The sequence below is a fragment of the Opisthocomus hoazin genome, chromosome Z (genome assembly GCF_030867145.1).
Source record: "Opisthocomus hoazin isolate bOpiHoa1 chromosome Z, bOpiHoa1.hap1, whole genome shotgun sequence".
Lineage (NCBI taxonomy): Eukaryota > Metazoa > Chordata > Aves > Opisthocomiformes > Opisthocomidae > Opisthocomus > Opisthocomus hoazin.
Genome location: NC_134454.1, coordinates 79,080,047 through 79,183,691, shown reverse-complemented (window position 1 = coordinate 79,183,691; position 103,645 = coordinate 79,080,047). Strand labels below are relative to the sequence as shown.

The following is a 103,645-nucleotide window of genomic DNA, read 5'->3' as shown; positions in this document are numbered from 1 at the left end:
GAAGGGACCTCTGTAGGTCATCTAGTCCAACTCCCTGCCGAAGCAGGGTCACCTACAGCAGGCTGCACAGGACCTTGTCCAGGCGGGTCTTGAATATCTCCAGAGAAGGAGACTCCACAACCTCCCTGGGCAGCCTTTTCCAGTGCTCCATCACACTCAGAGGGAAGAAGTTCTTCCTCATGTTCAGACGGAACTTCCTGTGCTTCAGTTTGTGCCCATTGCCCCTTGTGTGTGTGAAGTGTATGTATGTGTGTGTATGTGTCTGAAGCAAAGGCCAATATATCTGATGGGTTGTATGTCACACTCTGACTCCTGCAAGGAATTCCAAAGCCTCTCACATGCACATTTCTCCTTGAATATGGTTCGTAGAAGTTTCGCGTAGAGTCTGTCCCAAGAAACATCACATCTTCTGGGGCTGGCAGCGTCCAGAGGCAGCAGAGAGGGAAACTGAAGCGGTAAATAGAAAATAACTTTCCTCTGTCCTTTGAAGTCTCACAGATGCGGTGCTGAAGCCAGCCCTCTTGGAAAGCAGAGCAGCTCTCTGGGTTGTAAATTCACGTACGCTGGGGCTCCTTCAGAAATAATTTCCAGCTTCTATGAGCAGAGTTGTGAGAGATCAAAGCCTTAGGTAAGTAGGGCACCTATTATACTGAGCCTTTATCTTTTCTTGAGAGGGTATGGGAGAGAGCAGGAAGTTTGATGATTTTGCAAAGCTAAACCAAAAGTTTATTGTGGTAGCTGGGGGATATCACAGGCATCATCACAGCTGTTTTGAATTTGCATCTCTCAACACCTGATGTCCCCAGTGTAAAAGGAACGTACTCAGGCACTCCAAAAACTTGTAGGGAAAAAGGGAAACGATGCTAACAAGGTATCATCCTTGTTTAACTTATTCTCCTGTGAATTTAGACTGTGCTCGGGGGTGTCATTGTTGAAATTATTTCTGTTGTTCCAATTTGTCAGATGCCTCTTTTTAAAAGCCTAAATATTATTACTGGGGAAAACAGAAGTTTTTAGATATGTCTGTGATGTTGCTGTAGCTCATGTTGCCAGAGTAGAGGGGAAACTATTAATGTACTGAGAAGAACATGGGAGTGTGTGTGAGAAGTCCTAGAAAAATACAATTTCTGCCTAATGTTTTCTTCCCAAACCTGTTCCAGAGTCTTGGCATCCTCAGGTGCGTCTTGGGACACATCAAATAATGGCGAGCCAAAATCTGGATAAGATTTGCAGTAATGCAAACCTGGGTAACATCCCACTATTCCCAGGGCAAAACAGTGAATTTGAACAGGCAAGGAAAGCCAGGCATGACCTGTGTGCCCATGGTGCTCTTGCCTTGCTAAGACACGAGACATTTAATTAACAGGTCCTTTGTTAACTGCCTCCAGTGAGAGTCGTGCTGTTAGAAGGGGAAGTGCTGTGGGGGGATCCTTCGGGGAAGCAGCTTCTGAGGATCGAAACTGAATCGTCCAAAGCTGCTGAGGTGAACACCAGATGGGAAATAGAGCAGTGGGATTTATTCCCATCCGCTGGATGCTGCAGATCGGTTTCGCTGAAGGCACTTGGCACTTACTGCCTAATGCTGCAGGTTGGAGACGTCCACCAGGCCTGGAAAATTCAAAAACCCAGGACAGTCCTTGAATAGCACATACTATCCTAGGTCCATTTCGGACTTCTGCTGGGCCAGAAAATGGCCCTTAATATCTTATTACACAGTGTGAGACTGGGTCTCATGTACTCTGCTTTGCCTGTGATGCTGGAGGAGTGTTTTAACATTAATCCTTTATTAAAAACACGTCAACCATTGTGTTTCAGGAGGCCCTTTCCCAAAATGTCTCCTCTGCTAAAATGGGTATTCATGTGTCTGAGTCTGCTTTTGTGGGGGATTTGAACTCCTTTATGCACTGTGTTGCTCTGAATGAACCTCATTGTAATGAATGTGACATGTTCAAAAAAGTATTTGGTAGTGTTTGAGAGCTCACTGATTAATTCAGGGTAGATAACAGAGGTATGTTGGTAATCACTTGCAATAATGTTTTAAACGTCTCCTGTTGTGGGAGTTTGTGTGCGTTAAACAACTGTAAGTTTAATACGTGTTTTGTGATCTTTCACTTGTTTGCACAGTTAGGTGTGTAGGGTCAAATTCTAATTTATGATCCCGTTGTAAGTTCAAAGTCCTGTAACGTTAATGATATTAACTGTGAATCGCGTTAATGATGTCAGCTTCAGTCACAGAAAAGGTGAGCTGAACTTGAGCAGAAAGCTTGCACAAGCCTTGGCGTACCTCTAATGACATGAGCTCTGAACACACCATTCGTGACTATCTAAGGATGAGTTTCACCTTCACTGGGACCAGATTTTATTCTGTTACTATTCTTTTGCTGAAATTTTATAAAGGTGTCTCTCTTGCCTTTTTAAAGTTCTTTTCTTGTAATGTTCTCTACATTGAACTGCTAATAAGATAGCTGAGAGAGCTGAAAGGTTTCTCTTCAGGTATTAAGCCACGATTGAAACTTCTCCATTTCTCTAGCAGCCTCAAAAATTGTCGCTTTGAACGTCATGCCACTGATATTCTAACAAACTTCTGGGAAACTGAGAGCTTTCACAGCAGCCAAAGGGAAGTAGGCACATGAATCTTCCTGAATTTCACTGGAAGGTGACAACTGTGCTATTGCAAAAGTTAAAATGGAAACTTTGGTCAGGAGTTCTCCTGACAGAAGTGGGCTGTAATGATTACATGGACGTGTGCTGCTTTTAGACTCAGATTGTGACAGCCTTTCTTTACTTACACCTCTTATTTTTTATTTTCCATCACAGTGCAAGCATCAGGGAGTCAGTTTGTGCAACAAACATCTGACATGCCTTAGCACAAATCAAACCAGAACTAACAATGCCAGGGAGGGCTGTCTGAATCCTAATGAGGAATAATAACCTCATTTCTACAGAGCTGTCCCTCCCCAGGGTCTTGTGCTATTCCTTCATATGTTTTGGAGAGAAAGGCTGTTTATAGCCTCATTATAGGGTGTTTAGCATTAAATGTCAGGAAGCGTCTGCTGGCACATTTCTCAGTAGGAGACTTCTAAATTCTGCAAGTGAGTTTGGGTAGCTGTCGTGAATATACATGGGATTTCCCTCCAGAGGTTTGGATCATGTCTTTGAAGGCAAGTTGAAGCTGCCTTGTTGCAAATACACTTCATAAAATAGGGTTCTCCATAAATGGTCACCAATGGTCCAGCTGAATATTCGACAGTAGGTGCGCTAGTCTTCCCTCATTTCAGTAACATCCAGTCTCTGACCCACATCCTAGGCACTGCTGGGAGACCTCCTTTGATGGTGTTATTACTGTGTGTGAAGGCACACTTCCATGAGATGCTGGTTTCAGCCATAAAACTGGCTTAGGAAGTTAACCTCTGTCAGACCCTAGCACCGCAACTCATTGTGCCATGTCTTTGTGAGACCTTGTTTTGAACTCAATTGCTGGAAAGATGTATTAAAAAAGCTAACAAAAAGAAAAAAAGAAAATTAAAAAAGCTTGTGGGTCTGGTTTGTGTGGCAATGACTTCAAGGGGATATAATCAGACCCCCATCAGCTTGTTGGCACTGTGTTGTGCAGACATTGCTTTTATGCCAGCAAGTCAGATAAAGGAACTGGTCCAATAAAAATGCAAACAAACCTTTTCTCTTTTTTTTTGCCAGATCAGCTCCCAGTCTGAGGATGGGGGCGAACACAAGCTTCTCGAGGTGGTTTTTATGTTGAAGCCAATGTCCCATGAAATTACACTGATGCTTTGTGGCATAACCACTCTGTTGGCATGAAGATTTGTACCAAAACGGTCTGAGCTGCGGTGTCCTTAACTCAAAGTGCCCATTTCTTTTCACATGCAAACGGTACATGTTCTCAGACATTCAGTTATGTATGGCTGATAACCTGTGTGGTCTTTGTGGCCTGCACGGCAGATCCTCAAGAATGAAGTAGCACTGGTCCTTGTCCAGAATGTGGAGTGTAATCATGTGGCTGATGGATGCATCTGTGTTTTGGGACCAGTCTTCAGTTAGACTGGTTTTGTCCTTCTGTTTGGATATGCAGGAGGGTCAAACTGCAATCATGTTCTGCTTCATCCATTAGTGTCATGCTAAACTTTCTTATTCCAGAATGGTTGTTGTGCTTACTGCTGGTGGGATGAGCCTCCGCAAGAAACCATTAGAGATCTGTCCATGCCTCTTCCCCAGCACATTACAGCTACGGGGGGAAGCCACAACATAGCAAGATATTTCTAAAGCAGAAACTGAGGATGAAAAAACATGCTCAGGAGCTCTGTACAAACAGACTCTGAATTCACAGAGGATGAGAAAGATAGATTATTGGTCCCACCAATAGTCTAGAAGATGGGAGAGGGGGGAAACACTCCTCAGTATGTTGTATTTTGTAAAGGGGATGACAACTTTTGAAAGAACTCCTCAAAATCTTATGGGAAAGAGCTGAGAGTTGTTAAGGGGAAAAGCAGATCATGTAAGCAGTTCTTGCAAAATGGATTTCCATTAGGCAGCAGCATGTCTTTCTATTCCCCTTAAAAATTGCATCATTCTTAAACGGTAGCTTTGTAACTCCAAACAAAGGGAGTTCTCATGCTACGAAAGCTTTAGTCTCAAGCTGTACTCTTAGTTCCAACTTGTTAGCCATTGTTCAATTGATGTTATTTTTACTTTAGTGGCCAATACTGCAAAGACAGGAAAGAACTGTAATTTTGCATATCCTCCAAGACCAATTCTGAATGCTGTGTAGAAGTCTTCCTATCAGTTCACTGACTCATAGATGCAATGCTTGGAGGCAAAATGCTAGCAGGAGAGGCTGTCACATTACTATTGATATTAAACTTGAAATCTGCACCATGTGGCACCTTTTTCCTTAAGAAGACATTCTTCTCTGTCAATAATAGTGTCATGAACTAATACGGGAACTGGAAAGTAAGCAGAAAAAAGCTTATTCGTTTGTACCCCCTAAAAATGTGAGTATTCCCATTTTAAAACAAAACAAAACAAAACAAAACAAAACAAAACAAAACAAAACAAAACAAAACAAAACAAAACAAAACAAAACTGTTCTTACCAGGACTTTGGGATAGCCTGTGCCTTTGTTACATGACAGAGACTTAGCAATTCTCATCTACCAAGATGTCACTGGTGTGTTTTTAAACACCTTGTAGTCCCTGATGCCTCCTACTTGGTCTCTTGAGGAGGTGAAGAATTATTATTCCCTGTCATGAATAAGAAAATAGAAATATGGCAGCATTAATTACCTCGCCCAGAATCTGTCACAGATGTGAGAAGGGATTTGAGTCCTGTTTTGGTGTTGCTCAGCCTGCTATCTTTCTTTCTTTAGGTTCCCACATCACCCTATTAGTCATAACCATGGCCCGTTATCCACTGGAAGAACTTTAAATAAAATGGTAAACTTTCACTGCCATGTTTGCAATCCTATCTGCTGCACCAAAAATCAAATGATAGATTTAATTTGAAAAGGCTGCAGAGAACTGTAGTACTGACAAGCATCTTTTCATTAGCCGAGAACAAACAGCACAAAAAACCCTCAAACAGACAAGACGGTTAAGGAGAAGTGAGTTATCTTTTTAAAAGCCTTCCACTTCAGTTATTTAGCATATTGCAAGGAAAGTAACAAAAAAAAAAGAATTTGTTTCTTTGAAAAAAATCCTTAATTATTTAAACCTGACACTAATTCTGAATTTTTCAGGCAGAAAATGTCATCAAACCTATAAGTAGGTAAAAAGGCCTACAGGAGCAAATCAAATCTTCTGAATTACCACTGGAAGCTTGCATTATTGAATTGTAGGAAAATCCACAATGCAGCTGTGGCTTGATAAATGCCATTATTTAGATAATCTTTTTTTTAATCTTAAATTTTCATGTTATACCCTATCACAGTTAGGTGATTTTTTTAGATTAGCTCTGTCTCTTCTCTATTTTAGAATTATCTTTGTAAACTCTTTTTAGGCTGAAGAGGGCATTGAAACTTTTGTGTCAAATAGCTGAACTTACATGGGGTTTTTTTGCATAACCATGGCATCCAGAAGCCTGAATCAGGGCTCTGTTGCACTTGGAGCCACAAACTCCTCAAATAATTGATTATCCTACAGAATCTACATCCATTTAATATGTCTTTGTGGGAGGTAGTGAAATGTCTGACCTTTGAGAAAGAATATATTTTGTGATTGAAATTCGGCAAGTGCAGTCCAAGAAAATAAATCTATTGACTGCTGAAAGTTGAGCACAATGTCTCACTTGCATCCCTCGCTGCTGCTTTAGGTGCGGTAGTGTGCACCAGCAGGTTTTTAAGGCTGCACTTCCTTTAAATGAAATAAAGAGTCCTGCCTATGGTATATAATAAAACTTTGTAATACCTGATGTCATACCCGAGTCCAACGATCAATTGCTTTTTATTTACTCAGTGCTGCACAGTGCCATGTTCCACCCACAGCTTTGGGAACTTTGCCTTTTCTCTTGCAGTCCTTGTCGAGTACACGAAGCACGCGGAGACATCCTGTAACTTCCGGATCGCGTTCAGCGTGCCCTTGCAGAGGTTCACCTCCAGATCCTGGAAAGCGTGGTGTTCCCTAGCGAGCTCCGTGGACGAGCTGGGGAGCAGCCTGGCGTGCTCTGCGGAGAAACCATCTAGGGATTTTAAAAGAAGCTGCAGCTTTGTGTATGGTGCTGAAAACAACCCCTTCTGCTGCTTGTGAGAAACAGCTTCAGGTAGAAAAGAAGACACAGAAGTGTCAGGTAGGACAATTTGTTCGTTTCTTCTTCTAGAAGGAAGGTGTAAAAACTTGCATAGAAGCCCTGATTTCAGCTATTTTTTCCTGTGTATTTACTTCCTTTCACTTACTGGACTATTCTGCATCTGAAAATGTTGTTTCTGTATAACGAGTCTTGTGTCTATGTTTTCTTTATGTAGTGCCAGCAGCACACAAAGGTAGCATGAGTTGGGACCACTGCAGTGAGGCTGTAGCAAAGCTCTCTAAAGTCAGTGTAAAAGCACATGTCCGTTTTACTGGCTTTGGATCTAGGCCTCTCTTTTCACCTGTTTAAAACTTAGGAAGAGAGAGACAGGCTTCTCCTTCTCTGTTTGCTTAAATCTAAAAGGTGCTCGGAGCTCTCCCTATCGATGGCATTTTAATGTAACAGTAAAGGCAAGCAACACAGGAACATCTTGCCTCCACCATGGGGGGTTTTGCACCACAGCTGTCTGTCTTCAGAGGAGACGTGCTCTAACTCAGACTGGTAGATAAGCTACTTAACGAGTGTTGTTTCCTGGCCTGTTGTGTACTTAGTGCTAAATGGTCTCACTGCCTTTAAAATTGGAGGGTTCGAGGCTGGGATGCAGCATTTACACCATTTGCTGAAGACCCTTATATAGATATCACAGGCCATTAGTTTTCACCTGGATACGCTTTCACTTAACACAGTTGGTTTTGTTTCAGTTAACTAGTATGTGCCACGCTGTGGAAAGATGTGAGGCCAACTCATGGATGCCCAAAGAATTTATGAACATGGAGAACTGGTTAGATTAAATGCATCCAAAATATCTTCTGTACTACAAAGAAAAATACCCCCTTCCCTCCCGTATCGAATATAGGAAATCTTCCATCCCTCACCTATATCTGAGACTAATTTGACTCTCAACCCAGGGGTGAGACACTCGAGCATGTATTGCAGGAGGATTTTCACCACAAAGCATTGCTTTTCTCTCTCTGCCCATAAAACATGACTATTCAGATACCCTGATGCAGGCAAAATTCCCACAGAAGCTAGCAGCAGATTTGCTAAGCAAGTCTGTGAGGGAAAGCAACATTTTTGTTTTAGCTAAAGTTAACTTGCTGCATTAACCTTAATGTTTACCTCTGCAAATCATAAATTAGTTCAAAATTAGTATTGAAAGGGAAGGTTAAGGCCATACTCTTGGTGGTAGAGGCACTCTCTTTATCTCTCAGTGTTACTTGCTTGCAAACCATTCGAGCAAAATAACCCACAGTTCATGTTACAGAAGTAACTGTTTATTTCCTTTCAAGCAAATGGCTTATTTTTCTTAGCAACAAAAACTCTCTGTGGATCTTTCTTCAGTCAAAAGTGTGGCTTACTGTACTTCTGCTTTGGTTCTAGATGTTTTATTATTCATGACCTACAGATAGTTCAGCATTACTGAAAGTCACTATTCCAGGCATAAGAAAAAAATAACTGGAAGGAAGGCTAATGTGCTGATATCAAAGTAAATGATGCTGTTTTTCGGGAGTATGAATCTCTTCAAGTCAGCCTGGAAACCTGCTTCCAGTTTCATCACCATCAGACAAGACAGATCCCCAGGGCAAGACCAGCCATTTGGCTGGCTGTGTTCGAATACTCGCTGGTGACCCACCTTCCATGCACTTGGCATGGCAGCGTTTAGTCTGGAAAACCGTCCATTCCCTGACACTCCTGGGTCCAGTCTAGGACCCGAAAATGTGGTCAGCATTGGCTGCAGGAGGAGCAGATTTAGGTACTTGCACATATGTAAACTTACATAGAAGTGATGGTGAGAAAACACCGGAGTCCCCAAGATTCATACGGCAGGAAAGCTCAAAGAAGTGAGTTCTGCTCTACTGTCTGTAGCCAATGTACATATTTAAATATATTTATATAAATATGATATTATGTAAATTTATTGTATATTATTATTTTTATATAAATATTTATTTATAAAAAATTTATATTTAAAGCTGAATTTCTCATCTCTAAAATTGAATTATGCAATGTTAATAGTGCTTCCAATGCCATACCTCAAGCAGGAGCACTGAAAGGAGGAAACGCAGGCAGAGCACAGTCCGTTAAAGACTTTGGTTTCTTCCACATGCTCCAGTGATGGACAGCAGTGTGAGATGTTTAGACTGCGGGCTGGGAAATACTATGGTGGATCTAAGGTCAAAGCTGGGTGTATGCCCTGCACACATGGCTGATAACTATGATCCATAGATAAAGACTCCTTTTCCCTTTCCCTGCCTCTCTCCAGAGGCTTGTGCAGCTCCCTGCCCGCACCTTTAGGTTGTTCAGTGTTTGGCTTTCATCCATTCCTTCCTTCCGACCCCACTGTTCATCTCATCCTGAGTTTACTGTGGACTTGCAGCTACTGCGGGTTGCAGTTCCAGTGGCCGTCTGGATTACCTGTTAGTTTTGCATTAAGACCTTCTCTTTCTTTCCCTTGCTCTTTGGTAAGAGCTGTTGTGTGCAATTTATACTGTTGTTGTCATCAGGAATGTTGCCAATGCTTTCCCCACCTACCATTTTGTTTCTTGGACAAACAAGATTTAGTTTACTTTTCCATCTTAAATCTACAGCTTTGGCTTTACAACGGTATGAAAGATATTGATACAGGTGTGAGGGGAGTGAGAACAATGGTTTCGCTTAGTTTGTGCTTGGCTGCAACAGAGTGCTGTCTGGCATCCCAATTAGGATTGCTGTCCCTGCTCTTCTCTTCTAGACCCCTCCACCCTTGGTGCGGTGTCCTTGTAGACTCTGGGGAAACCGTCTCTATCTCAGAGTCTTTCTTTCCATGGGCTCTGGCCCTGCACCGGGGTGGGATGGCTGGAGTGGTAAATACCTCACATGTCTCCTGAAGGCTGCCGCCCCATAAAAAAGCCATCCAAACTGACCTGTACCTGCTCCTGAGTTGATCTAATTTGTGGGAACTGTCGTGTGAGCATAAACTGAAATTGATCGTGATTTATTTTTATTTGCGGGGCTGTAAGCCGTGAATACTCTGATTAACATCCTCTTCCGCTGTATCTGCTGCAAGAGGAACCAATGCCTCATCTGTCTGTGTTGGACTTCCCAAGTACCTTGGAGGAAGCCCCAGGCTCCATTCATTGCAAACACAGGCATCTACCTATAAGCACATTAAACTCACTGTTTTCCAGTGCTTTTCACTACCCTTGTATCCATTGAGCAGTGAGTTTGTCATTCAGTTTAGGTCTGACTCTAGGGCTGTTTCACTTCATCCTAGTATGCTCCTAAAGTTTCTTTTTTACACATGTGAATCCTTTTGCTTATGCTGCCTCACCTTCACAGCTCCCTAAGTGCCTTCTTGCGAGCCTTTTCCATCAAGTGCTGTAAAAGCCTCTGGGCAGGCCCCTTCTTGTTCCATTAACAAGCAGAAGACTAGAAACATGAACCAAAAACCTGATCAAAACTGTAGGACACTTACAAGATGAGCTGCAGACTGAAACCAGCTTCCAAGAAATCGTTCTTTCAGAAACTTTCCACCACACCTCACATTGATTAATGAAGCAATACATACTTTGGTCTATTTAAATTTCTTGCCTCACTGGCATGGTTGCCTCATGTCATGAACGTTTTTGGAGTGTCAAGGTGTAGCTGTGCGACCCAGAACTTTACCATGTGCCAGAGAAGCCACCAGACATTAGTTTTGACTCTGTCTGCTTGTCAGAGGGCATAATTTTCTGGATCATTACCACAGTTTCCTTTCTGGTCAACCCTTGCTGCAAGTGAGCTGGCCAGGCTAACATGCTTTTCTTTATTTGGTTCACAAACAAAATTTCTTCTCTGCATTTTTCCTGAAGTATTGTAAACATTCTCTTCCCAAACATGCTCCACAAACTCACTTGGGACACTGCCTTTGCTGAACCTCTTTGTGTTTTGTACTAGTTTTGCTCCTATGGCCGAAATAGCAACCTGACTGTAGGAAAAAATTCAAGTCCATGACTTTCTGGGCAGGCACAACCTGTTCAGCAGATGGCATGCAAAGAAACAGTCAGGCCTCTGTTGGAGCTGTTTACATCTCTGTACCATGCTTGTCCCCAATGCTAATCCAATCTTGCTTTTGCTAAGAGAAATTATGACTTTCACTTACTGACACAAGGCATTTATTTTGTTCTAATTAGGCTATCTTTGCAAAGGTCTTTAGGGATTACATGTGTTTTCCAGTACTTTGCTTAATTCCAGGGAACTTGACCAGACACTAACAGTCCTAAGAAGACATTTCTTTTTCACCCAAGCCCTGCAAATACAGGCTGCCAAACTAGCCAAAGAGGTTACGTAGGCAGACGTACACTTGGGTACTAGTAGTGTAATTTGGAGTTGGGCGATAGGCAGAGCCTTGCAGAGCTCTGCTTTTGAGATATGCCACAACTCTACTGAGGAGCGCTTTATTGCTTGCCAAGATTCAAAGCTATAATAAAGTTAAAAATGTAGTTTTGGAAATAATGGAACATGGCACAAAAAAGAATCTAGAATAACAAAACACACCCTGAAGATTATGCTTAACAGTACAGTTTCTCATTGGGTGTCCTAAGCCTCATGTGGCTTCCACTTCTCTTTTTATTATTTTAAGTTGGGATGTCCTGTCATTATCTGAAGATTATCTGTCTCCTTGGGGGGAGGAGGCACTGAAAAAAGGTTGAGCTTTTCTTTCTGTGCCACACTCAGCCAGAGGGCTATGCCTTTTTGCTTGTGTTTTGGTTTTTTTTTCACTTCCTTCTTAAACTCCTTTGTTTACTCCTTCTGTCTAGGCATTTGGTGTGCACAGTACTGCTGAAACCTTACTTAATTCCCTTTTGTCTCTCAGAGTCTTTGATGAAGTTTTCTGTTGTGTGCCTTCACTAGCACATTCCTAGCTTCAGGCGGTGTCTCATTGCCTTCTGGAGATGCACCGGTAAAACCTTGATCACTCTATCAGAAACAGCAAATGCTGTCTTTCCTTACAGGGCCCACAACTAATTTTAGCCTGCAAGCAGCACATGAAAACCAAACATGGTATGACAAATTGTAATGCTGGGAAAATGGTGTTTAATTTAAATACCTGCCTCCCTTTCTATATATCTCCTCGATTTTAAAAGGATCTTCTGTGATACTGCACGACATCCCAACAGGAGAATTGGCAGCGATTAACCCCACATAAGAGTTATACCCCCAGTATCCTTGTGGCTGTGTGTACTGCTGTGTGTGTTTCTCACTGACTTAGCTGCTGCTGCCTTCTCCCCCTCCCGGTTCTCCTGAACTGCTGGGAGAAGAACATACCCTTCTTAACTCTGCCATCACATCCTGAAGGCCCTGTGTACCCATCAGGTTATTCCTCACTTTCATAAGGCTGCAGAGAGATTTATATGCATAACTTAGACTAGATATTAGGAAGAAATTCTTCACCGTGAGGGTGGTGAGGCCCTGGCACTGGCTGCCCAGAGAAGCTGTGGCTGCCCCCTCCCTAGCAGTGTTCAAGGCCAGGTTGGATGGGGCTTTGAGCAACCTGGTCTGGTGGAAGGTGTCCCTGCCCACAGCAGGGGGATGGAAGAGATGATATGTAAGGTCCGTTCTAACACAAACCATTCTATGAGTCTGTGATTCTATGAACTTCCATTTGAGTTAGTGGACATTCACCGCTTAAACGCCGACTGTCTGTGCACGGAGATGAGAATAATTCAGGTCTTTGTTCTCAGCCATGTAAGTGCAGAGGAACGTGAATTCCTGTTAGACACCTGGAGAACATATAACAGAACAATCTAACGTAAAATAAACTGGCACTGAATAAAAGCAAAGGCTGGCAGTGCCAGGACCTGGCATGCCCGTGCTGTGGCTGTGCTGGTGCAGCTGTGGTTATATACAGCTTATTTACTGCCAAGGTGATGCTGCAATTGAAGAGCAACTGTTGATAATAATATTGTGCAGTTTCCTTGGGGAAATCTCTAGGGAAATCGGTGGGTTTGTGCCTACTTATGCCAGGGTATATCAGCATAGACATTTTAGATCTTTGGTTAATTAGCTAAAATTTGATGTTTCAAAGGGGAGACAAATTCTCTTTTCTCGATACAGTAGGCTTACTGGGCCTTCTTTTATAAGATGGCTAATTTTTTTCCTGATTCCATCCTGACCATGCTCCTTTGCCACCACGCAGAGGTTTCCTTATTTTCCTCAGAGCTCACAGGACTCGAGTTATGACAGGACGAGAAGTCACTCGGTCCTAGTCATCGACACTAGAATAATATACTCCTGCATGCTTCTGTCTTCTTTTGGGACCAGGCCCCTACGGAATGCTGGTGCTGCTGCACATCTCTAAAGTGAACATCAGTTCATCACCCCTGAGGTCCCTCTGACCTCTCTGAAGTGGGCCATCTTACCACCATCTAACCAGCAAAAGCTGTAATAATATAATAAGGACCTAATTAAGAAAATATTATATTACTATAAAATACACAAAAGATCATTGATACTAGGGAGAATTTTATGGAAGGCAGCAGGTTGCCTCCATATTTTTCCTGGCAGCATAGATGTGATTGTAACCTGGAAAAGAGAGAGTATAGATATGCGTGCACATGATGTATTTAATTTGGAATTATGGTTAAAGTGTTTATGAGCATAATGAATGTGACATGATATTTAAAGGAATCCTCTCAGAATGCCACTGAGTTTTTCATGTGAAGGATAACTGACTGCCAAAGCAATATATAATGGAAACCACGAGGGGCTTAAAGAAATAAATCCCAGATCTCTTGGATGATGCTGTAGGAAATGCAGAAGCAATCTGCTCTCCGCAGATCCAGGGATCTCCCATCCTCTCCACACACACTTAGTGCAGAAAACTGTGAAAGTGGCAACGAGGGACAGGGCTGCATTGCCGCAGTATGAAACAGCCTGTCCAGCACAATTACCATCTGGAAAACTGAAGGGCAGATCCATTGCAGCCCTGTCTTCCTTTGCCTGCTGAGCTCTCCTAGCACGCTTGTTAGGCACCGGTGCTTGCTCTCCCACGGCAGTGGAGTTTACAGAGAGAGTGCACAGGCTAAGCACAACCAGGGCTACAGCATCTCTGGGAGGCTACAGGAGGTTGAACATTGTATAGCCATTATACGGCCCTTCGGGAACAGGCTGCCCGGGGAAGTGGTGGAGTCACCGTCCCTGGAGGTGTTCAAAAAACATACAGATGTGGCACTTTGGGATATGGTTTAGTAGTGTTGAGTTGATGGTTGGACTTGATGATCTTTTCCAACCTATGATTCTATGATTATACTGTGCCAAAAGTGCTGTTTCTCCCATGAGTGCAGCCCATTTTTCCCATATGCACAGCTCGTGGGAAGACTCTGTAAAATGCCAAAGCTTTTTGTTAGCTCTGCATGGGTTGGATTTCCTCTGTGTGTTTAATCACGGGGTCCCACTGAGGGGTATCCTAATTCCTCAGTGGTATGAGCTGGGTTTTTTGATGTGTATCTGAGGAGCGTGCATGTGACAGTGTTTGAAGTGTCACCAGATACAGCATATGTGTTTGTGGCAGCTACTGCCTTGCAAATAACGGCAGGAGGTCTTGTGTAATACCCGTGTTACAAAGGGCACTTTAGTCAGAGGCTCTAACAAGCTGGGCTGTTGCTTTGCCCTCAGCTATTGATTTTTCTATTCACATAGGCATGATTAGCTTTTAACGAGCCCTCCCAAGCATCCCCCCTGAGATTCCACTTTGTTCACTGACGGTGATTAGGAACTGCGTGCTAAAAGCAGTGTGGACACATCTGGGGTTTGCTGCAGTAGCTGATTAATCCCTGTGCTTTCCCTGTGCAGTCAGGCATGTGCAGTGTCATAGGCAAATGAAAAGATGCAGATTTATAGTCCAGGAAAGTAATCCTCAGACAGGTGGATCTCCATCAGCTCCCACTGATTTCTGTGTCCATCAAATCACCTAGTTTCTCATGGGATCACAGCAAACATTTCAGGTACCCAGGAGACATACCTCCTTGCAGCAGCCCCTTACCTACTACAGCAATGAAATTTTTGGCCAGGAGGGAGTTTGTAAACACAAGATCCCAAATCTGGTGGGAATTGGCCCTCAGAGACAAGATGATCTTGGGTCTCATTCCCTGCAGAACTGAGCTCAGCTTTATCTCCCCTTCAGTATAATCTGAGCAGCTGAAGCCATGTGAAAGCTCTTTGACCAACAGGTTTTTAGCTCTACTCCGTCTCCTATGGTCTGCAAGGGGACGATCACGACAGACTATTTTAATTTCTGTTTTAAAACGTCAGGAGGTATCACATTTGCAGGTGTTGGAGCCAGGACGATGAGACAGTAGACACCAGAGCAAGTTGCTTTTCTCTTTTTAAAGACAAGAAGCTGCGCCTTTGTGGATTTCTTATGATTTTCCCCAGATAATCATTGTTTGTTAAGGGCCTGGAGTACTGGGCAAGGGGCTTTGATGGAGAAAGGGAATTTCTAGCCATGCAGCCTTCCATCCCTGCTGCAGGTAAGTGGCACTCCACTGAATCCTGATCAGTATGAGTCACGTTACTCTGCACACACCTACTGAAACTATTTTCTGACCATTTCCATTTGGCATGTACCTTACAGCACTGTGTTGGCTCCCAGATGCTGGAGTAACTGGTGAGGTATGGGAACATTTCTGTCTGAACCTGCAGTGCTGAAGCTGCACACTTCAGATCACACCCAGAGAGATGGATGCACACGGGTACAAAGCCCGAGCATCCCTTCAAACTGAGTCTGGGTTTCTACAAGTTTATCAGTTCCTTGGAGGAGCAGCTAAATGAATTTGGCTGAGTAGCTCCCAACAGGCAAGGACAGCCCTAGAGCAACTAGTCACTTCGTGACATTGCCTTCCTGCGTCCAATTCTTTTTCCTCCCACAGTCTGGTCATGATGACAGGACTATGTAGGATTTCTTTTTCCCTTCCCCTGCAGCATCGTGGTGTGCTTTCTGTTGCCAGCTGGACAGTTTCACCTGCCACATCCTCTGCAGGGATGAAGCACACTGCTAGTACACTTTATCTTTCCTCACCTGTGATTCAGTATGTTTTGGGACCTTTGGTCTTTCATTATTCACTTTATGATTGTGCTGGTGTTTCCTGGACTACCGCAATTTGCAAATTGTAGGTTCCTCCTACACCATATTTTTTAAACAGTGTTCTGATATTCAAGGGGTGGGCATCAATGTCCCAATTTGTTTCTTTCAGTCTTGTATTTCTTCTGCATGCCACACCAACTTTCAACAGCAAGAGGACGCAGAAAGTCTCTCACAGCAAGGGCAGGTGGCACAAGATGACTATCTGCCCTCTTGTAGCCATTGCAGGTGCTCATAACAACAGATGTCTGAGGGGTCCCTAAAGTGAAGTATGCTCCTTATCCTCCCCCTCCACAAGGAGCTCCTCACTGGCCAGGACTAGTCAGGAAAGGTCAGAAAAGCTGGGATGAGGAAACCATAGGCTGTGGGAGGAGATTTGGTCATCTAAGCCTGACCCTCAGTGGTCTGTAAGGAAGCCCTTCAGCACCATGTAGAAAGGCTTTTCTGGAGTTGTGACTCACACGGTTAGTGTGAACAATGTGCTTGTGTTGTTTTGGGAGCTGGAGATGAGACTGTTTGGGTGGAAAAGATTCCTGGACATTGCATCAGTTCCAGCTGTTGGGAGAGTCCTGCTTGGCTCTGTCGGCCGCAGCCACTTCTCTGCAGTGAGAGATACCAGCTATGGTAGATCACATCAAGCTTCAAACCTTGCAGTTCAGCACTTGCAGACTGCTGTTACGAGACAGTAAGGGGAAGCAGAGTTCATCAGTGTTCCTTTTGAACTATATAGGAGAGTGGAGAAAGCATCTGGGTTGGCAGTAATTTTAATAACAGTATTGACATAGGGAGGGCTTCTCACAAAGACTGATGTTTAGTTTAACTCTACAAAGTGGGATGCTCCAGGGTGTGTTTCTCTCCTATGTTCTACTTACCCTCTCCAGTTACTTGGGGGCATACTAAGCCATTCAAAGCCTGACTAGGTCACCAGGCATGTTCGGGCCCTGTGTGCTCCAGAGAGGGTCCTCTGCTCTCTCAGCTTTGCTGTTTGGAGGGAGAGCAAATCTGGTCTGGAGGCCCTCTCTGGGCTGAGGGCATCCCTTAAACATCAGTGTCAGTGAGTCTTCAGTTTTGTATCTTGATCATGGCTGAAATGCAGCACAGGCTGAATGACTGGACGTCATTCTGCCAGATACAGTCCTACTGTAAGGTCTTAATGGCGTGAATTTAAATCCATCCCACTCTAAGATAGCCCTCTGTGACTAGTGGGCAGTTGGGAAAGTGGAGGGTTCAAAGGTGAAGCACCATTGTTTGGAGGTAGCTGTCTGGTCAAGAAAACAGCTCATTTACTGGAAGGGCAACAGGCTGAACTACTTCTTCCCACAACTATGGGTCGTAGCACACTCACTGCTGCCTTGCTGCAGCTGGTCAGCTGAATCTCTGCCCAAACCATGCTGGCTGCAGTGGGAGCTCAGACACCCAGCATACATGTATACCCTTTATGCAGGCACTCAAATTTAGACAACTGGCGTTGCAGGCTGCAGCCCTTCCTGGTGTGTTCAGAGATTTGCAAAGAAGGATGCGAATGGTGTGATTATTGGGAAGATGCTACCCAGGGACCAAAGTGTAAGGCAAGGATGAGAGACCTCAGAGCTGAGCTCCTAACACTGAGTCACTCCCACGCTTCTGAGTGCTTCCACCTGTGCTGAGCTTCCCTACACGAGCAGGTTCACTGAAGTCCATGGGGAAAGCATAGCTGAGGGAAAAAGTCATTGCCAATGTATCTAAGGTGGATTTCAGTGCCAAAAAAAATCATTTAAAAACAAGCCTACCCAATTTTTAGCTATTTTAAAGTCTAAACAAGCCCCAGGGCCAGCTATTTTATGGTTGGGTCCACTCTCAAGTCAAAGAAAGGAGATGAACCTAACTCTAGGAAGGAAGAAACGACTCTGGCCGAAGTCAAAGTGGTAACAAGCAAGTATAAAGACAACAGCAAAGAAAGCGGGAGTAGTGTGGAATGAATCACTGTTAGCTAACGTATTAAAATAGAGGGGGAAAAAAGCAGAAGAAAGTTCTAAGAAGGAGGAAAACTCCAGAATTAAGCAAGATCAAGAGGTTGTCCAAATACACAGAAGAACTGAATTTAATCCAGATCCTTGTACTTTTGGTTGCAGGAAAAAACGTGATTCTTGTGGCTGTTGCTGTTGAGATGGGGTGTGGGTGGTAAGAACGTGAGAAATGTCTAGTGCAGGGGAAATTCCTTCTCAAGTTAGATGCTTTTCAGTTCGAAATCATCTGAAAATGACCTGGGTCTTGAAGACGTACGTCCAATGCACCATGCCCCATGTTAGCTATTTGTACAGATACTTTATGTTGGCATTAGGAAGCAAATTCAATGAACATTGGCTCAGATAGGTGTAGCTTGGAAGAATAACCATGGAGTCATTGCAAAGGGGCATAGGATCTTGTTCTACCTTCAGAAATTGCTTATGGTGCTCCAGGGTCCTCTTCATTGCTGCTCTGCACTTAAACCTTCATGACCACTGGAGTACTGCCATTGCAGCATCCAGGGACCTCCTTAGATTTTCTCTTGACAGGACTTCAGAAAATTTCACCTTCTAGAAAATACTCTTGGCAAAGCCTTGACTCTCATGTAACTGTAATTAATCAGCTCATTAATACGTTCAAGTGTTTGTGGGTAGGTTTAAAATTAATTCTAACAGTGTTCACATAAATCTGGTGGGAAAACACAGAAGATGAAGGAAAAAACAGAGATAAATACTTGTAGAAATCTTTTATGTTAAACTTTCCCTTGCTGTCTGCAATAAATTGGCACATTTCTGGCAGGCATTAATGTCAACACAACTTAGAGAAAGAATATGGTGATCTTACAGTAATTGCAATTCACAGGTATAGAGAAGCAGGAGGTGGATTAAAGTTGTAGTTGGCCCAGTTTTACCCTTGTAGTGCACCTGGTAGGTAAAATGCCAGGAGACTGGCATGTAGAGGGCACTGTGCTGTGAAGCGCCCCACAATTTGTAGAAAAGAAGTGGATGGTTGGTTTTTGAAGGTGGGAGAATGAGTGGGAAGGTGAGGAGGCTCACGGGTGTGTGGAAGGTCTTTGGTGAGGAGGGTCCCCTCGACAGCGGCGAGGTCAGGCAGGTGTCCTGGAGGCCAAGTGAAGGTCATGCTCTCAGGGATGAGCAAGCCCTGATGTTTCGACGCCGAAGCAATCCTCCGGCTGGCTGGAGGAAGCTCTGCAGCTGAGTTATGCAATTGTGCTCTGCAAGTTTTTTTTCTCTGCAGAGTTTTTGCAACTCACAACCATTGGAAAGTGTGTGAGGTGGAGCCTTAGGATCAGCTTGTAGGACAGTGTCTCTGGGATTAAGGAGTCGTGACCGACTCCAGCATTACGGACGCAGAGAGAGGGGCTGCTGCTGGGAAATGTATCCCTTACCAAGTTCATCCTTTTTTAAAGCAATTTGATATGTTGGACTCTTTTACTCGCTTGGTTTCCTTTTGAAAGCTTCCGCGTCCGCAGGAGGTAGGTAAGGCGAGCAGCAGTTGCCTTTGGAATTAGTTGTGGTGCCCCAAGCCTAGGTGCTCTGCTTTCCTGCTTTACTCTTCCGCAGCTCGTTGTGCTTGAAGCGTTTTATTTTTAAGGGAGCTCCTATGCTCTCCCTATCTACAGGAAACAGAATTTAAAAGAAAAAAAAAAAAAAGAAGGAAGAATTTGGCCAGGAGCCAAGCCCAGTGACTGAAGTAAGAAGTAGGGAACTTGGAGTAAGTTTAGTTACCGGGACACTGCATGGCAGAGTGGGTCTGAGGTGGATTTTAAGGGGCCCATTTCACAGTGCAAAGAAACTGGGCTTTATTAGATGAATGTCCTGGCGCTGTGACTACAAGAGAAGCTGTTGGTCTTGGGAGGGGATAAAGCTGCGTGTAAATGAGAAGAGAGGAGTGTACCGGAGTGCTATGGAGGGCAGCAGCTTTGCTGCTGTGACGTTTACGAGCCTTCAAGGGTAAGTTTTAATGCTTTCCTTCAGCTCATTTGTTTTCTCTCTCAGTTTTTGGGGGGACAGAGGACTTGCGTTTTTTTCGGGGCTTTGCAAAGCTTAATCAAAGTTCTTGGGGCTGAGCTTTTTCTCTGCAGGCGAGCTGATAGAATTCTGGGTGGAGTGAACTGAGCTGTGCATGATTTCGAGCAGCAGCAGCCGCCCCAGGGAAGCCACTGTTGTTCGCGTTGTTTCGGGGGGAGCGGACTGCAGCCGGCGTTTCTGCCCGGGAACTCTCCCTGCCCCAGCTGTTGATGGGTAACTTGAGCATTGCAACCAACTTACCCAAAAGGAGCCGGATGCAAATTTTTGACTGCCGTTCTGGTGTCAGTTTAAAGAGTGTCTTAATGAAGACAGATGGAGGATATTGGATCATTACTTTAAAACGTGGCAGATAACAGACTGAGTCTGTTTCCCAGCAATTACAGCTAATTGCATTGGCAGCTTTGAGTGTAGGGAGTAGGAGCAAACACTTTCTTGAAAGTTTCTGTATGTGTAGCTTGGAATAGCAGCAGAAAATAGCTGGAGGGCTAGCTCACCTCATCCAGGACACCTCTTCAGGTATTTAAAATGCTGAGGAGGTTTCAGGGATACTTTAAAACCCTTCGCACCAAGCTAGTAGATTTAAACCAGAGTCACCGCTCCATTTGTAAGCCCTGATGCCCAGAGTGACCATTTATAGCTGCTCAAACTTATTCAACAGGTTGAATTCAGGCAAATCTGATCTCAGCCCTGAAAGAGTGTTATTCTGGGACTAAAACCACACATTTCGGTTGTCCGTCCTGCAGCTTGCTGTCTGTGTTTCCCACCTGCAAAGCAGGGAGTGGTACAGCACATGCTACTCCCTGTTTTGCTCTTGAAGTGTTCAGACACAAGAAGATGTAAGGGGAGGTGGAGAAATACAAACCCTAATGTATTCCAATGTTAAAAGGTGATTTGTACTAATTATTTCTAGTGGCTGAAATCATTGTGATTGCTTTCAACAGGGGAAAGCAAACGCATCACACTCTTTGGAACCAAAATCTGAACAATTTGACTGAAACAGTTAATACACTAGAAGTTTAAAAGGGGGCCCTTTGCAAATATGCCTTTCCGTGGCACGTTACAAGGTCAGTCCATGCCAGGTGTGCCAGGCCTTTACACTGCTCTTGCCAGGGCATTAGCAAACATCACGTCAACTTTGAAGTCCTTCTCCGTGATACCTGGGAGTGAACGTGACTCTCTTGCTTTAGCGCCTGACATTGTGCATCCTCTTAGAAGGTGCGCAGCTGAGGAATGGAGAAAACAGGGAGTCTGGGAAGCTAATGTATTTTAAACCCTTAATGTTTTCTGAGTTGTGCCTCCAAATCCAGTTTAAAGTGATACATGTCCAAAATTTAGGGACTTAGATTTGGTTCATCTTGTGGTATTTAACATTACTCCACCAAGCGCACTGGGCAGCACAGGCAGTCTTGAACCTCTTCTGTCTCAGTGCCCAGTGCTTGGGATCTACTTTCTCATACACTGAGCTACTGGTTGGATATTTAGTACTTTAGCCAGAAAAAAAAAAAAAGAAAAGGAAAAAGAAAGTTCTAAGACCTGTGGGTATTTCTGAATGTTACATCAGAACATGGATTAAAAATAATTTAACTTATAAACCTTGCTTATATGCAAAAACTGACCTGACATGGAAAGCCAGTGAGGGGAGGCATGGTAAGCTTTCTGAATTTTCACCTGGACAGTGCTATTTAAATCTTTTAGGGTGTAGACTTACCATGTTATGTTTGGTAGCAAAACTGACTGGGGAAATCTTGTTCTCCTGCCTAATTTTCCTGGGCTCTGGGTGCTTGCTTGTAGTATTACAACACAATTCGCTGCCCCCTCAGATCTGCTACAGCCGCTTCTTGGGCAGGAATTTCGGTCTGTACTGAACTACACCCCATGGTCTGGATTAAAATAACACTTCCAAAAATGAATGTATTTAACATGGATAATTTCACAGAGTCTGGGAACAAGGTGATGGGAGCAGAGCATCAAGTATTTTCTAATTCATATTTATCATTGAATCTAATGTATCGTGTAGCTACGTCCAGAGAAACAGGGCCAAGGGACCAGCCATGCTTTCCATCTGCAACATCTGCTCTCCATTTATCTGAGTTGTGCCGTGTCTTTTCTCATTTTGCTGTTCATCACTGCAGTGGTGGGAAGTGCTTCCCTCCACCTCCAGTCTGCAGTGCAGCCCTTAGTGAGCCGTGGTTTTGGGTTAGGCTGTAGCCGTTGCAAATTCCATGTGCCATAGCTCATTGCAACCTGCCCCTTATGCAGGGGGAGCTTTACAGCAGTGTTCTCAAGCCAAATCTGGCTCTTGACTCTCTTAAATAAGGCTGAGCTTGGTCTGCGAGAAAGCATTCCTTCCATATTAAAGACCCATTAAAGTAGCTTCTTGCTGTGGATATTAAAGTGCTCAGAGCTCATGATTAAACTGTCAGTAGCCATAAAGCAGGTGAATTGTCTTTGGGGAAGTGTAAGCCACGGCTAGATAATATGTAGAGCACTGCCAGTCCAAAAGCCTTCTATAGTGAGAAGGGATAGTTAATTTGTAGCTTATACTCCCTAAATCCCTGTAAATGAAGAACTGGGAATCTGAGCATTAAATGATTTTTGCTATAGGTTTTGGAAACATGGGGAAGTAACACATGTCCTGTTAAGCAGAGGAGTTGGACCTGTGTGATTACTCGAGCACTGTGAGCTCCCGTTGATTACTGAACAGTCAAGGGTACCTGGAATAAACAGAAATGAAAAAAAAAATGGAGTGGAAAATGGATCAACAAAAAAAGTCCAGAAGGGCTGACACAGACTGTGGAAGGCAGCTTGAGGAGATTGAAGCAGTGCTTCACTTTTGCCTCTGAAAATAGCCAGTGCCAGGGAAAATGAAGGCAAACAGGAAATTGCCATTTTTCTTACTATAGAAAATTTTCATGTGTTTTATGGGTTTTCAGTTAGTTCAGGAACAGGAGACTGTGAAAGTGTCTTACCAAAATTAGAGAAATACTTCATGCCACATGAAAATGAAACATGAGAGAGATCATTTTTTCCAGAAAGCGCAAAGGGAAATTGAAACCATAGCAGTGTATGTGAGTGATACGAGGCTGAAGACCCATCATTGCGATTCTGGAAGCTTGGAATTAAAAAATAGAGAGATACATAAAGAAAACAGAACAGGGACATGAATTTTTATTACAGGTGGAATCTGGGGAAAAAATACCCTGAGGGAGACTGTTGATAGATACGGGTGCAAAAATGTTGCACCCTGAAGGTAGGAATGAGATTCCAAAACACCCTGAGAAAAAAAAATGGGACTGAAAGGCAGGCAGAGCTAAGGGCAGGCAAGAGACCACATCTGTCTGTAGAAGTTGTGACAGCTAACACAAAAAGAGCAGGACTTGGAGCACCACCGAAAGGGACAACGCCACCACCATTTGCTTAGGTTTGTTTTCACCCTTGCAGCCAGTGCTGAATGGACTTTTGGACTGAAAGCAGACATCTGGAAGGGTGAAGGTGTACTGGCACAAGCTCCGGTGTGAGTGGACAGGCACACGCAGAAGCGATAGCCAGCATGAGAGTGGCTTGCTAGGTAAAAAAGTATGAGGATTAGATGTGTGATTCAATAACAAAGCAGCAAAGGAAGATATTTGCAATATTATGAAAATCAAGGGTGCACCTCAGAGCAATAGGGGTGTGTCAAGCCCTTAATGCCATCATATGTGTGCCCATTGAATACTGACACATTCTCAAATGTCATTGTGGTTTGGGCAAGCCACGAACTGAGTTTTACGTAAGGGATCAGGTCAGTTTGGGAAGGATTCATAACTCCTGCGCTTTAGCTAAGTAAGCAGCTATGCTAAATCTGTGTGGTGGAAATGACATACCGGAGAGGTAATTGGTACAAATGGATATCTCAAAGCTATCACCCACATCTGGCCTAAAAGACAAGGTTTTATAGGAATGGTGAGCCTGTAGGGGTATTTGTGCTGGCCATGGCGGTAACTTAAATTTGCTGCTGAGTGAAGATGCTCAATGAATGCAATCCTAATCAAACGCACTGAGAAGCCGAAGGAATTAAAGATGCCCTCCTTGCCAAAATAGTGCATTGTTGCAGTGCTGTTGTCATACTGCAGTCACACCAGAAACCAGTGATTAAAGAACCACAGTAATTAACAAAAGCCATGTGTCAGAGCTGAAGGAAGTTTCAGGTTTTTGTTTGTGAGACAGGAATCTTAACTCTATTGTTTGTTTCATGTTATTACTGCTGAAAGAAGGCTTATAACCACCCTCTCTTCTCTGGTTCCCCACAAATATAAACATCCTTTTTCTCCCTCTGCTGAAATTATGTGCCTTGTCAATTGAGTACACAGCTGGGAGAGGTTTGGTAGCTGCAGATAGTTTTTCTAAAACATTTGGCAAATACAGCAAAATGCAGAGTTCAGCAGTATAGCCATTTGATGATTACAATCAGCCAACATTTTGCATCCTTGTGCTGCCAGAGGACAGTGATTGTCGGACCTGTGGACCCTGGTGCTCTAGGATAGCTGAGGTCTTTACCTCTGAGTGTGTGGGTAGCATGTCTCGCTCTTCCCACCACCTTATGGGGAACTCCCAGTCTTACTTAGGAGAGTTTTGTAAGTTAGAACAGCAATTCTAAAACAGGGAAGAAGCATGTTGAAAATGAGGACTGAGTTCAGTTAGGGATGGAAGGTAACGTTGGTCAAGAGGGTTGGGAAAGCTTTAGGTTGTGACATTGATTATTGTAACTTTAAGTGGTTTAGCTCCATGGATAGAGGAAATTTCTAGGAGAGGTGTTGCCAAAGCATTTGTTCTGGAGAGCAGAAACAATTGGACCCACACGAGTGAACAGAAAAAGGATCTCTTTCAAGCACAGTGGGCACAGAGGGGTTCCTGAACACCGTGGTGAGCGGCAGGGAGCACCGTGCCAGGGCTGCGCTCAGGGTGTGCAGCACTCAGCTGGCTCGCTGGAGCTTACCTGCTGCAGTTTGCTGTATCTCAGGCTCATTGAATTGCAGCTGCTACATGTAGCTTTGCTTGAGCATCTGGAATAGAGATCTGCGCAGAAATGTTCGACCCATGCAATAATTATAGAGTTCTCCATGAAGTTTACCTTCATTTTCTGAAAAGACCTGAAGCCCAAGCTTACACTGGGCATGGTCTGGTGATGTTGTATCCGGCTTGCGTTTGGGCAGTGGCATAGACTGTATTTGTGTTTGCGTGTTTCTAGAATATGATGTATTTGCTATACTTGTCTCCTTAGGCACCCTTGCTCTGCATAAATAGCATAGGATAAGTGCAAAAACTTCGTTCTGTCACCTAGAAAACTTGTTCTAGACAGATTATTATTCCCTCAAATGTCTCAGCTCGGCTCCGCTGGCCAATGAAGCAACTGTTGGTTCAGGCTCCCAGTCAGCCAGGCATAACGGGCAGTGCTGACTTTTCCCTTGCTCACAGATATTCACAGGCTGTCAGCACCAACATCACCATCAAGTCCTTTAAATAAACTGCCTGATGCTTGGAATACCGAAAGTTTCATTACTGGCAGGTTTTGACGTGGTTTTTTTTAATGCTCAATTCCTCTGCATATTAGGATAAATTCAGTGCCTTAAATGCACTTCTTGTGCCTGGCTTTAGGCTTCTGGGCCACGAAGTTTGAAGCCAGCTGGGGAGAAAATTTACTCAGAGCTGTACAGGCTAGTCCACCCCAAACACAGAGGGTGACCAGCAGATGGACTACAGTGTGAGCCAGCACATGTTGAGCACAGTCAGATGTACAGGAAACCAGTATTTCCCACTGCTTCCTCCGCTTCAGCGAGGCTGGTCGTGGTCTGGGTAGTCACATAGTTCCTCTGTACCTGAAGTGCAAGCCCTGTGAATGTATTTCTCCTTTTTTTACGGGGCCAAAGTAGTAGGAATGTCCTTTTCACTCACTTCTCCACCAGCCCCTTCTTTGTGCCATGTCAGGAGACGAACAGATAAAGATGTCCAAGATAAGGTAGCCCACGCTGATGCAGTGCAGCTTGCAAACACGAGATTGTTTTGCAATTTAAAATACACTGTGTGATAAACTGTAGGTGTTGGCAACAGTGCTTAGGAGTTTGTTTCTCCTGTTATATGGACACAGAATTACATGTATGTGCTGCACCATCTCATGCTGTGGGACTAGAAACCCCCATTGTGACTTACCTTCTCTTTTCTCTTGCAGAAATTCCATGGAGTTGGACTAAAATAAAAGTTTTGGGATGTCTCTATTTGGATTAAAATTTGGAAAGAAGAAATTGAAAGGTGAGTGCAGTCCGGTAGTGCCATGGTCACGGGTGACAACCTAAGGAATGTAAATACAGTACACGTGCAAGCCCTTGAGAGCATGCTTAGGAACATGTCTTACAGCTGCAGAGCAGGCAGAGGAAGGCAGACTTTCTTTACTTTTCTTGCATTTTGTACTACCTTTGGGGAGTGCTGTGGACTGTGTGCCAGTGAAGGGGTGGACAGCTGAAAGAGAACCGGCCGCAAAGTTTGTGCTTTGTTATGGCACATGACTGTCTTGGGGAAGCTGGGTTTTGGTGTCCTTTCTACAAGGATCTAGTGGTGGAGTGAGCAGGGGAGCAATGCACAGTGCACTGTCTCTAGCAATTTATAAAGTATGCTAGAATCAAGTCAGTGTGAATCTCTGATGCAGACTTTTGATGATGAAATGTGTTAACTGCAATGTCTGGATATTCGCTTCAGTGAGAGGTAGGAAGAAGAAGAAAGTACAGAGAGACACCCTGAGAGCAGCCCAGAAGCTGCTGAGGGGAACACTGACTATGGAGAGAACTGGAGCCTACATAATTCCCTCCCTGTGAGCTCCATGTGGCAGCCAAGTAATTCAGTGTGGAGACAGGGAGCAGCCATCCTCTGCAGCAAGATCCTCGGCAGACTTTGCAGCAGAAAATCCTGCAGAGCAGAATGCTTGGAAGAGGTCCAGCCAGAGGGCTACCAGCATACCCTTAAAGTGGGCCAGACTCCTGCATTCTCTTAGGGTGCATCTTAATTAGTACCAGGGCTTTGGAGCAGGAGCCACTGTGCAGAGTCTCCTGTTTTATCACTTCACCTCCAGGCCCAGTGTGCGATCTCTGGTCAGGGATCCATGTCCGGAGATGCTGTGAAGTCTCTAGCCTCTTCTTTCCAGGGTTTTCCTCCCTGTATTTGAGGAATGCAGAGATTAGTACCCTACTTGTATTTTGACATGAAATTATTTTTTTCCCAACCTCTCTGAGCTCAGAGGACTGAATAGCTTTTTTTCCCAAGGGTTTATTTTCGCAGTTGTTCTGCTGTTTCCCCTTCCCAGTGCAGGGCAGACCATAAGCCCTGGTGTTAAGTCAGGGGCATCCATTTGCTGCTGTGATAGCCCCAGGAGAGGAGGTTGTGATTGCTCCTGGGGAAGAATCTCTGCCAGCCCAAGGTCTCTTTCTCCATCTTGGCATTGGAGATGAGGGGGCACAGGCTTATTTGTGAGCTGCTGTCCACCCAGGGCATCCCCACTTGTAAAGCAGTAGCTGTTCTGGTTATCAAAAAGATTGGGTTGCTATATTAGGAAAATTTTGTGGTTTACCTGGTCTTGTACCTTGGTTTCAGCACAGAATTATTCAGCCCCCTCTTCAACCAGGTGTCTAAGAAACTCAGATCTTTCCAGATATAAGCCCCATAATTTCTAGGGAAATATAATTTGTTTACACATTTTATGCACTTCTGCTCACTAGTTCAAAACCAATAAATTCAAACTGGAGGAAGTTCAGAGAAGGAAAAGGGAAGCAGGGGTGTCCACGGAATGAGTAACTTCCATAACAGGAAGATAAAAGAGCATTTTTTCCTACCCTTATATTTTTACTTCTTTTGCCTTGCAGCCAAAAGCTGAAAAGGCTATGATTGCTCCTCACAAACATTTCCCTGGAGTAAATGCCAGGGTTGAAGTGCTATTTTGATCCAACAGTTTATAAGCCTTTGTATTTGCAGAAGTCCTTAGGACTGTGCTGCCTGATAGCAGGCGAGGATCTTCTGCAGGGAACATCCCATGCTTTCGTCTCGGAGGGACAATACTGCTCATGGAAAGACCAAATTTTCATTCCAGATGCAAAGCTGGATGGCAGTCAACCTTACTGAAGAGCCAGTATGACTTTTTCGTGGGAGGAAACGGACTACCTCAGGCATCAGCTGCTGAAACAGGGATCAGGATTGCTCCCATGAGAACCAGTAATATTTTGCAGTTCATCCTCAGCAAGACATGGCTGTTTTCACATGAGCAGAGAAGTAGGCAAAATTAGGAGAGTTTTTTCAGGATAGGTATAGTTTAACAAGGCAGGTTATAGGGTCTAAATTTCTTGGAGATAAGAATCAGGTTTTGTAGTTTTATGTTCAATTTTATGTACAAGGTATCAGGGATATTATGAGAACTCAGCTTTACTTGCAGTAATCCGTGGTGTCATGTCAGACATATGAATACTGTTGCAGGAAACCAGTTCCTAGATGACCAAACCTTAGTGAAGCTCTTGAAGCTGAAGTGGGGAAGTACATCTCTTAGATAAGCAGCAGTAGTGTTTCTGTGGAAAAGATGCCTGAGATCTTTATGCTGAGGTTTAACCAGAAGTGACGTTGATGAAACAAAGAGGAATGAGGACACTTGTGGTTCATGGCATGTGTGGGAAGAAAAAAGGATCATGTCTTGGTGATGGCTGATAAATATGGAGCATCTCTGGTCACTGCCTTGATCCCGTGGCAGCTTAACTCAGCACTGGATCTTCATACCTTGAGGATGGGGTTGGTCAAATACCATCTATGAAATGAACAGAAATAGGGAACTGGGAGAACTCATCTCTACAGATAACCTTATCCCAAAGTGTGTGCTTCCAGTCAGTGGCAAGAATAGTCATTGGGGCAGCTTCATCTCTGCAAGCCCAGCCTAGGAGTGCTGTGAGAGGAAGGGGAAGGACATAAATCGAGCCAGGGCTTTTGGGAAGCTCCACTGGGTTTCCTTCTTGCTCCTAGGGACAACCTGCTCTGCAGGGCAGCTGGTTTTTGAGCCCCTGGGCTCTGGGCAGAGCTTGGCAAGGGTAGGAGCTCCCTATGGAGAAAGCAGCCCAAGACTGGTTCTACAGACATGGAGCTTGTCTGTCTTCTGAGACTCCCATTCAGATCTGATAGGAAATGTCTTAACACAGCAGACATTAACCGTGAAAAATGTATTTATTTTTACATAATTTCCCATGAGGGAAATAACTGTGAATGGAAAAACTTCTTCAAGTTCTTTTCCGAGCTGTATTTATTATGATTTTTACATCACTTCCTATCACTGTGTATCATTGTTATTAACAACATGTGCAATTGTGTCAAGCTGTGGCATTACCAGCATGTCTAGGAGACGCTGTTTTCTAGTAAAGGAAATTATATGTGCCAGCCAGTCACTGTCAGACTAGTTTTTAAAATAAAAATTAATTACTATTTCATCTGCGTTGTTTGGCATGCTGATATTGGTCAAAATACTGTGAACTACTATGACAAAAAAAAGCATACAAAGTGATACAAATTTCTAAACCAAATTTGAAAAAAAAAATTTCAAAATTGCAGTTTTCCAAAATGAAGAAATGACAGAATTTCCACTGTTAATATATTTGAAAAATGCATACTTTCATTCTAAAGTGGACTGAAAACAAACATGAAAAGAGGTTGATGCTTCTTGAGAAATAATCTGTTGCAAGGCTTTTCTGAGACATGGTGAGTCCCCACCCCTTGCCCAGAGCCAAGGCAGGTGAGTGAGACATCGCTGGGAGGAGGAAACAAGGGAAAACCAGAACTGGTAGTATTGCTGGAGAGGGGGAAAGGGAGAGGCAAGACAGGCTCTGTCCCTTTCCAGAATAACCTAAAATGTAATATTTTCTATTTTAAGGTTATCTAGCACTTGTTCCGGGCCTGTGTCCCAAGAGTGTTGTTTGACCACAAGTGTAGTACGTGCTGCGCAAAGTGGAGGCATCCTTTTGGCGACCTCTTTTCTTATTTTCTCTCTTCTTATGGTGATAACATCAAATACTGCTTTTGGAAAAGGGCAGGACCTAATATTGTATTTTATCTTCTTTACTGAACTATTAAAAATTTACTGGACCTGAGGCAGAAATAATTCCAGTTTTCGAAGATTGTTGATTTCAGACCTTACATCTGATGTGTGAAAACAGAGATATGCCAGTACATTTCCTAAGTGGGCCCTCTATTAGTGATGCGAGTAAAAAAATCATTTTGTACTAATATCTGGTCCAGGGACATATGAAACTTTTTACCTGTGTTGGCAAATTCCGGTTGCCATGTAGTGTTTGTCTAGTGCTAGCGGGAGGCTGAGCTCAGTACCAGGCACAAAAGACACAATCCACTACCACAAAAGTGTTCTTCTTGCATTTCATTTCTTCAGGAGGAAGGACGATTCTTGTTTGTTTGGGGCAAAAAGACATGATAAAGAAAATCTTTATTTAATAATGGACGAACAGGCAGGAGGGACTAGGGCTAAACCCATTTATGGTGGTGTATCTGAATGGTCTTGCACAGTTGTTTTTTTTTAAAATAAATCCCTCACACTCAGTACAAGCTAGTCCATTTCAGAGATGAAAATGCATATGATTGATTGCCAGCATAAATCACCGCAGCCACATGGGCTTCATAGATGAAGGGGCATCTATACGTCAAAAATGTGCAGTTCTGTAAGAGGAGCCCTGGAGAGCCCCTCCTTTGAGTCAATAATAAAAACCCACATTTGTTTGCCAGGCAGCTAGGCATGTTCCTGCTCCGAGCAGGGCTTGGCCACGACCTTCTCCTTCCCTGTTTCCATCCCACCAGGTTCTCACTGCTTGTCCTGCCCCGGCCACGCTCGGTGCACGCAGCCAGGCTCTGGCTGCAGTTCAGGGCAGGGATGGGCTTCGGTTTTCTGCCACAGAACAGCTGGCACACCGGCACCAGACAGGTTACAGCGTTAGGTGACACTCAGGTGATGAGGATTCAGCTTTTGTCTGTGTCCCAGACTGGCCATGAAATGTAGATATTTAACCAGCGTGAGCCTCAGACCTGTCATATGGCTCTTCCCTTCAGCCAGGTATCCTCTGATCCATACTGAATGTTGAGCTTGTTTGGTAAAGATTCCTGGCTTTGGTTTTGGGTAGAGCTTGCTTGGTGCAGCTCTGAACCCAGCAAGGCACTGCTGTATTGTGAATGTGAAATCCTAAGGTATCGCTGCTATAAAATATAATCCTGTTCTCTTTAAACCAAAGTAGGGACTCTGCCCCGGTACAGTGCCTCCAAATCAATAAACTCGTTGCATGGTTCCTTCATCTCTCATGATTGCAAAAAGAAGCATTTATTGCTTTAAGGTGAAAGGAAATTTTGGCTAATAGCTTGTATAATAACCTCCCTAGGACTAGCGATTTTAGTTGCCTAATACAGTATACAATGACTTGCCCTCTCCCATGGAGCTGCCTTTCAGTGGAGACTGTAAATGTCTTTTATAAGGGGAGGATAGAGGTACCAACGCATCATGACAGATTTCGGTTGCTTCTACACGTAGAGTAACAGTCCAGCGAAGACCAGAACTAAAGGCTAGAATTTCTCTGTCTGCAAAGAGATGGGATGGGTGATCTCCTGTGTGCTGGTAGCAAGGTGGCACTTGTGCCATGCTGAGAGGTGATACCAGAAGCTGGGTGAGGTGCCCAAAAGTAGGGTCAACAAAAGTAGAGAGGGAGATGGAAGAGAGGGGAAGATGTAAGAGAGGGGAAGGAGGCACATTGTGAGATTTGAAGCAAGAATGTGTTGCGACTGGTGGAGATCTGAGACTGCTTATAGCCTGTTGCAGGGGAGACCTGAACCACTGCTGCCTGAAGGACAGGCTCAGGAAGGTCAGATATGTGCCCCTGGGAGCAGAATAACCTTGTTACACCTTTCACAACTTGGTACTGGTAAGATTAATAGCTTTGCTAAGAGCCACCCTGCAAGGGAAGCTGGGAAGATCAGCCCAGCTCCTGGATGCCACTCTTTGTAGCTGGTCTAGGGCTGTGTTCATGCTCTCGAGGTTGCTCGTTTAGAGGGTGGAGTAGAAATCATTATTTTTAGAGTTTGTGTTGTCTCTGTTCTGTTGTCAGGCTTAGTTATGCTGGCACTCCCCTTATTGGGCTGTGCTTGTTTCATGCTTGAGGTATCAGGCCCTAGTTTGTATATGAATTGGCAAAACTAGGCAGATCTTAACCTCCTCTTTTGTGGCGCCACAAGACTTAGTATCTACAAAACTTTTCCAACAGCCAGTTGAAAGCATTGCTCTTGGCACATGCACCTTAGCATAAACCAGAAACAAATTTCCAGGCTGTCTGAACAGATCTTGAATCTAACCTTTTGCAGGACTTTTCCATGCAGCAGTCCTAAATGGAGAAGGCTGATGGGCTGGCCAGTTACATTTATAGCTGATTTTTGGCATGGGTTTGAATTTATTAAATACAGATGTTTTTCTGTGGTTTATCTCCTAAATCTGCCTGCCTGAGAAAACAACCACTTTCCCAGTGACTTGGTCTCAGTGGTTAGACCAAGAACTGGGCACTAAGCCATATTTATGTACGCTGAGTTTCCACTGATGAATAATTTAAAATAGTTTTCACTGGCAGTCAAATGATAACTTGGAGTACAAGTCCCATTCTTTCTTTCCAGTGATTTGCGACTACAGTTTGCAGAAGCAGAAAGTTTGAGTTGCTTAGACATATAAAAAAGTTTCAAGAAATGAAAAACTTCTCATCTGATAGCCTGTCAGGTTTCCCCTCCCTTTTCCCTCAATGCTTTCAGAATTGGCAGGGCATGATAAGACCTGCGTGCTTGGATCTACAGCCAAAGTACCCTGAGCCGTGGTTTCCAGGAGAAGCTAGTGTAATGCTTGACTTTCCTTAACTTTTTGTTTATTGTGGATTTATTGTCATCCAAAAGGCTTCATTTCTGTCCACACAGTTCCAGAAACAAATAAGGGTTGTCCGGTCTACGATAGTTGAACACTGCTGGTTTAGGAGGCACAGCAGTAGGACCTCACAGTCCTCTCTTTGCAAAAATAAAATCACTGAGGCAGCGTTGCCCTGCGCATGTGGTCAGTGGTGGTTTTCCTTTGGTGTAGCCAGCAGACAGAAAGTTTTGCTTGCTGATGTTGTTGGATGAGGCACCCTTTGCAATTAATTGTGGTTGTTCTTACTTTAACCAAAGCTATTGGTTGTTACCCAGTAAGCAAAATTAAAATCTTGCCACTGTAAATTAGCCTCACATTTTGGCCTTTAAGGACACCATCTCTGAGAGGGACAGAGGGCTATGGCAGACCAGAGACTTTTCATTCAGTGTTGAACCAGGTTTATAGCTACATAGGGCCTTCAGAAATGGATTGTCCTAGAAAACCTGCCCTTAGGTACTATATGATCAGGCACAGGATGGCACTGCCTTGACTGAGTTTCATTTGCTGTTCTATTTCGTGTCCCACTGCTGTATGTTTCTGTGTGATCCCTAAGCTGTTTGCAGCTGTTTGTGTGTCTCACGTAAAAGCGATTCCTCTTGGAGAGCACACCTCTCACTGTGGTGTGAAGTCAGGCTCCTTTTGTCACTGGAGCAGATGCATGCACGGTTTCTTTCTAGGATCCTTGAATTCAAATGCATGTGGTCAAGTGCCTGTCCTCTGGCTGGACAGACCCTGGGGGCAGGCTGAGGAACGGGGATGGCTCCACACTCCCCCAGCGAGTCCTGGGAAGGGGAAAGAAGCTCGCAGCACCTCCAGCTGCTGCCAGCAGTGATTGGCTTTCTGTTTTCTGTTTGTGTGCAGTCCCCTTGAGGGCTACCCTGCCTATGAAAACCAGAAAGTCATCGAGGACTCTCAGAAGCTGCCGTGTGACCCCGAGTCTCTGCTGTGTGCCCTGTGTCTCATGTCCTGGTGTGGGAATAGATACCCGAAGGGCTCCAGGCCAGACAAGCAGTTCTGGATGTCTTCGTGCCTCTCCATTCATCACGAGTTTCCGTAGCTCATTCTGATGAGGCAGCTGGGCAGACCCACTGGCTGTGAGCAGCATGGACAATGTCATCCCCTGCGAGTGCTCAGCCTTTCGCTTCAGGGTCGCCGCAGGTCTTTGGCTTGCTTGTGCTGCTCCATTTAAGAGCGTGGTGCATGCAAACAGCTCTGTCCCTGCCTGCCAGTTCCCCTTCCCGGGACCAGCATGGGCTTTCCAAGTGTGCCTCTGTAGCCCAGTAGGTTTTCAAACTTTGTCGTCTATTCTTGTTTGCCCTAAGGCCATTTATCTTTTCTGTGGCATTTATTCCAAGACTAGACTTGGTGTCCCTAGGGAGGGGATCAGAGTAGCACTTACTGTATGGGAGGAAATGTACAAGTGTTGGGAATTTCTGTTTTTAACAAATAACTTTATCTTTTGTCTGCTTTGATAATACTGGTTGCTCTCAGGAAAATTCCTGAAGGGGCACAAAACACAATAGCTGAAGCCCTACTAGCCTGGACCTCTTGAGCTCTGCTTCTGTTTTCCTCTGAGACGCCGGACAAGTTACTCTGATCTCTCCGCATAATGTTCTTCCCTTTGTGAAAGATGAGAAAAATGTGTCTGAGGAACGCAGTAAAGGATTAAGCACTTTGAGGATCTTGAATGAAGACTCTATGTTGGTCAGAATCACCCAATCAGGGCAGATGGGAGCCGACTTTTTTGGAAATGCCCGACACAGCTAGATGTGGTTGAAGAAAGGGAAAAGCACATCTACCTGCTAACATAGCTTTACATTAGCAATTGGAGGGCTTGAAGAAAACACCTCATAGACAGAGACAACAAAATGGTGGTCTGAAAAAGTGCTTAAAAATTAGGGATGCTGTGTTATTTGTAAGGTTATTAGAGGGAAAGGAAGAAGGACAGCAGTTCAATGCACTGAATAGCTTAGACGCTTGTGAATGCAAGAGTGGATAAACAGGAAGAACTAGATGTCTTAATATATCATTTAATAGTTATACTAGACACGTGCTGGATAACTCATGAGGCTCAAATATTAATAGAAAATAATAAAGCTTATTATGAAAGGGTAACAGAGGTGGCAAGGGAAGAGATGTTTTCCTTGTATGTTCATGTGTTCTGAGATCCAGCGTGAAGAGATGAACAGATCAGTTCTCTGAGTAATGCTATAAGGGTAAAGAATACAGGCACAGCAAACCAAGAAGGGCAGTCTTTTGTGAAAGAAAAAAAAAAAAAAAGGTTTTCTTAGAGACAGGGCATGGTAGTAAACAAGGAATTCTAACTATGCAGAGGCAGTGCTGGAGAGGAGCGTAGGGGAACTTGACCTGTTCCGCTGGCACAGCGTTTTGGTGCAGAGGTGGATAAGTTTTTTGAGCTAGAGAGAAGGCTGTTCCAGAACTGATTCCCTCCAACAGGGAGGTGCTGGCTGCTCCTATGAAAGCAGGAGGGAGCATGAACAGGAATGATTATGAAATAATGGTATGATACTTGGGAAAAAGTGACAATAGCAAAGCATTTAAAATGGACTTCAAGAAGGAGATCTTCAGTAAATATGAAGAAATAGTAACTGAGATCTCACGGGAAGGAAATCTGGGGTGGAGGGAGAATTAAGCAGAGCTGTCATTTCCTTAAACAATGGATAATAAGGGCACAGGTATAAGTTATCATCTTTCAAGGAAAGGCTCAAAAGGGTGAGTGAAATGGTGAAATCACAAGCTCCTCATTCACTTCAGGCAGAGGAAGGGTACCTCTACAAGGTGCAAAGCAGCTTGTTTTATCCAGCACAAACTATGTGACAAAGGTTCAAAGTGAGAAAAAGCTGTCGAGGATGTAAAGGGCAATAAAAGCTGTTCTGTAAGTGTTGGGATCTTTAGGGTTCTGTAACTCTTTAGGTTTGGGGATTTTGTTTTTATTTTCATTTAGACATCTAACATACTAGTTGCTAGACACAGAGGAGAAGGGGGGAGGATCTGACCTGGAACAGAGAGGGAATGGGTTGGCTAGGTAAGGTAGAGCACAGCCTGGAGCAGTGTTGCCTTTGAGAGTTTCTGGTGCACAGACAGGCAAAGTTCACCAGACTGGGAAGAGAGAAAGCATAGCATCTACCCTGAAAAGGGGGAAGAAGAAAATCTGAACAATTATGTATATGTATATATTGGCTTCAATTCCTGAGTAAAGGTTAAAACAATCCAACAAACCACTTCAAAGTAGCTAGAAGTGTGTGTGTGGGGAAGAGATGATTAACAGTCATCAGTCCTGAAAAACTGCATCAAACCAAAATTAATTCTGTATTAGTGGTAGACAGTGGGCTAGTGAAAAAGCCTTAGATAGCTGTCGTGTATCTTGACTGTCAGTTATGGGATATTTACAAGTAAACTGGAGATACATGCTTGAGATAAAATCACAATACAGTGAGTGCCAGACTTTTCAGAAAAAAAAATACACTGACAATAGTTGTCAATGGCTGATTATGAAACTTCAGAGATTCATCAAGCCTGATATTCAATATTTTCTTCTACGTCCTGGCTGGCAGAAGAAAGAACGCACTTAATAAATCTGCAAATGGCACCGCCCTGGCAGGAGCTACAAGCTCACTGAAAGACAGGATTAGAATTGACTAGCAGGAGAAATAGTCTGAAAAAATTTGGATGCAGTTCAGCAAGGACAAATGAAAGATTTACAGTGCCTGATGAGGCATTGGGTCTGCCAGAAAGGATCTGCTAGAAGGGGTCACATTCTGGAATGCCATCACTGTGTGCTGGTGGTGCATAAGGATATTATTTTATATTACTTTTAGGTGAATTCCCATGTCAAATATGCATTGTCTGCAAGGCAGGTGGAGTCTCCCTTGTGCTCCAGTCAACTTTGGTAAGGCCTCAGCTGCAAACTATAGCCCGTTTTGGCCACTGCGCATCCAGAATGAGTTGAACTAGCTGGGAAGCCCACTGTAGAGCAGGAAGAGTGATGCTACTTCTGACAGACTGACCCATAAGAACTGACTGAAGCAATGGGAATTGCTTACCCTTGAGAAGAAAATACTACAGTAAGCCATAACAACCTTCAATCTGTAATAAACTCATCCGTGTCTGCTCTGCGTCCTTGGCAAGTAGAACAAGGAACTGAAGGGGAGCAGAAGAGCCCTGTTGACCATCCCAGGAGAAGATACAATTTGTTTAAATTGAAGTAATGAGTTTTATGTAAGGTAATGGGGGAAACCTCCCCCAGGAAAAGGATACTGTAGTCCTGGTATAGGCAGTCTGAAGAACAGCCATCACTGGAGCCTTCTAGGACATTTATTGGGAGTGACAGGCATGACCCTGTCTTTAGGTAGAGGATAGATATGATGACCTTTTGAAATCCCTTCCAGTAGTTTTTGACTTCATCATAGCTATGGTGGTGATGTCCCATTTGTGGGATGATGCTAGGAGAAGTACTTGTACTGCAGGAAGGTCACTAACAGTAGACTGATGGCAACAGCTCCAGAGGCTTCATGGGGAATAGCTGGAGTGGGGCAGGGATATTGAGCACCTCTAGTTAAGTGGTAATTCTTATCCAGGAGAAGGTGAACAACCCGTAGAACCAGTGCTGGCATTACAGCAGGATGTGTGCAGAGGACACTTGGAGTATGGGCTGAGAGTGCTATGGTACCAGTCCACAGTGCTGCTGTATCTGTGCCACCAGCCTCTTCAGTTCCCTGACATGGGGCAGTTACACAGAACAGAGATTCCTGGTGACATTGCCTTTTAGCAGGTCGACTTGCTTTTTCTGATGCTTCATTTGTGTCTGTATTGACTCTGCTTACCTTCAAGCATGTCTGATGTGTTTCCTCTTCTTTACAGAGGAAGAGAGACAACTTCAAGCAAACAACCGGGATTTTAATCTGCAGTTTCAATATGCTGTAAGTAACAAGCATATGTTGCTTCATGCAGATGTACTCACAGATGTAGCTGCATCTGCTTCGTGTCTTGAGTGTTCATTCAAGGGGGTGACATCACTGCACGCTAGCTGTGACTCTGCAAACAAGGCAAGCATGTGCCACATGAACCATCGGAGATGGCTCATTGCTGAGTCAGCCACAGGGAGCTCTGCCTTTGGAGTCAACCCTGCAAATGGGCAGTCAAAGGAGATCTAATGCTGGAAGAACGTAATGCAGTGACTTTACATACTTCCAGAAAATTATTTGTGAGTCACAGCGCCTGCAGGGTCAGGCTCCAAGGCCTTTCAATGACAGAACCTAGGGGGACTTTTCTGTTGGAAACATCTCTCCATTTAAAGTAAAACATGAAAGGAAATGTGTCGATTCCTCAGCTCTTGCAATGAAATCCTCTCTGGCAGGAAGGTTTTCAATCTGGCCTTCATGGCTTCCTGTCAGCTTTATTTCCAGCTCCTTAACAGCCTACTGAAGTTCACATTGTGCCATGAGATCTGTGACTCCAAGGAGCACCATGACACGGGCTGGCTGTGACCCAGATCTGCCAGGCTATGGTGCAAGGCAGCCCCTTGGGCAACTTGATTTCCAAAGCTTGGGGTCCATTTGCTGATGCTCTGTGCAGAAGAGGGCTAGCTCAATTTTTAGACATGTATTGCCTGGCTGCAGGTTCATCTCCTCCTTGAGGCAATCCTGAACCTCCATTCTTTTAAAGCATTTGCAGCTGCCAACTGATATTGAAATGAATGTTATGAATTTTTGTCCTCTGCATATCTGAATTCCAATGGTGAAATTCATCCTTCAGTTTTACTCAAGAGCTCATTTGAATCATGTTTTTGTTTAGGAATATTACAAGTATTTTCTTGGTAAGAACTGGAAAACCTCAACACTTCAGAACATTGTAATTTCGCATGAGATAAAAAGCCTAACTTGCCAACAGCTTTGACTAAAGATCTTTATGTAGCTGATCTGGTGGAGACATGAACTGGATGGTTTTCAGTGGTCACCTTTCATCCATGAACTAACCAACACAGGTTAGAGACTTCCTAGGCACAGAGCTGCTGCACGTGTCCTGAATATTAAATGCATTGTAGTTAGTATATGTAAAGGACTATGCAGCATGAATGCCTTATCAAGCCTGGTGATTTGAGACTGGGAAAGTGCATTTGATTTGCACAGAACCTGCCAGTAGAGTACTGGCATGGGTATTGCCACTACGTATGGATTTGTCGTCTTTCATTGAATGATTGCAATGTAGACTATGTGCAGCAGTGGGTCAGGAAAGCAGAAGGGAGATGTACAATGACGTCAGGGTAGAGAGAGCAAGCAGATTTTCTGGTTCTGAGCCTATTTCTGTGAAAAGCTATTCGTAAGGCTGAATTTGCATGTCACTGCTTCCCAGCTGATGGCTTACATGCCCGGAAATTTGCAAATAACCAAAATTAAGGAGAGCTCTGGAGGGTTTCCATGAGAGTCTATTGATTAGGTGTGAAAATGAAGGCAGCCAAAAACCCAGCATAATCTAATCTGTTAAAACTCAGCAGTGAGTTTCAGTAATCCTGCCCCTCATTTTAGTCAGCTGTGGCTCATGATTTCTGGAGTCCAGTGTAGACTGAGGCTTAGGAAGTCTGGAAAGCTGTCCAGAAAGGGCCAAGCCTTTAAGTGGTGAGTGAGTGGTGAGGTACTAAATGACTTTAAGTGGTGGTGCAAGCACTGCTGTAACTGTACAGTGCTGCACATCATGTTCCGAGCTGCTTATTTCCAGTGAGTCCTGGCAAAAGTTCAATTTATTAAACTCACATTACCATGGTGTATGAAAAGAACTAACCTTGATCAGAAGTTAGTTCAGATCCCATGCTACAGATTGCTAGGTGCATCTGGAGATACCAAAAAGGAAGGTAGTCTGCTAGTACCCTCCGATCAAGATATGCGTGATGCTCCTGGACGTTAGCTCTTCCAGTCCTGTAGTCCACTGCAAGGGTCAAGCCTGGGCACCTTCAGCACATTCAGATTTGCACTGCTAACCACTAGGATGTGGTGCAGCAGGGCCAAGACTGTCCCAATGCTGTAGCCTGCCCTGTGGTGCTCAGGAACAGCAGCTATTAGGCTCAGCTGTCTCTCAGCCTGACGCCACTTTGTGGACAGAGTAATTTCTGTCTCCTGCAGCCACAGTCCTCCCTCAGGAAGACTTCCCACAGCTCATGTATTGAATTTGACCTGTGTACAAGCAAACCAATCTGTGCTTCTTTGTGGTGCTCAGCACTTTGGCACATGAGAATCGGCATACATGGGCTGCCACATGGTGATCTGAGTCTTCTTTATAGAGCCAGGAGGAGAACAGCTGTCCTCCAGCTCTCAGTCCCACAGCGAGGTCCATTAGTCCTTGTCCGCCTGCAGAGGAGTCTTGTCTTCTCTCAAGGCACAAGGAAGGTTGCACCAATAGCTGTTCCAGCCAGACAAAAGGGACACTGGGCAGAAACTGGAAGGAAACCCAGCAATAAGACAAAGCTTAGAAAGTGTTTTGGACAGTGAAAGCCACAGGTGTGAGGTTTACTTTACTTGATAACTTACGGCCATGTTAGCCATAAAACCTATAGAACAGGTTCTTGTAACAAAGCTAGGTGAGGTGGTAAATGTTTCTTTAGGGTGAGGCAGTTGATGAGAAAGACCAGTAAAGAAAAGTAAGGGAAATGCAAACAGAGGCATAGTGTATTGTCGTACTGCTGCGGGGGCCAGGCTGTATGTCTGGTGTGAAGGTTTGAGCCTTTCACGAAAAAGAGAGTTTCTATTATGTAGGCATGGATCAAAGGTACAGAGATGCTTTGTCCTTGTGTAGTTTCAGCGAGAACAAGGAAGTGAGAAAGTACTATCAGAGAGGGGTGTGTTGTTCCTGATTAGATGGTGTTATCGTCCCTTCCTGGTACAAAGTCTACAGGGTACCTGTGAAGGGAGAAGAGAGGAGCTGAGAAAAACTTGAAAACTCTATTGTATGAGGAGGCTGAGATCAGCTCTGACAGCTGCTGAAAGCTGGCCCTCCTGGTATGAAGCAAGACTCCCGAATATGCTCAAACCAGCTTTGCAGGAACCTGATGCTGCACCGTGGAACGCGGTGTCTGCCAGTGCGTGCAAAGGCATGTCCAGATCCATCACACTTCAACTTTCAGGAGACTTTGGAGAGCCAATTTCCTCCCAGACCTCATGAGAAAATAGGCGAGAGGCCAAGCTGTGGCATGTCCCTGCCACACTGCGCCAGCCACGGAACCTCTTTAGCTGAGCACCAGCTGGGCAGGAGGGCTGGACAGTGCGAGGAGGGTAGGATGAGGGTAGGATGAGGGTAAGAGGCAGATAGGCGCTGCATGTAGTAGAAATCCCCTTAATACAGAGGCTTCACGGTGAGGCGGGGGTACAGTTTCAGAGGAAGAACTGAATGTGCCCTGTGGGCATGTGTGATGTGTCATGCAGTGGGCTGGAAGACTGGGGTGGTCTCTTTCATCTGCATGAACAGAGGCAATACAGACTGAGAGGGGGACAAGGGGAGTGTCTCTTATATGAAGAAGCCTCTTATGTATCCACTGATGATTTTTGCTATGGTTAAATAATAGAAGGTGCCTGTGTTTAAGGGCAGAAGCTTCAAGCAGTGGCTGTGGCAGTGCTTGGGTAGGTCAGAGGTTATTTGGACTTAGTGTGAAGACTGAAGATGAAACTGGAGCTCTCAGACTGGTGTAGCCCCAGACATCCTTGGCCTTCTACTGCACAGTAGCTTAGAAAAATAGAACAAACTTTAAAACAAAGTGCTGTGCAGTTAACTGGAAGGGCTGAGTGTGAAGGTATGTACTACCCACCAGCTCACAAAATTAGTTAGGAATGACTCAGAAACCTAGCGTGAGTGAGTGGCATGCAAAGGCACTTAGTGCAGCACAAAAATGGACTTGATATAGATCTGTTAAAATGAAAAGTCAAGTCTTAATCCTGTGTTTATTCACACTGCAGACAGGAAGATCCTTTCTGACTTCAGTAAAAGATTTGCCTGTGTAAAGACTGAAATAAAGTAAAAAGCAGGGTGCCGGATGTGGTCCAGCAAGATTTAAGGGCTTTGATCAAGGTTCTTATCTGAGGCAATTCAACCTGGCTGCACTGTCCCCAGTCTGGCTGCACTGTCCCCTGCAGAGCTGCAGAGGGGACTGCCCGTGTGGGTTCACCGTGATGGGCTCTCTATCTATCCACACTCGGGAGAAGAAAATCTCTTCTGAGGACATTTAAAGTTTTCTCTGATCCCTATTCCCTTTTCTATCTTTGCTTTCACGTTGGAATTCAGCACAGCTGCACTGGGACGTCACGAAGGGCTGCGAAAACAGCTTTGAAATTGGCTTTCAGACAATAGGACAGGAAATGCAGGGCCCATGAGGCAATGACAAATTTCATCTTGGATCAAGATCTAGGGTCAAACTAGCATCCTTTCTGCAGGACCAGTAGCGAGGGGCTGGTTGGACTCTGCTTTTGTTCTCCCTGGTCACCTGATGAGTTCTTTAGTGAAACAGGAGGGATGTATATAACTTCCTATGTCTAATACACATTGCCCTGGGCTGGATTGGCAGCTGGGTTCTTATCTTTCTGAAATTTAATCGGAGAGCAAAGAGCTCAGACAGTGGACTCAGATTCTGCTTCACCTCCTCTGCTTGCATGCTCCAATCTGAAAAGGATGCCAAGTGGGTTATCCTCAAGGACCTTGTCAGTGTGGTCAGGATGGTGGCAACGGCTGCCCTCTCTTCCCGTCTCAGTCTCCAAATCACGTTCAAGGCTGAAGAGAGTGTTGTGAAAAATGGTCTGAGTAGCCCCTGAAGGAACAACTACAACAGCAACCTGCACTGCTCTTTATGCATTTAAGAAGGTGTTAGCTGGATTCATCCAAAGTCCAGCTGAGGCACTGTCAGGGAGCAACCAGACCAGGGTTGCCCGATGAGAGTGGACAAGCTGGGAGCTGACGGTGACCCCACCACAGGCAATGCCCTCACTGACCAGGGTGTAGTCCTGCAGCATCTGGTCGGGGGGGGCACAGGGCAGGTTGCTAGTAATGGGGCTCCTCCCAACCATCCTAGACAAGGTGAGGTGATGAACCAGGTCCAGAGTCCAGAGGCCAGTCAGGAGCAGCAGGAGGCAGGGCTGAAGATAAGACTACACCATAGGTCCAAGGTCTGTCCAGGAGGCAGGGATGGATACATCTGTCTGGGAGAGTAGGACAAATCAGAGAATCATAGAATAGTTTGGGTTGGAAGGGACCTTTAAAGGTCATATAGTCCAACCCCCCTGCAGTGAGCAGGGACAAATGCAACTAGTTCAGGTTGCTCAGAGCTCCATCCAACGTGACCTTGAACACTTCCAGGGAGGGGGCGTTGACCACCTCTCTGGGCAACCTATGCCAGTGCCTCACCACCCTCACAGTAAAAAAAATTCTTCCTTATATCTAGTCTGAATCTATCCTCTTTTATTTTAAAACCATTATCCCCTGTCCTATTGCTACAGGCCCTTCTAAAAAGCCTGTCCCCATCTTTCTTAAAAGCCCCTTTAAGTACTGGAAGGCTGCTCTACTGTCTCCCCAGAGCCTTCTTTTCTCCACACTGAACAGCTCCAGCTCTCTTAGCCTTTTCTCACAGCAGAGGTGCTCCAGCCCTCGCATCATTTCTGTGGCCTCCTCTGGCCCTGCTCCAACAGCTCCATGTCTGTGTTGTGCTGAGGGCTCCAGAGCTGGACGTAGGACTCCAGGTGGGCTCTCACCAGAGCACAGCAGAGGGGCAGAACCTCCTCCCTCGACCTGCTGCCCGCACTGCTTTTGATGCGGCCCAGGATATGGTTGGCTCTCTGGGCCGCGAAAGGACATTGCCAGCTCATGTCCAGCTTTTCACCCACCAGTACCCCAAGTCCTTCTTGGCAGGGCTGCTCTCAATCCCTCCATCCACTGGCTGGTATGGATACCAGGGGTTGCCCCAACCCAGGTGCAGGAGCCTGCGTTTGGCGTTGTTGCACCTCATGAGGTTCACACAGGCCCACTTCTCGAGCTTGTCCAGGTCCCTCTGGATGGCATCCCAAATGTCAGGCTGGAGACTGATACTCTTACAATCTAGCTCAGGGAAAGACTGAAGGCCCAGGGCTGGGCTTAGGTGGAGCTCCTGAGCCCTGAGCAGGGGCTGTGGATGGAAGCACCAGGTGAGGTCAAGGTTGTTACGGTATATAAGTGCCCTGACAGGCGCGGAAAGGCTGACCTGTGCCAGACATGAGCTGCTGTGAAGTACTCTTTTTGGACCAAGTCCTCCACTCTTCTCTTAAACCTCATGGAGACAAAACTCCTGCCGTACTGGTTGGGAATCTGGCTGTGTGAGATCTTAATGAACAGGGTACAGTGGTGTGGAGTTTGCCTCCTCTGAACCACTCGGCAGTGCTCTGCCCTCCCCTTCACTTCACCTCCCTACCTGGCAGCAGCTTCAGGTACTGAGCTAAGCAGCAGGAGAAGGCAATGTAGTCAAATGACATGACTAAGAGACAAGACCTTTAGATCCCATGAATTGGCCTGTCTGTGAATGATGGCACAAGGTCATCAAACCATGCCACCTCCGTCTGCCTCCATGTCCTTTTCTGTACCACAGTGATGAGGACAGTCTCCACAGTAATGTTAAACGGATTAACAGCTCTGTAATGGGATCACTCCAGGCACAAGGAATGGCATAGGAAAACACAGCCAGTCATTGCATTTTCCTAGAGTTTTTCCTGGAATACCCAACGCATGGTGGGATCCTGGAACTCACTTATTGTTTCCAGGAGAGGTCTAGGAGTTACATACATAAGAAATTCCCAAAACTGTTAAAAATTTAAAAAGAAGAGAAAAGAAAAAAAGAAAGAGGAGTGTGGGTTGGATACAGAACCTTTTATTTCAGGTGTTCAGCCGGTGTTTTACTTCTGAGAGACAGGATGAGATCTTTAGAGGGACCAGATAAACACTGTCAGCATTCTGTTGGCCCTTCTCAGTCTTCTGTTGAGTTGGGACTGCTGCCCACCGTCAAGAGTATGGCAGTGAACTTGGTAGGTGTAAAACTGATCTAGTCTGGCTGAGCAGTACCATCTACGAAAACAAAGCCTTCGTGGCACTGCTTGCCATGTTACACAAGTTTATTAAATATGTCCTTCAGCACATTCACAGCCCTGTGTTCCCATTTCCATGTATGGCAGCTGCATGCTTTCAGATTGCACAGTTGCAGTTAAATGAAGTGCCATTGAGTTGTACTCCTGCCACCTCCTTGCAAGGCTTTATCAAAGCACCTGGGAAAGCGGTTTCTGCTTCTCAGCTGCCTCATTGGTCTGTTCCTTGTGCTGTGCAGGTATCGGTGAACATGCCAGGTGTCGTGGCACCACACCTCCCTGAGGGACAGACAAGGTTTTGCTAGGTTTCACTTTGAGCCAGGTAGCCCAGCTGCTAGAAACTAATACAACCCTGAGCCATGGGATATAAATTCAGGTGGTCAATACCCTGTCACACCCTGCCTTTTCCAGGTGTCACCCTTTAGCTCCTATAACCTGGCCACAAAAGCAGCCATGTGTCTCTTATTTCCAGTGACTTTTATGGTGAGGAGATGATTTGTTTGCTCAGCGAACAAAGGTAGGAGCCATCTGCTGAGTGTTTGCCCGCGGTCGGACGTCACAGGCGGGCTTCTGAAAACACCCCCAAAGTAACAGCTCATCCACCAGATCTGGACTTGTGTAACTGTGGCGCAGTGAGCACTATTCTTAGGGACAGCATTTTGGTGGAGTCACACCTCCAGGAGGTGTGAATCGAGCCCCTGAAAAGAGCAGATGAGAATAATCCCTCACCCACAGACAACGTTGCTCTTGTGTCAATGTTCGCATCTGGAGAGCTTGAGGCTGACAGTGGGTAACCATGCTTATGCCTATTCATTTGGGACACAGGCACACGAGGGGCTGCCCACAGTCAACCAGAAGTCTAGGACAGCTCTGGGAGTAAGTGTAAGGCTCCCAATTCCCATCTTTGTGCTCAGGCCACAGAGCTGCTTCTCTTTGATGCTCCATTTTTTAAAATCTATAAGAGAAAGATAAGCTCTTGTAAGGCCTCTTCATAATTGCTGCTTCAAAGATTTTTCATCTCCATCACTTTTCCCATATGGGAGTCTCCCTCCCCGAAGGCAGAGCATGGGGGAGGTAAGGAGGATGATGCATTAGAGGCATTGCTTATAAAACGATGGCTGCGTATGGACTGTTGAACACACTGCAGTGCTGCACGTTCCCATAGTTTGTATCCCAGAGCCACATTCTGGTAGAGCTCTAAAGGAGCGACAGGGTGTGATGGTGTTAATCATCATGGAATAGGATAAGATCATGAGCAGAGACCAACTGAGATTTCCCTGAAGTCAACCGGGACCCCAAGCTGTCAAAGCACACAGCCCTGGAGTATTGCATGAAAACATAAATGATACCTTACACAGAGCCTCAAGTATATCCATGATGTGGGAATGCAGAGCTTTGTATTGGAAAGGATGAAGTTTTCCCTAGTTTGTTTTTATCATTCAGTATTGATATTCCTTTAGCCCCTTAGGGCCATGAACAAGTTGCTTGTTGAATTAGAAATCTTCATAGTGATTGTGACTAATTCTTTATTTCTGGTGCTTAGTTTTTAATTACATATTCTAGAATCCTGAGAAGATCAACTGTAATACTCCCCATCCTTACCCTGAGGTCTGTAGTGTCCCAGTGTCCCTCCCAAAAGACAGTGTGTGTCAGACAATATCACGATCCTAAAGTACTATGGAGAAAATACTGGGTGTCCAGATGCCTGTAGTTAAGCATTTGGAAGTTGTTATGTCTGGGTTTTTCACCATGCCTAATGGCAATAGGAAACAAAATCAACAGATCTGATTCATTCAGTGGTTTTCCTGACGTAATTAATGGACAGAAATAGAAGGCAGGAATTGAAATAAACCACTCCCATTCCTTTCTTATTCCCCTCTGAGATTTTTGCAGGCAAAGGTCTATAAACTGTATGTGAGTGTTTACTGAGTAGTTTTTCCCATGTTGTATGTGACCCTCTGAAATCAGTTGACGCACAAAGGTCAGGTCCCCCGTACTTACTTTTTCCTGCAGCTACTGTCTTACATTTTTTTAAGGGGCCATGATATTCTCCTTCAGATTAGTGGTCAGGGAGCATCTTTAGATCCAGTTTTTATTAAAAAATCTGCCAGACTCTGTGTCTGGTGGACACAGACTTGTCAAGAAATTTAGTTCTCTATATGTTGAGTTTTGCAGAGGATGCTACTATTCCATTGCTTCTGTTTTAGCAGTGGCTGTGGAGCCTGTGCGCAGCACATATCCCATGTTGTAGAATTTTGAAATAACCCAAATTTAACTACGTGTCATGACATTTAGATCACAGGCAGAGTTAACCACACCCAGAGATGGATACATGATGCCAGAAAACATGCAATACTGTTTATATGATAATCACTGATAAACATCTTTTCTTGATAGATCTCAATCAACGGGAAGATTTGGCTAGCTCTTCCATAAAGGGCGTTTCCATCTCTGCTCTTTTAGACAGTTATTCATCGGCCTGTAGAAAGGATGAAACTTGAAGTTAATGCTGAAGAATGTTGCCATACTTTGTGTCTGAACACAGCCAGAAATCCACTAACTTCCTGAAACAGATTACCTTCCCCCATACACACCCTATGGAATAGCTTCCCATGTACACACCTTATGGTGGTGATGTTAAATAATTCATTTCATGGAGGAAACATGCTGATATGTGTCCGTTTAGATGTCGAGATCCTGGATTAACACATGGATTGGAAGTGGCCTGTGATTCATACTTATCATCTCCTGTCCTCCCACTAGATTAGCAATTTCTAAAGGCTATAAAATATTACAATCACCATTTTATCTTCTGTTGAACCAGCAAATCTATTACTGAATGAAGGTACACTGTGTAATATCTGCCTCCTTGTGCTGTCACACCTTAGGTTCCCTGGAGGGCTTAACAGGCATTTTCTGGAGAGCTTCTCGGGGGGGGGGGAAATTTTAGATTTGGTGCCAACAGATGGTATACGTGCTTCCACAACTAAACCTGAATAAGTGCTTGATAAACTTCATATAAAAAGAAAGTGTAGCACACCTAAAAACTGAAGGGACAGCCCAAGCTGGTGGGCTCAGTATGATGGATTGAGCCTGTCTATCAGGTGGCAAGAATTGGACCAGAGATCTCTGTCTTCAGGGAAGAAAATACCCAGTTCCGTAATCTCAAGCTTGGGTCTTTCTTTGGTTCGGAGAAGACAGGGGAGCACCCGTTGTTGGTGGCTGAGGGGCCCTCTGCAATTAGAAAAGGAAACTGGAAATAGGGAACAAAGCTGGAACTCGCTTACTGAAATGGTGAGTTCTTTTCTTAGTGTCTGTTTGCACAACACGGCATTCAAGTGATCTTTGTGGAATAGAAACAAGCCACTGGTCCAAGCTGCTGTGTTGAGAGGCTGCTGAATCAGCTGAAAATAATGTCATGTTGAGCTCCTGGGAGGACCTATAGCTCCTGTCGCTTTGTCCAGCTGAATGGTGCTTCAAAGTCTCAGACAAGTTATAGATAACTGACCTAGCATGCATTTTGTAACACTGATTTGTAGATGCTATCAGCAAAATGTCTTAGTTGTGTCTTGCTTACAGATTTTAATTCTATTTGTGCATCATGTAAGTGGAGAGACTATTAAAAAGAAGATTTGTCTCTGTATTTGAGTGACTACCTGCACCTGTATCTACCTGGCATAAACTGAGCATGGCGTTTTCACCAATTCCAAGAGGAATTCTGTCTGTTTATCCAGGCTTGGCATGGCTGTGTGGGGGAAAAGGAAATGGTTTTTGAGCTGCTTCTGGAAACAATGCTATTGCTAAATATAAGCAAGTGAAAACACTGTTGAAATAGGTTGTGCTGCAATTTTGTTTCCTGTTTTACCAATCCTATTCATTTTTCTTTTTTTTCCCTACAGAACAATTCAATTAAAACATCGAAGTACAACTTCTTCACTTTCCTGCCTCTTAACCTGTTTGAACAGTTCCAGCGAATAGCCAATGCTTACTTTCTTTTCTTGCTGATTTTGCAGGTATGAATTCACTGTGCTGTTTCTAGCAGATTGCACTGTCTGTTATCAAAACTGGTCTATGCATTCACAGTTGTAATAAAGTGCAAGCTATATCCCTGTTGTGAATTAGCGTTTCAGTAAAACCTTGCAGTAGATAGAAAGTATGGCAGAAAAAAATGCAATTTCGTCTCATACCTTTGGATATGAGATTTTGAACTAAATGAAGAGAGAAATGTAATAAAGTTTTCAACAAACTGTGTATCTGTTTCACGCCCTGTCCTACCACCCTTTTGTGTCTACATATGAGTGCTCCTGGCTGTCCTTGGATTCGCATTACTTATTCTTCCTGTGGTACAAAAGGAAGTCATCTCTTATATGTACGTTTAAAGGCAAAGTCCATTGGCAGTCTCAAAGGAAGCAGAAAGAAGAGGAACAAATTTGTAGCCTGTACTGTTTCCCTGGGAGGGAAGGAGTTAACATCAGGAAGGGTCAAGGTTGGAGCAAGTTTGCATAAAGCTGAATATTGCTGCTTCCTGCTCAGAGGAAGGTGTCTAATATGGAGCGTGTCAGACACTGGCAACAGCATTGAACCCTAACGCTCATGAGGGCATTGAGTTGCACTTTGCCCATAGCTGTTGGTAATACTACTCTCTCTGAAAGCTGAACGCACCAGAGAAATTGAGATCATGCCTTTTTGCACTCTGCTAGAATATGGGTACATGCAGTGTACTCTGTTGTTACTGAGTCATACTGGAATACAGGTTATCAAACAAAAAAGGGTATAATTTTGATTACGTTTCAAGTATGCTATTTTAAATTTGACCATTTCAGTTCATGCAAGTTTGCAAAATTACCTTTTTCAAATGCTTTTTTTCAATTTCAGCTCAAAAAGCATAGGCAAAATTTTGTTAAGTCTGTAGCAAGCTACGTACAATCTTCTTTGCTTATTTACAGGGAATGGATTTGGGAAATTTCAGCCCACGTATATTTTTCAAGAAACTAGTCAAAGTGCCTTTTCAGCTAAGCTGACAGCACTGTTTCTGTGTTGTTGTACTGCACTCTAGCTGTTTGTCTGTCAAATTCATAGCACTTCAAACTATTTGCCTTAAATTATTCCTCTGTGTCTTTTGCTGAACCATCTAGGAGTGACTGTATATAAAAGCATACAGCGTTTTCTGCTGCCTGCATCAAAGTAGGCTAAAGAGGGCAGCCATTAGTCTTTCATATTGCGTATTCCTCCACTTAATTTTTCCCCTCTTCTGCCCACTCACTCCATCCCTGTAGCACTGGGAGTATCTGTTGCTGCATCAGGAGTGGATGTGATGGGTAAGCTGCGGGGGCTCTGCCTCCCCACTCGTTTGGCACAGCCCAGTAGGACATGAATATTCCCAGTTAGGTGAGAAGGTAGCAGCTACTTGTCTCTGCAGCATCCACAGCTGAGTGGGGCTGTGCTTGGCTCTAGACATCATTCCTCCTAGCTAGATTTGGTGGTGCTTGTAGGATCTGTGTTGTGACAGTGCAGCGGAAGGAGCAATAGCAAAGAGCAGCTCTCCACCCTTAAAGCAGTTGCTTTAGTGGCATAAATGTCAACTTCACAATGCACATGGAGTTGGCACTGCCCAAATCCAATCTGATGGACACAGTAATGCTGGTATCACATTTCTCCCATCATTAGGGCTGTTCTTCTAAAGGAACAGGAGAACTATGCTGGGGTAGGACATCCATCTCTGCATCACTGAAGGCATGACAGAGTCACCTCCAACTCTTGGGTCCTCTCACAGTTAAAGTTGTGGGAAACAAAAATGGTTCTGTTGGTCTTGGAAAAGCAAGGCCAACCTGGGCAGCAGAAGTGTGTATTTTATCGATATGAAGTTTAGTTCAGCAAAACGTGAAGAGTTACTGAAACAAAAAATAGAAGCGTTTGAAGGATCTCCACAGCAGGCCTTGCTCAGATAGGTCTGTGTCCCTCACAGCAGGCTTGCTCCTGTCAGTGCCTCCAGAGAAATCCACTGCGGACTTTGCAATCCTAATGTTGCAAACAACATGAAAGAGCAACCCACCGCACTTCCTGACAATTCCGTGTTTGTATCTTAAATTACAGCTTGTTTTGTAAGCGAAGCGTGGGTTTCCATGCTGTCCCATCTTTGTGGGGTCACATATAGGTGACAGAGCTGCATTTCTGTCTTTGTTGTTTCCACTTGTTTGCTGAAAGGGCAGGAAATTTCTCAACTCAGATCTTTTCTTCCTACAGTTGATTCCCCAGATATCCTCACTGGCCTGGTTTACAACGGTGGTGCCCCTAGTGCTGGTGCTGGCTGTGTCGGGAGTCAAGGATGCCATCGATGATTTTGTAAGATCTCTATTGCTTACCTGTACTTTGCAGTTTGCCTGTGATTCTTCAGCACAATGACTAAAGGAAACTACTTAAAATGAACACACATAGTGTCAGGCAGTTGGACAACTGCTCCATGGCCAAGGATGGGGTCCGAGATTAGATCCCCAAGTCTGTGGTTCATTACCTAAAAAGCAGTTAGAATTTACAAACTGCTGAGCAGCCCAGCAGCCCCATTGACTTTCTCTGAAACTGCTCAGCATGTCTGAAAATGTGGTCACTGATAGATATATCTGGACAGATGCACTGAAGTCTGTTCTTAGGCTTCCACTTTGGAGAACTCATGCTCTGCCATCTAGCTGCAATGTGGGCAGAAAAAACATTTGGTAGGAAGTAAGTGTACAATCTGTGTGTGATTTTTCAAACTTGCGCAGTTTGGGCTGAAGTCTGTTCCCATCAGACCTAATGGCCAACATCCCATTGACTTCACAGGGTGACCTTAGAGCTGAGTTTAGCATCTGATTTTCGCTCATTATTAAATAGTTTTGATGCTTTGTGGGGACTTGGTTCAACTTCCCAAGTAGGCAGGTGAGAAGTGGCGAGGTGCTCTCCCAGGGAGCAATGCTGTGACCACTTTCCACATCAGGGCAGAGAAACAGATTTCTCTGGGTGCTTAGCTTACAAAACCATGACCAGCAGGACCAACACCAGCTGAGTCAGGACTGTGCTAAGTGACATATAAGGCTTTACCCTCCTTCCCTCCAAGAGCAAGCCCCGTGTTGCCCGTTGCTTTGTGCAGTCCAGTTATGCCCTATATTACCAGTGTAAACATGGGCTCAGCGATGACTCAGTTGTGACTTTAATCTGCCTGACCCATTCAGCTAGCTGGGTGAAAACTGAAAATGTTAATAAACTGCCTACCGCTCTTGTGTGCATAGTTTCCTGGAAATGCCTTTTAATTTACTGATCAAATTTTCAGAATCGACACAAAAGCGACAAACATGTCAACAACCGCCCGGTCCAGGTCCTGATCAATGGCATGTAAGTCATTTTTCTTTTGCTGTAGTTTTGAATGGGAAGAGCATTTTATTAATACTTTTTTCCTCAAGGATCACTAAACAATTTAAAATTTAATTGTCTTTCACACCTTTAGTTTGCCGTGCAGTTCTGGACGATGTGTCTGATTAATGAACCCAAGACACAGTACCATAATGAATGCAGACATTGTGGCTGTGACCTTGCATTGGAAAAAATTAAATTCTTTCTGTTTCTGGATACATATCTGTTTAAATAAGTGATATTTTGAGAGTATTGTATTATTTTATCTTTGCTCTAGAAGTGACAAGCAAGGCTATCTTCCCATGTACATCTGTGCTCATAACATTTATTTCTGCATTAAGCAAAGCTAGGCATTATCAAAAAGTTATTTAAAATTAAGAAGCAGGAATAGCTTCCTCATACATGTCATAATACTTTGAGTGTGTGTAGCACTTCTGACTTAGATGTGCTCAGAACATTTCAGCTGTGTGCTTTGGACATTGTGCTGCTAGCACTGTTCTTTCCTGCAGAAAAAATAGCAGAGGTTTGGCTTTTGTGGCAGATGGATGTGCTGTTTACTTGCAGCTCCATGGAGTCCAGCTATGCACAGGACACAGCTGTAGACAGCTGCGAAGTCTCTGGTGACTTTTTTCAGTACTATAGATAGCAGTATGTTTTGTAAAGTCCAACAGATGATCAAACAGTTAAAAATATAACTGGAAACTGAAGAAAAGGAACATACTTCTTGTGCTTTCTGCTAAGTAAACCAGTTTCTTAGTTTACAGTATTAGTTACTGTGTCTAGGAAACATACATTGAAACAGAAATTTTCTATTTTACCTTTGTTCAGAAACTGGAAACCATAGGTTCTACCCAACTCTGACAAATACTGAAAAAGGAAGACCGAGCTGAACTCAACCTTGAATACCCAGTCCTGTTTTGACATAGCTCTTGATATTTCTCACCTCTAGGTTTTGCACATGCAGCTGTCGTGACTTGGTTACATTGGTGCTTGCCCTTTCGCTGTCTGTCTGCATGCATGTCTTGCTTAGCGCTCCAGACATGAGCTTAGCTAGGCACACACACAGCCAAAGCACCTACATCAACCTTCCTGACAACCAGGCCCACATAGAACCTGATCTCTTGCTCTGGCCCTTCACACCACTTAGAAAAACTAACACAACTGGATATTCTCCCAGGTGCTTGGGAAGTCTGTTAGGCAAAGTAGAGTTTTTTTCTGAAACAATGTGGCCCTTTAGAAGAAGGAAGGGAGTAGTCAGTCCAGATTGAAGGACTGTGCTGCTATTGTGGGGATGGGTCTCAACCCTGAACAGGTCACCCTAGCCACTGTTACCGCTTTTTTGTATTGTGGTGGTCCCTTAGCCTAGTATGGATGAAGATACAGTGAGGAAGACCCTGGTCCATCTTACCAACAGCCCAAGTCCTGATGGCACTTACAGTCTGGCTTCAGGCGCAGAGCCAAGTATCCTACTTTCCGAAGTGGTGTTTGCTTCATGTGCCTACTTACTAGGAGTTTTCTTGCAGGTTAAAGGATGAAAAATGGATGAATGTCCAAGTGGGGGATATAATAAAACTAGAAAACAACAACTTTGTGACGGTGAGTACAGTTTCTCTCCATCCTGCTCATGGTTAGTTTCTGTAATTACTCTTATCATTCACAAGCAAATGAGTCAGTAGTGATGGTAACTGCCTCAGAGACCTGCAGTGTACAGAAACCACAATTACCATTGCGGTGCCATGCCCTCTGACCACGTGAACTCATGCTAAGTCTGTCTGTCTGTCTTCAGGCCGACCTACTGTTACTGTCGAGCAGTGAGCCACACAGCCTGACATACATCGAGACTGCTGAACTGGACGGGTAAGTGAGCCTGGCCCTCAGGCGCAATCACTGCTGCCACTGCAAGGCCAAATCTGCTCTGACAACTCTGGGTGCTGCAGCTTTCCCTGCAAGAGCTTTTGTAGCTAGAGCTTCCTAGTACATAGAATAAACTTGGGGTAGGTATCTTGAAAACAACGTCTTGTGGTGGATACTTTTGCCTCTTGCAGTGCAAATAGCATGTGAGGAGGGGACTTTTAGTGACAGTTCTGACACCGAGAGTTAGTTTGAAATGTGTTCTTGTGACATCCCAGGTGACTGGCAGAAGCTTTCTGCTTCTTGTGTCTCCATTCATCTTTTCTCTTATCCAGATTATCTGAGTGAGATAATCACAATGAAAAACCCCAGTAATCTCCTTTGGACTGCTATATCATAATATTAATACCTGTGCACTGCAAAGTATTCCAAACTTTGCTCACTCTAGGGCATGACTGACCACAAGTCAGAGGGCTGCAACTAATTTGTATTAATTGGAATAAACTGGATCTAAACTCATCTTTACGACCCTATTTGCATTACCTTTTCTCACTTCCTGGAGCTAGCATCAGCTTGAAGGACTAAGCAAGACCAGAAAGATCAAGAAATCATGTCTCTCCTCATACACTACAGACATCCCTCTGGACTTTTACCATCTAATTTCTGCTGAAAATGAGCTTGTAGTTCTTCTACACGAAAGTGTCAGGAGGCCCTGAACAAATGCAGGGTTTCTTTGACACTGCGTTTCAAACTCCCCATCTAGCAAGTCCCAGGACTAAAGTACTCTTCAAGACCAAAATACCATGGGAGAAGATCCAGAGCTCTGCTATATGCTCAGATACCTCAGGGTTCAGCGTGGTAGGAGTGGCAGGACAGGCAGTGAACTGCTCAGGGAGCTAAGAAGCCTGGTCTTGCACTTTGTAGCGAAAACGAGAAGACGGAACCACCTCACTCTCTTTGGTACCATGGCACCAAGTCCAGAATTCCTCTGGCTTGCCTGTCTTTGCAACTGGAAGAGACAACTACACCCTTTGACCGGCGAAAAAATGCCTATGATGGAATGGTCATTCAGATGTCTCAGGAAGCAGACTGTCCTCAAGAACAGAAGTGACTTTCAGGGAGAGCTTTCAGTTCACATCGGACTTTCAGTTTGTGTTTTTGTCTCATGTTATTTGTTACAGTGAAACAAACCTGAAGGTGAAGCAGGCACTGACAGTCACTGCAGAGCTTGGAGAAGATCTTCAGAAACTGACAGAGTTCAATGGTGAGTCTACATGGAAAAATTTACTTTCCAGAACATTTGCTCAGACACCAGAGGCCAGAGAGCACCTGGGAGTTTTCCTTCCAGGCTGGCTCCTGCTCCCTGCTAGGACTCCTCTGGACGCAGCAGCAGGGAAACAGAATTGGGACATTGCAGTCTGTACAACAGGCATCAACAGTACACGTAAAGAGATTCCTCCTTTAGTTGCAGGTGTCCCAGTGCTGTGGTGGCAACCCACTGGAGGCTACCCACCTCGAACCTCAGTACAAGAGTTTGTGTAATTGCACAGTGGAAACTCTTTTCCCAAAACTATATGCTTAGTTCTGATCTCAAATTATTTTCACAATGCATTTTTACGTTGATGCAGAAATACTGATGCATCGATTACATTCAGCTTCTGAGCAACAGCACTTTCCAGACACCATGCAGGCCTGAGGACTAACTGTGCACACAGGACAGGTGACTATTTCCCAGCCTGAAGCCTTGCCCTGCCAGCATTTCTCTTCTCTCTCAATGCCAAAATAAAGACTGCATTTTAACATGTTTAAAGTGCAGATGTTTTTGATGGGCAAGGTGTCCTTTCTTAGTACTGTTGTGTATATCAAATGTAGAATAGAATAGAATAGAATAGAATAGAATAGAATAGAATAGAATAGAATAGAATAGAGTAGAGTAGAGTAGAGTGGAGTGGAGTAGAGTAGAGTAGAGTAGAGTAGAGTAGAGTAGAGTAGAGTAGAGTAGAGTTGAGTAGAGTTGAGTAGAGCAGAGCAGAGCAGAGCAGAGCAGAGTAGAACAGAGTATTTCGGTTGGAAGGGACCTACAACAATCATCTAGTCCAACTGCTTGACCACTTCAGGGCTGACTAAAAGTTAAAGGATGTTGTTAAGGGCATTGTCCAAATGCCTCTGAAACATGGACAGGCTTGGGGCGTCGACCACCTCTCTGGGAAGCCTGTTCCAGGGTTTGACCACCCTCTTGGTAAAGAAATGGTTCCCAATGTCTAGTCTGAACCTCCCCTGGTGCAGCTTTGAACCATTTCCATACATCACTGGATACCAGGGAATATATAGCAGCACAAACACAGAAAGGAGGCAGACCAGTCAAAAACAGAATACTCCATGCTCATACATCATCTGTCAGGATGGGGGAACAGACCAAGTAGCATTAGTCATGACCCACAGTGCCCTGCTGTCTTAGATATGAGGGCAGGATTACAGGAAAAGTCAATATGGAAAGGGGTGGAGTGAGTGCTGCTGTCCTTGGAACATCTCAAGGACTGCAGACTCTCAGGAAGAATTGTTAAATAAAGAGGCAAAATAATTTAAAATAATTTCTCTTTGAAATAGCTAGATAGTTCCAGGACAAATGGTGGGGATGTGGCAGACAGAGAGTTAGCATAGCTGGGACTGTCTCTGGTAGAGTCATCCAAATGCACGGGCTTTCCTTTTGTTTTCTACATAAAGGTTTTATGAAATAATGTGTGTGGTCTCAGCTGAGTGTCAGCTCAGTACATGAGGATTTTTCTGGAGAGATGGCTGACGTTCTGAGTGTTTTCGGTCTTCGGAAATATGTTTTTACAGGTGCGGTTAAATACTTTATGTTAATAGTCAGAGAGGCATGCCTTAATTACGTTCCTGAAGAGGTTGGAGTGTGTATCAATGTGTAAGCAAAATCTTAGTCTTAAATACTTTTTCAAGCATTTTCTGTATAATGCTTATCTAAGGATACTGCATTCTTGAAAATGTATAATTTTAAAGAGTTTCAAATATCTTTGGAAAATTAAAACTTTTTAATCAAATATTTATTTGTCCTGTAAATCTCTATTTTAGTTATGTTGTAAATAAAAGTGGCCTCTTTGCAACACTTAAAACGAATAAAATGCTTCCCAGGATGATTTATATTTGGCAGAGTACTGGGAAGAGTGCCTAAAATCAGACCCAACCTTGCATTCCCCTTAGCAAACCTCTGTAGAAGTATTTAAATATTTATGTAACTCTTTATCTAGTTACTTCTTAAGACAGGAAGACTGGAAAGGGTTGAGCAGCTAATACAGGCACTCAGTGGAATTCTTAATGTGAGTTACGATGTTTGTTGACATTGCGATGGTTCAGATAAGGAAGATGCTTGCAAAATGCTGAACTACTTTATTTGATTTGGGGAACACAGAGATGGGAAAGGAAACAATATTTTCAGTTACCTGTTACTTCTCACATGTAGACTTGGCAGTATTTAACTCTTTCAGGTGAAATCTGTTCCAGGTATCTTGTTGCTGTTAAAGGGAGGAGGAGACAGGAGGCCCAGTGCTTTGCTGACGTATCCTCAGCTGCAGAGTTACTGGGGTCAGTGCAGGCATGTTGGGTGCATCTCTAGAGTTTCGGTGATCGGTCTAATTTGGATGAATCTCTTCTGATCTCAAAATCAGCATATCAGTGACCCAGATCAGCCCACTAACTGGAAAGCAGATATGGATGTTGACATGCCAGGTGCTCACAGGAGCGTTGGTCCTCAGCTGGCACGAGGAAGAGGCACGGTCTTCCTGGTGAGGGATCATGCCCTGGGTTTTGTTCACCAAAGCCTCATTGTGCTGTGTTTCAGGTTGCACTACAAAGCCTCTGTTTTCTTTGTGCTTTTTGAGGGATTGCAAGGGCTGCAGTGAGATGGGTCTGGTTACTGCAGACTTTTAGAAATGATGGAGTATAGGTCTGATTGTTCTTGTATTAACTCAATGACAAAACAGAAGATCAGCATAGTTGAGTCTGATGATTTGTCTGCCCTACAGTAGAGTTACTTTTCTATGAAAAGAACATCCATTCTTGAATTTAAAAGATGCAGTGGTGAAGACTCCAAGTTGTACTTTTCTTCTGGACTTTTCTAGATTTTGTTTCCAGTCTCTTGAGCCTGGTGTGTTTTACCTGAGAACAGCTGTAAGAGCTATATTTTCTACAAATGCTAGTCCTTATGCAGATATTTGCAGCCTGTGATCAAAATAACTTTAATATTCCTGCTGATTAACTGAACAGACTGAACTCTTGAGTTCCCTTTCAGTAAGGTGTATTTGTATTTTCCAGTCCTTTTCAATACATCCACAGGGCTCTGCTATGAATTTTTAGATGTCAGGTGGAAATGTTGATTTAAATAATCATTTTTATACCAAAGTATCTGTGTTTACAGTTTTGTGTGAAAATATTTTATTACAAGAAATAAATATAAACTGTGGAAATACAAACAGGCTCTCCAATCACTTACAGTGTCAGCTGCATGGCCAAAGAAGGCAGCAGTATCTTTTTACATGTGCCACTGGGATTTAAGTTACAAACCAAATGAAATTAAAAAACAGTAAACAAAGACATGTCACTTAATTTCTCTTTTTAAGCCTTCAGGCTAAGATTTTTCTCACTTGCGCTCCTGCAGTTTTAAAGAAAACAGGAATTATGTGAGGTCAGCAGTTTTAGCTAAAGTTATCCAGTGACATCTTACCACTACGAACTTGCTGTGAAAGGATTAAAAGTATGTTGCTAATTCAGCATTCCTTCTCACCCACATAAAAGCCATGGAAGCTTTGGTTTTGTACTCCACCGGTGAAAAATTGCCATGTTCAAACAATAGGATAAATCCAAGTTTACTGTAGTTCACTGGATTATGGCAAGAATATGGGGAAGGAGAAAGATCTCAAAACATCAGTAAATATAGGATACAGGATGGGAACGACAGGGTGTGGAGTGGACTGCAGATACAGATTCCTTCCCTGGGGAACAACTGAGAATGCAGCGTTGGTTGACATCTTTCTGGGCCAAGATTTCCTTTTTTTTTTTTACCCTCCTTTTACAGGTGAAGTCAAATGTGAGGCTCCAAATAACAAATTGGATAAGTTCACAGGAACTCTTACTCTTCGAGGAGAGAAATATGCCCTGGACAATGAGAAGATGTTGCTGAGGGGCTGTACTATTCGGAACACAGAATGGTGCTTTGGTCTTGTTATTTATGCCGGTAGGTAGAAAAATTGACGCGCAAATTGCAGAGCACAACATCACTAGCGTGGAAGCATGTCACATCCAGTATGCACAAAGGAACCAAGTATTTTCCTCTGTGGAAAATATGTTTCTATGAGATACAAGAACAAAAGTAAAACAATATATGACATCCCTTGGCTTAACTCTAGGCTAGAAATACACATATTACAGAGGATTTTAATCTGAGATTTTTTATAGTGGTCTATAAGAGAAAACTGGATTGCAAATGCTGCATTACAACGTCCAATTCCATCTTTATTAAGTGCTTTAGTAAGCAAAATTAGTCTTTTATTTCAGAAATGCATGCAGCAAAGTACATGAGAGAAGTCTTTATGAATCAGTAAGAAAGAATGTAAGAATTAAATCTGTTTAAGGATTAAAGCTGAATAAAATCTGCCTTTAGTGGCCCACACTGGGCCAACTGAAGTCTTTCACCAGGCTTGTTCAAAATTTTTCACTCTTAAGTCTATATTATTAAAAATGCCACATTATTTCTATGTGATTTTAATCCATATTGGAGTATCAAGGTCATCAATAATATTATTGTAGACCATTAGATCTATGCTCTTTATGAGCATAGGCCTTCTATTGTTTCTATACTGCTGTAGACATGTGAGATGATGTATAATATGTCACCAATAACACAGCAGTATCAGGTATTCTGTGAAAAGTAATTAAACCTGAAAGGGGGGATTGACTGTTGAAAGAGGAGAGCAGGGTCAAAATCCAGAATTAATGGCTTTATGTGACTCTCTCCATATAAGCAAGTGACTTACCTTTTTTCTGCCTGTTTCCCACCGGCACTCTAACTGTATGAACCTGCCTTCAAGAAAGCTGTGGTGGGTATTTACGCTGTAAAGCGCGGTAGGGCCTCAGAGGGAATCAGCTTTAGAATGGCTAAGTTTTATATACTAAAATTCACTAGTGCGTTTCATCTCCAGGGCCAGACACCAAACTAATGCAGAACAGTGGAAAAACAACATTTAAACGGACGAGCATTGATCGGCTCATGAACGTCCTTGTGTTGGTGGTAAGGCTGATTAATGTATCTTCATTTCTTCAGCTGCATTCATCATTTCCAGATGCTCCACCTTCTTGTCCACACAAAGGAGGCAATATCAGAAGTCACTAATGATAAAAAGAAAAATTATGCAATAATATATTAGCAGCCTGAGTTCAGCAGTGCCTCTGCCAGCCCATCTTGCAAAGCAAGGCCATTATATTGACAGTGTTAAGGGCCTTTCTTCTGAGCTTTTCATTCACTCTGCTCTCCCTCATTCTGCAGTTTTTTGTGAGAAGAACTTTGAAGCCTGCCTATGCCTTTCTTCCCTAGTAATTCTGTCATTTTCTATTTAAATAAACATTAGCAGTTTTCCCTCTTCATTCTCATTTCTTGGCATCTTTGGTGATATCTGCATAGGACTTGGTAATTGAGTTTGTTAGTTTACATGATGCCAGCTTCTGATTTAACACATTTGGGTAAAATGTTAGACATGGTCTCATTAATACTCAGAAACTGGTGTTCTTAGCAGCTGGGAAATTTGAGGAAACTAATCTTCTATAGGAGACACTCTCCTCAAATTAGAAAACAGATCTGGTTTGAAGTTTAAGCTTGTCAGCAGTTTTAACAAATGGCAAAAACACTTCCAGACAGAGGTAGTGATTCTTCTACAGAGACTGTCCCAAGATTTTACTGCTTGAGTTCGAAGCCGCTCAGGGAAGGGACTAGTTTGGTTGTTACTGCCAGTCTGCAGGGAGATACGCTCTAACACGGCTTTACTCAGTGTTGCTTGAAGAAAGGCTTTTTAGTTTCCAGGTTTTGTTTTCCTTTGGATGCAAGTTATTCATGCACGCTGCACCACTTCATTTCATGATGCTGGGAAGGTCTGGCCATGCCTGTGGTCACCTCTTCCCAGCAGTGCACACTGTTCCCTCTTCTTCCCTCCTGCCCTTGCACTCTAGCCCAACCTGAACGCCAGGCCAGGGTCAGGATCCATCCCCAGGCAGTGGAGCAAGCCCTGGAGAAGGCATCCAACAGCAGTCTGTCCATCACAGCAAGGCTGTACTGGGCTCTCCCTGCCCTTGTGACTTCATGCCTCCTCAGCACTGAGGCTTGTAGCACATAACATCTCCAGGATGGCACCACTCTCCAACCTTGCCAGGTCATCCCAGCCCCTGTCCTCCTGCTTTTTTCTCAGGATCCCAAAAGCTCTTTAAGAGGGCCCAGGGACAGGAGAGGTTAGTGGACAGAGCCAGCTGTGCCTCTGTAAGACTGAAATTGTACCAAAGCAGCAGCAGTTATTCCAACTCCCAGAGCTGTGAAGCAGTATTCCGAGCTTCTGTGTGTGGATATTTGCTGTAAAGCAGAGCCACAGCACAGAGAGCCACTCCAGGGTCATCTTCAGGCCCTCTTGAGTCCTTGCTCTGTGTATTACACTAAGGACGTGCCCTTGACTTTAGTAACCTGACACCAATATCTGCCAAGTGAAAATCTTGATCACCATCATCAGCTTGTTTTCCTCAGTGTTTTCTTCCCTTACACTTAAAGGAGAGAGCAAAAACAGACAAGGTTTGGGCCTCTTACATTCAAATTTTGAAAGCATTTGAAAAACTTCACATTTTCTTAGGTGTGCTGCTATGCTTTACCTGGAGAGGAGGATGAGCTGTGGGGTAGGGCTCTGGGTGATCCACAGGGCACAGAAATGGAGCAGAGTAAAACTGATGAGGGAACTCAGAATTTAGCATTCAATTAAGGTTTGACAAATCTCCTTTCACAAGTTAAGGGTCCCACCCAGAGCTTTCAGTCTGTTTGGCCTCTCTTCATGAACACTGACAAGATGAATTTACCTCCTGGCTCCATTTTAAAAAACTGAGCAAGTTGCAGCCGATTGCATCAGTCCCTGCATGGGTTGTTGGGCTTTGATGGAGCCAAGAGTGCGTTTTTCTCCTTCACACATTTTCAAGGTACCTAATATTTTGGTGTCTGAGTAAAGCTCTGTCCTACCTTAAGCACCAGGCTCTTTGCACAACCAAGGGGATGTGGCATCAGGTCCTTCCAGCTCACTGGGTGGTCGAAGGTTACAGAGCACAGTCAGAAAAAGAGCCAGTATATTGCGCTCTGGAGTTTGGAAATACAGAGCAGCCACAGCTTGCTATAAATAGTTCATTTAAAGTGTAATGAAACTTGTTCCATGTTAACACTGGCAAACCTATTTTGTGTTTAATTGTCCATAAAACTTCCAGGCACTAAGCGGTGTTTAAGCAGGGCTTGCCAGCAGAGTCATGGTTAAATGCCGCCCTGGTCTGTCCCAACAAGGGTTAATCGGGAGTAATCCTTTCCACATGGCAACTGTAGCTGTTTTTTCACCTTTGGAAGTGTTTCTTGGGGATCTGAGAGAGAAGGGAATGTTCCTCCACTGGGAGCACACCCGCCAGCTCCGGGAATGCTTTTCTTCCAAAATTTGCTTCTTAGCAGGCTTGGGGGGGGATGTTTTCAGAGAAACAGCGCTGCCACCTTCGTCTCTTGAACAATTTACTGCTTCAAATCCCAGAGCAGAACTCAAAGTGCCAATAGAGAAACTGGGACAGTTTTAATTCACAGTCCAACAGGAAATGTTTGTCAGTCAAAAGTCACCTTTTCTTTACAAACACCCTGCTCGGTCCTGCAGAGGACCTTGCACAGGCACTGCAGGGGTAGGACCTAGAGAGGGAAGATGTTCACAGTGTGAAGCCCCATGAGCATACATAAGCCTACGACCAGGGTTTTTTCATGTCCTCCTCTTGCAGAGCTGTGGTTATGATTACAACACCCCACACACAGTTGTTTCTCTGAACAGAAATTAACCTCCGGGGCCGCTGTTAACTGCTGGGTCTTTTGCATTCGTCTCCAAGCAAAGAGCATGTTAGTGAACTTTGGGTAAGCATGAGTCCTGCACACAAACTGAGTTAGGGACGAGACCATCGACATGCAAAATGCACATCAAGCAAAATGTATATAAAGCACGTGCAGTCGTAGACAAGAGCTGCTTCGATATGGGAAAATGCCGTCTTGCCCCAAGTGTATTTCTGTTGCTGAATCATACATCGGATTCCCTACATGGGTTGTGATATTCTACAAACTGACAATTTTTAACCTGTGAGGCAACAAGAAATCATCCAGGGCACAGTGATGAGACAGAAGAGCCAGCTGGCACTTCTAATTAATTTCTTTCATGACAGACAAGGTCTGCAGAGAGAAGTAATATCTTTTACATGACCAAAAGAAATATCTATAAAACTGGACAGGCTTGTCTAGGTCTTCTATCTGTGGCTGTTGATTTAATAAAGGACATTTCCTGTTCCTGGGTAGTGCCTCTCATATGTCCTTAGGTCCTGATGATTACAACAGCACAAATCAAAGTCTGTTTGTACAGTTAGTCACAGAAATTTAAAAGCTCTGCACCACATTCCTTACCAGCAAGCAATATTGTCTCCATTCCACAAGTGGAGTAATTCATTGGGCCTCCCACAATTAAGTAGAAACTCTGCTACTGTTGTGGGAAATAAATGTGTCCCCTGAAACTCAGCCCAGCACCTATACTTAGAGCAGTCCCCTTTTAGCAACTTCTTGGTATTAAAATTCAAGTCGGACATGTGAACTTTTCATTAAGTGATTTAAATCACTCCATAAAAGTGTACTTCCTCCTCTCATAGATTACCTCATCAATACAACTATCAGCTTTACCAGAAATGTTTCTATGTTTGTACCTCAATTATTATTTTTTGAAAATGTTGATTACTGTTGTAATGTGTTTGTTACTGTGTGGCCTTATACATAATGGCCCAACTTCCTGATATTTCCTCCCTAATGACCATACTTGCAAGAAATGATTTTTAATTGCTCTGTTGTGCAGCCTGAGCATTCCATATCTTCACATTTTTATGAGCATGTTAGTTGTTGTAAGTCAAATATTTGAAGAAGTCGATATCAACAGAACTGGTTTTATTACTATTTTTCCAGGAATGAAGTCAAGCTAACTTCAATTTATCTTTCCATTGATCACCATTTCTACCTTTCAAATATTGCAATTGTATTAACGGCTTTTCAGTATGGTGGAGCTTCCCGGTTTTGAAAGCATCATTAAAAATTAACCTTACTGGTTAAGAGAATTTCTCAGCTAGTTCCTCTAAGCTTTCATGTTTAAATTACCTAGACCCACTGGATTGAAAATGCTTATTATTAGCAGATAGAGCCACATACTGTTCCTTGTCACAGAAGGTAATCTGTCTTTTCCATCTGCTACATCGTATGAGATAGATACTTCCTTCTGCTTTCTTCCTTCTTCATTCTTGGAGGACTGTCTGTTGAACATGTCTGCTTTTTCCACACCTGTTTCTGAGCTTACTGTTTTCTCTTCTTGGTGTTTTGTGTGACTGTTAGATACTCATTGTTCTATAATTCTTTGCAGTTTCTGTTAATCTCTGTTAACTTCCCTTCTTCCCCGTTCTTTTTATATTCTTTTCCAAATAATTGCTATGTTCTTGTCTTCTTTTAATAAAAATGCTTTATGACCCATGTAACATTTTTGTGTCTATTAAAAGATGTTCCTGAGCAATTCCTAGTTTTCACTGAGGTGTTCCGCTTTGAAACTCTCTTCCCAGTTGCTCTTCCCCTGGTTACTTTAGGCTTCAGGAAACAGGCTTCTCTAAAGTCCAGGGATACACATCACTGGTTAGGGTTGCCTTCTGTTTGCTCAAAGGAAATGTAATCAGATTGTGATTGCAGGTACCAAGGCAACCATTAGTTCTGAGTCAGTGATTAACTCCCCTTTAACCATCAGAATGATATCCAGTGTTGAATTCCAACCTGCGCTGTGCTGGATTTTCTGTGTTACAAATGATCTTTAGCAGTTTTTCATAAATGGTGAGGAAGGCTATGATACATCCAGCAAATGGCCACGTAAAGTCCTCCAGGCAGTTTCTGTTCCCAAGTGTGCAGCCAGATGTTTGAGCACCCGCAGCTCAATTCACCTCTAATGAGATTTGATGTTCTGCAGCCAGCGGCCCATGAACACCACGGTTTACATGCCTGCTTGAGACTTAAATACCTAGTTGTCTGAGTTCTTGTGATTCCAAATTGTCAGACTGAGCTGTGTAATTTTGTCCTTGAGGCAAAAGTATCGTAACTTTGCTGTTTTCCCTCCTTCAGCCCTAGGAATATTTTCCTGTGTTTCAGGCTGTCCAACTCAATCTCATTAGGATCTTCTGATTAACCTGTAGATAATAAATTCCTTGTTTCTAAAATGCAATATTCTGTGGCTTTTTTTTTCAGATCTTTGCATTTTTAGCACTGATGTGTCTTATCCTAGCCATTGGCAATGGCATCTGGGAGCATGATAAGGGCTACTACTTCCAGGTTTATCTGCCCTGGGCAGAAGGTGTCACCTCTGCCTCCTACTCCGGCTTCCTCATGTTTTGGTCTTACGTGATCATTCTAAACACTGTGGTGCCAATTTCACTCTACGTAAGGTATGTGCCATAATCTCTTTTCATGTTTCATCGTAGGAGAGGTTTAGCTTTTGCCTTAACTTGGAGCAGCATTTTCCGTAGACACAAATAGAACCCCATCATGGACAACTGCACACAACCACAGCGATTCTTTTCTTCTTTCTGCTGTCTTCGGAGGTCTTTGTCAGTGTCAAAGCAGGAACAGCAATGAATGAGCCCTGGAAGAGGAGAGGATGATTTTGTAGTTAAAGGGGAGGCATAGGTGTGGGATGCTATAGGAGTAAGACTGGAAGCCTGTTGCTGGTGTTGTCTTGCTCTCTCCCACTTGCACTGCACATCAAACAAGGAGAATGGCATGTTGTTTGAGGTGGTTGTAGGGCTCATATAGGGAGTGGCTTGCCAGATAAGTAGGTGTAATCAGGTTGAGGATCCATAATGCTTGGTACTATATGGGCAGAGTGAATGTCTCCACTTCCCAGAGAACATAGTGCTATGTTGGTTATTGCAGATAGGCAAGAAGGGATAACGAGTAGGCAATGCGTCCATGACACTCTCAAAACCTTGAGGCTGGGGTGTAGGCTGAGTAGGCCTGTGTAGTTTACCACTGCGCGTAACTGTTCAGACAGCTTTGCTACTAAGACTGTCTTCTGTGTTGGTAAATATGAGGAGTGAATCCCGTTCCTGTCCAGTACGTCACACCAGCAGCAAAGTGGAAATTCATGTCATCCGTGAGTTGGTACGGCTCCTTGACTGTGTTGAGTTACAAAATGAATCACTTTTTGTGGAGCTCTGGGTTGTTTGAGCCGTGGATGTGCTCATTTGCTAGCACCAGGCTCAGCCCAGCCCAGAGCCCTGCTGGAAACCATCCCCGCCTGAGCATCACTCCGGAAACCTCCCCAAGTGAAACACACTGCTCCTGCCTCACTTTTCAGTCTGAAAACTTCTGAAACTTTTCAAATACATTTGTAAGATGTTGTTTTATAAATAAGGGAAAGGAATTTGCTATAAACCTAACAGATCATTTCAGAGGGCTTGCTTCAGCATTGCTTACTAAGGCTTACTACAACCTGATGAGTACACCCTATCATTACCTTCAAAGTTGTCCTCTAATTGCATTTGCTAGTAGTGGTGCTGAAGATAAAGATCTTGTCCCTTAAACTAATTAATATTCTATCACCTTCTCTTTCTGTTTCACCAGTGTAGAGATTATACGCTTGGGTAACAGTTTCTACATTGACTGGGACCGTAAAATGTATTATCCGCTGAATGACACGCCAGCTCAGGCCCGTACCACTACACTCAATGAAGAGCTGGGGCAGATCAAGTACATCTTCTCAGACAAAACAGGAACTCTCACTCAGAACATCATGTGTTTCAACAAGTGCTCCATCAATGGCAAATCCTATGGTATGTTATCTATTTGTCTTATTCTCCGTGTTTTTTTCTGTTGTATGCCTCTTGGTCCACGGAGACTAAATGTGATATCCAGAAGAGTGTCTTGTAAGAAGCTGCAGTGATCAAGTGCAGGGCTGCCCATCAGGGATGCCTGGACAGTCTTGACTATATCATTTGCATATCTTCATATCATTTTCCTGTTCCTTGTTTCCCCTTTTTGCCACCCTTTTACCTCCCTTTTTCTGTCCCAGTATCATCCCAACTAAAAAACCTGCACCTTATTACTTTTTTCTCATTGGTCCCAGTTTTACTGCATCTGTACTCAATTTTGGTTTTTTTCTGATATTACTACCTAGGTAATCTCAGCCTTTTATGGTATTATTGACATAGTTGCCCAGTTATTGATAACCCTGCAAAACATAGCACATAACTCCCATAACTAACTCTTAATTAACCACTTGTGATATCAGTCATCCCTCTTGGGATTATCTGCAATTTTTTTCGGGTTCTCACACTGTTATCTCTCACATTCAGCAGTTTCTCATGTCATGAGAAGCAGTTTTCCACATCCTGTTCGGGTAGCTGAACATTCAATCAGCATCTGGTCAATGGCCTGGTCGTTTTTCTGTAGCCCTGATGTAATTCACCTACCAGCAGAGAGCAAAGTTTGTAGGGAGATGGAAAAAATGGGAAACAAAAAGTTGCTAGCTCTGTTAGATCCTAACAGTCACTGACTTAAAAGGCTCGTTCATTGTATAGCCCCAGGCAGTTTTCTTCATACTACTCAAGAGGTGCTAGCAATTCACAAACTGACAAACTGATTAACATCATTAGATTCCCCCAGAGTAATTAGTCACCACTTATTTGTAGACTGATGCTTGTTTTGCCTGTGTCAGACCTGCTGAAGTACTAGTGTGCCAGAAAGCTTGTCTTTTTTTCCTCAGTGTTATCAGCTGGCCAATAATGAAGTTATTTCTTCCTATAAATCTTGTTTTGTATATATTTGGAGACCACCGTATCTCAAACAGTGCTACTATGCTAACCAACATTAGTGCTGCTAAACAGTTTGAAAAATATTCAGTCTGTTCATTCACGTTTCCTTACTTGACTTTTCCAAAGTGGATGTCACCACTAACATAGATACAGGACGTGGGTTCAAGAAATGAATGAGAAATACATGGAAAGAAGGCAGACAGCCTGTTGCCTATAGTTTTCTAAATGCTTAGCTGCTTCCTAGGAATGTACTTCTTTGGATTCGCTGCTCAGGGGCATTTGGGACAGCCATGCCAGAACGGATGAATTAGTTCTGCTGCCAGAGAAGGTACTCTGGAGGTTTAAGCTTCTCATTGTGAAGGAGGTGTCCAAAGGCCTCTGTTTATGTTCCCAGGGGATCAACTGATGTGCAGTTCTCAGGAGAGATGACTTCTGAGTTTCTTCTACACCCTCAGGGCTTTTGTGAGGGAGTACCAGTACCTACAATTGGTCATGATTGAGGTTGCTGGTGCAGCTATGGATCTATCATTCTTGTAACGCATTGTATTTCAATCCTATTTCAATGAAGTGTTGAATCTAGCTGGGTTGGGCACAGTCCAGACCATTCAAGTGAATTTTTTCTTCAGGCAGAAGTTTCAGTAGCATTTCCTGGAGATGAGATGTCTTCCATTTCTGTGACCAGATCATCAGTTCAGGAAAATGAATAGAGCAGCCTTGCTACCCAGATATGGGAAGAATGGGCTTTGACAACTCCTTCTCTGTAGTTGTCCAGGGACTGTTGCAAACTGAATACAAGCCAGGAGCTGGATTTTGTCTCACATTGCAAAGGGAAGGTACAAGAGAAGTGATCCTACCTAGCACTACATCCTTTCTGGGTTCAGCTTGAGCCAAGTCTTCTTTACCCAAATGCCTGTGATTTTTATGGTGACTGCTTTGTGTTTCAGGCTTCTGTTGGTCTCTGGATTTTGTCATGGATTAACATAGAAATTGATTGATGTGAATCATCAGTCTCCAGTGCCCCTGTCAAGATATGTACGATTACTGAAACTTTTTAGTTAGATACTAGCTTCAAAACACTTTAACCAGTTTTTGTGGTAGAGAAGCTCAGAGACTGCACTTCGCTGCAGTTTGTGGCTATAACCGCAGTCTTTCTTGCTTGCAGGTGATGTGTGTGATATGTCCGGGCAAAGGATAGAAATCAATGAGGTAAGTGCTCAAGTGCTGTCAGGATCTGTGCTAGTGGACACAACCTATACAGGCATAGCTCATGCTCTTGACTCTGCAAGAGCTGGTGCTCTTGACCCTGACAACAGCGGTGTGTGTCCTTGTGGATGTCAGAGGATTGCCAGAGTTTCATTGCCTTCCAGTAAGCCTGGATTAAACCTGCAGGTCGAGCAGCCTGAGTGCCCACTGTTTCCTCAGCTTCACAAGATACCGTAGTGCATGCACAGCTCCTCTTGAATACTGGGCCATTGATGTTTGTTGGAAACTTGGACACTGGTGAATTTTATTATCCTTGGCAGTAAATTAAAGCTTTGGTGGGAAATCAGTGAGTTCAGTTCATATTGATAACAAGGTCACTGTCAAATTCCCCTGACGTCTGGACATTGGAAAGTGTGAAAATGGGTGACTTCTCCATTTCTCTCCAGCCTCTGCTTGCTGGCACAAACCCACGTCTTGGTTTTCTAAAATGTCTGAAAACTGCATGCAGTAATCCAAGCAACAAACGGCAAGATGATGATGAAAATTCTACTCCTCGTTCCAATGATTCATTTCCAGGCTGTTTAAAACTTAAATTACCCACTGAAATTGGCTATTTGTGCCAAGTGCTGTGCCTCCAGGCTGCCCTCGATCTGGCAGCAAAATGCAAAGGGCTGACTTGCCTGGGGTCACACGCTGGTCTCCTGCCAACTGGCTTCCCAGCAGCTCCTCCTGCCCATGATACTCACCCAAGCAGAGTCCTGCTGCCCACGTGTCCATGGTGTTGCAGTGCCTGGACCTTGCTATGCTGATGAGCATGCGTATGTTGGGCGGAGGGTTTGTGCTCTTGTGGTAAGTGCTAAATGTCAGCTTGCAGAGGTCAAAAGGATGACTGCCGTTCTGGAAACTCTGAGCTCATCAGGGACAGGGTGGGAGTCGGAATCATCTCAGGCAGGCTCAGCAGTGCATTCCTCCATGACATATCATGCTGTGAGCTTCTGGCCATTTCTCCAGTACATTCCCCTCTGTTGGGGGCTCCTTTTTAGACAAAATGGGCAGTGGCTGTGGAGTTGAACATTTACATCACTTATCTGTCATCTTTTTTCCATATCAGGATTTTTTCTTGCTTTGGGAAAATAGGGTGGAGAACACAGCCTTTTGAATTGTTTTCAGCTGGTCTTCCTTATTCCCCTATCACAGGCAGCCGTTGATATCAAGAGCATGATCACAGAATCACAGAATGTTTGGCGTTGGAAGGGACCTCTGTGGGTCATCCAGTCCAAACCCCCTGCCGAAGCAGGGTCACCCAGAGCAGGCTGCACAGGACCTTGTCCAGGCGGGTCTTGAATATCTCCAGAGAAGGAGACTCCACAACCTCCCCGGGCAGCCTGTTCCAGTGCTCTGTCACCCTGAAAATAAAGAAGTTTTTCCACGTGTTCAGATGGAACTTCTTGTGCTTCAGTTTGTGCCTGTTGCCCCTTGTCCTGTCGCTGGGCACCCCTGAAAAGAGTCTGGCTCCATCCTCTTGTCACCTACCCTTAAGATATTTATAAGCATGATGCCTCTTAGCAGGCATGCGTTGAAGGCACACATTTTTTTTCTATAGAAATCCTTTAGCAGGGATCCTGTGGGGGCGTTTGCTGTGGTACAGAGAGGCATCTTTAGCTAATCAGGTTCTCAGCCTGAGTGTCGGTCTGAAAGGCACCTCGATCGCTTGTCCTCTTCTGTGATTCAGCAGCTTTCATGACCTCCCCCTTGCTTACACTCACCGATTTCTGTCATCAAGAGCCCTGCAGGAGAGGGCCCTTTGTACATGTAGGGAAGAGAGAGGGGCTATGACAGGCAGGCATTGGCGTACAGGCATGTGAGAGCTCCACGAATAACACTGAGCCATATTTTTGCAGAACACAGAGAAGGTTGATTTCTCGTACAACCAGTTAGCCGACCCGAAGTTTGCCTTCTATGACCATAGCCTCGTTGAAGCTGTGAAGCTGAGTGATGTTCCAACGCACCGGTTCTTCCGGCTGCTCTCACTTTGTCACACAGTGATGCCAGAAGAGAAGAAGGAAGGTGAGGACTGTTGAAGCCACCAGACTGAGTGGTTATGTTCACCTGGCACCACAGTATGTCTTCTCTCCACAGAAGCTGTTCTTGGTCCTGTTGGCTCCCTGGTGATTTTCTGTAGTGTATGGCTACACATAAATCAATGTCTTTGGAGTTGCCACAAGGGAAGAGAAAGGACCAGGGACTCCACTCCCTGTTTGTTCCTGTGGTGGAGCTGACACTACTGCAAACATCACATCTCTGGAGTGCAGAAATTGCAGGTGCCACAGCTTCACTGAGGTGGCAGATGTCTTGCCCCACTCTTTCTCTACTCTGCGCCAAGTCCCATAAAGCAAAGAGCATAGAGCACCTATCCACTGGAAACTCATTTGCTCCACTCACTCAGTGTTCCTGCAGGTACTGGGTCAGTCTGCTCAAATCCCAGACAGGGTGAAAATTGTGCTTTGAGGGCTAGAAACATTAATTGACACATAGAATGTGAAAATACTGATGAAACAAATAAATGCAGATGTAACTAGAAGGGGTTAAACCCAAGGAAGCTGGCCACCCAGTGAAAGCTGTTGGACTCCAAGACTCCAAAGAGAGTGACAGAAGACCCAAAAGGATTCTAGGAGGCCTCTTGCATGGGCCTGGACAATGGGATGATGGACATGTGTGGACGTAAGGTGCTTTTTAGTGCTGCACCTCTGGGGAGAGACAGAAAAGCAAAGACTTAATTGCTATATAATATCTTTGATTTTGTATTTGTTTAGCCTCAGAAACAAGGCAGAAGCCACATTACTTTTTTTTTCTTGCACGTCAGGTAACTTGGTGTATCAGGCCCAGTCTCCTGATGAGGGAGCTCTTGTCACTGCTGCCAGAAACTTTGGATTTGTGTTCCGGGCTCGCACACCGGAGACCATCACCGTCGTGGAAATGGGAGAAACAAAAGTCTACAAACTCCTGGCTATTCTTGATTTCAACAATGTTCGCAAGCGAATGTCTGTTATTGGTATGTTCCCTTTGCTCCCTCTTTCCTGCCTGACTTCTTAGGCTCTCAAGTTGGCCCTCGTTCTGCTGTGACGCCTTTTCCTGCGAGACCTCCTTTGCAGTGCTTTCCAAATAATGTTTACTTCTGAGCACTTGGGATGGGCTGCCTGGACTTTTCAATTACACAGCAACAGTGCTAGATAAATACTTAACTTGGGCAGATGCGAGAACATCTTAACATCTGGACCACAATGATGGAGCAGCCTCCTGAAGACATTAAGCTTTTCAAGTATCTCCCTTCCCTCATGACAATGCAGGAAAGGCCTTCCTCCTAATGAACTTTAACATTATCAGTGAAATCTGAGAAAGTGGGAAAGGAGAAAGCAAGCATGAGTAGAGAAGCCCACTATTCCAAAAGGAAAATGGAGAAATGATTCAACCAACCTCGTGTAGCCAAATTAAATCTCCAGTATCCTCATATATTTCAGGAACTGGAATATCATAACCGTAGCAAGAAAGTGATATTACCTGTAGTGGTAGGAGCAATAAGAGCAGCAGGATCAGTTCCCTAAGAACAAATTGTTCTCATCTTGTGAACGCAGATGTCCTGCCTGAAGTTCTGCCTTAGGAACCACGCAGTCCAACAGAACATCTGCTCAGGCCAATGCAATATGGGTACAGTTGCCTGTACTGCTACTGCTAAGGTGGAGAGAAGTTGCAATATCTTCTTTTCTAAGCAAAGCTTGTCTTGATTTCTGGGAGTTTGCCAAAACTTGGTGGAGTTCAGACACCTCTAAAAACCTTTCTTTTGTTTGATGGAAGTGCTGTGAATCCCAAGTGCTTCAGTCTGGGATTTGCAGCATTTCTTTTCCTCTTCCTTGTAGTGCGGAGTCCAGAAGGTGACTTGACTTTGTACTGCAAGGGGGCTGACACCATTCTTTATGAACTGCTGCATTCATCCTGCGAGTCTCTCAAAGAGGAGACCACAGAACACCTGAATGTGAGTGTTTCCTTCTGCACAACTTCTCTGCATTTGATTGTTTCCTTTTCTCCAGGTGTGGAAATATACTTTGTATTGAGACAAAAAAACAGATTTCAGAAGCAGTACCCAAGCACTAGTTTTTTAACTTTTTTTTTTTTTTTTTAGTGGGAGGAATGTAGAGGGGAATAAATAAAGCCTTAGGTCTCAAATCAGTTGTCTAAGCATGGGCACCAGATGCTGTTTGAACTGCTCTAGGATATCCAGAACATCTGGGCACAGGTGACAAATACAATGCAGGACATTCGGATGACCTGTATTCCTCTGGAGTAGGAACTGGAAGCCAGGCAGGATAGGTGAAACACCTGAAATGGCACGATGCCTCTGTGTTTTGACAACTGAATTCCACCCAAGGCTGCTATTACTCTACAACACAGGCACTCGATGCACTCAAGCATGTCTTGGAATGGAACAACTCAGATGATCAGAGTCATTTACCTTCTTGAATACAATTCAGATCTGCAGTGAGCGTGATCTGAGAAGTGTCAGTTAGAAGGGACCAGGTAGGGGCTGGGACATACTCATGTCCCCTTCTTTGAGATCATTATGGGGCATATTGACTGGGCAGCAAGGAAAATGCATCACTCAAATTTATGGCCTTTTATATTGTTGATGTTGTGCACTGGGAGGCGGTTACTCACCCAAGCGGATGTTTTGGCCAATATTCAGTCCCCCTTGTGATGCCTGATCCTGCTGGTATAGTGCAGAGCACGAGAAAACAGGAAGTTTTGCCAGAGAGATTGTGCAGTAGCACAAACATCTCTGCTCACTGCCTGGGGGACCCAGAGAAAGTTGCTGGCAAAGGAGAGGGCAGAGCAGAGCTGTGGATGTAGCCTGTTCCTGATGCACGTTTATTTCAAGCCGAGGGGAACACCCCTGTTTTCACAAAGGGATCTCTGTTATTCCACCAGACACCAAGAGCCATACCGTCAATGACACATCTGCAGAAAGCACAGTTACACGGACTTGCTGAGATGTCATGACTGGCTGTGCTCAGGCTGTGCCTTTCAGCCAGCATTTGTACGCTAAAAGTGTTGAGCCCAGGTCCAAAATTCAAGGCTGTGTTCAGTGTTTATTTAGGCCTCACTGTTCTGAATCTTCTGTTGAGAAATATGAGCCTGGGAAACAACTGCTTTGCTAATGTAAAGTTTTAGAGCCAGAAAGTTGGAAAGCTCTTTTGAATTTGTTCTTTGTGAGGACTGTAGGTGCCAATCATAAAGTGATCTGGAACTAGTTTTTAAAAAGTATCCCAAGGTTTGTGGTCTAAGGTGTGATTTTTTGACCTTTTCTCTGCAGACTTTAGACAAGAAGCGTTTGCAAATAGCCATTTGCTCTCCAAGGGTCCTTTGTAAGCCTGAGTGAGCAGACCGTTCTTCTTTGACCTATTCTGCCTCATCCCTGTCTTGCAGGAGTTTGCTGGTGAGGGTCTGAGGACACTTGTGGTGGCCTATAAAAATTTGGAGGAAGACTACTTTCAGGACTGGATCAGACGTCAACATGAAGCAAGCACTGCCTTGGAAGGACGGGAAGATAAATTGTCGGAGTTGTATGAAGAGATTGAAAAAGACCTAATGGTTGGTGTTTCAGGGAATCTGGGCCAAACTCTGGGGGAGGCAGCGAAGATGGTGGTTTGTCAACAGCTCAGTATGACTTCAGTAAACATGTCTTTGCAAACAGCTCAGTGGGTTGTGTGACAGGAGCAGTTAGGAATATGGCAGCCCAGGGTTTTCACTGGCACCTCCGTCAGGGGCCTGTAACTGGGGTGTCAGCCACCAGTGCAGGGGAATGGTTTTATTTTAACTCATGTGGGTGTCGGAGTAGCTTTCTCGTGATGAAGCGACATACCAGAGCCTAAGGGAGATGACGTGTCCACAAACATTTCGTAGATACCCTTTGTATGTGTAAATGGCTGATCTATTTATTTTCCTGTCTTTGAAATGGCAAGCAGTGAATAATCCCCAGTGCCTCTCCATTTCAGAAAGTGTCTTCTTTGTTCTCGCAGCCCTGGGCAGGTTGGGGAGATGATGTCCGTGAACATGTTTTTGTCAATTTGAAATAAGGCTAAACTGTGTGATCTTCAAGTCATTCTTTTCTCTGGGAGTGTTGTTACAGATTTTTTAATGCCCTGGGGGGGGTCTGCCTGTGTTTTACAGCCGTGAATAATGAATGAAAAGGATGTGTGGGATCTGAGGGGAAGCAGTGCAGCTTTTACACTCCCAGTAGTGCTTTCCTGAAATCTCAAAAACCCTGGGAGCCGCACCATTGCTCCTTCCATTAGCTGTATGCTCAGGATAACAGCAGGGTCTGGGAAGAAGCAAGTGTGAGCTGAGGAGCTGCTGACATCTGGAAGCTACATAGTCCATGGGGCAGAGCCTACTGCGCTGCTGGGTCAGGTCTGGGAAAATGCTAATCCTCCAGCCCAGAGAAGACATCGTGCAAATGCTGTGCGGCTCGTGTTCAAAGCAGGGAAGACGTGGAGGTTTAGGAGGTTAAGGAGCCAGCTGCTTTGCCAGTAAAGGTTATGAAGCTCATGGCCTCAGTAGAGAAGAGGTCACAGACTCACAGCAGGCAGAAGGGTGGCTCAGAATAAAACACTCTTTATACCAGACCCTTCTCTGTACTCCAGAAAGCAACAACTTTACTTCCCAAAGGTGCTGCAGGGTGACACAGAGGGTAGGTGTAGGAAAGCCTGGCTTGTGACAGAGAATGGGTGTGAGAGCCAGAGTCAGCAAGGGAGTAGAAGGGTCTTGTGGAGACACAGAGCACTGCTGAGTGTCATGGTCAGGTTGATGGGCAAAAGCAGAAGTCCCTGTGTGTGTGGCAGGCTCCTGCTCAGGGTCCTTATGGAGGAGTAAGGATGTAAGGACAACAGGGGGGGATAGGGATGGAATATTGTTGTATTCAGAGAATAGTAGTAAAAATACTGTTTATCATTGATTGACCTAAAAATTAAGTAAGAGACACAGTCAGGAAGGCATAACGACTGTCCCCTCAGCTGCTTTTACACCAGGTTATGGGCAGACAGGCGAAGACCTGTCAACAATACGAGTGTGCGTTTCTGCAGCTCCAGCAAGACAATGGCTGTGCAGGATGCAAGCCCTTGTTCTCTGTTCCTGAGCACATTTGACAACAGTGTCCATCTTTGGGTTTCCAGCTCAGACTGCGGCTTCCAAGGATGGGCAGGTACTCCCAGGAGGTGGCTGTGTATGCTAAAAGCATTTAAGCTCTTGCTAGCTGGACCAGGGACTACTGCTGTAAAATGTGGATTGTGCTGTTTTGAGGACCCTATGGAGAAGTTCCCTCAGAGCTGTTGTCTACATTAATAACACTCGTAGCTGATGAATGATGAACATCCCAGAAAGCCAGAAGGGATCTTGGGCTTAAAGCCAACCCCTGAATTTAGTCTCCCAACAGCAGGAGGTAGGTGGTAGCAGATGCTGTCTAAACCTGAGCTAGCAGCGAAACCTTCATGTTCCTTTCATGATAGGTTAGAGCCATCAAGTATCTCTAAAATGCAGGAAAAGCATCAACTTCAATGTAATGAAGGTTTGTGCCCAGAGCAGTCTGTGGGTTAGTTGTGTGATGGTGTAGAGCAGGGGTGGGGACAGGTCTGTTATGGGCTAGAGAAGATGTTTAGAGCCATATGACAGCTGCAGTATAATATAGCTGGAGCAAGCTGTACACTAGGGGATGTATACAGAGGTTTGGGGACACAGATCCACAGCTGTCTTTGTCCCTCAGTTAAAGCTCTATCTGCTGTGAAGGGGTCACGTGGAAGAACACAGACCTGTATGTCTGCAAACATGTTCACAAATAATTTCACACATGCTCATTATCCAGCTGAGCCTCAGGGACCAGAGACTAGAACAGTTGTGGGATCAGGGCTCTACACTGTACAGTAAATTTGCTGAGGAAGAATGAAAATCCATACAACCTTATTCCTGGATTTCACTTTGTTTGCTTGAGTAATTACCTGGAGTTCTAATGCTTTCTGGTTTGCTAGCAGTGGGAAGACTTACCAGTTCCCTGCCATCTTCTGTTCAGCTGCTAGGTGCCACAGCGATTGAGGACAAGTTACAAGACGGAGTCCCACAGACAATTGAGACTCTTGCCAAAGCCAGCATTAAGATATGGGTTCTCACTGGAGACAAGCAAGGTAAAGGGGCTACAGCTTTGGATGTTCCTCTTCTCTTCTACTGGTGGGAAGGGTCTGCTAAGACCCATGTTCTCATTCTTTCTCCTTTGAAAACTGCACAGAAGGCAAACTTACAGGGCTATGCTTCACTGCCAGCTGGGCAAAATTCCAGTTGTCTGGAATTAGACCAGGTAACTGTACCTAGTGCCTGTTCTTAATTCCTTTCCTGGTGCTGGAGGCAGTGTGAAGGCAGCATCCTTTGCCTTTGGAGATGTGACAACAAACATCCCATAGTCCCTGTCATATGCCATGGAAAGGTGTCACTTCAGTACAGTCCATGGTCCTGGTGAAAGGTGGAAAAAATCTTGTCCTTCTTTCCAGGAACTTTAACGCTAAAGTGGATGCCGTGTCTGTTTCAGTTTGGTCCTGGCTTTAATGATCCAGAATAGAAATGGAGAAAACATGGGCTTTTGGAGAAAGCATTAAGTTTGGAAAGAATGGTGAATAGAATCCAATGAATTCTTTTGGAGAAATAGTAACTTCACTGAAACAATGGTGTTTCAGGGAGGCCAATGGTGTTTGCAAACAATTGCATCCAAGAAGTGAGAAGAGAATTTCTGAGAAAAATGAAGCATTTCATTTTGTCATGTTCCAAATGTAATGTTTTGCTTATGAAATAGCAAAATACCTTTTTTTCAGAATTTTATGAACAAAATGTCTTGATATTCTTCAGAACAATGGTTTGGGGCTTTTCTGGGAGTAGGGGGAGGTAAAGTTAAAAATCCTGAAAAAAATTGTTGGAATTAACATGAAATGATTTTTGTTGCTCCAAGTATGTTGGCCAAAAGGTGTTTTAAACTTCTTCATATTGGTAGAAATATTTTTTCTGTGGCCTTGTGAAGCCCAGTTAGGGGAGATTTGCTGCTACGTCCATCAAGGTGACCCTCCTGGCTCTCTGAAACTGTTGAATATGAAAGGCTCAGAACTCTTATTAGTGAAAAAGAGAGCTATTGTCATGTGTGTAAAAACGCCACAGAGACTGCATGTGAGTTTGGGGCTGCTAAGATGGGTCATCTTCCTGGTTTATTTTTCCCAGAGACGGCAATGAATATTGGTTACTCCTGCAACTTGCTGAATGATGACATGGAAGATGTTTTCATTATTGAAGGCAGAACATCTGATGATGTGCTTAATGAGCTGAGGTAAATGGCTGAAATAGGCAACTTCACTGCTGTGCACTGATACTGGAATGGAACAGTATTTGGATTTTGTGTTATTCCAGCTTTTTTTCCTGTGAGCTTTACTTGGTGTAGTACATTCAGGGACCTTAGATAACGGCTAGCTGGCTCCCTGGGAGATCCAGCAGCAACATAGCATAAAAATATCCTCTGAGGATAAACACTGAAGCTTCTTGATCTAGGAGCTCAAATCTATTTAAATGCATAAGAAAGCAGAGTCAGGCAGGCAATATCAGCTGACATTCAACAAGACATCTGGAGCCACAAAGCCTGTGGCCCCAGGCTTGAGCTATGCTGTCTTTCTACTGCAATTGCCATTCATCCACACTGCAGTCCTTTGTCCGGAGATGGTCGATTTCTAGCATTATCTGGAAATCTGCCTTCCTCCATAGCCTCCTCAGTAGACACAAGTTCTTAGGTATAGGTGGAAAACGGGAAAGTTTTTCAGTGCTTTTCTTTTGAAGCAGGTGGTTGTCAGATCGTATGCATAGAAAACTGGGATGCCATTTGGGATACTGTCCTTCATGGCATTCAGATGGTTTGTCTGACTTTAAATCAGCACGGGTTTAGCACATGCTTCTCAGAGTTTCAGAACTATGTTGGTGGTCCGCACAAGCAGCAGCAGCTAAACCATACATGCAGTTATAAGGATAGAGGGAAAGTTGAACTAAGCTATCAAAAGGGAGCATAAATTTTGTATTTTCAGGAAGTTGATTTAATGAAATATATATATCTTTACAAGTTTTTCATTATTATTCTGAATTTTTTTTAGGAATGCAAGGAAAAAGATGAAGCCAGACTCCTTTCTGGACAGTGATGAAATTAACATTCAGTTTGAAAAATCTTCAAACAAACCAAAATTTGTACCTGATGAGCAAGCAAATGGGGTGTACGGTCTGGTTATCACTGGCCATAGCCTGGTAAGGAAAGTTCAGAGTCATATTAGGGCTGAGTTATCTTAAGAACTTCACATGATGGGGACAAACTGGAAGTCTGAAAATGCCAAAAAGATTTAGCTCTAGAGGACTAGATTTTTTTTACCTAATTGAAGATTTTGGTCAGTCGTCATCTGAGACATCAAAGGTGATGGGCAAGGTTTCAACAGACTGGAACAGGGAAGGGTTGGCCCTGATGTTAGGTGAACAGGCTGGGTGGAGTAGCTGGATCAATTTTCATTTCCAGAAAGATACTAGAAAAAGGATTTTGGATGGAAGATGGTTTATGGATGCAGCAAGAAGATATCATCAGACATGGGTTTCAAGTATGCCAAGAAGACATTCTAATTGATATATCTGACATCACATACATTTTACAGATAGGATATATATGTCTTATAATTTAACTAATATATCATTTGATGCTCTCTTCCATGATGTTTTCCAAGCAAGCTGAAGTAATACGGTCTAGATGAAGTTGTTAAGTGACAGATGCAAGACTGCTTGGAAAGTGCTCTTTAAGGCACGCTGTTCATCTAAAATAACAATGAAGTAGCATCTGCAGGGGGCTATTGCACATCTGTTTGATATTCAGTGTTTTCATTAGCTGCTTAAAAAGAGAGAAGATAACACCTTAATACTTCAGAAAAATAGAGAATGCGATGCAGTAAGATCAAATGCATTGTTCTGCACCTTCACATAATCAGCTACACACATACAAAATCAAAGGTGTATGTAAAAGCATCATCTATAAGACTTGCGAAGAATGCCTCCTGCTTTTTTTGGCATTGGTAAAGTCTCAGCTGAAATAATTCAACTTATTTGGGCCATTTTCTTTCAGAAAATGTAGACCAGCGAGAGACAATACAAAGAAAACTCTAAGAGTGGTCATGCATGATCTGGAAAGCATAGCAGCAAACTGAAAGAGTTAGGATTTCTGAGCCTAGAGAATACTGATCAGTCTTGGTAACACTCTTCAAATAATAACAGGTAAACAAAGTAATGGAATTGAACTGAGAAAAGAGAGTTTTGGATGAGATGTCTTCCTGCTGAGAACAGTGAAGCACTAGAATAAATTTTCCATCCTTGGAAATTTTTTAGAATAGGTTAGAGAAGAAAACAATTGAGATAAATTTCAGTCTGTCTGGGAGGAAGGCTTAGTCTAGATCAGGTTTATTTGTCCATTGTATTTTGCTTTCCCAGGTTGCAGGGGAAGGAAATAGGTGGATGTAGGAACAGCTGGGAGGTGCTGCCTTTCAGAGACAAGATGCTTCTGTTTGCTGTGGTTGCTGCCTCTCTTGATGGCAGTCCAGCAAATTTAGCTCCCAGTTCCATACCAGCTCAGCAAATTACTATTAATTAAAAAAAAAAAAAAAATCTCATCTTGCTCCGTTTTTGGATTGTGTGCCATGTGTACAGAACATGGACTAGAGGGAAAACTTTCAGACAGTGTCTACATTGTCAAGTACCCTCTTTCCCTCTTTTACACTTGCTCCCTCTTTAACTCCAGAGCCTTAACCACCTTTAGATCCCTACTGCAAACAGACAAGATCTCTGTAAAGTTGGGTGCATCTGCATGGGTGAATCTGCTGACATCCCCACTGGCGGCAAGCCCCTGCCTGTTCCTGCTCCATACCATCAGCCCACAGGACAGACCCCAAGTACTGTGCTATAAAAGCACCACTGGCAGCGGTGACAAAGCTTTCTTTTTATTCCTGGAAAACCACACACTAACCCACACCCTGGCAAGAAGATGTGTCCCACACAAAGTCAAATCTGGGCTGTGTGGGAGCAGTCAGCCCACACAGCCTGTAGCAGGGTGGACACAGCCAGTCTCACGAAGACCATGGCTTTCTCTTGGGTGTGGACCACAAGGACAGTGTGGACAAAACTATATGTTATTTATTTATTTCTGTCAACATAGAGCTTGAGCGAGGGTAATAGTGCTGATACTGTCCCACTCAAACACAACATCTGTTCAGATCCATGTCCCTATGTGCAGACGGGTGGGATGGCCTCACTGGGTCTATGCACACGTGTGGTCTTGCTTAAACAAAGTGAGTGCACAGAAGCACATCAGTGCCTGTAATCGCATCATCATACTAGTTGATCTGTGTGCAGTACCATTAATATACTATGTGATAAACTTTTCCTAGTGCTGTGCAGTGAGGATGTTGTGGCAAAACCCATTTTTAACAGCAGTGACTGGCTGGTACTAAAGCTAAACCATGAAAAGGTCTCTCTTGTTGAGCAAGCCTGCCTGCCACTGATGGGAGGGAAGCGGGGGTGCTGGTGACTCACAGCTCTCTGTTTCAAGAAGAAAGGTTATCTGGCCTAAGGACTGTCTGCCTTACGCAGAAAGGGCAGTGGGCCTGCTGTAATGGCTCTGAGGAGGAGAGAGCCATGTAGGTTCCTTCCACACAGGTCTACTGAGACGAGACAGCAAAGAACAGAGCCAAAAAGCACAATTTTAAAGAAATATGAAAAGCTAACACTGCTCCCTCCTTCTCACATGGAGCTGGAGGGGCGACCAGACATCCAATTATCTTTGTGCTTCCCGAACAGAAGTAACACGGCTGACTGATTTAAAAGGTCAGCACTCAGGGCAAAGTTGCCTTCTCCCTGGCTTTGTTTCGCTTTGTTATGTCCACCTGAGCTCAGCTTTTTCCATGTTTTTTTTTAATTAAGTACTCCCAAATTGAAATCTCTTCTATTTATACCACAGATTTCCCAGGGCTTAAAAAATAAACCAAGAGGGATGAGCAGGGACTCTCTTGCATGGAGATACTTAAGGTTGTCCCAGGCCCAGCGGCAGCTTAGTTAAATTAGTGCTCCTGTTGTTTGGCACTTCTGCTGCACTGTCAGAGTACATCAGCCAGAGCAGCCGCTGTGCGTGTCCAGCTGTGTGCATCCACGGTGCAAGCTCGTAGGTGTACACCGCGTGGCATGATGTGTGCGGAGTGGATGCTCCCGGCGACTGAATGGACAGTCACTTGGGGTACCTCCTACCCTTCTTCTGCCGAATGCGAGAACTAGCTCAGTTTTCATTTCCTTCCCACTGCGTCCTCTTTGTCAGACAGTGAGTTGCTGCTAGTCTGACCTGAACACCCTCTTTGCTCCTGCTTCTCAGGCTTACGCACTGGAAGGGAATTTGGAGCTGGAGCTGGTGAGAACCGCCTGCATGTGCAAAGTGGTGATCTGCTGCCGGGTGACTCCGCTGCAGAAGGCCCAGGTGGTGGAGCTGGTGAAGAAGTACAAGAAGGCTGTGACCTTGGCAATCGGAGATGGCGCCAACGATGTCAGCATGATCAAAAGTGAGTGATCGCCGACAGCAGGCATGCTCTAGCAAACTGACTGGCTGATGTACTTGCTATCTGAGGTGGCCTAGCAGCAGGCACACGTATCTGAGTGTTTCTGTACCACCCTCTGGTGGCTGCGTCCCAGGTTTAGGCAGGTTTCTGCAGAGCACTGTCACTACAGGCTGCTCATGTCTCCTGCCTTCCAGAACAGATAGGAGGGCCTTTTGCTATGCTCCCACCACCAGGATCACAGGAAGCTGAGGTTGCACTTACTGCCTGTTTCTCTGTTTCTACCTTAAAATAGACAAAAGCCTGCTGGGGCTGTGACACATTCACCTGTGTGTTTGCATGGGCAGCATCACAAGGGCAGGATAAAGAACAAACAAGTTTGTTTCGGAGAGGGCCTGTCTGCAGTGCAGAAAGAAAATCTTCATGCCTGTAAACAGCCTGTATAATGTCGCGCAGATTTTTTTAACATTTCCCTGTGGTAGGGCCATTTGTCAGTTATCTCCCCTGTATTATGAGACACAGGCTTCTAGGCCCCTTCATCCTTGAGCATCATTTGATGCTGCATTACTGCAGTGAATTTATGAAAAAATCCCCTAACTAGGCATAATTAAATTAAGATTATTCAGAAGGGCCTATTGCTAATCTTCCTTGTGTTAATTTGCAAGAATCGATTAACTGGAGTCTTTTAATTAGGAAAGAAAAGGCTAAGTAGGGAGCTTCAAGGGAGATAAGTCAGGCAGTCAGTAAAGAAAGGGTAAGGAAAGCAAGTTAAAGTGCACATGATAATTAGAAACTAACACCGCACCCTCCCCACTCCCCCCCACCTTGTCGTCTTCCCCTCCCGCCCCCGCCGAGGTCTGGGACTTTGGGATTTTATCAGTTCATCGTTCCGTGAAAACCTCTGAATCTAACCAACCTCCAGCCATTGAGATTGTTCTCATTAGTTAAAGCTGTTTAATTAGCTGTCACATTAAACTTATGTCCATGTTTAATAAACCCGTTACTATTAAAAAAGACTCTTTCATCTAATTATCTGATTGAACTAATAAAGCCTAGGAAATGTAAAAAGGCTACAGTCTGCCTTATAGCGCTGTGTCTGAGAAATCTATAAGGAGTCTGAAGATTTTGCTTGTCTGGAGCAGTATTTTAAGGCTGCTGGAAGGACATGCATGTAAATGCAAGCCACTTGTCAATATAAATTAAAGTTATTTTTTCATAACAGCAGCTGTTATGAACAACAGCATTTATGTTGTTGGAAAACGTTCAGAAAGAAAACAAGAATTGTCACTGAGGGTGTAATTTCATTCAAATAATACAAGCCCAGTTACTGGAAATGTATCACTGCAGCCAAAATCATCATGCTGCTGGAAGAATTACTGCCCAAAAATATTCTTATTTTTATTAAAAATAACTTTACATATGACTTTTTATGGAGGCTGGGAGGGAGTTAAAACAGTGTCCCAGTACAGAGGACTGTTTTAAAAAACGGGGTAATCAAAACTCCCACTGTAATGACACGAGCGATAACCTTCTTGTTGCAGCTGCCCACATCGGGGTTGGTATCAGTGGCCAGGAGGGGATGCAGGCGGTCTTGTCCAGCGACTTCTCCTTTGCACAGTTCCGCTATCTGCAGCGCCTGCTCTTGGTGCACGGCCGGTGGTCCTACATCCGCATGTGCAAGTTCCTCAAATACTTTTTCTACAAGAATTTCGCCTTCACCTTAGTGCATTTCTGGTATGGCTTCTTCTCTGGCTTCTCAGCGCAGGTAGGTCCGCCTTCTGTTTTCTCATGGTCACATCTAGCATTTTCAAGTAAAGTGTCTGGAAACATTTTAAGGGGAAATTTAAGTGGGTCATTGCCCCTGCCTCACTGAAGGCACTCAGGTCTGTCTTCCTCAGCCGTACCAGTATCGAGCAGGTATTGTTTTCTTCTTTGCACCACTGGCAGAGGACAGATGCCTGAAGACACATAGGTGCCTTATGAAGCACACGGGCACCTCGCGGGCTGTTCGAAAGCGTTCAGACCGACTACATCCACCACACAAGAGACAGAGCACACAGAGGCCCCGCCAGCTGGGCGCAGATCTGTGCGAGACCTGCGCTTGTCCCTTGTTTCACCCCAGGCGCGCTTCAGCGGCTTCTCGAAAGGAGCACGTCTCCCGCAGCGAAAAAGCTGGTCCTGCCTTAAAGCCAAACCACTCATCTCCAGCCCGGCCCCCGGGAAGCGCAGGCAGCAAGGCGCAAGGGTTCACCCCGCGGCCGGGGGTGCGGGCAGGGCGGCCCAGGGTGCGGACAGGGCGGCCGGGGGTGCGGGCAGGGCGGGCGGCGGTGCGGGCAGGGCTGCTGCCGTCGCGGAGCGCTGCTGCCACCTGGCGGCGGGCGGCGGCGGTTCCCGCGCTGCCCGCGGCGGGCGAACGGGGCCGAGCAGGGCGCGGTCGGGAAGGAACCGCGGGGGGCGGTGGAGCTGGGGTCGCCGCCTGCTTTTGATCTCAGGAGGGGCTCGAACCCGGGTCTTCCAGCGCTGAATCATCCCGCTGCTGACCCCAGGCTCTGGTGGTTTTTTTTCGTTTTCTTTTTTTCAGACTGTCTATGATGAGTGGTTCATTACGCTTTACAACTTGGTGTACACCTCCCTCCCGGTGTTAGGGATGAGTCTCTTCGATCAGGTATGGCTTCTATCACCACATGGGTTATTTTATTTTTGTAGGGGTTTTGTAGGGGCTCCTGGTGCTCTGAGCCGGTTCCACGCAGCAAAAGCAGCTGACTCTTTGGCTAGCTATGGTGGTAGCCCCTAAAATAGTTTACCGTCAGTGAGAATGGCGAGCACAAAAATAAAAAAAAAGGATGCGCCAGGGAGGAGATGGTCTATAATCCTGATTCGGCCAACAGGTTTCGGAGTGTGGTGAGACTTTTGGGTTATTCTGTTGACTGCAGCCATTGCAACTGCAGTGTGAAGTGGTAGTAGTCTCACCAGCGCTGTCCCTGAAGCCTGACAAGTGAACAGAACAATGAATGAAGTCTGAAGCCAGTTTTTTGCAGGTCCAGCCTTTCTAGGGGAAGTCTACCTGCAGTAATTTCACATGCACGTTTTCACCTTATATGCTATTACTGTTCAGCAAGACACAGAAGCAACAAAGTTGATCCTGTATGCCTTTTACAAGTTAAATAAGCAGGAACTTGCTGCTCCCCGATGGTTCACAGTGTTCAGCTCTGGAAACTTAAGGGATCTGAGTCAGATAGCCTTGCCTCGGCGTGGACACAGTCGAGATATTTTCTGTCCCTTAGCTTCCAGGCAGCTCTCAGGAGAGCAGACCATGCAGTCTGCTTAAGATGAAGGGTACCTTCATTTCTTTTGCGGCACTTGTCAGCTTTCTCAGCACAAGAAAGGTCAAATTCAGCATGGAAAATGTGTCTAGGTGACCGTGGGATGTGGCACACTCGTCAGCACAACTGAATAAATGGTGTGCTGAGACTTTTCTCATGAAAATTCGTGTCACAGGGACGTGGCAACCCTAAGTACTCTTGTGTGGTCGCTTGGGTAGGTGCCAGCAAATCTGACCATCTCCTGTCTACCTACTTTCAGGATGTGGATGATCGTTGGAGTATGCTGTTTCCTCAGCTCTATGTGCCTGGCCAGCAAAACCTCTATTTTAACAAAATAGTGTTTGTCAAGTGCATGGTGCAAGGGATCTACAGTTCCCTCATTCTCTTCTTCATCCCCTATGGGGCCATGTACAATACAATGAGAAGTGATGGGAAGGCCATTGCTGACTACCAGTCCTTTGCACTGATGGCCCAGACCTGCTTACTGATCGTGGTGTCTGTACAGGTAAGCCATCCCAGGTGATGTTTTTAGGAATTAGTTGTAGTTTTATGAGGGCAGCATCTGGAGGGCCACTTGGGATCTTGATAGCACCGTATTTGTTGCCGCATCTTTCATTTTTTCAAAAAAAAAAGTCTCTTGACTGCAGATTACCCTCGTCAGTTCAACAGAACAACAGGTTTGTGTGTTATGAAAGACCAGGGTGACAGGAAAGCAGTCTCTTTGCCTTGGGAAGTTTACAGTCATAGCAGACAAAACAGTTAAGGCTGGGAGTAGAGAAGAACTCATTTCGGTTCTGTGGGGTGCGTTTGAAGCGCAGGACTGTCTGTCTTCTCGCAAGCAGTGGTTTGTAGGGTCTCCATCACGAGGCTGTCTCTGTAGCCTTGGTCCCGTGTGTGATGCAGATGCTAGGCCTGCACTTGCTGGAAGAAATAGCTAAGACTTGGGTGGTACAAAATTCAGATGGTACTAGCAGAAAGAGAGAAATTGCTGAAAAGAGAGACCAGTCAGTCATACCTCCCTAGATAATGGTTTTTGCTGTCTGAGGTCTTGTAGGCTCCTTCTCCTAACTTTCAATGCTAGGCCACAGCTTAACGGTGGGGACATAGCATGGCTCTTTTGCACTTAGTATACTGTCTCCAGTACTGGCCACTGGTGAATGCTTGGGAAGAGGGTGACAACAGGGCAAACGTAGTAACCCTTGCCTTGAATGGTCTCCCAGCATCCTATGATCTGTGGCTTGGTGTTTCTTGAGACTTGAATGAATAACAGCCTCAGGAGCAGGGGTACAAAGCAGAGGAGAAGTTCTCCAGCTGTGTTCAGCACAGATCTGCTAAGTAGTTAGGGCCCTGACAATATCTGTATTGCTTCATTCTTTCAGATTGGCTTGGACACCTCTTACTGGACAGTTGTGAACCAGTTCTTCATCTGGGGCAGCCTGTCTGTTTACTTTGCTATCACCTTCACCATGTACAGTGATGGCATGTACCTGATCTTCACAGCTGCGTTTCCGTTCATTGGTAAGCCCTGGGACAAATCTGGATTACACACAAAATGGGCATACTGTGGGGCTTAAATCTGTTGGGAATGTCTAGTAGATGTTATTGCCCCTCTAGAGGCAATAACAGAGTATATTGCATGCCTTTTCTATGAGAAATGACAGGGTATTTCTGAGGGCTGCTGGGAATGCTAATTTTGAATCCCATCCGTCTAGGTGAACATGTGCCACATTCCCTTGTTCACTTCCTTGCGTAAGAATGCACATTCACATGCAGCCACAGGAATGATCCTTTAAATAAACCTACTGAGCTGGCTGGAATGCTTTCTGCTGCTCTATTACATTCTGTTTCTAGGTGTCCAGTTCTTACAGATAACTGGGAGCATTCTGTTTGCAGAAGGATGCGTGTTCTTCTGTAAAAAAGTTGACAAGTTGGTACAGGAAAGCATAGAAGTACAACATCCAGTTAGACACAGGAAAAACACCACTTGATAATGGTGAGACTTAGACCAGGAGGAAGATGAAAGCTTAGCAGAGTAATTCAGATGTTTTTAATAGCTCTGTGCATCCATAGCCAATATAGATATAGCATTATTATGAGATTCTACTTTTGAAATCCCAGTGCTTTTTGTTTCAAGTGTCAGGTTGGTGTATTAATCAGTGCCTTTATTTCTGGATGAATTGTTAAGCCAAGACTTGTTCTGCCCATCTTCACTGCAATATCAAGGTGCTTGTCCATTTTAGAAATATCTGAGATGCAGGTCAGTTGTTGCAATGTATTTTCCAAGCAGATGGAAATCCACCATAAGATGGCTCTTAGGGTCAAGAGTGAGAGAAGACAGAGTGTCTGTTCGGTTTCCAAAGACGGGTGCCAACTCACCTGCCAGGGATATCTCTACCTGCTGCTCTCTTGGTACTACACAGGTCAAATTAGCCATAATGCTGAGGGCTGCTTAAGAAGGTCTCAGTCTGAAACAACTTTAAAGGAAAGTGATTCTAGTCTGGACTCAGACAACTTTACTTCAATTTCAGTGGAGCTGTATTACAGCAGAATTTGCCCAACTGAAAAGAAAACATTCAGCAACTTTACTGCTAACAATAACATCATTAAGCCCTGTAAGGAGGGTTTTGCAGACGGTTTGTTCTATCTTACATTCCTTCAGCTTTGAAGAAGCCAGAAGTGAGCACTTGAGTTTCCCAGAAGGTTGCAGTGTCACACCAGCACATGGCAGCTGCTCTGGCAATGCACCCACTAGGCTACGCTGTCCGTGGAGACACCCAGAGCAAACATGCTCCTCTCATAAAGGGCTGTGATCCTATTATCTGCTGGGCAGTCAGAGACAGAACTCCATGTGCTTCAGGAAATTGTGCTGCAAAGTAAGAAAATAGTATTCTTCCTTTTGGACTAGAGTCTTGGCAAAAGGTGAGCAGGCTGGGCAGCCACTGAAGAAGGCCTCCTGAACATTTATGTCAATCCTTTGCAGTGATTTCACTTTTGTAAAGAGACGAGGCATTCACTGTCACATCCTTGTCTCCCCAAGTTGTTGCTGCAGTTGTGTCTGGACTTGGCATTTTTCTTTGCTCTTCTCAGATCGTGATATTGGTATTGCTGTCCTCTCTACAGCAAGTTGATTTCACTGCTGGAGATGGTGTCTGCTTTATATTTTGGTCTGTTTGTCAAGTGCTTTAGAATCACAGAGAGTAAAAGTTTCAGGTGAATGACAGTGAGAGGTGCTGCTGTTAGCTCTTATGGTTTTAATCATGCTTTTCTTTTTCAGGTACGGCTCGAAACACCCTCAGCCAACCAAATGTGTGGCTAGCAATCTTCCTCAGCATCACCCTCTGTGTGCTGCCTGTAGTTGGCTTTCGATTCCTGAAGGCTCAGTTAAAGCCAACTCCCAGTGATAAAGTAAGGAGATACCTTATTAAACCAGAAATCCTGCTTACTACCACAGTTTACTGTGGAGCCCTATTGCATGGCACTGGCACTGCTCAGAGCATATGCCTTTGTAGGTGCAAGTGCTGCTGTCCATCTGTCCCCCAGTCCCTTGAGAAGTAGGATTGCATTTGGGTTTTGGCACAGTTCAAGCCATCTGCAGCTGGGTCCAAGGCTGAGATTCTTTAGATGTGGATTAGATTGCACTGGAGCAAGGAAGGTGCACTATTTATGGGTGCAGGGTTTAAATGCTGTGGCTCAGTGGCAAAGGAGCGGCATGTTCCTCCCGCTCTGCTGCCATACAGTTTTTGGCCTGGCAGACCGCAGCCCTTCACCCTCTACGCAGGTGTACGTGTTCACTGGGATTTCTTAAAAGAAATCAGAATTTACTTTGTTTGTAGCCAATGTTTATCCGCCCCCTCTGAAACCAGCTGCCCCCATCCCCAGGAATAAGAAGGTGAGGCCACTAGGGCAAGGAGAGGCTGGGAGAGATGGAGTGGGCGGAGGGCGCACAGCTCACTACAGCCAGTGGACCCCTCAAGATCATCAGCGTAAACGCAGCTACCCGGGCTGGCTTTCAAGCAGGAGCATCTGCTAAATGATGCTGCCACCCGGTGCTTCCTTCCCCCTTCCCACACCAAGAAGCAAGAAGCGAGAAGTGAGTGTCTCTGAGCACAGCCCTAAGGGCTTGCTGCTCCTCGCTGCTCCTCAATGGCTGCCCTCATCATCCTTGGGATGCCTGTGAAGCTGCTCAGGGGCTCCAGGACTGTTGGAGAGTGAGTGGCTGGGAATTCTCAGCCCTGGCAGAAGGGATAAGTGGGTGCTACAGAACACTGCTAGGAAGTAAAATCCTCAGGACACAGTTAGAGGCCATCCAGGTGTGTAAAAACAAGTTGCGTTTACCCTTCAGTTGAATAGAAGTCCAACACAGCTGTGGCCCAGAATCCCAGCCTCAATACTTGGGTTGAGCATCTCTCTCTAGTGCAAAATCACTTTTCTACCTCCTCTGGGAAGTGAATTGTCACAGGAGAGGAGCATTTGGGTTTCCTGCTGTGCAGAGATCTCCAGCTGGCAGTAGGAGAGGAACTTAAATACAGACCTGCCGCTTAGAGAGGCCAAATACCTACAGCTGCCACTGTTCCAAGCAGGAAGTACAGGGGTCTGGTGTCTGGGGATTCTCTGAACTGCTGGCGTGCAGTACTGGCCTCCTCGCTTTGGCAGACCCTTTCTGCAAAGACACCTGCCGCGGATGATGTCAGTGGCCACATGGGAACAAAGAGCCTACTACGTGCAGATAAAGTGCATGATTTTTTTCCCTTCCTCCAAAGAATATGAGAATCCATTGATCACCATTCTCATTATAAAAAGCCTTTACGTATCAGAGATCCCCTTCAGTAGCCTGTTTTCTAGATTAAGTAAGCCAATTTTTAAATCGTAGAATCATAGAATCCTGGAATCATTAAGGTTGGAAAAGACCTCTAAGATCACCAAGTTCAACCATCAAACTAACACCACCATGCCTGCTAAACCATGTCCCGAAGTGCCATGTCTATAAGTTATTTTTAACACCTCCAGGGATGGTGACTCCACCACCTCCCTGGGCAGCCTATTCCAATGCCTGACCGCTCTTTCAGTAAAGAAATTTTTCCGAATATCCAATCTAAACCTCCCCTGACACAACTTGAGGCCATTGCCTGTCATCCTATCGCTAGTTACTTGGGAGAACAGACCAACACCTGCCTCGCTACAGCCTCCTTTCGGGTAGTTGTAGAGAGGGATAAGGTCACCCCTCAGCCTCCTCTTCTCCAGACTAAACAGCCCCAGTTCCCTCAGCCGCTCCTCATAAGACTTGTTCTCCAGACCCCTCACCAGCCTCATTGCCCTTCTCTGGACACGCAAATGTTTCCTCATTTGTTTTCGGAAAAAAACCAAATTGTGACTATTGTTGAGATGACCTTCACATTTTGGGTTATTTAGCTGAAGTGCATAAAAGAGCTGCAGTAATACGCCAACCAAGGCATCGCAGGGCTGTGAGGAACAATACACTGAAATCATCCTTTCCCATGTCTTACAGATGACACTCCCCATGAATGCCTTTTAGAGTAGGATTTGCTTTTACTTATACCAGGCTGCCACCCTGTGCTGGCAGTTCAGCTTGTGCTCTGCAGCCCTTCCTGCCATCCTGTTTGATCAATCACTTTTGGCTTTGGACCCCTGCTTCTGTTTCTCTTTCTTTCCTTCTCTTTCACTGTGCTTGTGAATAAGGATGCCCTTCCTCCTTTTTACATCTTATTTTATGATTTCAGGTCCTGCTCAAGATCAAAGAAGCCAAAAAGAGGCCACCTCCACCCTCACCCAAGAGACGCCTGCGTCGGACCAGCACCCGCCGCTCCGGCTATGCTTTCTCCCATCAGCATGGCTTTGGAGCGCTCATCATGTCTGGGAGAAACATGCGGCCAAAATCACCTTTTGCCACAACGGGAACATTTTCACCAAATAGTGATAAACATAAACACAAAGGACTGTAAAAAAAAAAAAAAAGAAAGAAAGAAAAAAAAGGGAAAGAAAAAAAAAACCCATAGCAAACCAAAGTAAAGGGCTGTGAGGAGAGGAGGCTGTGCTCCCTGAAAACCACCGAGCCGGTGGCCACGCAGAGCTCTGCCCTTCAGGCCGCCAAATCAAGGTCTTGGGCCTTTTGTTTCACCCACGTGCACCCTCTGACTCCAGCTTCTCTTCCAAAGATGCGTGCTGCTGCAGGGGAAGGCGCGCAGGGCAAAGAACATGCCGCGGGAAGCATCTCTGCTCTCTGAGATCGTTCATAACGCTATTATGTTTTTTTCTCCCTTTATCTGCATACCTCAGAGCAGAAAGAAGTCTAGGCTGAGGAAAAGGCTGAACTCGTGATGTTTTTCTCATGTGCCTTTGTTTCTGTCATGAATCTACTCTGGAACGTATTACTGGGGTGACAGTATTGACCCCAAGTGTGCCTTAGGCCCAGCCACACAACGCCCAAATCCCCAATCTTTGTAATATGTGTAATTCTGTAGCCTTTTGACTGTACACAGGCACTTTGGAAGGCATGAGTTGGAAATAACCTGCTTCCAAACAAACATTTGATCCAGTTTCTCAAGAGATGACCAGTGCCCAAACACCACCCTCTTCCTGCATCTGCAGTTGGGAAGCGGTGCGAGCTCAGAGAAACCCTCAGCTGGTTGAGGGACAAGGACTTGACATTCATCAGCCTGCCCTGTTTTATCTGCATTGTAAATCTGCTTTTGTGAGAGATCATTGTCCTCAGAGCCCTCTTGGGTTTTGTAGCTGGGCAGCACCTGTTTCATTTAGACTTAAAATAAAAGGGCAGAAGCAGCTCAGGCTCCCACATGGATCAAGCCATAAAATCTGGCCCTGAGAAGCCCGTGTCATGGTGTGGGCTCGTCTGAGCTGCCAGTACCTAGCGTCTCTCCCACCACAGCAAGCTGAGCCACACACACATCTCACCTGATGGAGAGCACACAAGCAGTACCAGAGGCAGCGATGCTGCTTCACTGCTAGCACAGGGTGTCCTGCCCTTTGCTCCGCCGGTGCTGTCACTCAGGGTAAGGGATGAAGCACCACCTGGCAGCTCCCTCACCCTCTGCGGTGAGCGGTGTGGGTCAAGTTTCAGAGGAACCTGGTGCTCAGGAGCCTCTGCAGAGTTTCTCTGTGCTGGCAAATATTTTATTTGGGAACAGTTCGTCAGTCCATCATGAGTTGCAGCGAGCTGAAAATCCTGTCAGTCTGACTGCCAGCAGAGGGACCTAGGATGCACAGACACAGCCAAAGACATGGTACCCTCTGAGGGACTGGGATTTGCTCACTGTTTTCTTACACCAGCTCCACAGTCAGCGGGGTTACTGGGTGGAAGGCCAGCGTGGCAGCCTGAGAGTCTGTCCTGCCAGCACTGCTGAGCTGTCTAAATGGAGCTTTTTTGTGTGGAGGACTAAGCAGCGTTGGCTGTTTTATTTTTTTTCAGCTCCTTTAGACACATGTAGACTCCTTCCTTGTTTTGAATTGGATTTTTTTGGTACTGTAACCATCTCGTATTTATTGGGAGCTCTCTGCCTTCAGCCTCTGAGCTATCAGTGGAGGCAATGTATGATGGCAACAGGCCAGCCACGTCCCCATTTCATCCGGACTGCGTAAAACACCTTGCTGCCTGTGGTCCCAGTGACTGTGTAAGGTTGCTTAAGCTCTAATAGAAGGTTTCATCTCCCTGTGTTTATCTCAGCACAGAAAAAAACTGTCTGTTGCACCTGCTGCTTTGGGAGGCTCGTTGCAAACTATGATATTAAATTTCAGCCTAGACAGTGCAAAACTAGAGCTGGGACTGGATCCAGACCTCAGCGGCCAGGAACTTCTTGCTAGGGAAGGAGCAAATTCTGAGCCGGTGATCTCCCCTGCAAGGAGATAACTCAGTAAAGTGAGAGCCTGCACCCTGAGTGAGGAAACCGCTGTGACAGTCAGTGCTTGTCACTGCCCTCTGATTTAACATTCACTTTGCAGACACAGTCAGGGCCTTCTGATGAGGACTATGGCTTTCACAGTCAGCCTCCCTGGGTCTAGAGGAAAAAACAGAATTTATGCAGACAAGCAGACATCCCCACGATACCCAGACTGGTCTTTGGAGTGAGAGTCCTATCAAAGCTGTTCCTAGCGTGTAATGCAGCAGGATATAATGCAGAGCAACAGAGGCAGACTTTTTGCTGACAGAGCAAGGCAACTCTGAGACTGTGTCACTCTTCTCATATGGTTTACGTGTGAAGCACTCACCTTCGGGCTGTAGGGGATTTGCAAATGCTGCATAGGACATATAGGGGATAATAGAGCTGTAGGTGAACTTGCACCAGATACAAATATTTCAGTGGTTTGACAAGATCAGCATTTGAAACATATCAGCTGGCAGTGATGTCTGTCCAACATCACTCCTGATTTTGTAAAATAATTTTTTTAAAATAAAAATATTGGGATGACCAGTTCCTTGCCAGTCTGCTAATTGATTAAAGGAGTTTGTAACCAGATATGTATGTTGTTCCTAGACCTCCTAAAGTAGGAGGGAGGGTCTGTGGGAGGATGGATCTGAGATGGTAGTGCTTTTCATGCCATATCCTGATTTGGGAAACAATCAAATTCCCAGACTTTGAATCCTTAGACGGAGGACGCCGACTCTTGGGTGGACCTGGGAAGGTGTGCAGGCAAAGCTCTTGTATTTGAGAGATATATCAGAAATTAATCCCTGAAATCTGTTTTCATTTTTTTTCCCCCTTTTTCTCATTATTCCATAATATAGGACCTGTTGAAGCAGGTTCAGAGGAGGGCCACAAATATGACCTGAGGGCTAGAGCACCTCTGCTGTGAAGAAAGGCTGACAGAGCAGGGGTTGTTCAGCCTGGAGAAGAGAAGACTGCGGGGACACCTTATTGCAGCCTTCCAGTGCTTAAAGGAGGCCTACAAGAAAGCCAGAGAGGGACTTTTGACAAGGGCATGCAGTGATGGGACAAGGGGTGATGGCTTTAAACTGAAAGAGGGGAGATTTAGGTTAGATATAAGGAAGAAATTCTTCCCTGTGAGGGTCGTGAGCCCCTGGCCCAGGTTGCCCAGAGAAGCTGTGGCTGCCCCCTCCCTGGCAGTGTTCAAGGCCAGGCTGGACGGGACTTTGAGCAACCTGGTCTGGTGTAAGGGGTCCCTGCCCGTGGCAGGGGGAGTTGGAACGAGGATTCTATGGTTCTATGATAGAAGTTCATGGTTTGAACACTGTGTTCTGCTGTAGCAACTAATACTCAGCGCAGTTTCAGGATCAGGAATGATGCTGCTTTGAAGAGAATCAATGATGAGATGGTTAATTTCCTTACACTGTAGCAGAGGAGGCCTGAGATCATCTTCTCCTTCCCCTGAATCCAACAGGGTGACAGGGGCAAACCTCTGCCACTAATAGTGTGGAGCACCAGGTGCTTTTGGGCAGAAGCTCGTTGAGGTGCTTTTGGGCAGAGGCACCTCAAGGGTGTTTTACACGGCTAACTGCAACACCTGCGTTCTTGCTACGCTGCCCAGTGGATCTCACTTTATTGGTGTGCATTCACACAACTCTCTTCCACTGACCTGTAGCCTAGAAGTCATTACTCGTGAGCAGCTCTTGCAGAATGGGAGGGCAAAATGGAGCTGCATGCTTGCCCCAGGTTCTCCAGCTGGAGTGATCCTCAGCATGGTCTGTTGTAAGAAAGACTGAATAATGAGCACAAAGTAATTCTTCGATACCTGTGGGCAGGGGTGCCGTGTCCTATATCCCTGTCGGACCACTGATAAAAATTCATCCTGAAAACAGCCATTCCAGCTGGAAAGCTTCCTGTTCTGACGGCTGATTTTTTTTCTCCCCCACTAATTTTCAAACTAAATGTTTTCACTGTGCATTTATTCTCTTGTTGTCGTGCCAGCATTATCCTTTTGCTTCAGCAGTTTTGTTTGTCTCCTGTGATATATTTAGGGAGCAATCCTATCCGCTTTCTGCCTACATTTGACTAGGCTAAACAAGCCAGGCTCTTAAGTTTCATCTTGTTTGAGAGGTTTTCTGTTTCCCCCAGGCCCTTTCTGCACCTGTTCATCTGAGTTTATAATTTTTAAATGTGGGTGACAAGAACTGTTTTTGTATGATGCTCCTGTCATCAGTGCCTGTACAATAGCAGTGGTATTTCACTGCATTGTCTAGACTGCTTTTCTTATGGCCTCGTCATCTCTGTGATCCTTGCTGCAGCTCTAGTGGTTATTTTTCCTAACTTTACTGTGAATATGCACAATCGTTAGCTAAATGGAGCTAGCTACATGAATACCTCTAGTCTCTCTCTGTCTCGCGCCTGATAATGTGGTGGGGAGCTGAAGTCATCACAGCGCAAGTCTGTGCATGTTGATGCTTTCGACTGGTGCCTTGTCCTCCTCCATGAGGGCTGGCAAGGGTTTTGTACCACATCTACTCCTGTGTTGTCTGATGTAAACATGCTGTAATGAGGGAGCTGTCACTCCTAGCACAGCTGAGCTCCCAGCCTCGGCTCCCTGTCCAGGAGTCACCTCTAGCCCTGTTCCAGTGACAGGGTACTGGGTTGCTGCAGGGTCGGACGTGACGCAGGGCTCGGATGAAGGGCACAGAGCCCTGCAGCCTCGGCTTGACCTGCGAGTGCCCCCGCCCGTAGCTGCAGCTCAGCAGCTCTGCAGTTTTCCCAAAGCCAGTCTTCTGCTGCCCTACTTTTTATAATTCACTTTGTAGTAGAGAGGGTTTCTCTCCGCCTGGCACTGTGGAAGAGCAACCTCTCTCCCGTCACTCCCAGCTTGAAGGGAAGTGGTTTTCCTATGCCCCGTCTCTTTCCCTGCCTGCCTCTCCTGCTGGGTGGAGCGGGCTGTACTGAGCTGTCAGCTCCCTGCCTTTCCGCACAGCCCTGAGCCCTCTGCCAGACTTTTTCAGCTATAAATGGATCTGGCCTTTTCCACTCCCCACCCCCCACCCCCCCCCCGACACGAAGAGATGTTGCGGGAAATCGGAGCTGGGCCAGGCTTCCTCTGAATTAGGAAAATATACAGTCCAACCCCCGACTTTTCGTTGCTTCTCTGGAAGCGTCGTGCCTGGCTTTGGGGGGAGCTCCCTGTGCCGGGGTGAGGGCTGTGCTGCTGAATTGCTTGTCTGCACTGCGAGAGTGGTTATTCCCAGACCTCAGTGCGAAGCTGGGGCAGACCTATAGGTGCTATCTCCATGCACCACCCCACAAACAGCACCGTCTGATCTGAGCGTTGTGTCTCAAGGGAAGGCCAATGTTTTTGTTACTGACTGCATCCTGCTTCCACATCCGTATTAGGCACTTAATAAAAGAAGCCTGGCTTTTGTACATAATGAAAAATGCTGTTTGGCTCCCTTGATTTCGGGATTTACAGCGGAGGTCCTGGGATCTTTTAAACTTTATTGCATTCCCCCTCCTCGGAGAGGCAGGGAGGGTCAGCATCTTCTCGTTCAGCAGAGAGACAGGGCCTCAAGTATGCAGACCAAGGTGACTCAGGGAGTCAGTAGCTGCCCTGAATTTTAAACTGAAGTCTTTTGTGTCATCTGGAGTGGAGTGCTACCCTCCATCACCCCTGCAGGCATCCAGGCCATTCATTCCATGTAGAGTACAGGTCTGTATTTAGAAAACTAATTTGTACTCTCAAGTTGAAAAATTGTAGTCTGAAAGTCTCCTAGTTCATGTGCTTCATAGAAGCTGCTGGGCCACGTTCCAGTCTGGTGACCTTTTGCTGGCAGCAGTGGGTTTGCATCCTTTGGGTTTAGGTAACAACACCTAGAGCAGCTCCTTCAGGGGCTTCCTTGCACCCTGGCAATTGTCCCTCAAAAACCTTCAGGCTGTGGATAAGGCAACATATAATATACAAAAGGTGCAAACCTGGCTTATGGTTGCCTGATATTCTGCCAGCAGTTCGACTTCTGGTTCAGTTTTTGCTCTGGCAGCAGATGCTGTCTGACACTTTTTCCTGTGCAGCATGCCTCGTCTCCTGAGTTTTCTATACTCAGTGGCTTCATTCTGTTGCCTATTGGATGGGTTGGTGGAGCTTTTGGCTGGTCAGTGCGTGATGGGCAATGTGCAGTGATACATCTGTCCTCTTTTTAGGTGAGCTACAGAATGTAATATTCCAGACCAGGGTATTACACAGGGGCTATTGTTCAATGAAACCTTCTTTCTGTCTTTCTGCTGGGATTGCAGCCAATATTTTTTATCAAACAGATGAGGGACAGATTAAGTGCCTCCTTCACCCTTCCCCACGACATCAAGCTTCCATGTGGCAAAGGTACCTTTGAGCTCTGGGAGTAAACGAAATGAAGAAACTGTGTGTTGTTCTAGCTGCCTGATGCTCTTTTCTGTGGTAAGCTCTGCTGAAGCTGGGCCAGGCATCAGATTCTGCTGTTTTGCCAGCTCAAGTTGGAGTGCTTCAGGGTAAACTTGGCTGGGAGGAGTTTTTCTGCTTGCTGTATCCCTCCCAGATGTTCAGGGAGGCTGGTTGCCCCAATTCTGCTTGGCCTTATGCAACCTGCCTTCTGCTGAACACTTAGTTCCCAGTTCTTCATCAAAGCCCTGGACACATAGCAGGGTGTTTTCTGAGGTTTGTTGGGTATAGATCTCTGTTCTTCTGATTCTGGAACATGAAGCCTGGTTTGGGTTTTGCGTGTGATGTCTGCTACTCCTCTGAAGCCCACAGTTTCTCCCCCTCCTCTTTGCATGCTTGCGTGTTCTTGCCTGGACTGGGAATACTGGTCTGCAGAATTCACATCTGTTGTGCCTGGAGTGGGTATTAGTTGAGCTTCTCTGTAGCCCTTAAGCCTTGCCCTAAACTCTGCACTTCCAGCTTAATCCTCAGTGGAGCGGTGGATGGGAGTGTGAGGGGACTGGAACATCTCCCCTACGAGGAGAGGCTGGGGGAGCTGGGCTTGTTCAGCCTGAAGAAGAGAAGGCTGCGAGGGGACCTAATAAATGCTTACAAATATCTGAAGGGTGGGTGTCAGGAGGATGGGGCCACGCTCTTTTCAGTGGTGCCCAGTGATAGGACAAGGGGCAATGGGCACAAACTGAGGCACAGGAAGTTCCGTCTGAACATGAGGAAGAACTTCTTCCCTCTGAGGGTGACGGAGCACTGGAACAGGCTGCCCAGGGAGGTTGTGGAGTCTCCTTCTCTGGAGACTCGCCTGGACAAGGTCCTGTGCAGCCTGCTGTGGGTGACCCTGCTTCGGCAGGGCGGTTGGACTAGATGACCCACAGAGGTCCCTTCCAACCCCTACCATTCTGTGATTCTGTGATTCTGTGATTCTGTCTATCACCCGACAGTGAGCGCACAGACAGGATCTTATAGGGATCCTTGGCAGAGTGATGGCAGTACTAAACTGTAGTTACAAATAAAGCTTTGTTTTCTTATCAGGTCCTGGCACCCAGGGTCTTTGAGACCAGTAAGGAGGGGAAGAATAAATCTGGTTTGTCTACTTGGTGCTGTGCCTGATGAGAGGAAGGGAATAAATATGTGACCTGCTCGGTCACAGAGAATGCCTGCTCCCCGCATAAAATGGCACTGGTTATGCTAACCACATTGCCACGCATTGGGAGAAGGGGCAACCAGTCACAGTGTTCTCCTCAGGACCCCTCCTGACTGAACAGTCTCCATATGGGCAGCTCTTGGGCTGCTGTTATGAATGTTCTGCTGGCGCAAGTATCTGTCTGGCACAACCTGTAAGGGCTGCTGTTGAAGAACATTGCCTTAGGATGCCTTCAGCCTCTCTGCCAGTTCAATTGCTTTCAAGAAGACTATGTACTACAGTGCTGGTGTCCCGTGGGCAATTCATTCATGTCCTTCATGAGAACTTCCTGTTGGTTCGTTTCACAATGGCTGGTTCAAACTGCACCAGGATCCTCCACAGGCGCCAGGGCAAGACACTAGCGTAGATGGCAGTGTGTGTGAGCACAGATTTGATGTGCTGCTGATCTCATCCCAGTGCTGGGATGTGGAGTGTGGCCACCCTACTGCTGTAATGATTGTGCTACCATTGAGACTGTACCTGGCAAAGCCTCTGCTGTTATCTGACAGGTGCCTGTGATGGGGTGAGGGGTTGAGAAGTTTCTTTTGGGACTGTAATTCTGTGTGGAAGGGAAAGCAGGAAGGTGGGGAAGTGCCTGTCCACCATCATCCATTGTCAACAGAATAACCCCAGATTTATTAGCAGCTTTGAGGACAGTCTGAGCTCCTGGTACAGGTGTCTGCTTGTGCATGGCCCTGTGCCAGCATGAGTTCAAGTGCAGGCCGTGAGCATTAGAGCTCCATAGCTCCTTGCATCAGGCCGTGGTGGGATATCCCACTGAGATGGAGCATGCCTGGTAGGTGTACTTAGAGTACACCTTGTCAAACGCCATGCTTTGCAATGCATCAAAGCTCTGGTACCTGCAGTACCTGGGTCCTGCGGGGATCTCTGCGGGACACGTGCTGTGCAACACATCTAGCTATCTTTGCAACACATCTGGCTATGATTTGGCAGACAGACCAAAGACTGTAATTTTCTGATGATTCTTAGATAGTCAGGGTAGTTGGTTTGAAAATTGCCTGAAGAACCACAGGACTATCTTGAAAAACTATTAGCATGATAAAATGGCAAATGGGATTCCATGCTGCTAAATGCCACAACTTTATGCATGTAATGGTGATCTGTGTACAGTTTCTCACTGCCCACAAGGAGCCCCTTAGAGTCACCATGGATTGTTATCTGAGCACAGAAGCTCAATGTTCAGCTGTAGCCAAAAAGGCAGACCTTATACTGGAAATAAAAAATAAATTAAAAAATGCTGGTATGTATTCTTGTATACTTAGCTATACAGTCATGTTGTGCTTGCGTCTTGAGTACCAGATACAGTCAGGTCACCCTGTCTGAAAAAACGTGGCATAGACCTGGACATGATACAGAAAAGGGGAACAATCGTGTTTCAGGGACTGGGATAACTTCTATAGGAAGAGAGATTAAACAAGGAAAAGTAGATGATAGTGGGGAAGAGTAAAGGTCTGCAAAATAGTGTACAGTGGGGACAATGTAAGGATTGACCTTATTCAACTTTGCTATTTCTCACAGCACAGAGGAAGCAAATCCAGCAAAATTATTTATTAGGCAGGAGGTGAAGGAAGTCCTTTTTCAACACAGTTGATGCACAGAACATGTTGCTATGAGATGGCATGAAGGCTGAAAATATACACAGATTCCAGATGGAACCAGATACCCCAATGGCAGAGCTGTGTTTCAGTGGCCATTAAACATAGTAATCAGTGTGCAGTCTCCAGCTCTGGAAGTTCTTTGACTGCTGAATGTTGCAGGCTGGAAGAGTGTAAGCTTAGGAGAGATCACTCCATACTCTGTGATAAGTATATGCTGGTGGCAAAATGTTAAGGATGGAGCACAAGACCAGAAGGATTCTTGGTGTGACCCAATAGGGTAGTTCTTGTTACCAGAAAACACTGAAACAGTGGGCTGAAAATGAACAGATTTGGTGTACTGGCTTTGTATGTTGAGGTTTTGGTAGCTGGGGGCTACAGGGGTGGCTTCTGTGAGAAGCTGCCAGAAACTTCCCCTATGACTGACAGAGCCAATGCCAGCCAGCTCCAAGAAGGACCACTGCTGGCCAAGGCTGAGCCCATCAGTGATGGTGGTGGCAGCTCTGGGATAACGTAGTTAAGAAGGGGAAGAAACTGCATAAGGGCATTTGCAGCTGGAGTGAGGAGTGAGAGTTCTGCAGACACCAAGACCAGTGCAGAAGGAGTGAGAGGAGGTGCTCCAGGCTCCGGAACAGAGATTCCCCTGCAGCCCATGGAGCAGACCATGGTCAGGCAGACTGTGCCCCTGCAGTCCATGGAGGTCCACCCTGGAGCAGATCTCCCTCTGCAGCCCATGGAGGGCCCCACGCCGGAGCAGGGGGATGCCCGAAGGAGGCTGTGACCCCGTGGGGAGCCCATGCTGGAGCAGGCTCCTGGCAGGACCTGTTGACCTGTGGAGAGAGGAGCCCACACGGGAGCAGGGTTGCTGGCAGGGCTTGTGACCCTGTGGGGGACCCACACTGGAGCAACCTGTTCCTGAAGGACTGCACCCCATGGGAGGAACCCACGCTGGGGCAGTTTGTGAAGAGCTGCAGCCGGTGGGAAGGACTCATGTTGGAGTAGCTCATGGAGAACTGTCTCCTGTGGGGGGGGGACCCCCACACTGGAGCAGGGGTAGAGAGTGAGGAGGAAGGAGAGGCAGAGACAACGTGTGGTGAACCGACCACAATCCCCATTCCCCGTCCCCCAGCACCGCTCGGAGGGAAGAGGTAGAGAGATCAGGAGTGAAGCTGAGCCCAGGGAGCAGGGAGGGGTAGGGGAGGAAGGTGTTTTTAAGATGTTCTCATTACCCTGCTCTGATTTTGACTGGTGATAAATTAAACTAATTTCCCCAAGTCAAGTCTGTTTTGCCCATGATGGTAATTGGTGAGTGATCTCTCCCTGTCCTTATCTCGACCCTTGAGCCTTTCATTATATTTTTTTCTCTGCCCTGTCCAGCTGAGGAGGGGGAGTGACAGAGCAGCTTTGGTGAGCACCTGGAACCCAGCCAGGCTAAACCACAACATTTGGTTTTGAGCACTTCTGGTCTAATGGCTCTCCTGTGGGAATTACGCACAGGTCATCGCAGATTTTCTTATATCTTCTATTAGGGCATCTGAAAGCACTTGCAAGAGAAAGGGACTGGTGCAGGCATAGTCCACCAGCTCATTGTGCCAGACCTTGTGGTTGTGGCAGAGAATGCCAGCTCAATGACTACTGCCCAGCCTGCCAGGTGAGATGCCTGGCATTAGCTGGGTGGTCCTACTTTTGCTCCACCCTTGACTTCTAATTAGGATCTGATTTATGTCCTGACAAACATACAATCTGGATCCTGTCCTGTCCATAAAATCAGGATTCTTAGAGCCTTTTCTTCATACAGCTGTGGGTGTTCTTGTTATCCATCCAAATGTCTCGTCCTACGGAGAGGGGAAAGAGCAGGCTATTTCA

The 103,645-nt window shown here is 45.0% G+C and overlaps 1 protein-coding gene across 2 annotated transcripts; it reads left to right on the top strand.

Moving 5' to 3' along the window:
• Nucleotides 1–6,558: 6,558 nt before the first annotated feature.
• Nucleotides 6,559–95,043, top strand: LOC104336834 (phospholipid-transporting ATPase ID). Of its 2 annotated transcripts, none has more exons than XM_075447157.1 (28): nt 6,559–6,795; nt 26,138–26,217; nt 37,799–37,857; nt 48,915–49,028; nt 51,259–51,357; nt 52,319–52,380; nt 53,922–53,994; nt 54,185–54,255; nt 55,431–55,513; nt 59,339–59,497; nt 60,462–60,550; nt 65,831–66,027; nt 67,205–67,413; nt 69,557–69,600; nt 71,499–71,664; nt 72,461–72,649; nt 73,512–73,627; nt 75,076–75,240; nt 77,711–77,822; nt 78,898–79,003; nt 79,812–79,959; nt 83,105–83,288; nt 84,824–85,047; nt 85,864–85,947; nt 86,865–87,110; nt 87,985–88,123; nt 89,880–90,010; nt 92,344–95,043. In XM_075447157.1, the coding sequence occupies exons 2-28, from the start codon at nt 26,175–26,177 to the stop codon at nt 92,563–92,565; spliced, it is 3,534 nt and encodes a 1,177-aa protein (XP_075303272.1). In that variant the 5' UTR covers nt 6,559–6,795; nt 26,138–26,174; the 3' UTR covers nt 92,566–95,043. The 2 variants fall into 2 exon arrangements, with proteins under 2 accessions (XP_075303272.1, XP_075303273.1); XM_075447158.1 differs by lacking the exon at nt 6,559–6,795 and adding an exon at nt 19,685–19,854.
• The last annotated feature ends 8,602 nt before the right edge of the window (nt 95,044–103,645 follow it).

Excerpts from the sequence above, each read along its gene's own strand:
- LOC104336834 (XM_075447157.1), top strand. The coding sequence starts at position 26,175 with ATGTCTCTATTTGGATTAAAATTTGGAAAGAAGAAATTGAAAG. Across the intron at positions 37,858-48,914 it reads ATCTGCAGTTTCAATATGCT|AACAATTCAATTAAAACATC; the intron begins GTAAGTAACAAG and ends TTTTCCCTACAG. Across the intron at positions 77,823-78,897 it reads TCTCACTGGAGACAAGCAAG|AGACGGCAATGAATATTGGT; the intron begins GTAAAGGGGCTA and ends TATTTTTCCCAG.